Below are 144,179 nucleotides of genomic sequence, written 5' to 3' on the forward strand. Positions count from 1 at the left end.
GCATATCAAAAAGATATCACACCAAGTTCAATTGGGTTTCATACCAGAGATGGAGGGATGGTTTCACATATGCAAGTCAACAAATATGATACGTCACATAGACAACTAAAAACAAATATCATATGATTATCCTGAATACATATAGAAAAAGCATTTGGCAAAATCCAGCATCCCTTTATGATTAAAAACCCTCAGCAACATTGGCATAGAAGAGTCATAACTCAAGGTAATAAAAGCCTTCTATGACAAACCCACCGCCTACATTATACTGAACGGGGGGAGAGTCGAAAGCATTTCCCCTAAGATCTGGAACAAGACAAGGATGCTCACTTTCATCACTTCTATGTAACATAATACTGGAAGTCCTAGCCAGAGCAATCAGACAAGAGAAAGAAATAAAGGGCATCTAAATCAGTAAAGAGGAAGACAAACTGTTGCTGTTCACTTATGATATGATCATATATCTAGGGAACCCTAAATACTCATCCAAAAATCTCCTAAATCTTATAAATGAATTTCGTAAAGATTCAGGATACAAAATCAACGTACACAAATCAGTAGCACTGACATACACCAACAATGACCAAGCCAAGAATCAAATCAAGAATTCAAAATCCTTTTTACAACAGCAGCAAAAAATAAAATAAAATAAAATACTTAAGAATATACCTAACCAGTGTAGTGAAAGATCTATATGAGGAAAACTACAAAACACTATTGAAAGAAATTATTGATGACACAAACAAGTGGGAACACATACCACACTTATGGATGGGTAGAATCAATACTGTGAAAATGACCATAGTGTCAAAAGCAATCTACTGATTCAATGCAATTCCCATCAAAATACCATCATAATTCTTCACAGAACTAGAAAAAAATAATCCTAAAATTCCTATGGAACCAAGAAATACTCCATGTAGCCAAAGCAAGACTAAACAAAAAGAACAAATTTGGAGGCATCACATTACCCAACTTCAAACTGTACTACAAGGCTACAGTTAACAAAACAGCATGGTACTGGTTATCAAAATAGTCACATAGACCAATGGAACAGAATAGAGAACCCAGAAATTAAAGCCACATACTTACAGACAACTAACATTCAACAAAGCAAACGAAAATATAAAGTATGGAAAGGACACCCTATTCAACAAATAGTGCTGGGATAACTGGCAAGCCACATGTTGAAGAATGAAATTGGATCCTCATCTCTCTCCTTATACAAAAATCAACTCAAGACGGATCAGACTTAAATCTAAGACTGGAAACCATAAAAGTTCTAGAAGACAACATCAGAAAAACTCTTCTAGACAAGGTGTCCCCAACTCCATGTCAGGAACTGGGCCACAGCAGCAGGTGAGTGGTGGAGAAGCAAGCATTACCACCTGAGTTCTGGCTACTATCAGATCAGCAACAGCATTAGATTCTCATAGGAGGATGACCTGTATAGTGAACTGTGCATGCAAGGAATCTAGGTTGTGTGCTCCTTATGAGAATCTAATGCCTGATGATCTGAGGTGAAACAGCTTCATCCTGAAACCATCCCCTGCTCCAACCACCATCCATGGAAATATTGTCTTCCTTGCAACTGGTCCCTGGTGCCAAAAAGTTTGGGGACCACTGTTGTTCTAGACATTAGCTTAGACAAAGACTCATGACCAAGAACCTGAAAGCAAAAGCAACAAAAAATATATAGATGTGAACTAATTAAACTAAAAAACTTCTGCACAGCAAAAGAAATAACCAGCGGAGTAAACAGAGTGGGAGAAAATATTCACAAATTATGCATCTGACAAAGGACTAATATCCAGACCCTACAAGGAACTCAAGCAAATCAGCAAGAAAAAAAGCAAATAATACCATCAAAAAGTAAGCAAAGGACATGAATAGACAATTCTCAAAAGAAGATATACAAATGGCCAAGAAACATATAAAAAAAAAAATGTTCTGGAGGTTCCAAGATGGCTGAATAGGAACACCTCCAGTCTACAGCTCCCAGCATGAGCAAAGCAGAAGATGAGTGATTTCTGCAACTGCGGTACCGGGTTCATCTCAATGGGGCTTGTCGGCCAGTGGGTGCAACCCATGGAGTGTGAGCCGAAGCAGGGCGGGGCATCACCTCACCCGGGAAGCACAGGGCTGAGGGAATTCCCTTTCCTAGCCAAGGGAAGCTATGACAGACGGCACCTGGCAAATCAGGACACTCCCACCCTAATACTGCACTTTTCCAATGGTTTTAGCAAATGGCACACCAGGAGATTATATCTCATGCCTGGCTCAGAGAGTCCCATGCCCATGGAGCCTCACTCACTGCTAGCACAGCAGTCTGAGATCGAACCGCAAGGTGGCAGCGCAGCTGGGGAAAGGGCGTCCTCCATTGCTGAGGCTTGAGTAGATATACAAAGTAGCCAGGAAGTGCAAACTGGGTGGAGCCCACCACAGCTCAAGGAGGCCTGCCTGCCTCTGTAGACTCCACATCTAGGGGCAGGGCATAGCTGAACAACAGGCAGCAGAAACTTCTGCAGACTGAAACGTTCCTGTCTGACAGCTTTGAAGAGAGTAGTGCTTCACCCAGCACGGAGTTTGAGATCTGAGAATGGACAGACTGCCTCCTCAAGTGGGTCCCTGACCCCTGAGTAGCCTAACTGGGAGACATCTCCCAGTAGGGGCCGACTGACGCCTCATATAACCGGGTGCCCCTCTGAGACGAAGCTTCCAGAGGAAGGATCAGGCAGCAACATTTTCCGTTCTGCAATATTTGCTGTTCTGCAGCCTCCGCTGGTGATATCCAGGCAAATAACATCCAGAGTGGACCTCCAGCAAACTCCAACAGACCTGCAGCTGAGGGTCCTAACTGTTAGAAAGAAAACTAACAAACAGAAAGGACATCCACACCAAAACCCCATCTGAACATCACCATCATCAAAGACCAAAGGTAGATAAAACCACAAATATGGGGAGAAACCAGAGCAGAAAAGCTGAAAATTCTAAAAATCAGAGCACCTCTTTTCCTCAAAAGGAATGCAGCTCCTCGCCAGCAATGGAACAAAGCTGGACGGAGAATGACTTTGACGAGTTGAGAGAAGAAGGCTTCAGACAACTGGTAATAACAAACTTCTCCGAGCTAAAGGAGGATGTTCGAACCCATCGCAAAGAAGCTAAAAACCATGAAAAAAGATTAGACGAATGGCTAACTAGAATAAACAGCATAGAGAAGACCTTAAATGACCTGATGGAGCTGAAAACCATGGCACAAGAACTACATGACATACGCACAAGCTTCAGTAGCCGATTCAATCAAGTGGAAGAAAGGGTATCAGTGATTGAAGATCAAATAAATGAAATGAAGTGAGAAGAGAGGTTTAGAGAAAAAAGAGTAAAAAGAAATGAACAAAACCTCCAAGAAATATGGAACTATCTCAAAAGACCAAATCTACATCTGATTGGTGTACCTGAAAGTGATGGGGAGAATGGAACCAAGCTGGAAAACACGCTGCAGGATATTATCCAGGAGAACTTCCCCAACCTAGCAAGGCAGGGCAACATTCAGATTCAGGACATACAGAGAACATCACAAAGATACTCCTCGATAAGAGCAATCCCAAAACACAAATCATCAGATTCACCAAGGTTGAAAGAAAGGAAAAAATATTAAAAGCAGCCAGAGAGAAAGGTTGGAATACCCACAAAGTGAAGCCCATCAGACTAACAGCGGATCTCTCGGCAGAAACTCGACAAGCCAGAAGAGAGTGGGGGCCAATATACAACACTTTTAAAGAAAAGAATTTTCAACCCAGAATTTCATATCCAGCCAAACTAAGCTTCATAAGTGAAGGGGAAATAAAATCCTTTACAGACAAACAAATGCTGAGAGATTTTGTCACCACCAGGCCTGCATTACAAGAGCTCCTGAAGGAAGCGCTAAATATGGAAAGGAACAACGGGTACCAGCCACTCCAAAAACATGCCAAATTGTAAAGACCATCGATGCTAGGAAGAAACTGCCTCAATTAACAAGCAAAATAACCAGCTAACATCATAATGACAGGATCAAATTCACACATAACAATATTAACCTTAAATGCAAATAGGCTAAATGCTCCAATTAAAAGACACAGACTGGTAAATTGGATAAAGAGTCAAGACCCATCAGTCTGCTGTATTCAGGAGACCCATTTCATGTGCAGAGACACACATAGGCTCAAAATAAAAGGATGGAGGAAGATCTACCAAGCAAATGGAAGACAAAAAAAGCAGGGGTTGCAATCCTAGTCTCTGATAAAACAGACTTTAAACCAACAAAGATCAAAAGAGACAAAGAAGGTCATTACATAAAGGTAAAGGGATCAACTCAACAAGAAGAGCCAACTATCCTAAATATTTATGCACCCAATACAGGAACACCCAGATTCATAAACCAAGTCCTTAGAGACTTACAAAGAGACTTAGACTCCCACACATAATAATGGGAGACTTTAACACCCCACTGTCAACATTAGACAGATCAACGAGACAGAAAGTTAACAAGGATATCCAGGAATTGAACTAAGCTCTGCACCAAGCAGACCTAATAGACATCTACCAAACTCTCCACCCCAAATCAACAGAATATACATTCTTCTCAGCACCACATCACACTTATTCCAAAATTGACCACATAGTTGGAAGTAAAGCACTCTTCAGCAAATGTAAAAGAACAGAAATTATAACAAAATGTCTCTCAGACCACAGTGCAATCAAACTAGAACTCAGGATTAAGAAACTCACTCAAAACCACATGGAAACTGAACAACCTGCTCCTGAATGACTACTGGGTACATAACAAAATGAAGGCAGAAATAAAGATGTTCTTTGAAACCAATGAGAACAAAGATACAACATACCAGAATCTCTGAGACACATTTAAAGCAGTGTGTAGAGGGAAATTTATAGCACTAAATGCCCACAAGAGAAAGCAGGAAAGATCTAAAATTGACACATTAACATCACAATTAAAAGAACTAGAGAAGCAAGAGCAAACACATCCAAAAGCTAGCAGAATACAAGAAATAACTAAGATCAGAGCAGAACTGAAGGAGATAGACACACAAAAAACCTTCAAAAAAATCGATGAATCCAGGAGCTGGTTTTTTGAAAAGATCAACAAAATTGATGGACCACTAGCAAGACTAATAAAGAAGGAAAGAGAGAAGAATCAAATAGATGCAATAAAAGATGATAAAGGGGATATCACCACCGATCCCACAGAAATACAAACTACCAGCAGATAATACTATAAACACCTCTATGCAAATAAACTAGAAAATCTAGAAGAAATGGATAAATTCCTGGACACATACACCCTCCCAAGACTAAACCAGGGAGAAGTTGAATCCCTGAATAGACCAATATGAGGCTCTGAAATTGAGGCAATAATTAGTAGCTTACCAACCCAAAAAAGTCCAGGACCAGATGGATTCACAGCCAAATTTTACCAGATGTACAAAGGGGAGCTTGTACCATTCCTTCCAAAACTATTCCAATCAATAGAAAAAGAGGGAATCCTACTTAACTCATTACATGAGGCCAGTATCATCCTGATACCAAAGCCTGACATACACACAACAAAAAAAGAAAATTTTAGACCACCATCCCTGATGAACATCGATGCAAAAATCCTCAATAAAACTGAGTCAAGCAGCACATCAAAAAGCTAATCCACCACGATCAAGTTCATCCCTGGGATGCAAGGCTGGTTCAATATACACAAATCAATAAACATAATCCATCATATAAACAGAATCATAGACAAAAACCACATGATTATCTCAATAGATGAGGAAAAGGTCTTTGATAAAATTTAACAGCCCTTCATATCAAAAACTCTCAATAAACTAGGTATTCATGGGATGTATCTCAAAATAATAAGAGCTATTTATGACAGACCCACAGCCAATATCATACTGAATGGGTAAAAACTGGAAGCATTCCCTTTGAAAACTGACACAAGACAGGGATGCCCTCTCTCACCACTCCTACTCAACATAGTGTTGGAAGTTTTGGCCAGGGCAATCAGGCAGGAGAAAGAAATAAAGGTATTCAGTTAGGAAAAGAGGAAGTCAAATTGTCCCTGTTTGCAGATGACATGATTGTATATTTAGAAAACTCCATCATCTCAGCCCAAAATCTCCTTAAGATGATAAGCAACTTCAGCAAAGTCTCATGATACAAAATCAATGTGCAAAAATCACAAACATTCCTATACACAATAAACACACAAACAGAGAGCCAAATCATGAGTGAACTCCCATTCACAACTGCTTCAAAGAGAATAAAATACCTAGGAATCCAACTTACAAGGGATATGAAGTACCTCTTCAAGGAGAACTACAAACCACTACTCAATGAAATAAAAGAGGACACAAACAAATGGCAAGAACATTCCATGCTCATGGATAGGAAGAATCAGTATCATGAAAATGGCTCCTACTGCCCAAGATAATTTACAGATTCAATGCCATCCCCATCAAGCTACCAATGACTTTCTTCACAGAATTGGAAAAAACTACTTTAAAGTTTGTATGGAGCCAAAAAAGAGCCCACATTGACAAGACAATCCTAAGCCAAAAGAACAAAGCTGGAGGCATCAGCTACCTGACCTCAAACTATACTACAAGGCTACAGTGACCAAAACAGCATGGTACTGGTAACAAAACAGATATATAGACCAACAGAATAGAATAGAGCCCTTGGAAATAATACAACCATCTGATCTTTGACAAACCTGACAAAAACAAGAAATGGGGAAAGCATTCCCTATTTAATAAATGGTTCTGGGAAAACTGGTTAGCCATATGTAGAAAGCTGAAACTGGATCCCTTCCTTACACCTTATACAAAAATTAATTCAAGTTGGATTAAAGACTTAAATGTTAGACCTAAAACCATAAAAACCCTAGAAGAAAACCTAGGCAATACCATTCAGGACATAGGCATGGGCAAAGACTTCATGACTAAAACACCAAAAGCAATGGTAACAAAAGCCAAAATTGACAAATGGGATCTAATTAAACTAAAGAGCTTTTGTGCAGCAAAAGAAACTACCATCAGAGTGAACCTAGTGTAGGTAACCTACAGAATGGGATAGCAATTTTACAATCTCCCCATCTGACAAAGGGCTAATATCCAGAATCTACAAAGAACTTAAACAAATTTACAAGAAAAAATCAAACAACCCCATCAAAAAGTGGGTGAAGGATATGAACAGACATTTCTCAAAAGAAGACATTTATGCAACCAACAGACACATGAAAAAATGCTCACCATCACTGGTCATCAGAGAAATGCAAATCAAAACCACAATGAGATACTATCTCACACCAGTTAGAATGGCAATTATTAAAAAGTCAGGAAAAACAGTTGCTGGAGAGGATGTGGAGAAATAGGAACACTTTTACACTGTTGGTGGGACTGTAAACTAGTTCAACCATTGTGGAAGACAATGTAGGAATTCCTCAAGGATCTAGAACTAGAAAATACCATTTGACCCAGCCATCCTATTACTGGGCATGTACCCAAAGGATTACAAATCATGCTGCTATGAAGACACATGCACACGTATGTTTATTGTGGTGTTACTCACAATAGCAAAGACTTGGAACCAACCCAAATGTCCATCAATGATAGACTGGATTAAGAAAATGTGGCACATATACACCATGGAATGCTATGCAGCCATAAAAAAGGATGAGTTCATGTCCTTTGTAGCGAGAGGGATGAAGCTGGAAACCATCATTCTGAGCAAACTACCGCAAGTACAGAAAACCAAACACCACATGTTCTCACTCATAGGTGGGAATTGAACAATGAGAACACTTGGACACAGGGTGGGGAACATCACACACCAGGGCCTATAGTGGGGTGGGGGCAGGGGGGAGGGATAGCATTAGGAGATATACCTAATGTAAATGATGAGTTAATGGGTGCAGCACACCAACATGGCACATGTATACCTATGTAACAAACCTGCACCTTGTGCACATGTACCCTAGAACTTAAAGTATAAAAAATAAATAAATAAATATTTTATTGAAACATATATATTTTTTTCTTTTTCTTGTCTGAGATGGAGTCTCCCTCTGTTGCCCAGACTGGAATGCAGTGGCACTACCTTGGCTCACTGCAACCTCTGCCTCCCAGATTCAAGCGATTCTCCTGCCTCAGCCTCCCGAGTAGCTGGGACTACAAGCACATGCCACCATGCCCGGCTAATTTCTGTATTTTTAGTAAAGACGGGGTTTCACTATATTGGCCAGGCTGGTCTCAAACTCCTAACCTCATGATCCACCTGCCTCGACCTCCCAAAGTGCTGGGATTACAGGCATGAGCCACTCCACCCGGCCTATTGAAATACATATTATCCAGGTAACATATATTTTGTTTTTTAAGTTCTGTTTTTTTCTCCTAAAAACATTTCTATAATGAAGCTCACTTTGTCAAGGACTATGTTGACTGATAATAAAAGTATCATTTTATTAAAAAAAAAAAAAGTTCAACATCACCAATTATCAGGGAAATGCAAATTAAAACCACAATGAGATACTACCTTACTCCTACAAGAATGGCCATAACTGGCTCACGTAATCCAGCACTTGGGAAGAACAGATCAATGAGATGTGGCAGGATGTGGGAAAAAAATGGGTAAACAGCTTTTACACCGCTGGTGAGAATGTAAAAAAAAAAAAAAAAAAAAAAAAAAAAAAAAAAAAAAAAAAAAACCAATTAAAAACTAAAAATATGATGTTGGCATGAAAAAAAGGAACCACACGCTGGTGAGATGTAAATCAGTATACCATATGAAAACAGTATGAAGATTCCTTAAAGAACCAAAGTAGAACTACCATTTGATCCAGCAATTCCACTATTGGGTATCTACCCAGAGGAAAAGTCATTATACAAAAAAGAAACTCACACATGCATGTTTATAGCAGCACAATTAGCAACTGCAAAATATGGACCACCGAAGCCCATTAAGACCAAGGGATATACAAAATGGGTGGTCGGGGCACAGTGGCTCAACCTGTAAGCCCACACTTTTGGAGCCAAGGCTGCAGACAGGAGGGCAGAGTTGCTGGATCACCTGGCCAATACAGTGAAACCCCATCTCTACTAAAATACAAAAATTAGCTGGGCATGGTGGTGTGCACCTGTGGTCTCAGCCGCTGGGGAGGCTAAGGCAGAGTCGTCGCTTGAACCCAGGAAGTGGAGGTTGCAATGAGCTGAGATTGCGCCGCTGCACTCCAGCCTGAGTGACAGAGCGAGACTCTGTCTCAAAAAAAAAAAAAAAAAGAAAGAAAATGTGGTATATATATACCATGGAATACTACTCAGCCATAAAGAGGAAAGAAATAATGGCATTCACAGCAACATGGATGGAGTTGGAGACCGTTATTCTTCCTTTTTTTTTTTTTTTTTTTTTTTTGAGACAGAGTCTTGGTCTGTTGCCTAGGCTGGAGTGCAGTGGTGCAATCTCCACTCACTGCAACCTTCACCTCCTGAGTTCAAGCAATTCTCCTGCCTCAGTCTCCCGAGTAGCTAGGGCTACAGGTGCGCGCCACCATGCCCGGCTAACTTTTGTATTTTTAGTAAAGACAGGGTTTCACCATGTTAGCCAGGCTGGTCTCAAACTCCTGACCTCAGGCGATCTGCCCACCTTGGCCTCCCAAAGTACTGGGATTACAGGCATGAGCCACCACGCCCAGCCTGGAGACTGTTATTCTAAATGAAGTAACTGTAACTCAGGAGTGGAAAACCAAATACTGTATAACTTATAAGTGGGAGCTATGCTATGAGAATGCAAAGGAAAAGAACAATATAATGGACTTTGGGGACTTGTCGGGAAAGGTAGGAATGGGGTGAGGGATAAAAAAACTACACATTGGGTAAAGTGTACACTGCCCAGGTCATGGGTGCACCAAAATCTCAGAAAGCACCACTAAATAATTTATCCATGTAACCAAAAACCACCTGTTCCCCAAAAACTATTGAAAGAAATTTTAATATTAAATAAATATCTTTTTCTCACACGATGAATTTATCTAAACTAATCCTTAAAAATATCTTCTACCTTGGACATTATCATTATTATTCAATGTCTGAAGAGGCAACAAATTTCAAGAGATAAAGCAATTTGCCCAAGGGTAATTTGTTCAGATGAAATTGGCCCATATAGCTAAATAGTTTCTAAAGTAATTCTTACAATTTTGCATTCTCTGCAGTCTCTCTCCAACTCTGCTTTCCTTAACATACTATTTGATGGCAGAAGGAGCATGACTGAGAGGATAGATTTTAGTGCAGACGGTAGATGTGGACAGATTTGGAGAATAAACACAGAGTTTATTTGCTCTATGATAATCACAAAGCCATTTAATGATTTTCCAGAATAAGCCAGTGCAGGTGTTAATTTGCCCCAGAGAGGGATTTGAAAAAACACTCCACTCTCACAGCTAGCTTGAGCTTTTATTTGGCAAGAGCAAAAACACCTATATTTGGGAGACAGTGGTATGCGAATTGAATCACTTGGCTAATTGATTAAATGCAAAGTTATACTAAATCACTCCACTCAAAGTGAGGTTGACTAGTAAATGCTCCCAGAGGTAATTAGTGACTAGGCTCATCCAATCAACAGAAAAAACAATTCAGACTTGGGCAACAGTGGGTGGCAGGAAATCTGGAAGATCGGCATTAAACAAACGCTTTGGGTAATTCCATCTTACTCAGATATTTCTGAGCATTAACAGCTATAGCTCAAGCCTCAAGCACAGTTTTGTGAAAACGATTACACACGGGCAGTGTTCCTACGAAAAAGAAACCACATATTTACCCTGTACATCTTCCAAGGTCTGTTAAGGTGCCACCTCCCCCAAAGACCATTTCCCAGGTTACCCAGTAAGAAGAAGTTCCTTTCTTGAACATTCTTAAGACTTTATCCACACTTGACGGCAAGTCAGTTCTCTTTTATTCTGAGTTAGGCTGCCAGGGGTCATATTTGCCCTTCTCAACTGTAACCTAATTGAGGCTGAGATCTTTACCTTATTCATCTAGGTCTTCCACAACATGTAGCTCAAAGCCTAGAACGCAAATAGGTGCTAAATTCCTGAATCTTCCCCTAGAAGCAGCTACATTAGCCTTTGTTCTATCTTGTCACATAAAACAAGCTACTTGAAAGATACTATCTATTCTTCCTTTAGAAACTCTTTTGAAGCAGAACTCCTGAAAGGTAGCACTTTCCTGGCAGAAAAAAAAAATAGGCAACATATTAAAGAATTTGCACTCATGTACACTCTAATTCACTTTTACAAATGAACCACCGCCGGGCGCGGTGGCTCAAGCCTGTAATCCTAGCACCTTGGGAGGCCGAGACGGGCGGATCACGAGGTCAGGAGATCGAGACCATCCTGGCTAACATGGTGAAACCCCGTCTCTACTAAAAAATCCAAAAAAAATAACTAGCCGGGCGAGGTGGCGGGCGCCTGTAGTCCCAGCTACTTGGGAGGCTGAGGCAGGAGAATGGCGTAAACCCGGGAGGCAGAGCTTGCAGTGAGCCAAGATCCAGCCACTGCACTCCAGCCCGGGCGACAGAGCGAGACTCCGTCTTCAAAAAAAAAAAACAAAAACAAAAACAAATGAACCACCAATGACACATCCTCCCAACAACTTAACACTAAGACACTGTCAGTCAAGGAGAAGTATAGTTTCAAACTCTCAGATCTTCTCCGAGTACCACTCAAAACAAAGCAGAGGTTTTCCAAAATGATTTTTGAAAATCTAATGCTGGTATTTAGGAAGGTTTTCAGCTTAAATATCTGTGCCAGCCTTACCCATAGACACTCGTTCTTTTCCCCACACCATCCCTAATTTGTTGCTAAATTTGGTCTAAAGTTGCCTCCTTGTAAGTTTGGCCTAGAAGTTTTTCTATTCATAGTGAGCTGAAACCTAACTGGATATGTAAACAGACAGTAACATACTCTTACACCAATCATTGAGTTTTAGCCAACCAAAGGCAGCCAACTGTTTAAACAGTGTTTAAATAAAGCAAATGCCAAGCTGTAAACAATTCAACTATTTCCATACCTCACTTTTGTTTTATGTATACCACTTTCTTTTTTCTGTCTGTAAATCCTCTCCAATCATGTGACAGTACTAGACTTATTCTGGTTGGAGTGGGCAAGTGTGGCTGTTCAATTCACAAATTATTCTTTGCTTAATTAAACTTTGTTAAATGTAATTTTTCTAAAGTTATTATGACAGTGTCAGATGATAAAAAATAAATGGTGAGATGGGGACCAAAAAAAATTGAATAGTATTTTTATTACTTCATAATCAGGCACAAACAAAACATTAGTCCACTCCTTATAACCTATAACAGGTTAAAAAATGGAAAACATTACCAAAGGCTTTCCTTGTTCTAGATAGACATCATTTATTAGGTCCCTTTTGGCATAGTTTAAAATAAATATGCCAATAATGTTAAATATATCCCTCTGCAGCAAAAGCAGTGTTAAGAGGAAGGCTTATAGCACTAAAGGCCTACCTCAAACAGTTAGAAAGATCTCACATCACTGGTCTAACAACATACCCAGAGAAACAAGAAAAAAATGACCCCAAAGCTAGTGTTTTTTACCCCTAGAAAAACAAGAAAAAATTAACCCCAAAGCCAGCAGAAGATAATAAATAACTAAAGTAAGAGCAGAACTGAAAGAAATTAAAACTCAAAAGCTCACCCAAAGAATCAATGAAACCAAAAGTTAGTATTTGAAAAGATAAACAAGATCAATAGAGCACTGGCTAGATTAACAAAGAAAAAAGAATATCCAAAAAAGCACAATCAGAAACAACAAAGGTGACATTTCAACCAGTCCCCCAGAAATACAAAAGATCCTCAGAGACTACTATACACATCTTTATGCACACAAACCAGAAAATCTATCTAGAAATGGATACATTCCTGGAAACACGTAACTTCCCATGATTGAACAAAGAAGGAATTGAAGCCCTGAACAAACCAATATCAAGTACCGAGACTGAATAAGTAATTTTTAAAATCCACCAATAAAAAGCCCAGGACAGACGGATTCACAGCCAAATTCTACCACATGTACAAAGAAAAGCTGGTACCAATTCCACTGAAACTATTCCAAAAAATCAAGGAGGGAGCACTCCTTCCTAACTACTTCTATGAAGCCAGCGTCACCCTGTTACCAAAAACAAAGACACAATGAAAAACTAAAACTACAGGCCAATATCCCTACCCTAATGAACACAGACAGAAAATTCTTCAACAAAATACTAGAAAACAGAATCCAGTAGCACATCAAAAAGTTAACTCATCACGATCAAGTAGGGATGCCATCAACACACACAAATCAATAAATGTGATTCACCACATAAAGAAAACTAAAACAGAAACCATATGATCATTTAAATAGGCACAGAAAAAGCTTTTGATAAAATCCAACATCTCTTTATGATAAAAACCCTCAAGAAACTAGACATCCAAGGAACGTATCTCAAAATAATAAAAGCCATCTATGCAAACCCACAGCCACCATCATATTGGACAGGCAAAAACTGGGAGCATTCCCTTTGAGAAGTGGAAGAAGCAGAGATATCTGCTTTCACCACTCCTATTTAACACAGTACTAGAAGTGCTAGTCAGACCAATTAGGCAAGAGTAAGACATTAAAGGCATCCAAATAGGAAAAGAAAAAGTCAAAATATCCCTCTTCACTGATGATATGATTCTATAGCTAGAAAACCCTGAAGACTATGCCAAAAGGTTCTGGAACTGATAAACGACTTCAGTAAACTTTCAGGATAGAAAATCAACGTACAAAAATCAGTAACATTTTTATATAACAATAACGTTCAAGCTCCGAGCCAAGTCAAGAACACAGTCCCATTTATAATACACACACAAAAAATAAAATACCTAGAAATACACCTAACAACAGAGGTGAAAGCTCTCTACAAGGAGAACTATAAAGCACTGCTAAAAGAAATTATAGATGATACAAACAAATGAAAAAACATTCCATGTTCACGCATTAGAAGAATCACTATCATTAAAATGACCATACAATCCAAAGCAATCTATGGATTCAACACAATTCCTATAAAACTACCAATGTCATTTTTCACAGAATTAATTTTAAAAACCTACACTAAAATGTATATGGATACAAAAAAGAGCTGACATAACCAAAACAATCTTAAGCAGAAAGAGTAAAGCCAGAAACATCACATCATCCCACTTCTATATTTTCTATTACCAAACTATACTATAAGGCTACATCAACCTACAGTAAACAGCATGGTATTAGTACAAAAACAAGCACATAGACCAATAGAACAGAATAGAAAATCCAGAAATGAAACCACACACCTACAACCATCTGATCTTTACTAAGCAGACAAGGATAAGTGATCAGGAAAGGACTCCCTATTCAATAAATGGTGCTGGGATAACTGACCTACCATATACAGAAGAATGAAAATAGACTCCTGTTTTTCACCATATACAAAAATTAACTCAAGATGGATTAAAAATTGAAATATAAGACCTCAAACTATAAAAATCCCAGAAGAAAACCTAGAAAATACCATTCTGGACATTAGCCTTGACAAAGAACTTATGGCTAATACATCAAAAGCAATCACAACAAAAACAAAAATTAACAAGTGGGACCTAATTAAAGAGCTTCTGCATAGCAAAATAAAAAATTAAAAAAAAAACTATCAACAGAGTAAACAAACAACATACACAATTAAAGAAATTATTTGCAAACTATGCATCCAACAAAGGTCTACGATCCAGAATCCATAAGGAACTTAAACAATTGAACAAGCAAAAAACAAATAATAATATTAAAAAGAGAGCAAAGGACATGAACAGACACTTTTCAAAAGAAGAAAGAAGACATATAAGCTGCCAATAAGCATATGAAAAAACGCTCCACATCACTCATCATTAGAGAGACACAAATCCAAACCACAAAGAGATACCGTCTCACACCTGTCAGAATGGCTATTACTAAAGAGTCAAAATACAACAGATGGTCGTGAGGCTGCAGAGAAAAGGAAACACTTATACAGTGTTGGTGGGAGTGTAATTTAGTGCAGCTACTCTGGAAACCAGTTTGGAGATTTCTCAAAGAACTGAAACAGAACTACCATTTGACTCACCAATCCTATCACTGGGTATATAATATATATGTGTGTGTGTGTGTATATATATCCAAAAGCAAATAAATCATTCTACCAAAAAACACGTGCACTCATACGTTTGTTGCAGCACTATTCACAATAGCAAAGACATGGAATCAGTCTAGGTGCCCATCAATGGTGAACTGGATAAAGAAATGTGGTATATATATATATATACCATGGAATATCACACAGCCATAAAAAAAAGAATGAAATCATGTTCTTTGCAGCAACATGGATGCAGCTGGAGGCTATTATCCTAAGCAAATTAAGGCAGAAACAGAAAATCAAATACTACATGTTCTTACTTATAAGTGGGAGCTAAATATTGGATAAACATGAACATAAAATGGCAACTACAGACACTGGGGACTACTAGAGGGGGAAGAGATTGATGAGTAAGGGTTGAAAAACCACTGGGTAATATGCTTACTACCTGGGTAACCAGATCAATTATACACCAAACCTCAGCATCACACAATACGCCCAAGTAACAAATTTGCATATGTACCCTCTGAATCTAAAATAAAACTTGAAATTATTTTTAAAAGCAAAGACAAAACCAAACTTTTTAATTTAAAAAATAAAAAATCGTTATTTCTCATTATAGCCTCTATAATAAATTCTACTACAAAAACTATAGTTACACAACAGACTTCTTTAAATTCTCTTACTAAAAGTATACTAAATAAAATAAATAATTTACTTTAAATTGCACACTAATTAAACAGAAGAAAATCTATATAGTAGTGACACTCCTTGTTACACATTAAAAAATACACTGAGCATTATAGGGATTCAATTATACCAGATTAATAAAACAGACTACGCAGTTAAAACAAATAGTCTGTCTAACTCATTCTTTGACCTATTTAATTTTAGTTAGAGTAGGCCAGGCATGGTGGCTTATGCCTGTAATCCCAGCACTCTGGGAGGCCAAGGTGGGCAGATCAGTTGAGGTCAGGAGTTCAAGACCAGTCTGGCCAACATGGTGAAATCCCATCTTTACTTAAAATACCAAAAACTAGCTGGGAGTAGTGGTGGGCACCTGTAATCCCAGCTACTCGGGAGGCTGAGGTGGGAGAATCGTTTGAACCCAGGAGGCAGAGGTTGCAGTGAGCAAAGATTACGCCACTGCACTACAGCCTGGGCGACACAGGGAGACTGTCTCAAAAAAAAAAATTAGTTTAGTTTATAAAGACCCTAACTAAAAAACATACTCCATATTCTTAACATTATCTTCCTAATATTCATAATAGTCTCCCTGGCATACTACATTCTTTCAGAAATTTTAAATGTTTATACATACCCATTCATAAAATGTCAAATTGTCTTCTACTGAAACTACAAAAACTCAAAAAACAAAAATACATAGTCATAAAGACACCATAACCTACAAATGACATACTGAGACCAAAAGTTCAAAATAAGAACTAAAAATAGCACTAACGTCCTACGTTTTGGTCACACTCATCTACATTAATACCTGACCATTATTACATATTGTATGCCTGTATCAAAATATTTCAATACCATATGTAATCATATACTCATAAAAATTAAATAAAAAGAAAAAATCTTACTAAAAGAATTATTAAACAAAATTATGACAGACCTTCTTTTAGACTAAATTCATATACTAGTCCCCAACAGACAAGATCAGATCAAACCAAAATAAAGTCACTCAAATTAAATATAACATAATCAAACTAAAAATTAAAAAAAAAAAAAAGCGAGAGATATCCCAAAACAGACTAGGTGTTTTTTCTCTCCTGAAAACAAGAGATTCCAACATAAAAGGTACCCCTCTACTCTAACCTCTATGTAAAAAAACAAACAAAAAAAAAAAAACTGAAGTCCCTATAACCACATGTTCTGCTATTTCCCAGTGATATTAGAGACCAACTAAATATATTTACAATAATGACAGAGTCACTTCAATGCCTAGAGTTTTGGTGAGCTTCTCAATTTGGAGAGGGCACTGAAAGGGGAGAATTGTTAAATTAAGTTGAGCCTAAAGCTCCCTCCTTGTAAATTCCACCTGAAAGTTTCTCCATACATAGTGAACTGTAACCTAACTGGGTGTGTAAACAGACTGTAACCTACTCATATTGATCACCAAGTTTCAGCCACAGTGGCCAAATGTTCGAACAAGGCAAATGCCAAGCTATAACAAATTCAGCTGTTTCTGTACCACACTTCCTTCCACTTTTTGTACATCACTTTCCTTTTTCTGTCCATAAATCCTCTCCAGCCACGCAGCAGTGAGAGTCTCTCTGAACCTATTCTGGTTCCGGGGGCTGCCTGATTCACGAATCATTCTTTGCTCAGTTAAATTCTGTTAAACTTAATTTGTCTAAAGTTTTTCTTTTAACACCCTAAAAAAAATTTATTTCAAGCAAGAAGAAAATAAAAATCTTACTTACTCAATTCTTTGCGCTCTACAAAGACAGCAGTAACAAAGATAACTCAAAAGCTGGCTAGCTCCAAAATAAATTCTACCAGGCTTTGGAATTGGTACTGTAGAAATGTTCCCAGTTAAGTGAGGTTTCTATTTAAATGTATCGATATTATTAATAGGCTAGCATTGAAATGAAGGTTTTCATTCTCTTAACACACAATTCACAGCTGGACATCAGATGGTGAACTATTAGGAGAAATAAAAATAAATGAAGGAAAGAATAATGAACTGGTTTTTTACTCTTTGTACTTTTGAAAGTGCTTTCCCATATGTAGTCATCGAATTCTCATCAGTCTCTTGATTCGTCCCATTTCCAGACAAGGAAACTGAGGCTTGAAAACATTAAGAGACTGTATCCACGGACACCCTTAAATACTGCCTCAATATACTTCCATTTACTCATTGATAAAAGGGAGTAATAATAGTACCTATTTTATATCAGTGTAGTGAGGATGAAATAAATTAAAATAAAAAAATGCTGATTTTAATCTTCTGCCCTTCCCCAATCTTCTGTTTTTTCCACTATCTTAATCTACCTCTGGGTTAAAATCTGACATCAGTAACACATAAGGCAGATGCTACACATGAGGGGAAAAAAGCCAAAGCTATACCCTATTACTTTAAAATGTAGAGACTCAAGTTTAATGAGAGCTCACCATCAAGTACTGTTCAAGCACTTTATATGTATGATTTCACCCTCACTACAACCATATACAGTAGGTATTATTATTACCTCCACTATATCAATGAGTAAATGGAAATACTTTGAGATAGAGAGCTTAAGTAGCTTGATAGTTGCTATCATACATTAACCTTAAAACAAAGGGTTTTTGAAGCCTGCCTATATTAACAGAGCTGTGGTGAAACAGTAAAATTTCTGAGCATCTCCAGATCTGTACCATCTAATATGGTAACTCCTAGCCACATAAAGCAATTGAGCACATGAAATATAGCTACTGTGGCTGAGCAAACGAATTTTTAATTTTGCATAATTTTAATTAATTTTAATTTAGATTTATAGTGAATATTTGATGAAACTACAGTTTTCAAGACACTAGCCATCAGTCAGTGAAGGGCACTGATCCTTCAGAGATGGGATACAAAAGAGATGAGCCCTATAATTACCACAGCTCACTGCTCTGAGGGAGTTTCCAGGCTGTAGCATAGGAAGGCAGAACTCAGGCAATCTCCTTGAGTTGAGGAGAGAAAGCTGAGAGTCTGGGGAGACCAAGGCACCTAGATTTCACAGGACAGTCTACACGAGAGAAGACAACATCACAAAGACAGAAACACGGATCTATCCAAAATCAGTACTCAGCTGAGTACTAACTTGCGCATGCATGTGAGAAAATTACCCAAGGACAGCAAAGACCCACCCAAAAGGCAGCAGTATCCAGCGTACACAAGGGCCAGAAATAGTACCTATTCCCACCAGTCAAACTGGAAAATTCCATGACTTATGAGTCATTGGGTAGAGTACGCTGAAGGATCTTGCCTCAGTGATGGTAAATAATTAGTTCTACCCTAGCTATTAGCACTAGCACTTCTCTGGCCCCATCTAACAAACCTTTAAAGTAGGATCTAAAAGAATTGAATTGTTTCCCAGTAACTATAACAAAACTCAAAAGTATTTTTAAGAATACACAAAAAGTCAGTACCAAAGAAGATACAATTCACAATGACTGGCCGTTAAATCAAAAATTAAGAGTCATGCAAGGAAGAAGTAACGAAGAGAAAAATCAATCAATCAAAATTGGCCCCACACTGATACAATTATTAGAATTTTCAACAACATTAAAACAGTTATTACAACTGTATTTCATATATTCAAAGAGTTAGGTAGAGACATGCAAGATTTTGTACAGAAACTGAACTTACAGAGTTAAAACTACAATATATGAGGTAAAAAATACGCTGAGTGATATTAATGACAGATAATATAGAAGTTTAGTAACCTTGAAGGCATAACAATGGAAATGATCAAAAATTATACACAGAGAGAAAAAGGAATAATAATGTTTTAAAATTTTTTAATTTTTACATCTTTTTAAAATAATTTTTGTTTTATATTTTGTAGAGATGGGGTCACACTGTGTTGCCCTGACTGGTCTTGAATTCCTGAGCTCAAGCAATCCTCCTGCCTCAACCTCCCAAAGTGTTGGTATTATGGGTGTGAGCCACAGTACCTGGCCTAAGTAAATATTTTAAATAAATGTAACATCAATTAGTTATGGAACAACTTCAAGCAGTCAAATATATACATGTAACTGTAGTCCCTATAGAAGAAAAAAAGAAGGAACAGAAAAAATATTTGAAGACATAATGGTCAAATTTTGCCCAAGTTCAATAGATCTCATATGCAAGAAACATGACAAAAAAACACACCAGGGACATTGTAATAAAATTGCTCAAAATCAGTGATAAAGTCTTAAAAGCAGGGAAAAATAATTGTATCCAGAGAACAAAAATGTGGTAACAAAAGACTTCTTTTTAGAAAAAATATAAGTGAAAAGGCATCTTTAAAGAATGGGGACAAAAACCTGTTGACCCAGAATGTTATACTTAGCAAAGATATATTTCAAAAATAAAAGCAAAATAAAGACTTTTGCAGACGTACAAAATCTAAAAGAATTTATCACCAGCAGCCCTGCACTATAAGAAATGTTAGTGAAGAAAGAAATGTTAAATGTTAAACAAAGTCCTTCAGGCACGATGAAAATAGTATCAGGTGGAAATATAAAGCTACACAAGAGAATGAAGAACACAGAAAACGAACTGCAAGAGTATAGACACGGGAAAAATAGACACTGGGGACTACTTCGGGTGGGAGAGCGGGAGGGAGTCTGTGGGCTGAAACACTACCTATAGGGAATTATGCTCACCACCTGGGTGATGGGATCGTTTGTATCCCAAACCTCAGCAACATGTAATATACCCATATAACAAATCTGGACAGGTACCCCCTGAACCTAAAACAAAACTTGGGGAACAAAAGAAACTACATGAGTTAAACGTATAATTGATTTTATTATCTAAATCTGTTTAAAAGATAATTGACTCATTAAATAAAAAATAACAATGTAGTCTGGAGTTTATAAACTAAATAGCAAAACAAAGAGTTATAGCTAATAAGCCAACAAAGATAAAACAAAATTGTAAAAAATATTCAATTAATCCGAAAGAAGACATAAAGAGGGGAAAGGGAACAAAGAATATATGGAACAGGTAGGAAACAAATAACAAGAAGATAAATTTAAATACAATCATGTCAATAATCACATTAAATGTAAATAGTCTAAATACCCTGACGAAAAAACACAAATTTTTTTTCTTGGTTTAAAAAAAAGTTAAGCCCCCAACTATACACTGCCTGTAAGAAAAGCACTTTACATGCTGCAATATGTATAAATCTCAAAATACCCATAATGAGTAAAAGAATCCAGACCAAAAAAGCACATATTGTATGATTCTATTTATATAAAATTCTAGAAAATGCAAATTAGTGTATAGTGACAGAAAGCAGATCAATAGTTGCCTAGAAGTGGAGGTTGGGAGAGGTAGGTGGGAGCAATTATATAAGAAAAAAGATAAACTTTTTGGGTGATAAGTATGTTCATTTTTCTTGATTGTGATGATAGTTGCACAGGTATATTTGTATATTAAAATTACCAAGTTGTATGTTTTGAATACACACAATTTATTATAGTGTAATTATACTTCAATAAACCTGTTTAATTTTTTAATCTAATAATTCTGTACAGAATAATTTGATGAATCTACTTTTTTAACTATAAATTTTATGAAATCAAAATACATATCAGTTACTACAGATTAAAAATTTAACATGCAAATCGGAATGTGTTTTAAGCGTAAAATACCAATTAATTTTGAAGACTTTGTTTTTTTAAAAAAAGTAAAATATTTTATTAATATATTTTTGTGTTGACCATATGTCTAAATAATATTTTTTATATATTGGGTTAAATAAAATATATAATTAATTTTACCACTTTCTTTTTACTTTTTTAATGTGGCTCTTATAGATTTTAAAATTAAAGATGGAGCTCACAATACATTTTGATTGAACAGTACTGCACTAGAAAAAGGAAGATTTAATTGTAGTACTCAGGAAACATCATTATGTTCATATTTATGGCCAATAATGCTTAGCCATTCTATGATAGAATAATGAGCCCCAAAAGATATTCATATTTTAATCCCCAGAACCTGTAACTATGTCATCTTATACAGCAAAAAGAGATTTTGCAGATGTGATTAAATTATGAATCTTGAGAATACTTAGATTAGCTGGGTGGTTCCAACATAATCACAAGAGTTCTTATAAGGGAAAATGGAAGGCAGAAGGTCAGTATCAGAGAAGACAATATGACAACAGAATCAGAGAGAAGGAAATGTGACAGCAGAAGTCGACCTTGGACTGATGCAGCCATGAGTCAAGGAATGTGGCAATTTCTGGAAGCTGTAACAGGAAATGAACTGAATGAATATTCAGTAGAGCTTCCAGAAAGAACACAGCTCTACTAACACCTTAGTTTTAAACCCATAAATCTCTTTTTGAATTTATAACCTCTAGAAGTATAATAAATTTATTTTAAGTCACGACATTTGTAGTAATTTGTTACAGCACCAGTAAGAAACCAATGCAAACTTTAGGTAACTGGAAGTGGGGTGCTATTGTAACAAATACCTAAAAATGTGGAAGAGGCTTTGGCATTGGGTAATAGGGTAGAGCCTGGAAAATTTTTAAGAAGCATGGTAGAAAAGGCCAATTGCCTTCAACAGGGAGTTAAAAATAAATATAGATGTTAAAAGTGGTCCCAGTGAAGGCTTAAAAGGAAATAAGGGACATATTACTGAATGAATACCCAAAGATGCGGGATCCTTGTTACCTGATGCCAGAAAGCTTATCTGCATTTTGTCCTGTAGGTATGTGGAAAGTAAAATAAACTTGGATATTTAGGTGAGGAGATTTCCAAGCAAAGTGTTGAAAGTACAGTCTGATTTCTTCTTGCTGTTTATGGCAAAATGTGAGAGAAAAGTGAGGGATTGAGAGAAGAGGTGTTAAGCAAAAAGGAGTCAGGACTTGATAATTCAGGGAGTTCTCAGCCTATCCAGATTGCAAAAGACAATAAAAGGAGATACACTATCAGGAAAGCCTGCTCTAGAGCCAAGTTGTGGCTAAACAACTTTTTGATAGTGCCTTGGAAGGATCAAAAGGTCAAAATATTCAATCACCTAGAGGCTTCTTTGTAGAGATCAGTATGTGAGTCATGGATTCCCTTCAGTCATCTCAGAAGTAGTCAGGAATAGAGACAGCATTATCTAGGACAGATCCGTGGATAAGCTGCTTGTCTAGTGGACAGGAGACCTTCAAGTTTCTTGACAATATTATACCAACAGAAACCCTGCCAATTTGTACTGAAGAAGACTGAGAGAGGACACAATGAAAGATGTCTGACAAACCCCCAAAACTTTACAGGCAGGAAACAAGCTGATAAAACTACTCAGCTGCAAACAAATGCTATTATTCACGAAAAATGAACAATGTCTCAGAGGAATGAGCCACAAGCCAGAAGACAGAGCCAAAACCAAAGAAGATTATTTCTAAGACTTGAACCCAATGGAGTTGTGTCTGGGACCAGTGACTCCTTTCTTCTTACCATTTCCTTCCTTTGGAACAGAAATATCTATAACTGGTATCTTATGTCTGTCCTGCCATTGTATTTTGGAAGCAGATTACCTGTTTTTCAGTTTCATAGGACCACAATAGAGAGAAATTTTTTCCCCAAAATGGATTATACCCACTGTCTCTCCCATATCTGATTTAGACTACTTGATGAGAGGTAGAATTTTTCAGCTGAGATTAGGGGAGATTTCAATCTTTGAATTGTTGCTATGATAGATTAAGACTTTTTGAGATACTCAGATGGGGTGAATATATTTTGCATGTGGGACAGACATGAATCTTCTGGATCTAGAGGGCAGACTTTGTGGTAAACAAAATAATGGCTCCCCAAAAATGTCCAGGTGTTAATTGACAGAATCTATGATTATGTTACCTTACATGACAGAAGGGATTTGCAGATGTGATTAAGTTACTGGTCTTGAGATGGGAGAGATTATCCTGAATTTTCTAGGTGAGCCCAATATAATCACAGGGGATATAAGAGAAAGGCCTTCTCTGTCAAAGTTCCATAAAGAAGTTACTCTTCCCCTTGAAGAAGCTGAAAATCCCTCCCAGTTGTTGTAGCTGGACAGACATCACAGAGACAGTTGCCAAAACAGAGAATACACAGATCAGAGAGTAGAGTTCCAGCCCAGGGGACCTACACTTGTGAAATGAATGGATAGTAATGACTAAAGCAAGCAGTAAGCTTTTTTATAAGGTACATAGTACAAAAGAAATTTTAATTCCATTCAAAATGTTTATTAATCACCTACTATGCTTCATGCACAATAGTTGGCCCTGAGGATCTAGGAGTATCTAGATCTGCAGGACTCCTGCCTTCTTCAAGCTTACAGACCAGTCAGGTTTCCATAGCAACTTTGTTTACAAAGTGTCAGCAGCCTTGCCCAGATCAAGAAGGGTATGGACTCTCAACAGTGACTGGGCAGATCTCGCACAATGCAAAAACAAAGTAATTCAATCTACTCTTTTAACCATACCCAGCTTACATACTTCACCAGTTCCTTAGTAAGGAGCAAGTGAAAATTAGTATGTCGATAGTCTTGTCATATATTACCTAATAACTGTAGATTTGCTATATATCATTAACATCTTAAGTTATCTGCACTGTAAATACGTAAATCTCATTCTATTATGTTAGTTCGGCCATGCTAAAATAATCCTTTTATTATCATCATAAAAGGCTCAGTTAAAAGAACCCTACCAGACATTTTCATAGAGGAATATCCAGGCTGCCTTACTATGGTATCTGGTCAGTTCATTTCCCGGTTTAAACCTCTACAAAGGCCCCACTTCTCTGAGAGTAAAGCACAAAGCCATTAACTGGCCTACAGGCAAGGGTAATACTTAAAACAGGTAACAAAAGTACATGGCGTCCCACCTATCAAAATGGACACCAGCCATAAATTATCAGTACACCCAAACCCACACACATCAGCAGAATATCAGCTCTGCCAACAGGGTCCCATGTAACCTAGTCCCTGTCTACCCCTCCAGACGTTCACCACCCTTCCACCATGCTTTTGCCTTACCTTTACACATACTATTTCCTCTATTCAGAATGCTCTGAGACCCCACCCCTTCTTATACCAGGCTTTCTATCCATTTTTTAAGTATCTGTTGACATACCACTTTGCTGATTTGAATATTTGTGTCCCACGAAAATTCATATTAAAACTTAATCCCCAGTGCATTAGTATTAAGATGTGGGGCCTTTAGGCAGTGATTAAATTATGAGGTCTTTGCCCTCGTGAATGGATTACTGTCTTTAGAAAGGAAACTAGCTGAGGCCGGGCGCGGTGGCTCAAGCCTGTAATCCCAGCACTTTGGGAGGCCGAGACGGGCGGATCACAAGGTCAGGAGATCGAGACCATCCTGGCTAACACGGTGAAACCCCGTCTCTAGTAAAAAATACAAAAAACTAGCCGGGCGAGGTGGCAGGTGCCTGTAGTCCCAGCTACTCGGGAGTCTGAGACAGGAGAATGGCGTAAACCTGGGAGGCAGAGCTTGCAGTGAGCTGAGATCCGGCCACTGCACTGCAGCCCGGGCGACAGAGCGAGACTGCGTCTCAAAAAAAAAAATAAAAAAGAAAGAAAAAAGAAAGGAAACTAGCTAGTTATTTTTCTGCCTTTCCATCCCTTCCATCATATGAGGACACAGCATTCCACAGGACACAGTAACAAGGCATCACCTTGGAAGCAGACAGAGCCTGCCCCCACTAGGTACCAAATCTGCTGATGCCTTATTCTTGGATTTCACAGCCTCCAAAATTGTGAGAAACACCATGCTTCTAAGAGCCACACCATGTTTTCTCTATAAATGCTTGCTGAATGATTTAATGAATTGTAGTCCAGCTTATAGTGGGCAGAACTGAGTAAGTTCTACCCCAAGGAGAATGCAGCCATAAGTTTCCCTCTGTCCTTATGGCCTATCCACTAGATGAAAGATGTAAATATAGGTATAGGTATAAGTACAGGCAAAGGTATTGATTACAGCTAGAGAAATATCCTGTAACAATAATATGGCTGGTCAATGACTTTCAAGTATTGTATAAATGCATTCCACTTTAGATCCTCACCAAAATCAAGGAAATATTTCACTGCCAAACCAAATATTTCACCACCATGATCTCTAATGCCTCCCTCCTGCCCTCAGAATAATACCCCCTGCATATCTAAGCACTCAGGACAGCAACACAAGAGAAATAGCAAAGGCGATCTCCAAACACACACCAGATGAGCGCTCCCCAGACAGACCCTCCTCCCCAACCTCTGCCATCATGCAGGAAAGGAGGTGCCTTTACCTTGAAATAAAAATGCTTTGCTGGCATTGTGCATTCCAGACACCTGAGCCACTCCAAGGGTAGTGTTCACAAGGTCAAGCTCGGTGATGATATCCATCTGAAGGTCCGGGTCCATCCCAAAGCCCACCACTGTAAAGGAACAAAGAGTTGTTTGGGCTTAAAATGCAGACTGTTAGCAGCATTACAGAGCAGAGGTTACAGAGTCAGGGAGTGGCAGGGAATACAAGGAAGCCAATGATGAGTGCTTGGAGAGTCTTTGTCTGTGGAGGGAAAAGAAAAGCAAATTTTTGCTCCCTTACCCCGCTAATACTATAGATTCTTTGTTCCCTCCCCCAATCCTACCCCACATTATAGATTGATAATTTCTTATCCAAAACTCCTGAGGTTAAATATTCAGAATTCAGAAGATGCCATATGTTAGAAAGGTAATATGGCCTAATACTACATTTTATGTAACATTTTTAGCAAAATCTAACTCAGCACCCCATAATCAAATACAGTATTTCTGAAGCAAAAAGTATGACATACTTCTCTAATTGGCATAAATAAAGATTATAAATAGGTTGATATCAGTTTAGATCAAGTCTTGCCATGAAATGAGTTCAACTCAGGACAGGTTTTGCAGTCAGGTGGGTTATGAAAAAACTGGGTTTCCAAGCTTTATAGAGGTGGTGACTGTGGATACAAGATTGTGGCCCTGATCCACCTGCCTCAGAGACAGATGCAGTAGCAAAATATGACACCACCACCACCAGTAAACACCTCCACAAAGTGTTCCCTAACTAATCAGACACAATCACCTGTGCTAAGGAGGAAAAAAGTGAAAAAGGACCCTGTTCCTGTTGAAGACGGGCGGCAGAGGGACTGCCCAGGAAGGAGAGTCCCTGGAATAATGGATATATATTTCCATCCAAGGGGATTCCTGGTTGGAAAGTCAGATACCCTGATAACTCTTTTTAGAGAACCTTAGTGCCGAGAAACACAGCCCTGGGCCTCCTCTTCCCTTGTCTAAGACAAATCCCTAAAGATGCCTCTCACCCAGGGGGTGCTCTGAGGAATGATTCATTCATAATTGCAAAGTGATTTCCAACTATATGTATTAATAAGGCTAGTGATCACTCTAAGGGGCTGTGTTTAAGCCATTCATAAATGCTGTGTCCATCTACACTCATCATTTCAATCGTGCAATTTTGACTGTGCTGTTGGAAATGTTTTAATCAGCAACAGCTGTCAACTCTCATCTGCTGGTAATGCAGTCACTGAGACAAGATTTGGAAGGCTTGCACCCACTGCGTGAATGTTCACTGGGACATCATAAGCTATCACAACCTCACCTGTCCTCCCATCTTAACCCCTGGTCCTATAGGCTTGGAGAAGGAAGTCTACTCTTGCCTTATTCTTCCCCTGTTAGGAAACAGGACCTGCTAGGCTTCTGTCGACAAATGGTCGATCAGGAAGGCCTCTTTAGAGCTGAAACCCGTTATTGCCAAGGCAAGCAAAATGTCTATTAGCTGCCTTCTCAGTTTCTGTCAGGCTTCCCCTTGTCCCCTGAACTGAAGATTTAAGTTTTCCCCTTCCAGTTGACCCAAAGATGTCTTCCTTCCATTCACTCTACATTCATTCATTTCATAATTTTTTCAACAGGTATTACTGAGTGTTTACTATATAGCACACACATTGCTAGGCACTGGTGATGTGCTCATGGAGCTCGCTTTCCTGTGGGTTAGGTGAGGGGAGGGCAAAAAATAAACCAATTAATAAGATAATCTGAGATGGCAATAAATGCCATGAAGAAAATAAAATAGAGTAACAGGATAGAAAACAACTTGGATGGGGGCCCTACTTTAGAAAGCGGGGTTGGAAAAGGTTCTTTTGAGCTGAAACTTAAATGACTAGAAAAGGCAAGATGGGAGGAAGCTTTCCACATGCAGAGAAGGGTGCATGCAAATGAGGAACAAACTGGGAGTGTCCCAAGAACAGAAAAAAGGCCAGCATGGCTGAAACTGAATGAGCCAGGGGTAGAGAAGTAGAAAATGAGGCCAACCAGGCACAGTGGCTCACACCTGTAACTCTAGCACTTTGGGAGGCTGAGGCAGGAGGATTGTGTGAGCTCAGGAGTTTGAGGCCAGCCTGGGCAACATAGGGAGACCATGGCTCTACAAAAAGATCAAAAAATTAGCCAGGTGTGGTAGTGTACACCTATGGTCCCAACTACTTAGGAGGATCGCTTGCACCCAGGAAGCAGATCCTGCAGCACCGCTGCACTCTAGCCTGGGTGCCAGAGTGAAACTCTGCCTCAAAAAAAAAAAAAAAAAAAAAAAAAAAAAAAACAGAAGAAAAGAGGCCAAAGCGGGAGAGAGAGAAGGGCCAGATCATATAAGGCCTGTGACCCACAAGGAGCTTGGATGTTATTCTAATTCTGAGATATAATTGGAGGGTTTTCAGGTTTATGTTTAAGAGCAGAAATTAAATTTTGAAGGACCTCCAAATTGGTGTTTCTCTAGCCAGGAATTTGGAAAGTGGTCTGGGGAATGTGCCCTTCACCAGACGCAAGAAGAAGGAACCACCCCTGTTGCCCAAGTGCCTTTCACAGGCCTGAACAGATGGCAGGCAGGCTCTGAACTTAAGACCTGATTAATTATCTAATGAGTTGGTGTATGATCAATACTTTGGGTGCAATGACCTCTGAGCAATAAGCATATCTCGGGATAGTATGAGATGACGGATGACATGCAAGCCAGGGAAACTTTCTAAAAGGACAGTGGCTGACTGAATATTGGCCTCAAATCTTTACCCATCTCATACCCACAGCCTTTACTGTGTGGCTTTGCAGTTCCTTCCACTAGAATGGGAGTAAACCTCACCATCTCTTGACTTTGAGGCCAGCCACATAACTTGTTTTGGCCATTGGGATGTCAGTAACATTATGCAGGCAGAGGTTTGAATATGCTTGCGCAGTGGGGTTTGTTCTCATCTACTTCCTCATCATGATAAGAACATGTCCCTGCTGGCCCACTGGTCCAAGGAGACCTAGAAGTGTGGAGCAAGCAGCCTACCTGAGTTTGAAACCAAGACCAGCCAAATGCAGCCTAGATAAGCCAACACCAAACGCAATTTACAGATATGTGAACCAAAATCAATGGTTTGCTTCAAGCTACTGAGTTTTGGGTTATTTGTTATACAAAATTATTATGGCAATATTGACCGATACAGGGACAAAAATCCTTCTACGGTGGCATCCTTAAGATGCTCAAATCTTCCAGACTAAGAGCCCTGCAATTAATTGGGCAAGGCTTCAAATCACCCAAACAAACTCTGTAGAACTAGCAGAACACCCCAATGGTGTCCTTGAATCCCCACCCCCAAATAAGAACACAGTGCCCTCAATCCAGAAAGTATTGTGGAACCAACACCAAACTGAGAGCCAGTTTCAGTCCAGTCTCGTCCCTCTACTAACTCTGTGCCCTTAAAAAAAGCATTCATTGATCAGGCCTTAGTTTCCTCATCCATAAAATAGAAATGTTAATACCTGCCTCCCTGAAGGAATTGCTGAAGCAGAGACTTCAGAACTCTAGTACTCCATATCAGCGATAACACGGGTGGCTTCATATCTTCTGCTATAGGAAATTTCATGTTTTGGGTTACCATGTGTAAAAAGATACTGGTACCTGTTACACCAGACTCATGAGGTCTCAGGGGAAACTACATTCACACTTCAGCAGCTCAATCTGGCACATAAGTGGTGCCCAGCTGGGGGTTGTTTCATCTGTCTTTAATAAGACCAATTCTCCAGACCACTCCAGCTCCCTGGTCTTCAACTCCACTGGAATCACACAAAAGGTGCAGATGGCCCCTTTCCTCCCAGCCCCTCTCCATACCCAATTGACCTAGAAGGGCCTCTCACCCTGGGTTTGCTTGTAAAATCCATATATGAAATCTATATTCGCTCCCCAACTCCCTGCCCACAACTCAAAAGTGAAGGAGCTTCTCTGGCTTTAAGATAAATGTATTGCTTTTATTATGAAAACACCTCATAATAAAAAAATTAAAAATAAAATAAAATAAAGAAAACACCTCATAAAAACAGAGTCAAAAAAGAGAAATCAATTAGGCTTCTGGATACAGTTTTCTTCTCTCCCTTTAATTAGTCCCCACCAGGATGAAAATGCCTCGTGCCCATAGCAGGATGTGTAAAGGATAGCACTTTGCATACTGCCTAGGGAATGAGAAAAGCTATTAATAAGGCAGCATTTACATGGGCTCTCTTGAACCTTATGTAGTGTGCGTGTGGTCTCATAAAAAAAAATTTTTTAATGTTTCTGCTTCTTGTCCAAGCATGGAGCTCCTGCCCTTTCCTAGGAAACTCTATTAAAGTTTTCTACTTTGGACATAACGGCTCTACAAATGGCTGAAATTGAATTACAATTAAGCAAGATAAAAAGCTCCTGGGGAAGAAATATTTTAAAAACGTGGAAGGCAGCACGTCAATGTCACAGAGGCACTTGAGGCCTGACTCTAGAATTCAGAACCTCCACCCTAGCAAAGATACCTGCTCCTCCTCCTCCTGCTGCTGCTGCTGCTGCTATTGGCTGCTCCTCACCCCCACCCAGGGAACGCTCGGGCCCACAGCCCACTCAGTTCACCTTTGGGGTCCCAGACATAGGCTTTCCAGCAAATCCTCCTGGATCTGGCTGACTTTAAATTTATTCCTGCTCATTGTCCATGGTGGAAGTTGTTTTCCTCTGGACCATGCAGACTAAAATAATGCTAGAATGATGCTCCAGGAGCTCATTTAACCACAGAATTTCACAACCACTTAATCAGGTTTGGACCCCTGGGCACCTACAAAGGTCCTTAATACCCCAAAAGCAATTTTCTTGAAGAATATGCTCTATGCCTGTTCCAAGCTAGCCAATATTTTCCCTGATCCTTGGAGGCTGGGGCTCATGTTCACAGTTCCATTATTCAATTCATAATTAATGATCCACCTGAGAGTTCCTTCCAAAAGAAAATCTCTCAGCCGGGTGCAGTGCCTCACACCTGTAATCTCAGCACTTTGGGAGCCTGAGGCAGGCAGATCACCTGAGGTCAGGAGTTCGAGACCAGCCTGACCAACATAAAGAAACCCCGTCTCTACTAAAAATACAAAATTAGCCAGACGTGGTGGTGCATGCCTGTAATCCCAGCTACTTGGGGGGCTGAGGCAGGAGAATCACTTGAACCCAGGAGGCAGAGGTTGCGGTGAGCCAAGATCACATCGTTGCACTCCAGCCTGGGCAACTAGAGTGAAACTCCAACTCAAAAGGAAAAAAAAAAAAAAAAAAAAAAAAAAAAAAAAACTCTCCTTTCCAGTAGGTGGCAGCAAAAGACATTCACTTAGTCAGTAGGGGCTTTGAAGGTGTAGGTACTCCCTTCATCCTCTACCCTGGTGACCAAAACAAACTGGAAATCAATGTGAGAATAATTATCAGTTTTCAATTATTCACACTGCCAAAGCATTGGCGAAAACTCATAGAGATAGTGTGTTATTACTGCTATTATTGTAGCCTTCTAAATTTTCATTATTAGTGATGTACCTGAAAATCTCTGAATTATTTCTCAACCAGAAATAACAAGAACTGGAGAATGGCACCTCCGGTCTTGACTCCACTTTGCACTCTAAAACAAGTTCTCTGAACAAGGCAGATTTAAGCAGCTCCTCATGACATCTATCATTAGATCTTTTCATATGCAACTGCGTCTGCACTGCAGTCTTGCTTTAATTAAAATGTGCCTGATAATCATCTACTCAGTTCCTTTAAAAGGCGGTGATATCTGAGCAGCTCACTAAGTGAACCACATGTTTATTTCATCTAGGACTGTTAACAGCCCAGACAACAATTGTCCCACTTGACAAAGAAACTTTCCATGCAGCTGTTTGGATGCTGATAAACTAATCACAAGCCAGCCTTTGTTACCTAAGAGGTAGATGGATGGTGTGGAAATGGTGATTCCTGCACAAAATCAGACGGCTGCCCCCAGAAAGCTACTGCTTATACCCTCTCAAACTACAAGATATTTTAAGTGTACAAATTGAGAGGTAATTCCCCCCGTCTCTCTGATTCTTCTGATAATGTGTGTAGAAGAAATATGTGACCTCTAGTGTTCAAATAGTGCCAAGGGGCATTGAAAATCCAAGCTCCCTAGGCAACAGTCGCAACCAATGGGTCAGAAGCTTCCATGCTTCCCTGCCTTTGCTCAATCTGTTCCCTCTGCCAAGAATGCCTTACCACTTTGTCCACCTGGAAAACTCCCTACAAAGCCTTGAAGGCACAACTCTCAAATCCCTGACCACCACTCCTCCCTAAATTAATTCAAACTGTCCCTCCTCCATATTTCCTTAATACAAACTTATACTCCTACCTCTTCACCATCCCCTATCAATCTGTAAAATTAAAATGCCTGCCAGTTTCTATCTAGATTCCCAGCTAAGCTGTAAGTTCCTAGAAGTCAAGGACTAAGTCATTTCCTCTTTGCATAAGAAATCCTGGCACCCAGCAAGACATCGTCTGTTGAATGAATAAATACATGAATGAATTTTCCCCTACAACCAAATTTTTACAAGATTTAAAGGGGATTGGAAGTGGAAAGAGGGAAAATACCTGCTCTTAAAGATCCCCTCCACAAGCAATGAACCCTGAAACACCTTCCATTCCGTGATAAGGGTACTTTGGCGACTTTTCAAAGGAATAATGAGAACAAAGGCAAATTCCGTAGTGATATGCACTTAGGGATGTGAACTAACGGGTTGCCCCCTCCCTATCTAGCTTCTCCCTGTCTGCGGTTCCTCTGCAAGATGTCCACCAGCACCAGACTCTCGCGCTCAGAGCAGGTAGCCCACGCTCTGCACGAGTCTTGCCTGGAGTCCTGATCTTCCTGGAGTGTGCGCACTCCTTCAGCGTTTTCCGGTTTCAAAAGACTAACTCATTCTGATGGGCCTGAACTCAAGAAGTAACTATTCTAAGCTAGACTGAGTCTTGGCGTCTCCGCAGCCTGGGAAGCTCGGATAGAGGTAAGAAACGTAATGGGAGGTTTCTTTTGTCCCTGGAGAAATCTATACTCAACATTCTTAACCAGACGAAAGCCGCTGCCTGCTCAGTCCTGGGGAAGTGGGAAGGGCCCTCTGAAAGCTCCTAGACGCTAGATCTTCTAGCGGGCTAATTGCCAAAGAGGGGCGCCTGGGCGCAAGCGGAAGGAACTTTTGAGCCAACCAAAGGCAGACGCCCCCTCAGCCCTCTCCAGGTGAACTTGCTCTTTGGCCTAGAGAGAAGGCCACGCCTATAGAGAAGGAAATAAGGTGGTAAAGCGGGGAGAATAAAGGGAGAGGGAATGACCACACAGATTCTAGGGTGCAAAGTCGGCAGCGCGTACGGAGGGATGGCTGGGTAGGATTGCTAAACCTCCGACACTCCCCCCAGTTGACAGGCCCTATTTTTGCCAATTTCCTGCCACATCTCACCCCACCTCACCTCACCCCAGTCTCCTCGCATCTACTACTAGCCCTTTGAAGAAGGCGGCTGCAAGCCAGTCTCCGAACCCAAGGGGACTTTTGGGCAAGGGAGCCAGTGGAAGCAGAAAGAAGAAGATGCGCTGCGAGTCCTCACAACTGCGTCTCCGGAGGCAGAACCAAGTGGGGACTTCAGACAATCATGCATCATCCTTGCGCCCCCTCCCCACCCCGAACCCTGCGATTATGGCAAGAGGAAACTGGTTTGAGCTTGAGAAAATTTCCCCAGATTGTCTCCACAGGTCTATTTCCCTCAGATAATTGTTCGCCCGACCCTTGGGAGCAAAGGGGGGCGAAGGAGAATACTCCTGGAGTTCTCCTGGGTAGTCAGAAAGGGACAGGAGGAAGATCACGGGATCCCAGGGTTCTCCCGCAGTTCTCTCCCCTCGCCGCACCGCGCCCTCCCGGGCCCCGGCCGCACCCGCCAGCCGGAAGCGCTCCCTCTGCGGGTGCGACTCCCGCAGCTACCCCTTCCCAGCCTGGCGGGGGTCGGCAAGAGCGGTTTCCACAGCACCTTTCAAGTTCGGGAATACGCGGCACGCGGGCCCGCCCTGCTGCGGGTTTCGACTCCCTGGCACAGAAAGCTGGTTACTAGTAGCAAGAGGGTGCGTCCGCTCGGCCGCGCCCCTCACTCCTGCGCCCCAGAGGCCGGGTCCCCTGAGAATAGGCACTCAGCGGGGACATCTTCAAGCCCGTGAGTCCCTCTTCTCATCCTGTCACTCCCAGCAGGGCAAAGAGATCCCAGGAACCGATACACACTACCGCCGTTCCCCCAGACCAGCGCAGAGCTCGGCTCCAGGTCTCCCCACGCCACCGTGGGCTGTGGGCACCCCCATTTCCCAGATCCTTCTAACCGCCACAGTCATGCTTACCTGTCCTGGCGGTGCACACACAGAACCACACAACTAAAATCACATCCATCGGCATCGCTCCCGAGGGTCCCCGCCTAGCAGGGCGCACCGAAGCTAGGTGGAAACAAATGAGCCTGGATCCTGAGGCGCGCCTGGCTTGGAGCCGCCAAACTTGCTAGCGGGCGGCGGGGGAGGTGGCTCGGCAGCGCCGGCGCTGCGCTCGGGGATGCGCCCGAGAAGGCAGCCCCGGCCGCCCCGCCCCCAGCCCGCCCCCCACCACGGGCAGCGGCGGCGTGGGGCTCGGGGCCCGGCCCCCGCTGCGGCTGCGTTCGCTTGGGAGCCGGGGCAGGAGCGAAGGTCTTGGCTACTGTGGCTTGTTGCGCTCCCCACTGGGGAATGATTCCGTTCGCCTCCTTCGCCCCCGGAACTGCGAGGATCTGGACTGCAGGCGCCGCAGCCGCTACCACCAGGAGCACCGAAGTCGGAGTCCCGGGACCCGCGGCCGAAACCAGAAAGCGGGAGGCGCACGGCGCCCCCACGCCTTCACGCGCTCCAGCCCCACTGAGCCGCCGTCGCCAACGTTGCCGTCTCTGCTTCCGCACCGCGGTGGGGGCTGCAGAAGTTGCCACAGTTCATCCCCGCCGAGTCGAAAACCCGCTGTGTCCTAGCGGGTGGGTATTTTTCCTCCAGGGAACCCAGACCTAGGCGGCGCCACCGAGCGCGCACGGACCCCCTCGGAAAACAATTACTCGGGATTCGCTCTATCAACTGGGTGGGGAGAGACCTGAGGGGGGTGATGGCTGACTTCCCGCTCACCGCCTGTACCTTCTGTCTCCTCTCTCCTGGTGAACCCCTATGACTGAGTACTCTCTTTGTGGGTGCAGGAAGAGGCCGCTGAGGTGGGGGTGCAGAAAAGGGGTCCTCGAGGCAGAGCGAGCTGTGGCTGGGGTTTGGGAAGTCTCTTTGCAAACCTTCTCGTTCTGCAGGGCAGATGCTGCCACATAGGGGTAATACCTAACCATCTTTTTTTTTTCTTGCGTGATTTTCTTAATGGTATTATCAAAAGCCCACTCTTCTTTCATAGTCACATTTTGGCCCCATTTGCAATTTCTCCGGGACCTCCACCTTCTTTTCCCTCCCCCACCACCACAACATTCTCTGGAGAGAAAAGCTGGGCTTTGTTTTCTACTTGGCAAGAAGAGAATGGGCTGTCTCCCCTCTATGCGACCCTTTCAGGACCTGGCGACACTTTCAGGACCTGACGACCTTCCCTATGAAGATCTCCCAAATTTGAGACTGCTGTCCCACTTCGTATTTGTCCCACTAACACCTAGGAATGTTATTTACAACTGGACATGTAGAGTCATGAAATCTGAAATGACAGCCTCTGATTTACACCAAATGAACCCCACATAATTTCAAGTTACCCAGCTTGTTCAGTCTTCCCACTCTTTCTGAACCGTCCCACCGCGCCCCAACCACTACTACCCCTCACCACCAGTACCCCTTTGATATTCACAACGGATTCCAGAGGAGTCCAAGGAAACCTCAGAACAGCCCTCCCTCATTTCCTGGAAACCAATTCCAACGTTTCAGAATCCTCTTCACTGATAAGAACGTGCCCTTCTCACTTCTTGCAACCACTTTCACTACCTATATCCTTAACCCCTACACAACTTTGACCCCAGGAGCCCCAGTGAAGTTCACCAAATTAGTGCAGCTTATTAAAAGACAAGTCTTTACTAGCGTGCTCTTCTGGTCTCTGCCTTATTTTTCTGGATATTTCTGTGTGCAAGCCATTGTCCCACTTGGCCCTTTTTGTTGTGGTCCTTTGGCAGATGAAAAAGAAAGTGAACAAGTAGGTAAATTCCAGCTCAAGAAGTCTGCTGTGCAATCCAGAAGTTGAGCTGAATGATTAAGAGGTAAACTGATATCAGCTGACTCCAACTTAGATTCAGCTAAGGCCCAAAGGAAATCTGTCTGCCTTGACTCTGTATTTTCACTAACAGAGTCCACGTGTTTTTCCTTCCACCTGGAGCGTGTTGCATTTAAAGCTAACGTTAAAATCGCACATCTTGAAGAGAATAGGATTTCCCAAGTCTTGTTGGGCCTTGTGGACAAGGACACCATACACCATGTTGTATTGTAAGAGCCATTTCCTGTCTCTCCTCTGCAGTCTTTTAAGTACACCTCAGCAGGAACAGCCTTGAGTTGCTTTGTACTGTTGTTTCCAAGGCCCTTTTATTGATTTCAGAAAGCCTAGAATCCTTAAAAGTACAGTGACCCCAGCAAGGGGAAAAGGTGGTCTGGGTAAGATCTTCAGAGCTCTCTATCTTTAAAGTCTCTGTGTAATTAGCCGGTCCTGTGGGATGGGACTTTTAGCTTGTTCCATTAAAAAATAAAGCAAGACGTATGTTCTGTCATAGCTTTGCAACATAACATCCATTAACAGTAACAAGAGTTAATCTCAACAAGGTCATAAATCTTTTCTAGATAACTAAGTACTGCAATCTCCTCCTATAAGTGCAGTCCTTGAGTGGGGCTTTTGAGTGTGTAGGCCCGTTAAGCTAAGGTGACCGTCATAGAATGGGCCTAGCAAGTTTCTGTAGTGACAATGAAGGGACACATGGCTATGTATGTACTTGATGGCAGAATGTTACAGTGAGACCTGTGCTCAGTGGAAGCCACACTGAAACATCTTACCCGATGCCAGATCCCAAGTCCACCCTCCCCTTCAGGATGGCCTACCTTCGTGGGTTCTTCAGGAGCCAGTAGTTGTCTTTGATTATCCCTCTGCCTCTTCTTCCTGACCTCTAAATATTAGAGAGCCCCAAGACTCACTCCTCAACCCTTCCCTTCCAGCCACACTCCCTCCCTATTAAGCTCATCCCACCTCATGGATTTAATAATATCTATACAGGGATGCATCTCTATCCCCAGCCTCTGTTTTGAACCCCAGGCCTACATATCTAACTACCTGTTAGATATCTTGAATATAATATGGCCACATCAGCAAAATTAGAAACATTTGCACTTCAAAGCACACCATCAATGAAGTAAAAACCGATGAATGAAAAAGTATCTTTGCAAGACATATCTGCTTGGAACTTGTATCTACTAAAAAACTATCACAACTAAATAATTCAAGACAATAAAAGGTCCAATTTGCAAATGGGCAAAGGATCTAAATAGATATTACTCCAAAGTATAAATACAAGTGGCCAATAAACACATGAGAAGATGTTCAACATCATTAGCCATCTGGGAAATGCAAGTCAAAACTACAGTGAGATATCACTTCACACCCACTAGTATGGCTAGAATAAAATAGATAATAAATGTTGATGAAGATGTGGAGAAATGGGAACTCTCATATACTGCTAGTTAGAATGTAAAGTGTTCTTTAAACAGTTAAATATAGAGTTGCTGTATAGCAACTCCCGAATATCCACACAAGGTAAGTGAAAACATATGTCCATGTACTAACTTATACATAAATGTCTAGAGCATTATTCAAAATAGCCAAAAAGTAGAAACAACCTAAATGTCCATTGACAAATAAGTGGATAAATAAAATGTGGTATGCCTATATAATGGAATATTATTCAGCAATAAAAAGACATGAAGCATTGACACATACTACAACATTGACAGACCTTGAAAACGTCATACTAAGTGAAAAAAGCCTGTCACAAAGGACCATATATTATACAATTTCATTTTTATGAAAAGTCAGGAATAGGCAAATCTATAGAGACAAAACATCTGATTAGTGGTTGTCTAGGACTTGGGGTTAGGGAGGTAGGATTAGAGGGTAATGGCTAAAAAGTGTAGGGGCTATTTTTGAGGTAATGAAAAGGCTCTAAATTTGTGGTGATGGATGTAAAACTCTCACAGATATTCACAATATAGTAAAAACCATTGAATTGTGTACTTTAAGTGGGTGGATTGTATGGTATGTGAATCATAATAAAGCTGTTTTTAAAAATATTTTAATGATCATGACAAAAAATTGTAATATGGCCAAATGAGGACTTTTGACTTTTCCCTTCTCTTAAATTTCTCACTGCTGACTTCTAAGGACATGGCATGAACCTTCACCAAGTGCTCTAACTACATAACTCAGGGTCATCCTTGACTTGCTTGCCCTATGCCCCCACACACAAGCCATCAAGCCCTGTCAGTATACCTTAAAAATCCCAAGTCAAATTTCCCTTCTCACCGGGTCTCCTTCTCCCACCTTCCTCCAACCCATCATTAGCTCTCCCACAGGCTACAGCTATAGACTCTCTCAATGCTTCTGTCTGCCTCCATTCTTGCCCCGTATAATTCAGTCACCTCTGCCTTCAGCAGTCATAGTCTGTGTTTTGTAACATGTATCAGATCACACTCCCTTGCTCAAAACTCCTCCTGGAGTCTTCCGTCATATTTTAGAAAAATCCAAACATCTTACATCACACCTGCTTCTCTTCCCAGGTCTGTCTCTCCATATTCTCCCCCTCACTCACTCCAGGTGGGCTTTCTTCTTCCTTAAACATTCCAAATTCATACCATCCTTATGATCTTTGCACTTGCTGTCCCCTCTACCTGGAAGGTTCACTTACAACTGACTCAAATCTCGTCTCACATGTCAGCTCTTTGAGGAGACCTTGCCTAATGAAGCTTCTCACTTTACTCCCAGCATCCTCTGCCTCCTTACCCTGCTTTATTTGTTAGAGTGCTTGTTATTGTCTAAAATAATATGATTTATATGTTTACTTATTTGTTCTCTGTCTTCCCCAATATAACGCAAGCTCCACAAGAATAGGAATTTTGTCTTTCTTGTTCACCAATATATCTTCCCACCTAGAACAGTGCCTAGCACATTTTAGGAGCTCATTAAGTGTTGTTGAATGAATGAATCAATGCATGTTCTGCCAGGAAGAGGCATGGAGAATGAACTCTTCTCATTGGCTGTCAGCATGGCAACAGTCAGAAAGCCTTCTCTCTCTCTCCCCTAGAGTTGCTCCCGGCTGACTATGTGGGGCAGCAGATCCCATAGAGGAAGAGTAAGAAGGACTCCTTTTTAGTATCCAAACTAAACGTGCAAGCTAAAAGCAGTTCCAAGCATGAGAAACCCTCTATTGTATTTACTGCCTTACGAATTCCCCTCCCGAAGCCACTCTTCTTTGTCCAAACAGCCTTTCAACTATCTTCACATTGTGGACACATAACAAGTTTCCTTATAAAACAAAAGACAATGAGAAAGTAGCACTGTTACAGATTGGATTCTATACCTTCCCTCTACCCTAAAAAATCAGTTGAAATTCTAACCCCTGGTACATGTGAATGTGAGCTTATTTAGAAATTGGGTTTTTGCAGATGTAATAACTTAAGATGAGGTCGTTAGTATCGGCCCTAATGCAGTATGACTGATATCCTTATAAGAAGAGAAAAATACCATGGGAAGACAGAATGCCATATGACTATGGATGCAGATATTCAAGTGTCTTAGTAGCTGTGCTATGGTTTGACTATTTGTCCCCTCCAAAAATTATGTTGAAGTTTAACCCCCATGTGGCAATATTGAAAGCCTCTAAGAGGTGATCAGCTCATGAGGGCAGAAATTAATGGGTTAATGGATCAGTGGATTATCATGGGAGGGGAACTGGTGGCTTTATAAGAAGAGGAAGAAAGACCTGAGTGAACATGTTAGCATGCTCAGCCCCCGTCACCATGACACCCTGTGCCACTATATTCTACAGAGTCCCCACTAGCAAGAAGGTTTTCACCAGATGCAGACCCTCGACCTGGGACCTTTCAATCTCCATCACTGTAAGAAATAGATTTTTTTTTCTTTAGAAATTACAGTTTCAGGTATTCTGTTATAAGCAACAGAAGGCCAGGCGCTGTGGCTCATGCCTGTAATCCCAGCACTTTGGGAGGCTGAGGCAGGCGGATTGCCTGAGCTCAGGAGTTCGCGACCAGCCTGGGCAACACGGGGAAACCCCATCTCTACTAAAATACAAAAAATTAGCCGGGCATGGCGGCATGCACCTGTGGTCCCAGCTACTCGGGAGACTAAGGTAGGAGAATTGCTTGAACCCAGGAGGTGGAGGTTGCAGTGAGCCAAGATCATGCCACTGCACTCTAGCCTGGGCAACAGAGTGAGACTCCATCTCAAAAGAAACAAAAAAGAGCAGCAGAAAATGAAGACAAGCTACAAGCCAAGGGGTGCCTTCCAGAGGCTGGAAGAGGCAAGGAAGGATTATCCCCTAAAGACTTGTCCTGCCAACCCTCGATTTCAGATTCCTAATCTCCAGAACTGTGAGAGATTAAATTTCTGCTGTCTTACATTTTTCAGTTTGTAGTGCTTTGTCATGGCAGCAGTAGGAAATTAACACAAGTGCCAATCTGCTGCCAGAGTTGAGGAAAGTGCACATGCACCCAAGTTTCCTTCACAAACCTAACAGCCCCAGTACTCTCTGCAACTGTGCAAGCCTGACTTGTGTGGATGTTTTCATTTCCTGAAATGCACGTGCACTTATAAAAAGAGGCTGAATGAATGTATTTATGTGTGAACCTCTGTTTCCATATGGATATATAAACTCTCTATGAAAACTTCATTCTCTAATTACCACAATCCACTTCAATGACATCCAAATTAGAAGGATCCATATTTTGCTAAATTAACTAGTGTCCTTTTGTCTCATAGCTTCAAATATGTTTAGAACAAAGCTGGGTACAGATCTGTAGGAAAATAGACAGAAAAATACATATATAGATAAAGGCATCTCATAATTCTTTGGATGAAACCATTCTAATCCATAACATCAATAATCTTGGATGAGTTTCAAGTTTCTGATGACAGAAACCAAGGTATGCACATATCTAGGCTTTATTAAATGTTAAGCAATCACATGTCCATTCCAATAGACCATTAAACATTTGGCACACTATCTTCAAAGAGACCCTAGAAACAGGCCTCACCCCAGCCCTGGCCAGAATGGTATTGGCTACATTTCTTAAGTGTAACTATGAGTGGTTACTGCTCTAAGTACTATCCAAGGATTAACTCATTTATTCTTCAAAACAACTTAATTAGGTAGGTAGCATTATTATACCTATCTTACAAATGTGGAAAGTGAGCCATTGACCAAGGAAGTGGCTGAGTGAGACTCAAACCGAGGCCATATGAACTTTACTGTTTCTCTTGGCTTTAAACCTGTGAAGTCAGTTTCATAAGAGCCCAATTCCCTACCTGAGTTCTGAACCAATTGAGACATAAGATAACAGTTAGCAGGAGGCTAAAACATCACTTTTATTAATGTAGAGACAATGCTGGAAGAGCATAGCCTATGTGAAAGCCAAAATAGACCGGCCATCTGCCTTCCCTCCGGGCTGGACCTTGCCACAGCCATCTGCTCCCACTGATCTGGATGAAAAGAGAAAGCTAAGGAGACCCCGTTGAGAAATGAGGACCAATGGCTGACACCTTCCTCCACAAGGGATGGGAGAATAGGGAGTGGGATAAAAGGCCAAGAGTGTTTATTTTATTTCCTATATCAGTAAAGATTCTATCTGGCTTCATATAACAGGAAAACTCCCAAGTGACAGTAACTTAAATAACTTAGGTCTTTAATACTCTCTTCAGTAAAAGAATTCTAGAGTTGGAGAGTCCACCATTCCTAGAATGTAGTTCTTGTCCTCATGGTTCATGATAGCTGCTGGTACTCCATCCATTACAGCCACATTCCAGACAGCAAAATATGGAAGAAAATGAAGAGAAGAAGAGCATGTCTAGGAGTCCCATGTATTTTTTCCATATATATTTGGGCAGAACCTAGTCACAGGGCCACTCCATATTTATCTGTTAGATGTTGCTATGTAACAACCACAAAATTTCCATGTCATACAACACTAAACAGATATCTGCAGGTTGGCTAGGGTTCAGTTCATCTGTGCTGGTCTCAGACAGGCAGTTCTGCTTCAGGTTACAGTGACTGGGCTGATTCCATTTCTCACTGCAGGTCTGTGTTTCAGTTGAGTGACTGTCCCATGGGCCTTTCATCTTCCTTGGGTTGATGGGCTAGCCAGATCTGTTCTTCATGGCCCAAAGAGACACCAAAGAGCAGATAGAAATAAGTGAGGACTCTTAAGGTCTACACTCAAAACTGGCACACCACCACATCTGTTCACATGCTATTAGCCAAAGCACAGATGCATTACCAAGCCCCCAACTCAAGGGCAAGAAGTACAATCCACCCACGATAAGGACTTAGCAAGGGTGTGGTTCGCAGGGTGCGGGGCATAAAGTGAAGCCAAGTCAATCTACTGTACTTTGCTGCAAGGGAACCAGGAAACTTCATGCTTTGGCTGGGTGGCAACAAGCCTGGCTAAAGTCAGAGATGTTACTAAAAAAGGGAAGAACAGAAATTCAAAGGCAGTTACCAGTTTCTCCCCCACACTCCCTCACATTGTACCAACTTTATAAAATATCAGTACTGGCCTAGTGCAAGTTTTCTGTCATTCTTGCCCTCACCTCAAGACTATGTATAGAAATAAGCACTCACAAGAAGGCCTGTATAGAAATAAGCACTCACAAGAAAGCCAAAAAGAAAAAAAAAGAGGTTCACAGTGAGATTGTCATGGGCCTGCACCTACCAGTGCTCTCCACTTTTGAGTAGGTGAGACAGAGTGATTTTTTAAAAATGTGTTTTATCTCAAAGCCCTAAGCCCAAAAGATTAAATTCATGCAACCTTAGCAGGTAAGACCCAAACCTCTCTCTGTGCATCTTTCCTGAACATCGGCAGTGCGTGCCACATGATGGAGATGGCTGGAAGCCTGGAGGCAAATCATGCAAGTGAATATACCACATAATTGCAGAATGCCTCTGCCTTTGTTTCCTGATTTAAAGGAGGAGGCAAGAGGAATCAAGTTATGGAATAAAAATACCTGGGCTATCCTGAGACCCCTGAGCCCACGTCCAAGACCCCACATACCCCAGCATCTCCCCTGGACTCCCAGGCTTCGCCATGATCCAGCAAGTCACATGACAAATCCTGGGAGAAGAAGAGTCACCAGTGAGACTGGAGTACCAGACTGGTGACTCTTCTTCTAAAAATAAAAAATTAACTCTAAGTTTCCCCTATTTCTCCTTATCCCCAATTAAGGAAAAACATATTTAGAAGGGTTATAAAAACAGAGCATTTCTCACTGAAATTCCATAGTACCTGGGATCTGCTTTGAAATACTCTACAGAAACAGGGTTTCAGGGTGGGGAGACGGATCATGAAATAAACTTGGACATGAGTTGGTAATCGCTGAGAGTGTGTGATGTGGACGTAGGAGTTCATTATTCTGTTCTCTTCAATTTTATATATACCTGAAATTTTTCAAGATAAAAAGTTAAAAACAAACACACACACAAAATGATCAAAGGAATCTCAGGAAGGACATAGAAGATGATGAGTCAGCACCAAGCTCTGATCCCACAGAGTGCACTTCTTGCCCTTTCAGGAGCACCGTTGCTGGGAAGATAAGACATTACACTGAGTTTAGTGTTAACAGCAAATGTGCACCTGCCAAAGTACAGTTTTAAGGCCAGTCCCTGAATGTATTATATGGAGCTCTTATTATCATAGACTCTTCCCAGTCTAGAGCTTGACTGCAGGCTGGACACCTGTGCACTTGGCATGTGGATTTCAGCATCAGCTTGTGAGGGCATTTCTTTCCTAGTGAGGATAGCCTAGATCATCTCTGTAGCCTTCCGACACTGAAGCTGAAGATGGAGGCAGAGCATGAGTATGTTGTGCTCATTTGAGGAGAACAGAGCCTCTGGGTTGAGCTGATCAGACAGCAGAGAACATGACACCGAACCCTGGGGCCACATCTCTGAGTAAGGAACATGAGGGCTCCACCCACTCAAAAGGAGAGAAATGGCATTTATTTGTTTTTTAGAAATAGGTTTTCCTTCTACTGTAATTTGAGTTCCTTAAGATTTGAGACCGTTTTATTCCATTTTGCCTGGGACCTAGCATAATGCAGGAACTACATAAAATGTTTGCTAAATTGAAATATAGTTGAAGACTGCCAAAATGATCATGAAAACATACACAGTGTTTTAACTTGTCCAGTCTCTCTGTTCAGATCTCAGATCTACTCAGATTCTCTTTCTCTCTTTTTCTTCCTTCTCTTTCTCCTACTCCAATCTCTCTCCCCCCATGAGGGTGATTAATAATTCAGCAAACAATAGTGTATTCTGATGGTTAAAAACATAATAACTGAATTGATATTTGTTTCTGCAGCAGCACAGTATCTCGTTTTCCCAGGAGGGCAGTTTTCCATGACTGTCCCAGGTTTTGCACAACAAAATAGATCAATCTTGGGGATACCTAAAGGCTATTTATTAAGAAAGAAAGATGATGTGTAATGGCTTTGTAAGAGACACAATACTATAATCATTATGTTTTAAACACTGACATTTATTTAGGGTTTTGTGAACTCATACATTATTAGGATAAATTCTAATTTATATTATTATAATAGGCAAATATATAATACAATAAATTGCATTTTTATACATAAATACAAAATTTGAGGTAGGGCCTCAAGAATAATGACTTCTTAAATGAATAATGTGCAGTATATAATATGTACTCTATAAGATATATATATATATGATGCATCATTTGTAACATAATATATTTTCTTCATGTATAGTTAATGAAAAAATATAAGGACCTGATTAGGGAACATATATTTATTCGTGGGCAACAGTACCCACAAAAGGTGCCTGCGTTTAGGACGTTAACCAAGTACCCAGTGTAAGAATTAACCTATTCCTTTACAGGTCCATAATAAAGTGCAAAAAAACACAAACAAATGAGAGACAAAACAGTTTTTAGTCACTTACTAAGAATCATCCTAACAGTAAAATACACCTATAAGGCAAATGGTTACCTGAAGATGTATTTAATCCACAGCAGGCAAGTCAAACCACTGCTTGCTTTTCAGAGGTGATAAATACCCAATCTGAAAACACTTTCTCTTTGGCTGCAGGCTGCTCAGAGGTGACCTGAGCAAAGACCACATTTCGAAACTACTTGGCCTTTCTGGACAATTAAAGCAAAATCTGGGAAAGATAGGAAGCTTCACTTTCACAAATCCTAGGGCCACTTAGTGGAGAAATGAGTATCAAGGCTGAATCACCCACACATTTGCTCCCAACCTGGAAGTTTTCTGCATGATACCCACTGCAAAAGAGAAGGAAATGCTCCTCTGTTGGCCTTGACCTTTTGGTCCTGCAAAACACCCTGCCACACAGCACGTCCTCTCTCGAGTCACCTGCCTCAAAGAAGCATGTCCCAACTCAAATCCAGGTGCAACAACAGTAGTATGATCTTGCCATCTCACCTTACGTTGAGCAACAGTTATTGTGCTAGCCTCTGGGAAGAGGACAATGACCTATGGCCAAGGGAACAAAGAGAAAAGGAAATCTTACTTTTAGGCATGGGAAAACCATGCTGACAGCAAAGGTGGACAGCACTGAGAGACATGTAGATAAGGAAACAAGAACTTAATTAAAGGAAAACTCAACTCCAATGCAACATTACCATAAAAACAACCCAAGTCCTATCCATTTAAAGGTCATCGTGTTAAACTCTTTTTAAAGTGCTGCTTACTGAAATACAAGTTCATTACATTTCTTACCTATTAAAAACGCATTGGAAATTTCAAAGACATTGAGGTCATCATGATTTTGCATTGACCACAGACCTCATGCAATACATAAATATAAAGGAAAAAGAAACAATAAAACAGAACTGGACATATTTGTACCTGATAAACATAGTCCTAAAGATCATAAGTTACTAATATGCAAGACATTTGCATAAGAAGTCACAACACCAATTGTTAAGAAATACACATTTTTTCTCCTCTAAGGATATGGCAGGGTTAATGTTTTTCACATATGGCTTTTTTTCTCTGAATGAGTTTCTGGCCTTTGTTGGTGTTATGAAATAATCTCACAAGTGGAAAATGCTCCACTATTCTACACAGTGAACTAATGAAAGTCTTTCCTCAGCTACCTGGTTTCTTCCCTAGTTTGAAGGGAGGTTTTCAGGTGGCAGTTTCTAACAACGTTATTCATTTTATTTTTATCCATTCATTTTTTTCTTCCAATTGACTGTACATTTTAATATCATGGAAACAGTCCATTAGACAAGCTAAATATACAAGGTAACCATTTCCAGGTAAATTTGGAACCTTTCAGCTAAGCGTGTCCCTTTAAACAAAGGGAAATAAATCTTGGAAACTATAGTGAAGTGGGGTCGGGTGGAAACAGCTGCTCGGGGAGCAGCTACTGTGTCTTACCTGGACAAATCATAATTAACACAAATGTAAATGCCCCCAAATCCAAAACATGCCGCTAGTGATGAGGTCTCCGTTCTCACAATTAAGTTAATTTTCAGTTTGTACAAAACAAACCTGGCAGCATCTGTGGGAACCACCCCCCCACACACACACCTTTTAATCACAAAAGCAGCAATTAGCAGAAATTGGGTTGGCGTCCAGCATCAGACTCGAGTTTTAGCCAAGAGGCAAGAGGAGAGCCAAAAACCATTCATCCTGACACAAACATACCAGTCCCATGAGAGAATGCTAATTGATTTAAGCTCTTTTTCTCAACCTTCAAATTGGAAAGCCTGCAGATAATTTCCAGGCCTAAGTTATTCCTCCCGGCTCCTCTCACTCTACCAGGTATCAATTGGAAAGGCTTATTTTTGGTACCATTGTGCGACATCTGCTACAGTAACTGGGGGCTTCTCATCAATATGGCTTTCTTAGAGAAACCTGTGTTCATGGCAGACAGGTGAGGCCACAGCTCAGCTTCCTAAAGCTAAGTTTAGGGGAAGCTCAGGGTTTAGCCTCCGTGATAGACTCAAGCAAGTTTGAGCTTTGGGAGACAAGAGGGGAAAGGAGGAGGAGGAGAGGGGAGAACAAATATACACTGCAGACAAAAGACATGAAAATCTAAAGTTCAAAACCCATCTTTGTTTCCTTTTCTAAAACATTTCACAAGCTCCTCTTAAAAACTGGAAGTTCATATTGATTTTGGCAAATAGCAATGATACTTGCCCTAGAAAAGAAAGAGCTCAGTAAAATGAGTTGAGACTTTTTTAACAAATGAAATCTTTTTTTAAAAAAATGTACATTAAAGTCTGTTGTTGGGTTTCATTTCTGTTAAACAGGATGAAAACGTCACGATATACAAGATTTGAACTGAAAACTTTGCCTGAGACCCTGTACTATGAAGATAAATGAAGAAAATGATTGAAATGATCTCCCCTAAAGGAAACAATTTTAGGTTTAGATATTATTACTGTAAGGGAAAATAAAATCCCCAGACTACACTACACTAAACTCACCATCTCTACAGAATTCATAGGATATTTATAAGGACAGAAAACACCACTACAAGTACACACTACATGAACACATGTCACGTTTTAAAAATTTCATATATGCATGTTCAGGATACAAGAAGATAATAAAGTTTACACTTGGCCAATTTCTGCAGACATATGATCCACTCTCATTAGAGTGCAGTTAAAATGAATACTGTGCATAGGGAACTCTTAAAATTGAATCGGCTAAATGTAGTCTTAAAAGCTATAGTCTTAATTGGCTCACTCGCTACTTACCTAAGCTGTATTTATCAGAAAGTTCTATAAATACCATGTCCTAAAATATACTACCAGTGCAGTGAATATTGTGGTTGCTTTCTATTAAACTCTCCATTTCTTTGATTTCTCTATGACCACAATTGCCTTTTATTGTGAATGAAAAAGTTAAGAGTAAAAATTAAGAAGTTATCTGTCTTTTAAGAGCTTGTGTCCTATATATATAATATATAGACAGAACCAGGGTAAGTCTTGTTTTCCCAGAGGTCAAAAGACAAGGTATCTACAGCTTACAGAGAGACATTTAGAGAAGAAACACGGGATCATGACATTGAACCATGGTGGTAAATATCATGTAGAAACCAGCATGGAGCTCTACTATGAATGTACAAAATGAGGCACAACTTATATGATGGCTTCTTGGGCAGAGGTGGAGGAAATGGCCAAAAGAACTCACAAATGTGGTTATTTAAAACAAAACCAGACAGTTGAGGGAAGAAAACTGACAGTTCAATCTAAGTCACAATGTGCAGACTGTAGCGTCTGAGTTAGTGGTAACTGGAGATGGCTGATCCACAGGAAGGAAACAGATCCCCATTGGTGACTAGAAATACGAACTTAACCACCCCAGTGGTGTCCAAATTGAATGATCTTGTCTTAACATCCAAAACATTTTCTGACCACTGCTGACTCTCTGGAAAAAAAAAAAAAAAACCTGTCTTGAACTTTGTGTGTCTGAACAAGATCACTACGTTGCTCAGTTCTGTTCAAGTCCAAATTAAGTCTTGTAATTCGGTCATTCTATATATGCCTTGCTGGCACCCCCCATGACATCACACGGTGGATACCTCTATTGACCAAACCATGCATACATACCAGCGCTCATCTAACTGATCCTCCCCTGTAGGGTAAAACGTGTGGTCAGAGGACAAACCTGACCAGAAACAGTCACCATGGGCACAGGCAAACAGCACTTCAGGTGGTCCGTGTAGCTCTTTACTACAGCATGCAACATTACGCCTGCTTTTCTACATAATCACTCTCAGATATGGATATGAGCCAAGATGTAGGAAGAAAGATGAAGAAAGATGGGAGGAGAGCTATGGAAAACATTAGGAGGAGGCAGAGACGAAAAAAAGGATCAAGTCTGGATCGTCCCACACCACTGGATTAGCACTGAGTGCCCAGTTCCAGATCCTTCACTGGCAGTTTGAGTCCCAGGGAAGAGGTTCCCAAGGGGTCGATCATGTTCTTGTAACGCTCCCCGCGGTGTTGAGCTAAGAATGGGCCCCAGTCCGGCTGTGGCGAGCACACCAACTTCAGCCTCTGCAAAGAAGCCAAAGACAGACATGGTCACAGAGGTAATGTACCTTCCTCATCCAGAGATGACCCACTGATTCCCAAACTGCTTATGACCACTTTGGCCAGAGTCCTTGCTTGAGCCAAGGAGGCCCTCTACCAAGAGAGGCAGTTAGGAAGATCAGCCTTCATTAATTAACTAGGCCAGAGACATTCAAGAGGACACTTAGTTTGGTTCACTTGAAATTATTTACATCACCCTGCAAGCAATATTGCAATTGCTCTGTGTTTGCCTTGCACAAGATTAATAGAGGATAAAGGGCCTAGATTTTAATTATACATTTTTTCCCTCCAAATGAAGGGAATCCGCAAGCTTCTCTCTTCACTGCCAAACACAGTCTGCAAAAGACATGTGCTTGATTACTTTCGTTCTGTAGTCTCAACAGCGGGTTGCTACATCTAAATAATTGGATTTTGTTTAGCGTATTTCCCAGAAGGATATAAATGACCAGAGGAAAAAAAAAAATCCAACCCCAAAGATACATCGCCAAGAGTGAGCAAAGATTTTAATTATCTGTTGACAAAATACACGCTTCTGACTTGGTTCAGCAGTGTGGGTTCTTGCAGGCAAGCTAAAAATAATAGGAATGTCTCTAATCCTTCAGCTGAAATTTTTATGGAAAACATAACTTGACTGGAATATTTTCTAGAAAAAGGAAAGAAAACATATTTCTGACTACATAAGAGGGAACAATTATATGTTTATTACCTTTTAAAGTGAAGCTGGTACTTAGAGCTATTGGTTTAATCTCTCCTTAATCATCAGTTTGCAACCTTTGTGTCCCAAATTCACCATAATAAATTTATATAGCCAACTCAATCAGTTTAGAGAATTTTAGCCTAAGACCAAAGTAGCAGAGGCTAAACCAGGTTCTTTTCAGAGGGAAAGAGATTTCTGGGTCAGTTGGTGGGGAGGCTTATGTGGGGCAGGATTGAACCATCTCTGGAGGACCACGAGGTCAGTCACTTACCTCATTTACCTCAAGGGAATAACAGAATTTCCTGAGGTTGGAAACTGGAATGTGGCTGCAGTAAAAAGATTCCTATACATCCTTTTGCTAATTCTGTCTCCACCATTAGTCCAAAGAAGACAAAAGCTACCCCCCCATCCAGTGGACTTTTGTGTTGTGCACGTACCACATGCCTGATTCCCATCCTCTGTCTCCCTTCCAGAGCCTCAATGGGATACCCCAGAGGTCTGTTCCTTCTTCATTCCTTTTTCAACCCAGCAGACCAACAGCAAAGCCCAAACTGTTCTTCTCTGCCTTCTATCACCTGCGTCTAGTCCAATGCTTCGCTACCGGGGGGGCTTGTTAAACTGTAGATGCCAGGGTCCCATTTCCCCAAGACTCTGGTTCAGTAGGAGTCTTCTGCCTGGATTCTGATCATGTGCATTTCCAACAAGTTCTCAAGTGAGAAGGATGCTGCTGGTTGCTGGAGCAAACCCTAAGTAGCCCTGATCTAGTCCAAAATGCCAGATTCCTGGATCCTCAAGACCGAGGCAGGGCTGGATGATTCCTAGCACACCTGAGCAAGTGACTCCTCATAAATAACAAAAGCCTGACCACACTTCACTGGTGGCACAAGAGGCAGTCCCCGTCCCATTCACTCTGAGTGACAGTGGGGATTCTTCACATTAGAGATGGGAAATGGGTCCAGCAAGGGATCAATTGACAAAGAAAGACAAGTCTCACCTCATACCAGCCATGTCCTGAAATTCTCACTACATTCTGTGGGAACAGTGACATTTTAATCAGCTGAGACCCTCAACCATCCCTAACAGAGGCACAACAGGAGGGGGTAGTGATTTTAAGTTTAATGTTAATAGATGTTTGGGAAGAAGAAGCCTTAGACAGAGAGGAGCATCAGGGAAGGGGGAATCTGATGTGTGATTAAAAACAAAACACTGAGATTTAAACTGTGGATGAGGGGAGAGGAGGAGGAAACTCCAGGAAAGAGGAGACCCTCGATCATTTATTCCCCAGAGCTGTCACCACACTGAGGACTAGCATAATAACAGTTCTGCTTGCAGATTGGCTGAGCCCCTCCATTAGAGGAATCATACATAATAAAAATGGGTTTCATAGAAATGGTGGCAATTGTAATCGCTTCATCACCAAGTCTCCCTCTTGAATAAGTTTACCGAATCTTTTGTTTTTTAATGTGCAGAGCTTTCAGGGGCTTTCCCTTGGGAGGAATTGGGAGGGAAAGAAGTAGACAGAATTACCTCAATAAATCTTCCAGGGGCCAGATGCATTTTTATCACAAACATAATCGGGATCCAGATGACGGAACAGGCGAGCATTAGCCATCCAAGCACCATGGACCAGTTAGGATAGCGGTAAGAGCCATAGGTCATGGGCTCCCACTGGTAAAAGCTGAAGCAAAGGATAAACTGGAAAGAGAAGTGACACATGTGTTAGGGTGGTGGCATGAATTATTCATGCACTCAACACTATTAAACCCCTGTTATGAGTTTGATGCTTTCGTCTCTAATATTTTATACCCACGAAAGAGTGGTATTATTAATCCATTTTTCAAATGAAGAAACTAAATTTCAAAGAGACGGAAATGACATGTACTGAGCTACTGACCCTGCATTTGCCAAACCTTGGGAGCGGAGCAATATGTGTGCACGTGTATACATACAGACAGGCAGAGAAGACAAGTTTAAAGGATATATACCAAGGTGACAAGTGGGCAGAGGCGGGCGGGGATGATAGTGGGTGTTTTTAAGGGGTTGTCTGTATTTTCTTTCTTTTCTTTTTTTTTTGAGACAGAGTCTCACTCTGTCACCCAGGCTGGAGTGCAATGGTGCAATCTCAGTTACTGCAACCTCTGCCTCCCAGGTTCAAGCAATTCTTCTGCCTCAGCCTCCCAAATAGCTGGGATTACAGGCATGCGCCACCACGCCTGGCTAATTTTTGTATTTTTAGTAGAGACGGGATTTCACCATGTTGGCCAGGCTGATGTCAAACTCCTGACCTCAGGTGATCTGCCCACCTCAGCCTCCTAAAGTACTGAGATTACAGGTGTGAGCCACCATACCCAGCCTGTATTTTTTTATAATGGGTAACAATCAAGCTTTTGTTATAAGAAAGAAACCCAGGCCAGGCGCAGTGGCTCACACCTGTAATCCCAACACTTAGGGAGGCTGAGGTGGCGGATCACCTGAGGTCAGGAGTTTGAGACCAGCCTAGCCAACATGGTGAAACCCCATCTCAACTAAAAATATAAAAATTAGCCAGGCATGGTGGCGGGCACCTGTAATCCCAGCTACTCGGGAGGCTGAGGCAGAAGAATTGCTTGAACATGGGAGCCAGAGGCTGCAGTGAGCCAAGATTATGCCACTGCACCCCAGCCTGGGCAATTGGGCGAGTCTGGGTCTCAAGAAAACGGGAAGGGGATGGGAGGGGAGGGGGCAGGAAGGGTTGGGGGAGGAAGGAAAGGGAGGGAAGGAGGGGGAGGGGAATTCCATTACGTTTATATCTTTTTACTTTTAAAAAATTGAATCTACTTTGCTTAATGGCCCACATCTAGGAGCTGCCTCTAATGCTGGCTGAGTGACACCCAGATTGGTCCCCAGGCAGTGACTGAGCCAGAAGCTTAGTCCTATGATAAGCTGTGGGACAAACAGAAGGGATGCACAGCTCCCCTTAAATGACTCAAGGAGAACAGGCGTCATCACCAAGTGGTGAGCCGTGAGCCCAGAGACCAGCAGGCTTATCTTGGCCCAACCACTGATTAGCTGAGGAACCTTTATGTCTCAGACTTCCCTGCTATAAAATAGATATGTCTCACTCTGTGTATACAACACAGGGGTTTTCTGGAAATGATAGTTTGGTATTTACTCATGAGTCCCCCCGCCCTCGATTTTAAGAGGGGTCATGATGTGTTTTCTGCCCATTAACTCCTATCACTGCACACTTGGGCTAGCAACAGCCATGAGAACCCTCTGAAGACTCGGCCAGTGCAGCTAAAGAGAAAGAAGGGAATTCAAGTGCTAAAAATAGAGGCATCTTTAAAAGGTGGAGCCAAGGTTCTAACTTCGCTACTCAAGCCTTTGGGGGAAAATTTCCCTGAACGGTGTATGGCTCCCTGTATTCAGCCTGCCTATAGCAACATCAGTCTAGAATAATGTACCCATATAAGTCCTCTCCTCCTCTCCCCACCCCTCTCTTCCTAACTTAAACCACAAAATAACTGCCCAAAAGTGATTGGAAGGAATTTTGCCAGGAAAGATAATGTATGAAAGTGTTTTAGAAAAGTGTGAAGTGCTAGATGGATGTAAGGCATCTGTATTATTACCACAAAGCCCAAGCAGCTGGGGCAAGTGATTATTTCAGTACAACAATAATTCAGTATATTGATTCAAAGCAACATGAGCCCGAAGACAACTGTTGGAAAAGAATCTTCTATGGAAAGAGATGTCTACTCTAGGCCCCTTTTTAAACATTTGTCCCTAGAGTTATAAGCTTTATTAACCAGAGTATTGGAAGTATGGTCTAATGTAATTATGGTAAGTTGCTCCATTTCATTTACTATATAAATAGCAATACATCTGCTTATGTGCACGCATAACTCAGTAACATGATCTGACTTTGTATACAATAATTGCATGGAGAATATTTACAGCTCTATAAATCCGTGAAGGTATATATAAAAATGATCAATTTCATTTTAGGGGCTCCAAAGTAATTTAAACCCATAATCTTAGCCTATTCCAGCACACCACAAATATCCATTTTATAGAAGGGCAGATGGCAAAAAATAAGTTTTGGGCCTGGTCCTCTGATACTCATTTCCAGTTGCACACATATCATATCAAACTTACCAGTGCAAATTTGTCCTTTGCCATGAATTTCCCTCTGCCAAGTTAATTTTGATGAAATGCTGTCCTTGGCTGGGACTGGCCATGAGAGATCATAATTTAGCCACTGAGTCAGGTACATCCTGACCTTTTTGTGATGGCAGCCAAAGAAGGTGCTGGAGGGAGATTCATCAGTTGACAATGATGATGGAATTGACCCCTTCTCATTGTCCCTAGTTCCCAGCCAACACAGAAGGGGAATCTGGTTCAGAATATTTTCTGGGACCTCTCCACAACTTTCTGGCATAAGATTTATATTAGAAACTAAGTAAAGCACAACATAGTTGAGGAACTTTCTCAAAAAACAGCAAGTCCCTAAAATTCCTCTTCTCTGACATTCTGCTCACAAAAATGATTCGAACTATTTTAATCCAAACTGGACAAACTCTAATGAAAGATGAAAGTACTAGGTTTTTAGAATTAATATATTTTAGGTATTGGCTTAAAGCTTAGACAGCCCTGGATTCAATTCTTGGCTTTGTCACCTCCAATCTAATGGCCTTGGGCAAGTTCCTTGACCTCTCCAAGCCTCAGTGTACACATATGTAAAATGAGAGAGGAATCACCCAGCAGGCAAAGTGGTCCTAAGCTTTAGAAACAATGCTTATAAAGTGCCTGCCTCACATAGACCATAACAAACAGCAGCGCTGATTGTTACTTTGTGAAATGTTGTTCCAGGGTATAATAAAATCCTCTGAAGCACAGTATCTTTGGGGTGGGAAGAAAAGCAAGAGAGAATCTAGAACAGGTTCTAACTTTGATTTTAGCCAAGCATAAATCATGAGTGGTAGGATCCAGGGAAGAGGGCAAGTGCAGTGGAGATGGGAACACCGGAGGCCTGCGAGTCTGTTCGCAGATGTTCTCTTCCCACCGGTTAGGTAAATTTGAGTTCTTCATATACATTCCAGTCCTGAATTCAAGAGACAGAAAGCCTATCCTTTTCAACTGTCATGCCCCGAATCTGGTGGGACTTTTCAGACAAATTGCATACTCTAAAATATGGGTACAGATGTCAGCCTCAGTATCACGTTCGTGTCAACGCAGAGGGAGATCAATGCTAAATGATTTTTCTGTCTACATTTCTAGCTTTTCAGAAAGAAATTGAGATGTTTTGATTAAAACTCATTTTATGAAGGAAGGTGAGAGAGGGAGGGAAGGAAAGAAGAAAGAAAAAAAGTACATTCCCTTTGCAATTATACTTTCATCCTGTCTTGCTTCCTTTAGCGAAACCGGTTAACATGTGTAAGAGTAAAACAAAGGTCTTAATCTGGTTTCTAGTGTCACCTACTGGATTCATTGGGAATTACAGCCAACATCCTCCAGCGTTTCCAAAATTACACCTATATAAGCTAGAGAGGAGGAGGAGAAAATATCTCTGTCAATTGCTGTGTTTGCAGTGCAAAGTGGGGCGAAGCTGGCAGCTTATAGCACAATAACAAAGGTGACAAAATGAGAATGTAAGTCCCTGAACTGCAGATTTTCTGAAACGTGAAAGGCTCTGATCTTTAAGAAGGTGAATGTCAGATGATCCCAAAATGTCATCATCCCACTTGAAGATGACAAGGTAGTTCTCAAAAGCAACAAAAATTAGCATAAAAGTTTGATGCTATATTAGTTGTAGAGCAGCTGTGTTGAACCATGATTAAAAGCATGAATTCCAGAGTCAGACCACCTGAGTTCAAATCCAAGCTGTTGATAATTATTAGATGTGCAATGCAAGGCAAGTCACATCAACTCTGAGCTTCTGTTTCCTGATCTGTAAAGTGGAGATAATTATAATGCCACCCTTGAAGAGCTGCTGTGAGGGAGAGATGAGGCTATACATAGGAAGCACTGTGAACAAAGCCTACCACGTGGTTAGCACGTGGAAAACGTGGCTGTGATTGTAATCCATTATTAGTAGATAAAGCAGACTGATATGATGGGAAATGTGCCATAGGGGTGCTCCAAACACCTGTGCATGAGTCCCAGCTCTGCACCTGACCTGCTAGGCACCATTAGGCAAGTCTTTTAAACTCTCTGAACTTCAGTTTTCTCATTTGAAAGACAAGACAACCACCCAACACACCAGCTCCCAGGCTCACACACAGGCACACACTGTTCAAACGTAAAAAACCACATACGTATGCAAGGTGCTATCTGCACAAGAAAACATGCAAAATCCTTACAGTTAAAATGGTTGGGGTTACAAATGCCCAGCAGACTTTCCAGAAGATGTTGGGCTGGAATCCAATCATCATCTCTATATCCTCACAGAATCTTTGCAAGCCTGCAAATAGACAAGCAAAAACAGGTATAAGGCACAGTAGCAGGAGGGCGAGATGGGGGCAAGGAAGGCACTAGAGCCCCTCACTCAAGCACCATTGGCTAGTGCTGGCCCCAGCCTGGTATCAACATGACCCCTATTATGCAGGGAACCATCAGACAAATGACACACTGCCAGGAAGATTAAGGCAAATTGGACACTTAAATAGATATTAAATATGCTCTGTGGTGAGGTTCAAAAATGTCAGCCCACAGTAACACCTAAAAAGCTCAGTTCCAGCCTGGCCCAGGCTCTCAGCATTGCCACAACCTGACATCTCACACATGCGACTGTTTTCTGAGGTGCTTGGTGACAACTCTGGCAAGATCAGTGAAGACTGTGGTCAATAAGCAGAGTATATTCTGAAAGCCTTGGAATTTAGAGAGAAAATCACTGCACACTGGCTTTTATCCTCCACCCTCCCAAGGACACTCTTCCAATGAGTCATTTATCTTTCCTCCATGCAAGATGATAATAGCACACAAAAACCAACGTAAATTCCAAGTGTCCTTCACCCACTTTGTTGGAACTCAAAGGACTGCTGTCTTCTTGGTCATTCATCAACCTCACTAAAGTAAAAACAGAGGAGATGGTTACTCTCATGGCCCTAGACAATCGTCATCCCTGCACCCTCTTGGTTTAGGAAGGTTTTTAAAACCACTCCTCAAAAGAAAAAGACGTTGAGAAATATTTTAGAATTGGGCAGTTTCTTGCATTCTTTCCCAACCTCATCAGAAGTATGGCCTTCCCTGAACTGTGGGACCAAGATGTTGAAGGGACCTGTACAGTCTCCAAGTTCAAGCTCCTTCATAGACAGCAACTCTGACTTCAATATGGCCTCAGCTTAAAAACTCATCATTCCTTCAGCCTCCATCATTTTCCTGAAAAGTGTGTACCTGCAGGTCAAGAGAGACTTACCAACAACTCCTCCCATCAAGAATACTCCTTGCACATTTTCAGGCCTTCTTTCTAGACCTTGGTCCCTTGTTCCTCCTGTTCTCAGGATTTCCCAGCCTCCTCGGATTTCTGGGTCTTTTGCCCTGAGCTCCATGAGAGCAGGTGAATTCAGTCTCTGGGTGCTCCTCTTCCTGCCCTCACTGGCCACCTCTCCCCCTTCTGCCATCACCTCCCTGTCCACCACCTCATCTGCCCTCATCTGATCAGTGCCCCCACCACCCCCATCTCAGTCCCACTTATCCCTCCTGGTCCTGTATTTTCAATGCCTGCTCTCTACTACTTGGAAGTGGGGAAGGATAAATGTGATGTGAGAAGACAGTCTCTTGCTGGGCTAGAAAAGCGACTGGAGTTTTCCTTCTGCAGAATGGAATAGTTCAATTCAGACCCTTAAAAAATGGCCCCGCTGGGCCAGGCATGGTGGCTCTAGCCTGTAATCCCAGCACTCTGGGAGGCCAAGGTGGGTGGATCACTTGAGGCCAGGAGTTCAAGACCAGCCTGGCCAACCTGGTGACAACCCATCTCTACTAAAAATATAAAAAATTAGCTAGGTATGGTGGCACATGCCTGTAATCCCAGCTACTTGGGAGCCCAAGGCAGGAGAACCGTTTGAACTCGGGAGGCAGAGGTTGCAGTGAGCCAAGATCGCACCACTGCACTCCAGCCTGGGCAGCCAGAGCGAAACTCTGTCTCAAAAAAGAAAGAAAGAATGGCCCTGCTGTTCTATATCTTGATTTGGGTTCTGGTTACATTGGGGTGAAAATTCATTGAGCTGTACACTCAAGATACATACTCTTGTGGAGAAAAAGGAACCCTAGTACACTGTTGGTAGGAATGTAAATTAGTACAGCCACTATGGAAAACATTACGCATGTTCCTCCGAGAACTAAAAATTGCATTACCATATGATCCAACAATCCAACTACTGGGTGTATATCCAAAGGATTTGACATCAGTATGTCTAAAAGATACCTGCACTCTCGTGTATTGCAGCATCAATGGAATCAATGTAAGTGTACATCAACTGATGATGAATGCATAAAAAAGATGTGGTGTACATACACAATGGCGTACCATTCAGCCTTTTAAAAGAGAGGAAATGATGTCATGAGTGATAACATGGATGAACTTGGAGGATATTATGCTAAGTAAAATAAGCCAGGCACAGAAAGACAAACTCTGCATGTTCTCACTTATGTGTGGAATCTCAAAAAAAAAATTGAACACATAGAAGGAGACAGCAGAATGGTAGTAACCAGAGGTTGGGGAATGGGGAAAATGGGTGGATCTTGGTCAAGGATACAGTGTTTCCGTTAGACAGGAGGAATAAATTGTAAGTATTTGAGGTGATAGATATGTCAATTAGCTTGATTCAATCGTTTCACATTGTATAACACATAGCATCACTTTTGTACCTCATAAATATATACAATTATAATTTGTCAATATCTAATAAAAATACATAAATGAAAAATATATCATGTATGTACATTATACTTTAATCTTAAAATTAACCCAAAAAACTCCACCCCAAACACCACTATCAAAATAATGGATCCTGAGACCCTTCACAGCCCTCCGCTCCTGACATTTGCTTTTACTTCCTACCAAGCTCAGACTGAGGATGTCAGCCACCCCTCAGGACAGCGAGTCTCCAGGCCCCCTGACAACAGCCATCATGGAGGGCCGCCAAGCCTCAGGACTGCTGTGGAGGAGCCTGTGCTGGGAACAGTATGAGGACTCATCCAAGGCACCTTTTCCCAGTTCACTCTAAAATGCCTTAGGTTGCAGCTGAGCTTCCCACTCTACTTTAAGGCAAGTCTGACAGCGGTCAGTCACGAACATGGTACAGTGGAAAGAGCATTGGACTGGGAGTTAAGGTCCAAGAGTTGATACCCAGTTCTGCTACTGACTCACTGTGTGACCTTAGGTGAAACAGTCTCCCTGCCCAAGCTGTTGTTCACTGGGGAGACTGAGCCGAATGAGCTCTTAAGGCTTTTCCAGAGAGGTCAATCCATGATGCAAGGACACTCCAGGTTGCTTTCTTGGGTCTACAGGTGAGAACTGCATGCTTTGAGCAGCTGACCTGATCACCTTTGGATTTGTTAGTCTCCTTTCATTTTTATCACACACCTTCAAATGAGTGGCCTCTGAACACTAGGCCCTCTGAGCGTGAGGGGAGAGAATAAAATAAATAGAAGTCAAAGCTGAGGCCCTGAAAAATATATATAAAGCGCCAACAGCAGGCCTCAGTTCTTTTTCTAAAAACAAAAAAAAAGAGATTCTAGAAATTTCTATTATTAGCATCAATCCTGTTGCCATGTTTTTCCCCTTCATGAAACCACCCCCAAGAGATGGTGGCATGTGGCTTGACTGGGGACACTGTTATGATAGGGCTCAAGGTTAGACCTAAGGAATACACATAAGCAGCCTCCTATAAGAGGAGGGTATCATGGTAAAAGTGCTCAAGCCCCCCAAGAGAGAATAAAGATCTGGACCCCAGGTTGTAGGAAGGGGTGGATCATGGGTGCTAGGTTTGCAGCAAGAGACAACTTAATGAAGAGAAGCAGTCCTGGGACCAAGAGTGAAAAGGCTTGGGTTCCAGGGCCAGTTTGGAGCCTGGAAAGGCATTTCCCCCCTCATGCAACCCTCCTGCACCGTGCCCATTCCTGAGTCAAGCTCTCCAGTTCCTCCAGCCTCTGCCTTGCTCACGGCACCCAGGCCTTGGCCCACATTCAAGTCCCCACCTGAGTTCTTCACTGAGTTAACAGCTATTTTCATCTTAGGCCTCTGTTTATATGGCTTCCTCTGCCTGCTTTCTCCTTTCCCCTAATCCACCTCCATCTTGCCTTCAAGGCCTAACTCATGATAAAGGAATTGTTCATGGAGCCTTGAGCATGGGCAAGAGGGACTTGCCTGCTGCATGACCCCGAGCCTGGAAGGGTAAGAGGGCAAGTAGTCAGGCCCCAAAAGGGCTCTGAGCAGCTGCTTTTCAAAAATGAGTCTGAATTAGTAGAAAAACAGCAGGGGAAACAAAAAGGTGGTGAACCTGTGGCTATTATTTTGGACTCAGATATGAGGCTTAGAAATCAGTCCGTGACGGCCGGGCGCGGTGGCTCAAGCCTGTAATCCCAGCACTTTGGGAGGCCGAGACGGGCGGATCACGAGGTCAGGAGATCGAGACCATCCTGGCTAACATGGTGAAACCCCGTCTCTACTAAAAAATACAAAAAAACTAGCCGGGCGAGGTGGCGGGCGCCTGTAGTCCCAGCTACTTGGGAGGCTGAGGCAGGAGAACGGCGTAACCCGGGAGGCGGAGCTTGCAGTGAGCTGAGATCCGGCCACTGCACTCCAGCCCGGGCGACAGAGCGAGACTCCGTCTCAAAAAAAAAAAAAAAAAAAAAAAAAAAAAAAAAAAAAGAAATCAGTCCGTGACAAACTGCATACAACCAAAAGATCCTGAACTGAGATGTCAAGGACTTGCTTCAACCAGTCAGTCCAGTCACTTTTCCCCATGCACCTTTGTGGCTTTTGCCTCTCTAAACCACACCCGTGCCCTTGGTCTGCATATTGTTCATGGGGGCTGCTTTCCCTCCTGGGTGGCCAGGTGTGGTTCCTCTCTGAGCACAGGTGGTGGTTGTTCAATCACATTGTTCCTCCAGCCAAAAGACCACTGTACTGGCTCCAGAAAAATGCAAATCATTTTTTCAAAATGACTCTACTTAGATAAAAGTCTGCTGAAGGGACCACTTCTACACACAACTCAGGGAGTTACACTTTTAAACCTGGACACCTCGAAGCCAGCTATTGGCCACTGAGGCATGTTGACTTGAGAACGTCAAACAACTGTTTCAATCTAATACAATTGAAAATTGTACCTGCCATATTTCAAATGTTTGGATGATATCCTCTAGAATCTAGAGATTATTAGAAACAAGAAGAAAACACAAATCTCTTCAATTCACTGACTTTTAAAAATTCTGGCTAGGAAGGTAGTACACCAGGTGAGTCAGGTTCATTTTAACCCTTCACAGGTTTATGTTCTACTATTTTAAATGAACTCTGCACTGGTTTGAGGCCTCATGATCTCAATGAAGAATACACTGTCTTCTGGGATATAAATTACAGATTTGTGCAGGTTTGTTTTTTTTTTTTTAACCTCCAACAGTCATGTTAGCTTATTTTTCTTCCTGAGATTCACTTCTTAGAATTCCATCCAGATCCTAATCAGAGGCGTACAGCCACATCTGACACTGCAGAAGTCAGGTTCAACCTGAGCCCAGCACAGATTCAACCTGATTCTGGAGGCAAACCCAACACCAGCACTCTTACTTAGAAACCAGGGGATTCCCTGGGTGGTCCCAAGGAAAATTAACATAGCCCAGGGACTAAAGCACTCAGGATTTATTTTTTCCTTCAGAACTAAGAAACCTATGACTGGATTTGTATGGGGGTGGGGGAGAAGCTATTTGATTCCAAAAAACAGAAATATTAAGAGGTTCCTATTTTAATGATGTTTTAAACCATCCTGAACAGCCCTTTTCTATAGGGAAGAACTGTGCAAATGTGCCCTTTGTGGCAATCAGCAGTTAGGGTACAGGTAACAGAAGATGTATTTGAGATAGTTACTTGCACTTGGGCCAGTGCTGCAAATAAAGAGCTTTCCTGACTTTGCCAACAGATCATCTGGTGACCTCAGCTTACATGTGGACCCATGAGGGGCTGAGTTGCCAAAGAAGGACCTTGGAGGCTTCTTCTTCTTGCCTCTCCTGGCAAGGTCTTTGGTTTCTGGGCACAAAGTTATGATTCCCTGTGGTGGATTTCACTGGGTTTCTACCATTCTCTACTCAGCTAGAAAGCACTTTGAAGCCTCACCCTAACTCCGACAGCAGGTCTTCAATCACACCATCACTGCAGGATCCAGGCTGTCTTATCAGCCAAAAGTGCTGGCAGCTTGGTCTCTGATCTCATCAGGACAACTGGCATGCCTGCCCACCTCTCTTGCCAGGAACTAAACTCTCCCTGCAGTGGGGATGTGGTCTCTAGTCTGAAATAAATTCCCCTTCTACCAATGTTCAAAATTGACTGCAAGTATCATCCTGTTTCTGGAGTGAGTACCAGGATGTTTACACAGGAGGTTTCTTTTTTCCATCTGGATTCTTACTCCACCCCCTTTATTTTAATGAGCTTTCCAGAAAAGCAAGACACTGTTAAGCACCTGTTGGGTGGAGGCTAACAATTACTTTAAAAATAAGATGCTCGTAACGGGGATACCTGCAGAGCTCTGCAGACCCCTCTGGCCTAGACCCCTCTTCCTTTGGGCTCCAGATGGTACATTTGTCCCTCAAGCATATCCTGCATTCCAAATAATGTCTTTCACTTCCTTTTGGCTTAGAATATGTTGCTGTCTCTTTTGAGCTCTGAAGTACCGTTAGATAATCTGAACTGGAAATGTTCGCCTTCCTAATATTTGCTATAGTGGCTCTCTCTCTCTCTCTCTCTCTCTCTCTCTCTCTCTCTCTCTCTCTCTCTCTCTCTATATATATATATATATATATATATATATATATATATATATATTAGTGAGGCCTCGGGACAGTTCTGAGCAGGCTTCCAAGCAGAAAGAAGTCGGTAGGGCCTTTAATCAAATAGGACTTTCTTTAACTGACAGTGCATACAAGGGACCAGGAGATACCCTTGAAACCCGAGGACAAACACCTCCACACAAAAGGCAAAGATGACATCTGATAGCTCACCATTTTTGTTCTTGATAATGGCCCCACTGATATGGCGAGCTGGTTGCTATTGTGATAGTAAGAAGGATAAACTGTAAGACAACTGGAAGTTTATTCCTGGAAAAATCTGAGATTGAGATATTGCATCACAGCCGCCTATGATGCTAATAAAGTTTCCTAAGGATCTGTGAGCTGAGTGGTCTCTTCTCACTACAGTACCCAGGGACCAGCTACAAAGTTATCCCTCAATTCAAGCTGCATGGGCACTGAAGATCAGGAAATAATTTCATGCCTGCAAAGTAGCCTCCTTCTCCCTGATCTGGCCATTGTTCAAAAGCATTAACTGTTCACATGCCAGACCATACCCAAAGGGGTATCTGAGTCCTAGGAATTTCTGATACAAAGATTTTTAAGTTTCATCTTCGCCACCTCTTGTTTCCCTATTAAATTTGGATCACAGTGGTCTTAAGGCAAGTTTGGAAGCAAAGGTACAGCTCTCTTAGGTTTCCTAAATAGTTGCAATTTAAGCCTTGTATTGTCTTATTAAGTATGGAAAATCCGCTTGCCATGAATGCCTTACCGACACTCAAGCTCCACTTCAGCAACAGGCACAGTGATTTCCTTACCATACACATAAGAGATCCCCACGAGCTCAAAAATGGCAATGATGACAAGGGCATAGGAGGCAGCATAGGTGTCCACAAGCTGAAACATGTAAATTCCACCCTAACAGGAGAGAGAAACAACCAATATCAAATACGTCCTGGAGCCAGGCTATCTCTTCCCACGTTTAACAGCCAGTTATCTCAATCCTAAGAAGAGTCAGGTGCAAACAGGAGTCCATGTATCTCCCCTCTTTTCAATAGCAGTAACCTACACCTGGTCCAGCATGTAAGCTGGAGGCCTTGCTGTGTCAGCAAAGCAGTTCCTCAACAGGCTCCGAGCTAATCAATATAACAAGCACCAAAAAAAAGTGATTTAACATCTTATTCTTGGAAGGCAAAGGTCAACGTCTGAAGAAGTATATGTGAAAGCAGCCATATTGCTTTATTTTTGCTTTAAGCAATTGATCATATCCACCTATGTATCTGCATTCAGTTGACCCTCCGATGACCTTTAGGTATCTCTGGGTATTTCTCACACATCCCCATGTATCTCTACCTCACTCTTTAAGTCTCCCAACAATAAATAAGGTGCAGAGACCTTCACATTCCAATCCATTATTTTACAGAGGAAGAAATTAAAGCCCTGAGTAGTTAACTTGCTCAAGGCCACAGAGACAACAAAAGCAATATATATACTGAGTGAGTTAACACAATTTACCAAGACACTCAGGACTAGAAGAAACTGAAGTGGCTGTTGACTCATACATGACAGTAATTATCAGAAAATGTACGTAGTTGGTAAATAAAGATTTTTATGTATTCTGTTTTCTTTTTCCTAATTTTTTATTTACTTTTTTAGAGGCGGGGTCCCATGATACTGCCCGGGCAGGAGTATAGTGGTTGTTCACAAATGCAATCAGAGCACACTGCAACCTTGAACTCCTGGCCTCAAGCAATCCTTCTGCCTCAGCCTCCCAAGTAGCTGGGACTAGAGACATGCGCCACTGCACCAAGCCACGTATTCTATTTTCTTAAAGTAGGACACACCTGCCTTGTTGGCTCAATAAGGCTACATCTCAATTATGAGATACTAGAAGCATCACTGGTAGCCAAGATGACATATTTCCCTCTACAGTCAGAATCCCTAATGAACTGCTGCCATCTACATGGAAATGGCAGTGATTTGCCTTTGATTATAAGGTCTGAGAGCTGCTAAGGGTTGAAGGACAGATAGCCATTGGGGCCCCCACCCACCTATCCCCACCCCAAGCCTGTGCCCAGGAGGCAGCTTACCTGAGTGATCATTGGAAAACCCATGATGAAGAAACAAATGCAGCAGCCCAGAGTAAACACTGGCTTGTGTGTGCGCAGGTACTTGGGGAACTCGTCTGAGATGGAGGTCACTATCGTCTCGATGGTGGCAAACTGAAACCATGTCAGGAAATGAACATCTGAGTCAAATTGTACCACCCAGAAGGTACCCCCAAGCCCTTTGCATGTCCCATCCAGGAAAGCTGTATTTGTGTTAGGTTTGGTTTTTAGTATGGCATTCCCTCAAGGGGTCTAAAAAGCCTCCTTGGGGTCCAGCCCACAAGGGCAGCCAAGAGAACCCAAGTAGGATGTGAGCTTTAAAAATTGCACTTCCAACCCCCAGAGACTTGCATTCATATTCACCCATTAGGACATTTTAAGTTTCATTTTGTATTCATGAGATGTAAATTCCTGTCCTCCAGTTTACCTTGCATTTGCTCTTCTACTTGAGGAAAAACCCTCTTTGCACCCAAGGACTAAACTCTGAGCACCTGTCAGCATGATCTGTGGTTGTCTCAGCCCCACAGCAATTTCCCTAAAATTGACTTCACATTATTTCTCATCCAGCCCTACAGAATTTGCTGTGGCAAAATGACACAAAGGCAGGAAGCACACAGACTAAAAATTGCCACATAGAACAGAGGGAGAAGGAAAGAGAGAGGACGACTCTCTTGCACCATTACGTGAGTACCCAAAATACAAGGTGATCCTGAGCCCTACGCAGGCACTTCAGCATCTCTAGATCTCTCAGGAGAAGCATTCAGACACCCCTAAGCCTACCGCTCTCCTGAAGGGTGAACCCAGGACCCAGAAGAGGGGGAGTCTTCAAGAGGAGTCTGGGATAAAGACTGATGGCAAAGGGGCTCACCATAGTGTCAAGTCCAAGAGTGAGGAGCATCAGGAAAAAGATGATGGCCCAGAATGGAGAGAGAGGCAGCCTGGTTAAGGCTTCCGGGTAAACCACAAATGCAATGCCTGGCCCTGGAAGGAACGAGACAGATGATTGCAGGCAGGCCCTACTCAAGGCCGCTCTTCCTGGAGCCCAGACGGCCTTCTCTCTGCTGAGATCCTCATTTATTATTTCTTATATGCTGCTTCCACTGTTTGTTATTTTTCACTCATCTCTAGCCATATCCTCAATTAGACCATAGGCTTCTTGAAGAAAAAGACCAAGGGAATTAGGTCAACAGCTAGGAGAACTCACAGGAGAGGCCTAAAAATAGTGTCTAAGCAGAGACTCAGAGGCAACTCTACTGGACTCCATGGCTAGGCTGTGTACCATGTATGTAGGATGAGAAACTCCATCTTCGTATTGGATGAATTAAGGAAAAATGTAATTAATTACCCTTTAGAGCAGTAGTACTCAACCAGCAGTGATTTTGCACCCCAGGGGATATTTGACAATGTCTGCAGGCATTTTTTTAATCTCAGGGGTAAGCTGGGGGTAGGGGTAGGATAACTACTGGCATCTAGTAGGTAGAGGCAAGGGATGCTGCTAAGCATCTTACAGTGCACAAGAGAGCTTCTTGCCAACAAAGAATTATCCTGTCTCAAATGTCAGTAGTGCTGAGGTTTGAGAATCCCTGCTCTAAAAGTTGGAACATGACCAGAATGACATTATTTCTTCCTTTAATTATTTTATGAAGTTTTGGGGTGCGTGTGCAGGACGTGCAGTTTTGTTACACAGGTAAACATGTGCCATGGTGGTGTGCTGCACAGATCAGCCCATCACCTAAGTATTAAGTCTAGGAAGAAATGCATTAGTATTTCTTCCTTTAACTACCCTTCCTCCTATTTAGTCCTCCAGGAGAAAACATTCACCTAAAATATGAATCTAACACTTTCAGGATCTTGCACTATTGGTATAAATGGTGCCAGTCCTAGTAGTTAGTTGGGTTGGTGGGGCGGTGCATGAAACATCATGTAAGGATTAAGAGAGTTCGGTCTCTAAGGGTCAGATCTGGTCCAAATCCATATTCCATGACTTACCATCTGTGCAACCCTAGACATACTATTTAATTTCTGTAAGCCTCAATTTTGTCCATCTGTAAAATGGGGATAAAAATAGGACCTCATAAGGTAGTTACAATGAACAAATGAGAAAACGCGGATAAAACACTGAGCCCAGTACCCCCAACATCATCAACACCCACAGATTATTATCTTCTACTATGAGTGGACTATGAACTTGGAAGTTAGCGGTTCTGATTCAGGTTTACTCTAGAACACTTCATGTGGGTCTTGGTGGGGATGTCTGAGCGGCAGTTTTCTCTGCTATCATAAAACCCTGCCAGTCATTCTCCCTGCCTCATGGCCTCACTGGGAAGATTACTATAACCAAAGGTGGCTAAAGACACAGCAGTTGTGAATTTCCCTGTAAGTAGAAAACTAAATGATAATGGGCAGAGACAAGTGAATGTGGGCGCTGGGATAATCCACAGCCAGCACACATCTGCAGCCAGAAGTCGCAGCACCTAGAATGTTTATAACTCAAGCATAGCAGCACTTTTTTAAACTGGAATTTATCAGGTTGTTAGTTAATGATATTGCCTAGGGCCTTGGTGTATTTAAAATATAAAGCCTCAAATGCCTGAGATTCCCCCACTTTATGCATTTATTGAACAGACTGTAGAGCCAGTCTCTGAAGGCTTCCTATGTGAACCATAAAAGAAAAGTCTGTATTAAACTAAAGTTCAAAATAGGTCTCAAATGCAGAACAACAAGGAAGTCAGTTTAATGCTCTTGCGACAGTCATGCCCATAAAGCCAACAAGAAGGTCTTGAAAGGCCACTACCAGAGGTCCTCAGCTGCTTACTTTAACAGGATTCCACCCTTTGGGCTTTACAGCTTTTTTAGAGGAAGGAAGTGATTTCAAAATATTCAGCCTGCTTCCATTTCAGCTGCTTCGCTAAAGCACCCAGGTGAAGGTGGAATTTGCAAGCTAAATTACAGCAGACTCTACTTACCCAAGGCTGATGGAGAGCGGAGTCATCTAGGGAATAACATCATTAGATGTTCAAGAGTATATGGCCAGTCTGATGGAGGCCAAGTTCTGCCTCTCTCCTCTCCCACTAGGTGGCAGTAGAGCCCAGTGACTGGAGTACAGGCTCTCTTTCTCATGGATTAAAAAACTTGTGGCGGGGTGCGGTGGCTCACGCCTATAATCCCGACACTTTGGGAAGCCAAGGCGGGTGGATCACAAGGTCAGGAGTTCAAGACCAGCCTGGCCAATATAGTGAAACCCAGTCTCTACTAAAAATACAAAAATTAGCCAGGCATGGTGGCAGGCGCCTGTAGTCCCAGCTACTCAGGAGGCTGAGGCAGGAGAATGGTGTGAACAGGGGAGGCGGAAGTTGCAGTGAGCCAAGATGGCACCACTGCACTCCATCCTGGGTGACAGAGCAAGACTCCATCTCAAAAAAGAACAAAAAACAAAAAAACTGGCTGTACCTCTTACTGGCAGAGGACTTAGGGGAGTCACTTGTTCTTTCTAGAAAAACTTTAATTTATCCACACAATGGAAATAGTAATAGTACCTACCTTTATAAAGCTTCTGTGAGAATTAAATGCATCAACACAAGTAAAAAGCTTAGAACAATGCCTGGACATACTAGGAACTCAGAAAACATAGACTATTATTGGTCTTGCGAAACGGGATCAAAGGGGCTCTGCATTTCAGTAACTTAAGCAGAGTCCCCAGAGATCCTACCATGAGAACCTCCTTTATCCTAGAGCGCCACTAAAGACACAGCAAGGGGCTCTGGTCAATGCAATGCATCAAGGCCCATAGCACAGCTTGGGTAGCCACTCTGCTGTGATAACTATTATAAATTGAATGAGCTCTCTGAGGATATGCCAGCTGGACTTCTGTGCCTGTGGGCAGAAGGATTGGGATACAGGTGATAGGCAGATGGCTGCATGGAAGTGGGGCGTCAGTGCTGTTTGAGAATGCTCATTTTGATCAGTAAGGTATCTGAACTATTAAGGGGCAAGGGAACCAAGGTAGTATTTCTAGTGCTCTGTTTAGCTGAGAGTTACCTACACCTGAGAATGCTAAATAAATATGCACATTTCTGCTTATCTACTCTGGTCTGAGTTTTTCTGCTGCTGGATAAGCATCTTTGTTTGGCTTCAGGATAGATTCTACACATGAGTCACTGCTCCATAGGTGGCAATGCATATGGTGGGGAGATGGCTCTGAAGGGCTAACTTCCCTGGAAGCTGCTTTTCTAGAGAAGATCCCCAAGAAGAACATGACCCCTTCCCTATGCCTATCATAAAAGCAAAAGACAGCCTGGTCTCTTCATCAATCCCACCCATCCTCAGCCCCTCAAAATTTTGATAAGACCAAGATTTCGGATGATCATTTTGGTAGAAATGCCTCTTTTAGAAGGGAGTGGTAAACTAAATCGAATAGTGTTCGGTCATTCAGGAGAACCTCTATTTGACTAAAGGTCAAAACTTAGTTACCAAAGTTGGGTCAGCAAAAATGGCCTGAATGTCTATATGCCAGTGTTGCCCAGCAAGGAGGAAATGGGGCTCGGGTTTAATGCAGACCTGACCCCAAATCTCTGTCCTATATTCTGCAGAGCCTCCATCATATCAAGGCAAGTAAGACAAGCCTGTAAAGCACATATAAAAATACATGCAGGTTCAGATGAGCAGGAAAGCTTCCCCAGTGGGTCTGGGAGAAGATCTCATGGACCCTCTCCTTTGGGAGATGAGGCCCACTGTCCCTGTGCCAGAGAAAGTATTAACACAACAGGTTAGAACCTGTTAGAAGTGCCCTTATCCTTATTCAAATCAAAGGAAGTGAAAAAACACTGGCAAGGAGAAATTTCAGAGGAAAACATGGGCAATTTGTTGGCTGCATTTTACATGCCAGATAAACAACATTCTATTTGAGTTTTTGCAATATCTCCCCAGAAATCCCTTTCCTGGAGCAGAAAAGAGTTCAGAATCGTTTACTAACCTGGCCCACATCTCAGGATTCATAGTCTCTAGCAGGTTCGCCACTGGTTCCAAAACAACTCAGTAATGTCACAGAAAGTAAAATGCCTAAGATCTTCTAGAAAATGGGACAGAACCTATCTGCTCCAACCACTCTGCTAGGAGGAAATGAGATTACAGGACAGCTGGAAGTGACTCCAGTACCTCTAAGTACAAAACCTGTTTACCCTCTCACTTTCCCTCCCTGCCTCCCAGGGTATCTGAGAATTCTCAACCAGGAAGAGCCATTGCTTATCTCCTGGGGCCCCTCTAATTTAATGCATTGCTGCGGAACCAAACACCCCTCAGGGTTTCACAGTCTCTCCAGGGAGAGATAATTGCACCCCTGGAACGTGCTGGCTCTTCAACTCTTTGAGGCCCCCGGTGTACTATCAGCATGAACTGGCGCAGTAATGAATTATCCTTAGGGAACCAGAAGAAATCTTAGTATCCAAAAAGGTGACATTTCCAGGGCTTAGTTCTCTCACCACATCTGAAACATTATCTGAGAATGGCAGTCAGCTGCTTGAAGGAAGATAACTGCCCAGACAAGCCTCTCACAGGTACACCCCTTGGTTGTCCAGGGCCATAGTCATGCCCCACAGCATGAGGCACAGGACCAACACACTAGGCATCCCATAAATGTCTGAACTGAGAATGAGATCATAATGGTAAACAATAAACACAATGAAATCCCTTGATCACTGAAACCTACTAAATATCCAAATCCTTTGTGTATCCAGGCTGGGTGAAAATGAAGAGTTAAACTAAAATCTTGAACGTTCTCTCTGCAAAATGGTGTCCTAGTAATATGGATTAAATGAAATAAAAATGAAAGTTCTTTGTAAACTTGAAAACATCATACAAATGTTAGCCATTAATAAAAAAGATCATTTGGATAGAGAGTAAACATTTATTCCACATGCCTCTCCACCCACCCAGCACGATCCAACCTTTCTACCCACTGGGGAAAAAAATTGCCGGTCTGCATTGCTCACTAAGCAGAAGGCCCTGAAAGCACATTTGACCTAACTATCAGAAAAGTGCTTTGTAAGGAAAATGCTCCTCTGAAGTCAGTTCTCTCACTAAGCCTTGGTTTCGACAGGGCCCTCTGCAAGGAATGTCATCCTACAGCAGCCTGTGCCCACATCAGCTCCTGAGGCAATGGTTTGCCTAATAAATTCTCTACTCATACCTAACAGGCATAACCCTCACTTCTATAGGCTGGAGCTAAATTAAGAGGGGCAAGGTAAGAGGAAGGAGAGGAGACAAGAAGGAAAGGGGGCTTTTAAAGCAATCCCTCTAGTCAGAGACAAGCCAGTTCTGACTCTGCAGTGAGCTTCCTACTTGAGCCTTCCTCGGTCCCACTATACAGAAGGACCTGGGCTCCTCCACCCTCTATCCTGTTCCAGAAGGCCAACTTCCCAGCATAGTATAAATTAGGAGCTTGTGACATGGGCCTGGGACCTGCCCTGCAACAGCAGGGTAACAACTGTCCTGTACCTTGGTCTGCCACATTCTCAATGTTGACTTTGCGTTCATTGGCCATAAAGCCAATAACAGAGAAGATGACGAAGCCGGCAAAGATGCTCGTGGCACTGTTGGTGCAGGTTACAATAAGAGTGTCCCTGGAAAGAAGAGACCAGAGTTTTCCATTAGATGTGCTTCGTGAGTAGAAAGGAACAAGGGGAAGGACACATAAATGTGTGCCCACGTGTTTGCTTACACATGTTTCATATACATGTATGTTCATGTCCTAACCACAGGCTCCCTTGGACTCATTTAAAAAGCACCAAAAGGCTCAAAAGATATCCCCTAATAGCCCTGATTCAGGGCCTCTGGGCCAAAGCTCTGACTCCACATTCTATATAAGGGATCTCAACTCATCTGCTATGGTCTGAACGCCCCCCATCCCAAATTCATTGGCTGAAACTTAATCCACAATTTGATAGTATTAAGAGGTGGGGGCTTTAGAAAAGTGATTAAGTCATGAAGGCAGAGCCAATTCATAGGATTACTGCCCTTATAAAACAGGCTGAAGGGAATATGTCTGTCTCTTCCACCATATGAGGACACAGCAACAAGGTGCCATCTTTGAAACAGAGAGCAGCCCTCCAGACACTGAATGTTCTGGCACCTTGAACTTGGACTTCCCAGCCTCCAGAACTGTGAGCTATAAATGTCTGTTAATTATAGCCAAAAGTCAGTTAAAGATACAAAAATATAGGTAGATAGGAGAAATAAATTATAGTGCTCTACAGCACTGTAGGATGACTATATTGACAACCATCCCAGCTGGGCACGGTAGCTCATGCCTATAATCCAGCACTTTGGAAGGCCAAGGCAGGTGGATCACCTGAGGTCAGGAGTTTGAGATCAGCCTAACCAACATGGTGAAACCCCGTCTCTACTAAATACACACACACACACAAAAAATCAGTGGGGCATGGTGGCACATGCCTGTAATCCCAGCTACTTGGGAGGCTGAGGCAGGAAAATTGCTTGAACCTGGGAGGTGGATGTTGCAGTGAGCCGAGACTGGTCATTGCACTCCAGCCTGGGCAACAAGAGCAAAACTCCATCTTAAAAAAAAAAAAAATCATCCTATAGCATTATAAAATGATTATATTAACAACAATTTATTATATGTTTTCAAACAGCTAGAAGAACGAATTTTCAATGTTCCCAATACAAAGAAATGATAAATGTTTGAGGTGGTAGATATGCTAATTATTTGAGGTAGTGGATATGCTAATTACCCTGATTTGATCATTACACATTGTATACATGTACTGAAATATCACACTGTACTCCATAGATATGCATAATTACTGTGTGTCATTTAAAAATAATAAAAGCAAAAAATGTATAAAGAAAGAAAAACATGTTACTCAGTCTATGGCATTTCATTAGAGCAATATGAACAAACTAAGACATTGTTCCAGGGGCAGGGGTAAATCTGTCCATCAGAACAGAAATTGAGGAGATGGGGCCTTGGTCGGCTCCAGGACAGGAACTATGTGTGAGGGAAGAGAAGGCAGTGGGAAAGTCAAATGACCCTAAAATGTGAGGGTAGCCTGGAGTTGGGACACACAGGGTTGAGAAGGACAAAGGGGCAGGGGAGGGAAGAGAGCCCAGCAACTCTACCTTCATCGCAGAGCCTGCTGCTGGTAAGACAGCCAGGGTTTCCCAGCCTACCTTCAGTCATCCTGGTCTCAAATGTGAGGTCACGGCTAGATGGGTTACACTGGAACCCAGGGCTACACTGAAATCTTGGTTCTCCTGCCTTTTAGTGGCATGACCTTGAGCATTCCACTTCCTTTCCACTCTGATTTGAAATGGCAGCAATGAGTCTGTCATAGGCTGTTGCCAGGACAGAATGAGATGATGCCTGTACCATGCAAAGCCTAGAAGTGTGCAGCAAATGATCCACCTTGACTGACCCCTTAGTTTACTGATGAGGAAATTGAGGTCCAGGGGAAGGTAATGGACTAATTAATAGTGTGGGCCAGGATGTGAATCTAGACTTTCCAGCTCTCAGCCTGGGTTATTTCTGCCACACCACACAGCCTCATTTCTAATAAAGAAGATAGCAATGCTTCACCTTTTAATGGTGTTCAGACTAACTTGGGTCAATGGTTAATGAGCAGTTGTGACCAAAGAAGTTCAAACACCATAGTCTGTTACTCAAGGCCATTATGAACTGAGCGGTATCTTCCTACCGTTCCCCAACCCTTACCAAATTCATATTTTGTCATCCTAATCCCTAGTATCTCAGAATGTGACTGTATTTGGAGAGAGGGTCTTTGAAGAGGTAATTAAGCTAAATGAGGTCATTAGAGTGGTCCCTGATCCAATGTGACTGATATGACTGGTGTCTTTATAAGAAGAGATTACACACAGAGGGAAGACCATCTGAAGGCACAGTCCATTGTATCCACAGATTAGGTAGCTCACAAATGACTATCACAGAACACAGCTGGCTGCACAGTGACCTCCAGAGAAACTTGCTTCCATCCTATAAATAGCCACTTGAGCCTCCACCATGTATCAGAGCCAGGTGTGTAAGTGAGGATCTAGGCCTTCAAAAGACAGTGCCTAGGCCTTAGCACCTGTTTTGTCCTAGGCCAGAGCAAATCTCTAGCTCTCCCTAAGATGAAATGTGAGGATGTGACCTCAGGTGTCTGATAACTCAGTCCATTCTTCTGTCCCACTCACCAGCTATGCCCAGATCTTGTAGCACCTCTACATACCTGTAGCAGTTGTTGTGGAATTTGTTGTAAGAAGAGAGAGTAATCAGGCCTCCCCATGCAGCAGATAAAGAGAAGAAAATCTGAGTAGCAGCATCTTTCCATACCTGAGAGGCAAAAGGGAAAGAGATTCAAGATCCATAAAGGAGACTGGCCCCAGGGGAGGAGAGTCTCACACACCCAGTGCCATATCATGTTTCCAGGGGAAACATCAGGGACAAGATGACTCCTGACATCAACATCAATGAGAACATAAATCACTTGTGCTAGAAACTAAAGGCACAGTAAATTACCTGGGAGATTTTAACTCCCTCTATCATGGGTGAGGAACTCAAAAAACTACACTACATACCATGCTCATCTTTTCTCTCCTGTAAAGCTAAACGGAAGGGAGAGTCCTTCCTTTAGGTCAATACACTCTCAGAAAATAATAATTTACAACAGCAAAATATATTAATGGATGCAAAATCAAAACCTTTTTTAACTGATATTTCTGCGGATTACAACTGCTATTAAATTTCTGAAACTCTGTAGCCCCAATCTTAGTAAAGCAACCTCTATGCCGCTGTAGACTTTATAGTGTTACGTCCTACCTGCCATTAAGTGGAGACTTTCTGTTATGTGCAATCAAACTCAATCCTAGCTATGCGTTCTTAACACACCCTGGAAAAGCAGAATTTTCTTTAAGGTGAGAAAAGTCAGTTCCCCTTCGACAATCACCCCCTCATTTGTGGTTTTTGAGTTGGAAATTTTAGAGTTAGATGTGCCTGTACAGAATATGCAAAGAGAAAGTTCAGCTTGTGCTGGCCCTGTGTGGGTGTATAAAAGTATTCAGACGTGTCTGAGCCCTTAAAAGGTTCAGGTAAAAATATTTTTAAAATAGAATCGCTTGTGGTTTACACTAAATGCTGTTATTTTCCCACCAGCAAAACTACACTCTGACACTCTATAATTAGTAACAGATAAGTGGTGTGAGTTAGCCCAAAGCTATTAAGGGGATTTCATTATTCATTTTCAGCCTCTACTATAACCCCAGATGTAGGACAACTATTCCAGGAATCTAAAAACCCTCAGTTGTCCACTTCTCATTAAATATTTCCTGAGTGCATAATATACCAAGATCATCAGGCTCTTATAAAAGCACACACTGGGATTCCCTGGGGGAGGAAGTCTAACCCTTTTTGCCCAAGCATCCCAGAGGACCACTCCCCCCAGGGCGGGTTATAAATAAAATTAGAAGCCCACCGTGGCATCTGTGAGTTTCTCCCACTTCGGTGTGATGAAGTACCAGATCCCAGCTCCAGCTCCAGGCAGGGTGACTCCACGGATGAGGAGGATCACGAGCACAACATACGGGAACGTGGCCGTGAAGTACACCACCTAGAAAAGCCATGGGCAGAGAGGCTGGAAGGAGCAGCCCTGCAGAGTGCACCTGTGCAGAAGGAGCGTTGCTCCGGGAAGGAGTAGGGCTGCCACCCTGGCACAAGCGGGTGACAGAGAGCACATCAGGGTAGTTCTCCCCAAATGCAGACAGGGCTGGGGAAGCAGGGAAGGCACTGGGACCAAAGGTGAGTCAGAGAGATCTAGAAATAAAGCCTCTTAGGAGAGACCTAAGGCTATGGGATGAGTCGGCCTACAGCCAGAAGGCTGGGGTAGATGTCACCCAGCCCAGCTGATGAGTACACAACTCCTTAGGGAACCACAGAGGAAAGGAGGGAGGGGGGCTCTGTGCCTCCCTCCTCCCCAGCTCCTACTCCACCCCCGGTAGAGCACCAAAATTCAACCATTAAAGATGAATCCTATTAGCTTAAGCTTTCCGTCCCTGCTTATACACATAAGTGGGGGCAGTCCCGTAAGGTGAAAAGAACGTGATCTTAGAATTAGACGCATTTAGGTTCAAATGAATTTGTACCTCTGGCACTGAGTAGCTCTGTGACCTTAGGCAATGTATTATGCTCTCTGAATCTTAGTTTCTGAATCTGTAAATCAGGGATAATAGCGCCCTTCTTACAGACAATCGTGAGGATTCAATGAGCTAATGCATGAATAGGACTTAGCATGGTGCCTGATTTATAACAGCAGGTTATTAAATGCCATTAAGTTCAACAAATATTTATTGAGGGCCTCCTATGAGCTGGCCATTGTGCCAGGCATCAGCTGCACAAAGGTGAAGGGGCTCCTAACCCAGAAAACACAAAGACAATGTCTGAATAATGAGCTAGAGAATTACACACAGGGCACTATGGAAGTTCAGGGAAGGGCATTGTGCTCAACCTAGGAGTCTACTAAGAGGTTCATGGAGATGACACTGAGCTGGACAAGTGCAGCTTAGAGGAGGAGAGGCAAGGTGGGAAGGTGAAGGAGGCACATGGGCAAGGCAGGTGTGTGAGGCAAAGCCCTACTCACTATCAGCACAGCATAAACTTGAGGCTAAGAGTGGGGGGGTGGAGGACTAGAGACATTGGAGGAGATCATGTCATAGGAGGTCCTGAATGCCAACCAAAGGGTACTACTCCTGGATGCTGGAAGAGAGGGAGGGACCAGCATCAACAAACATTTGGGAGGCTGGGCGCAGTGGCTTATGCCTATAATCCCAACACTTTGGGAGGCCAAGGCGGGTGGATCACCTGAGGTCAGGAGTTCAAGACCAGCCTGGCCAACATGGCAAAACCCCATCTCTACTAAAAATACAAAACTTAGCCAGGCGTGGTGGCAGGTGCCTGTAATCCCAGCTACTCAGGAGGCTGAGGCAGGAGAATTGCTTGAACCTAGGAGGCGGAGTTTGCAGTAAGCAGAGACCACACCATTGCACTCCAGACTGGGTGACAAGAGCAAAACTCCATGTCAAAAAAAGAAAAAAGAAAAGAAAAGGAAAAGAGAAACATTTGAGAGGTAACATTAGCAGAACTTGGGGGTTAGTTGAACATGGTAGGTGGGGGGACCTTTCCTTCCATACCTGTCCATCAAACCTCAAGGTGAGGGCTTGGGACCAGGATTTGGCAGAAGTGGAAGGAACAGTGTGAGAGCTCAGCCTCTGCAGTCCCACGAGCCTGGGTCCAAATCCTGACTCCAGCACTTACGAACTGGGTCACCTTGAGGTGCAACTTAACCTCTCTGAGTCTCTGACCCTCAGTGCCCACACCTGCAAAGTGGCAGCAACAGTAGATTCTTCACGGGGCTGTTGGAAGAGTACAGTGTTACAATACACACCAAGTGGAACCGGCCCAGGGCACTGGAAACAAAAGTACCATTTCACAGTCTGGCCTAGGACTCACCAGTCCTCAACTTAATAGCATTGACAATGCTCAGCTTACAGGTAGGCTACAGTCCAAAAAGTGCATTAAAAGACACTTAAGGCCAGGCGCGGTGGCTCACACCTGTAATCCCAGCACTTTGAGAGGCCAAGGCAGGCAGATCACAAGGTCAGGAGATCGAGACCATCCTGGCTAACATGGTGAAACCCCATCTCTACTAAAAATACAAAAAAAAAAAAAAAAATTAGCCAGACATGGTGGCGGGCGCCTATAGTCCCAGCTACTCGGGAGGCTGAGGCAGGAGAATGGCATGAACCTGGGAGGTGGAGCTTGCAGTGAGCCGAGATCGTGCCACTGCACTCCAGCCTGGGTGACAGAACGAGACACTGTCTCAAAAAAAAAAAAAAAAAAGACACTTGAGAGGCTGAGGTTAAGCTTCCATCCAGGCCCACTCTGGGCTCTCTGATTCATGGGGTGGTGGCTGTTGGTTCAGGGCCACCTCCATTCCCACCTGCAGTCCTCTCTCTGAGGGCAACTGGAATACCTGCCCCATGAGAGGGACACAGGGCCCCCGCCACACGCTGCCTGCACAGACTTGAGTACCTGGTAGGGGCTCCAGAGTAAGTGGGATTTCAGGAGATGAGGACAGATTCAAGGACTCACAGGGGGAGATGAGTTGGGGAAGTTTAGAGCTGAGATGAAGAAATAACTCTTGGAGGCCGGGCGTGGTAATCGAGTAGTTTGGGAGGCCGAGGCAGGCAGCTCACTTGAGGTCAGGAGATAGAGACCAGCCTGGCCAACAGAGTGAAACCCCATCTCTATAAAAATACAAAAATACAAACATTAGCTGGGCCTGGTGGTACACGCCTGTAGTCCCAGCTACTCAGGAGGCTGAAGCAGGCAAATCACTTGAACTCAGGAGGCAGAGGCTGCAGTGAGCCAATATGACACCACTACACTCCAGCCTGAGTGACAGAGTGAGACTCTGTCTCAAAAAAAAAAAAAAAAAGATATAACTCTATAACTCTTGGGGTCACTCCACTTGTTCAAATGAACATACATACTTATACATTTAGAGCAACTCATATGTGCCAGGGACAGTTAAATGTTCAGGACCTATCAGTAAACAAAGCAAAGATTTCTGCCCTGAATAGCTTCTGTTCTAGCTGGGGAGATCATCAACCAACAATAATCGTGGTAAGTATTATTTGTGGTATATTAGAAGGTGATATGTGGATTGAAAAAATGAAAAATTAGAGCTGGGTAAGTGGGGTGGGGTGTGGGGAGGATGGTTGGGAAGGCTTCAGGGAGAAGTTGGTCAAGGAAGAAAGTCAGGGTGAGCCAACTGGATGTCTGGGAGAACATTTTAGATGAAGGGAACAGTTGGAATCATGGCCCTAAGAAGGGAGTGTGCCTGACTCCTAGGAACAGCAAAGAGGCCAGTGTGGCAAGAGATGGGGCACAGGTGGGAGAGATTGGCAAAGTGGGAGTAGGGAGGGGCAGACTAGGTGAGGCCAGGCAGAGCTCTTACTCTGTGGGCAACAGGACTATGGCAGGGACTCAGGCACAGGGGTTACAGGATCTAACCTTTCCACAGAATCGCCCAGTTGCTATGTAGCAAGAATACGGCAGGGATAACAGTAAGGAAGCCGCAGCAGCCAGCAGGCAAGGGACAAAGAATGGGGATAGCTCCAGCCAGGGTGTTGTCAATGGAGCTGGTGAGAAACAGTTGCCAGATACATTTTCAAGAGGAGCCACCAGACTTAATGGGGAGTGTGAAAGAAAGAGAAGAGTCAAAGTGACTCCCAAGTGTTTTGGCCTCAGCAACTGAAAGGGTGGAGTTGCCACGAACTGAAATGGGGAAGTTACTTCTGTCTCTAAACCCAATTACTCAAGGCCAAACTCCTTCTTCCTGGCTGCAGGTTCAGAGCTGCCAGGGATGGGCTGCCCTCCTTTTCTCTCTACTGCGACACCAGGGATACCTTTTCCCTGCCCCACAGAACAGCAGTCTCTCCTCCCTCCTTGTCTCAAAGAACTTGTAGTGCTAGGGATGGAAGGGAGGGGCAGCAGCCAGCTCCTCTCTGTTTCTACCAAACCTGCTTCTCTCCTTCCCTCTCCTTGAAGTCTAAGGAGAAGTGAAGCCCTTCCACACGTGGATGTTAGGAAATCCAAGGGCATCTGACATCTCAGGGCTGGCCTCACAGCTGTCAGGTGGGGCTGGGAAGAGGAGATGCTACAAGGGCAGGCCCTGACCAGCCTGACTTTCCTGCCCCCAAAACAGCATGGGGATGGGATGCGAGACAACTAAGGAGCATCCTTTCCATCCCCTGACCACCTGGGGCTGGTGGGAAGTGAGGATGGAAGGAAGAGGTGAAGGAGAGGACATGACCTAGATGACGGTGGCTTAAGGAGGAAATCTCCAAGGCTGGCATGAGTTTAAGATACAACTGTTCCCATTTCACTGTTGGAGGCTGTTTAGACACCATCATTCCTGTGTTCCCTCTGTGGCCAGGTATATTTGTCCCATTTTGCAGAGAAGTTAACTGAGGTTCAGGTTAAGCATCTCACAAAGGATTAAATATCTCGTTCAAAGTCTTCAGACAGGATTTAAGCCCAAAGCTTCCCTACTCCAAAGCCACTCTTTCCATGAACGCCATTCTATGGGCCACACAATCAGAAATGTGTATGGCAGGGCCAGGACTAGGGGGAGGCAAGTGAGACAGGAGGCACCTAGGGTGCAAAATTTACGGAGGAATTCACTGTCAGGTGCTGGCCCTGCACTTCGGGAACCTGAGAGTGAGTGCCTCTCAATTTTGCACTCTAGGCAATTGTTCACCTCACCCAGGTGATGCATTCATTTTTTAGATGGTGATCATGGTGAACTGAGAGGGCCAACGGTTTGGTTTACAAATCCTGGGAATGCCTCAAATGTGAGTCAGGTGGGCATGGAGGCTTTCTGCACAGCTAGTTCCTCTGTGTCAGGGGAGATTTAGAAGGCACCTGCTTCCACACTGTATTGTCAGAGGAATTAAACTTGAACAGTAATGAATTACACGTGGCAGGAATGACACTGACTCGCCCATCTGAGCCTGTTGGCCTGACACCTCCAGGCATGCTTCTCACCATAGGACCCCTGAACAGGTGGTAAAAGCCCACCAACCCGCACGAGCTAATTAGGTTAGCTTTGCTTCGCTGTCACAACTCTCAGGCAGAGGCGCCCCTGAGGGCAGGTGGGCTGCATTTGACCTTCAGGCTGTGTGCTGGTCGCCCGTGCCTCTGAAATTCTAGCTGCCGGAAAAGTCTCCAACAGTGAAATAGGAAGACCTGTCTCAGAGGAAGCAAACTGCTAGTCCTGTCTCCTAAGGCCCTAAACAAGAGGAACTGAGCTTATCTGGCTGCAAGAGGATGACATCTCTTTTGCATAAAAATGACAGTGTTCCTGGGATTTCGATCACAAAGGCGTTCATCATAAAGCAGCTTCAGCTGTGCATCCACCTTAGCGCCCAAATAATGCTCTGTGATTAATGTCTGCACAGCCCAGGGCAGGATAGTAAATTGTGATTCATTATTTCTGGTGGTATTCTTTATTTAAAATAGAAATTGATCATTGATCTCTGGTTGGAAACTTTTCTCAATGAAACAGAGAGATAAGTTGGCAGATCTAAAAGAAAAATATACCTGCTCAAAACTTCCTATTCCAGAAAGCCTATGAAATCTATCACCAAGAATTAAATTCTAAATCAGTGGAAAAAACTGGCTGCCATGCCATTCCAAAAGAACACAGACTAATAAGATTAAGAGAAAATAAGATTAAAAAAATCCTAGAGAATATTTTAACTCTTGATTTTGCAAATGAAGACAATGAAGCTGTAATATATCCTGTGACCTGCCCAAAGTCACACAGCAACACAGCAGAGACTGGGTAGAAATGCAGGTTCTGATTCACTGTGAGGGGATTTTTTCCCCACTATATGAAAATGATGGCTCCAGAATTCCTCATTTACTATCTATTCTTAATAACCCCTTCTTGGGAGAGAATGTCTTGTATTAGAAAAAGTCTAGGCCAGCTGGGCGCGACGACTCACGCCTGTAATCCCAGCACCTTGGGAGGCTAAGGCAGGGGGATCACCTGAGATCAGGAGGTCAAGACCAGCCTGGCCAATATGGTGCAATCCTGTCTCTACTAAAAATACAAAAAAGTTAGCCAGTCATGGTCGTGGGCACCTGTAGTCCCAGCTACTCGCGAGTCTGAGGCCGGACAATCACTTGAACCCCGGAGGCGGAGGTTGCAGTGAGCCAAGATGGCACCACTGCATTCCAGCCTGGGTGACAAAGCGAGACTCCATCTCAATAAAAATAAAAATAAAAAATGTCTTGGCTTCAAAGTCAGATAGACCTGGATTCAAATCCCACTACTGCCACTTAAAAACTCTGTGACTTCAGGCAATTTACTCTACCTTGACAAGCCTCAGTCTCTCTCTACAAAGTGAGAATCAATGTGCTTCTAATGCATGTGAAGCAGCCAGCACAGCGCCTGGCATACAGTGTTCAACAAAGCTCTCTTTCTCTTCCCATCTCCCCAACAAAGCCTCTGCTCTGGACATGTCGAAGTGGCACAATACCCAGTCAATACAGCAGCCATTCAGAATAATAAACATGAAAAGAGATCATGTTAATTAATAACTGACCATACACCAGGTAGTAACATGCATATCTCACTTAATCGTTATAGCAATCCTAAGTATTATGCACTATTTCCCCAATTTACAGAGAAGAAAATGGGTTTTGAAGGTTAAATAGCTTGTCCGGAGTCACACAACTAGAAAGTGATAGAGCCAGGATTTGAACTAAGATTGGTCTGACACTGGAGCCACAGGCCATTCTTCCTCACATCATTAAAAGGTGCTGTTCTCACCCTCCTCACCTATCACCTCTCCTCCCGCAGTCTCACCTTCCAGCCTATACTACTAGACACCTATCTGGCCACCTACATAAGTGACAGTCTTGCCCATGGGATTTTGATTGAGCAGACACTTGGCTAGTCTCACTGAGCAATCACTTGGCTGGGCCCTTTGGAGTTTATGGAAATTCCACCCAAGCTCAGCTCCAAGCTACAGAAGGTGGGGGGTCCAGTAAACCTCAGGCCAGGCTGGGTATTGTCATAAGGGTCAAGTTAACATTTCCCATCTCCCTATAACCTTAGAAAAACAATCAATCCAGTCTCGTGGTACTCACTCAAAGCCAGCAGCTTCCTCAGGGGTCACTGAATCCCAGTTCTCATTTTACAGAAGGGGAAACTGAGGTCACAGAGTAAAAGTGCCCCCAAACCTCCAAGTCACCCAGCAAGTGTCCGACAGAATAATCTTAGAACTGGAGGGCCTTAGACATCACCCAGTCCAACTGCCCTCACCTTAAAAATGAGGAAACTGAGAACTTCTAAAACAGCTAGGAAAATGTGCTTTTCATTTATTGGCCAAAAAAAAAAAAAGAAAGAAAGAAAAAGAAATTAAAGCTAAGAGCAAAATCAGAAGCTCAGCCACGTTTTACTGCCCAAGTAGAGATACCCCTACACAGCAAACACCATGAGCAGTCCCCAAGGACAAGGGCCCAGGTCTCCTCACTCCTGGGCTGGTTCTCTCTAGCTGGCCTGATTCTCCCCACACTCTGTGATTTTAGGCGTACCACCTGCCTCAGGTAACCCTGACAAACCTGCCAGAATCTACCACTCCAGTCACTGTGGAATTAGATGACATGAAAAGCAAGCACTAATAAGAGCTGTAATCAAAAAATGTCCACGTCCCCAGGGAGAAGACAGTTTGGTCTATGTGACTAATAGGTGCCAGGACTGGGTGTCTAATGGGGGGTGCAAAGCATGCCCGGGGGTGAAAGATGGCACTGATTACCTTCCCGATGAGACCCGATCCTTCAGAAGTTGGTTGATTGTAACACAATCGCAGAAATCCTTGGCCTGGATAACAGACCAAATCTCAACGCCATAACCTATGGTCTCAGAATCCCCCATTACATCCTCATTCCTTGGGGCTTAAAGACATTTTTGTTTCATCCTAAAACATGCAAAGATCTCCTGGGGTAATTAAATATTATTGCACGGTATTGGAATAACTGGTTAACTCTTCAGTAGGTTTTTCTTTTCTTTTCTTTTCTTTTCTTTTCTTTTCTTTTCTTTTCTTTTCTTTTCTTTTCTTTTCTTTTCTTTTCTTTTCTTTCGTGTGTGTGTGTGTGTGTGTGTGTGTGTGTGTGTGTGTGTGTGTGTGTGTCCGGCGGGACAGGATCTCACTCTGTTGCCCAGATTGAGTGCAGTGACGCCATCTTGGCTCACCGCAGTCTCTGCCTCCTGGGTTCAAGTGATTCTCCTGCATCAGCCTCCCGAGTAGCTAGGATTACAGGTGCCCCCCATCGTGCTTGGCTAATTTTTGTATTTTTCATAGAGACAGGGTTTCACCATGATAGCCAGGGTGGTCTCGAACTCCAGACCTCAGATGAGCTACCTGCCTCAGCCTCTCAAAGTGCTGGGATTACAGCCACTGCACCCAGCCTTCAGTAGGTTTTTCTAAGGCTGCAAGATGAAGAAATGTTACCATGAACCCTACAACAATGCCCACTGTGGTCTAAGGTTCCATGGGCTCCTCTCTTTCTGTGGCTTGGAACTGAGCTTGGGTGGGAGTTTCATCATCTCCAAAGGGCCCAGCCAAGCGATCACTAAGTGACCCTTACCAAGTAATTGCTCAGCCAAAATTCCACGGGCAGGACCATCTTCCTTTAGTGCTAGGGGCACATGGGGTAGAAGAGTGTCAAGCTTAGGGTTGAAAGAAAGGCAAGGAAGGCCACGAACATGGTGGCCAGGAGTGAGGAGAGGGAATCTACTACACAGTCTTGATCTTCAGGCAGCTTCTTGGCAGAAGCAATAACTAACTTGGCAGCCAGACCAGGAGGCAAAAGGCCAGCAGCACAAATTCTAGAGTTTAGGGGAAGTGACTGAATGATATCAGGGAGGTTCCTTCTGCTGAATGAGTGGCCACCCCTGAGAGGAAAGGAAGGAAATCCTAATCAGAGTACCCCCACCATCCCTTGGGAGCTCTGTATATATGTGTCTCATTTAACCCTTAAAACAGCCCTGCAAGAAAGGTGTTATTATCCCCATTTTGCAGATGAAAGTGACGTCACTTGCCCACAGCCCCTCAGCTGCCCCAGGGCAGAGTCAGAATCAGCATCCACAGCTCCTGACTCTCTTCCCAGTGCTCTGCCTCTCCCTAAAGCAACCACCCCTGGGCATCCCACAGCTTTCTCTTACTTAGATAAATCAAGTGCTTACTTTTCCTGAAGTCTTGATTCCTTTAGCCAAGGATGCATACACAATGACCCAAGCCAGGAAGAGGCAGAAAGCTAGTGGCCACCTGATCTCGCCAGGATATTCAATCCCTGCAGAAATCTTCAGCACAAAGTACCTGAGAATTGGAGGGAGGGATGGGGGAAGTGATAGAAAGGAGAGACGGAGGTGACAGGCAGCAGGCTTTAAGCCTCCAGTAGAGCCAGGAGCCTTGCACAAAACTCCAGCATCCTCCACCCGCCCCACCATTGCAGACTTAATCACATCAGGCTATGGGGAATTTGCTGGTCTGGGCTCTTGCCCACAGCCGTCTGCAGAGACTCCAGCTGGATTTACCCTCCTCTTGATTATGTGCTGGGAGGCCACTCATGGCCCTGGGCAGGCTTCAGGACAAGGCTGTCAGCTCCATTCTCACTAGCACATCCCCAGGAGGAGTGCAACAGAAACTCTGAACCGTCAAGGGTGATTTTTGTGTGTTTTCTGTATTGCTCTACTCTTTTATGAGAATTTATTCTGATAGTAGTTGTGTGGTTTTAAATTTTAAAAATTAGTACATAGTGGAAACTGCATATGCTGAATGACTAAAAATGTGGCCCTGGATTGTAGTTCAAGTTGTGTTGGGCATTTCCTGAGGCTGAGGTTGGCTTAATTATAAAAGCAGGGCTGCCTAGACCTTGCTCAAGCAAAACATTCTAAGAGAGATGAGCAGCTGCCGACAGAAGAGGCCACTGGTCAGCTGTAGCTGCTGCTGGCAACTTGTATAGAAAATGAAGACATCATGGCCTGCCTGGCCAAATGGCTAGCAGGGCAGCCTCACCCCTGAGGACAGGAGGCAGCTTCAGGGACAGTGCCTGATAACAGATTCAGACAATTCCTTCTACTCCACAACCATCTAGATATACATCCTCTGTGAAACGCTGTGTTTGTAGGTTGACATTTTTCTGTGACCTAAAGAACAGGCAAGCCAGCATCCAGGCTCGCAGGACTGTGGGAATGATGGCCCAGAACGTTCTGACCTGCCGAGGGAAATGTAGGCAGCAGCCCCACTCCTGGTCCAGCTGGCTAGCTTGAGAGGCTCTTTGGCAACACACAGCCATGTTTTTCATAACAGTGATGGCCAACTCTGTGCAGACAGAGCCTCTTTCAGGCCCAAACCCTGGCAGAACCTGGACTCAGAGTTGACTCGGGCAGACCAAGGCTGGAACTAAACTTGGTTCCAAGGCAAAACCCTGAGGACCATATTTGCCAAGTGAGGAAAAGGACCTTCCTCATGTCCCATCCCCAAAATAGATAAACCACATAGTCAACAATTCCACGACTTAGCTGTCTCAACTGCTCCACGCTTCAATTGTAGGACCTCAAACAAGTCCCAAGAAACTCCTGATGACATTTCTTCTTAGAAATAAAGACTGGCCCCAAAGGATTAGTAAAGGCCACCAAAAGCAGGCTTGCAAATCACTTTCTAGTACACCAGACTGCATGGATTAGGTGTACTGGCAAATGATTTGCAAACCTGCTTTTGGCAGTCTTTCAGATTTCATCATACTACCAGGTCAGACACAGTTGCTCAGTGCTCAGGGATAATTAAAGGCCCACCCCTAATACCATGGTAATTATGGTCAAAGGGGACTATTTAATCAATTAGGTAACTTTCCCTTTTGTTCTGCAAGGAACAACCATGTACACTCTGAGTCTACAGGGGAAAAAAAACAGGAATAGGAATTAATGACAACTGGGAGAAGAGTCTAGGTATCAGCAACCACTTATCATCTAAGTGAAAGCCACAAACTGGAAGCTCATTGATTAATGCATTTTATTTGATCCCCATGTTCTATTTGAATTATTTTGCTGCCATTTAAAATAGGAGAGATCACATAAAAATCCAGATTTTATTTCCATCTTTTATTGTAAAATAGAAGCTCTGGCAGCACTGCCCCACAATTTCACAAGGCAGTGATCAGAGGTGCTGAGCACCAGTGACCTCCTTTACCTGTGACAGGCAGCCTCTTTGGTTTGCCACAGTCCCCACCCCTCCCTATCATCTCACTTATTTTCACTTTACTCATTTATAATCCTGCCATGCCTGAGTGCATTTGAATTTACAACCTCTGAATTAAAGTTTAGCTAGAGAACACTTTTTACGTACCCTGTGATGAACTCTGTCTACATTTATCTCCCTTAAGATATAATTTCATGGCTGGGTGCAGTGGCTCACGCCTGTGATCCCAGCACTTTGGGAGGCCAAGGTGGGCAGATCACAAGGTCAGGAGATCGAGGCCATCCTGGCTAACACGGTGAAACCCCGTTTCTACTAAAAATACAAAAAATTAGCCAGGCACGTGCCTGCAGTCCCAGCTACTCAAGAGGCTGAGGCACGAGGATCACTTGAACCCAGAGGCGGAGGTTGCAGTAAGCCGAGATCGTGCCACTGCACTCCAGCCTGGGTGACAGAGCGAGACTTCATCTCAAAAAAAAAAAAAAAAAAAAGAAAGAAAGAAAATAAAAAAATAATTCCATGAACTTCACTAAATCTTCCAGTGGTAGCTAAGGATCTTCAAGTATCCCTGAACCTCAGTCTCCAATGTCTAGCAAAACCAATATTGAAAAGTACAAAACTAAGGCAAAGCTCTGAAAAAAGGAAAAAAATGAATTTGTTCTTATTTAAACTAAAACTTTGAACATGACTTGTTTTCTTTTTGCCTCTCTTCCCTGAAGCCAAGTGCAGATGGAAGAAAAACTAATCTAGTTAACTGACAGTCCACTTAGATCACACTGGATCAAGGTTTTGAAATGGGCTTTTCATCAACATCATGAATTATAGCCACACTGATTCTGCTCCTACTGCCATCGTTCATCCAGCTCTGCTTTCCAGGCTCACTAGACACAACAATCTGCTCTTGGAAGCCAAACCAGGGAAAAAACCTTCCTCTCTGATCTCATCCCTTGGGCCACCCACACCTCTGGTCTGCAAATTGAATATTTATTAATTCATTGGGTTTCTCTTCGAAGAAAGAGAAAAAGAAAGTAAAAAAAGAAAAAGAAAGTCATCTTACTTGAAATACTCTTCACTTCCACTGACAAATGTCTTATTGGCCTGGCTGGTGAAATTAACCATTGTCAAGTTGGGATAGGCAGTCATGCAGAAAGTTGAGTTCTTGATCTGTATTTTGGGATGGTCACTGATAACACAGGAATCTGTTTAGGAGAGGACAGAATAGAAACACAGTGAAATCTGTACGGAAAACAGAGATGCGTCTCTCTGCAGCAGTTTAAAAACAAATGCCAAAAACATTTGCCAAATATTGGAGAGTAACTTCAGGAAAGTATTAACTGGGCAAAGCCAGATATATTAATAAAAAAACCAAAGAATTATGTTTTCTCCATCAGAGCCCCCAGTCCCCACAACTGCACCTCGTATGGATGACAAAGGCATTTATATACAGAGCACTCTCTATGTGGTGGGCAAGCATTTTGCGTGCATTATCTCATTTAATCCTCACAAGAGCCTATGCAGGAGGTACTATAATCTTCCATTTTCAAGCCACACAGCTTATGAGGAAGAGAATCAGGATTTGAATCCAGATCCTTATGACTCTGCAGAAAATAAATAAATTGCTGAAACGAATTTAATTGGAAAATAAACAGACCTATTGAAGGGTACTGCTACAGAAGGCTTTCTAAGAAGTTCACCTTGGACCCACTGCCTGGCACCACATTCAGTAAGTACTCTAGGATACACATGCTGTGTACTTTCTACTCTCACGTGGGTAGGAAGAGGCAGCAACCACACCATCTACCGGGGAGCCTGGGACAGGACCTAACAGTGTGGTGCTCAACTAGGGATGAGTTTTCTCCCCAGGAAACATTTGGCAAGTCTGGAGACATTTTTAGTTGTCACACCTTGGGGACCTGGTGCTTACTGGTATCTAATAAGTAGAGGCCAGGGATGCTAATACTAAATATCCTACAGTGCACAGGACAGCCCCCCACAACAAAAAATTATTCAGTCCTTTAGTCAGGCGTGATGGCACACACCCATAGTCCTAAATACTTGGGAAGCTGAGGCAGGAGGATTGCTTGAGCCCAGAAATGCAACACTGCAGTGAGACATGATCATACCACTGCATTCCCAGCCTGGGTGATGAAGCTTTTTTTTTTTCTTAAAAAAAAAAAAAAGAATTATTTAGTCCAAAACATCAGTAGTACCAAGATTGAGAAGGCCTGATCTAGGCAGGGATGGAGAAAGGAAATTAACCATGTGAGTCTTGGTATGTCAGGCTCTGTGTTGAACACTTTAATGATTATCTCATGAAATCCTCATAAAATCCAGGAGGTATATCTTATTATTGTCATTTTAAATAGGAAGACTCTGAAGTCTTTCTGACCATTTTACAATGCCTCTCTAACAGATTTTAAAATACAGATAAACTGACAAATACCTTAAATAAAGAATCCACCAGGACTAATCCCAAAGGACATTATTTTGCAAAGGAGCACATAGTAACAATAACAACAACAACTTACACTCATATGGCAGTTACCACGTTTACAGCACTGTTTTAAGTACTTTACATGCATTGACTAATTTAAGCCTCTCACCACCCCCTATGAGAAGGTACTGTTATTATCTCTATGTTACAGATAAGGAAAACTGGGGCACAGAGGGATGCAGTGGCTGGCCAAGGTCATACATCAAGCCAGGATGTAAACAAGGTTTCTCTTTGGAGTCAATGACTTAGGCACTCCAATGTGAACAGGGAGCAGGGATTATAAATTCAAACACCTATAGAAGGCAGGATGATGACTCAAATAAGGAAGGCATAAAATTGGAAAATAATAGAGAGAGGTGGGGACTGTGGCCAACCAGAGAGCACTCCAGCCAATCAGTGCCAAGCTTTTCCAGATGTTGTGGCAAAAGATGCAGAAAATCTATAAACTTACATGAAATCTCTCCATTTAAAAATACTGAATGTGTTAAAATTGTCTTTAAATACCATGAGCAACAATAACAAAAAGTGGCCAGGCAGGGTGGCTCACACCTATAATCCCAGCACTTTGGGAAGCCAAGGCAGGAGGATGGCTTGAGCCCAAGACTTCAAGACCAGCCTAGGCAACATAACGAGACCTCTATCTGTACAAAACATTTTAAAAATTAGCCAGGTGCAGTACTGCACATCTATAGTCTTAACTATCCAGGAGGCTGAGGGAGAAGGATTGCTTAAGCCCAGGAGTTCAAGGTTGCCGTGAGCTGTGATCGCACCACTGCACTCCAGCCTGGGCAACAGAATGAGACCCTTTCTCTAAAATAAATAAATAATTTTAAGAAGCAGGCTTGATTCCCAATTTATGCTGTCTGTGGAAGAGCAAAGTGGGCAAGAATGTGAGTTCAGGCGTTCCACTACTACAGAGAGCTTGAATGAGTTCCATTTATCCAAGCCTCCATTTTCTGGTCATTGTTGTTCAGGGTTGCAGTAAGGACTAAATGAAGAGAGATCACAAATGACAAATCTTCCCACGATGCCTGGCACACAGCTGGCACTCAATAAATTTTAGCCATAACTCAATCATCATTGTCATAGCTTTTTCTGGAGAGAGTATCTCTAGTCTTCAACATCATCTCCCACAAGGCCAATTGCCTGCCATAAATTGCCTACCACTTCCCATACACACTGCAGAGTTTCTTAGAATGTTGGGTAAAAAATGGAAACAATAATAAGAATCCTTTCCCTTTCAGTAATTCTTTAGACCAAGGTTTCTCAATAGTTGGGCTAATGGCATTTGGGGTCGGATAAAGTAACCTCAATAGGTCCATTGCCCAATGGGCACAGTGAGTCAATACACCACCAAGACACTGCATTGCAGCACAGAAAGAGGTTTAATTAAGAGAAGAGGACTTTTTCTAAGTCACCCCAGAATTTCAAAGGACCAATACCCTGCAAGGGATAGCCTGGTCCCAGGAACAGAACACACTCATGTGCTGGTAACACAGAGAATGACAGATGGAGGGGCTACACAAAGAAAGACTGGGGATAGACACCTTGGTTTTTTTTTTTTTTTCCACCAAAATAAACAAATAAAGCACTAGCTAAAAATGAGATAGGATCTCTCAGCCTGATCATATACTCACAGGAAACAAATAGAGTTTCCTGGGTTGCAGCAGAGAAAGAGGTTTAATCACAAGAGCCACTAAACAAGGAGATAAGAGGAAACCTCAAATCCATCTCCCCAAAGAGTTTGGGCCTAGGGTTTTGGAGTAGATTGAAGAGTGCCGGGTGAAGTCATGGAACAGAGAGATGAAGAAATGTATTCTCACACTGATTCAGTTCCTCTGTGGGAACCTTTTTTCATTTGTTTGTTTTTTGGTTTTTGAGACCGTTGTCACCCAGGCTGGAGTGCAGTGGCATGATGTCTGCTCAAGGCAACGTCTACCTCCAAGGATCAAGTGATTCTCATGTCTCAGCCTCCACAGTAGCTGGGATTACAGGTGTGCGCCAACACTCCCAGCTAATTCTTGTGTTTTTAGTAGAGACACGGTTTTGCCATGTTGCTGACTGGTCTCGAATTCCTGGCCTCAAGTGAAACATCCACTTTGGCTTCCCAAAGTGCTGGGATTACCGGCATGAACCACTGCTTAAAGCTGGTAGGAGTCTTTAAACTGGTTGGCATCAGCTGTTTTGCTGGAATTCAGGATCTGCTTAAGCAATTCTTAAACAAAAGCCTCATGATTCTAACCTCAGAAATCTTATCTATAGGAACAACGGGGATGCAAATGTATGTAGTGTTACTCAACTTTTGGTTTCAAGGAAGTGAGTCAAAGCACAGCCTGATTAATGCTAATTATAACAATACTTCTGTCTGGAATTCTTGTTAACCCTGCAAGGACAGCTTTAATAATTATTGGCTCTGGGACCGTCCTGTGCGTTGCAGGATATTTAGCAGAATCCCTGGCCTCCACCTACTAAATGCCAGGAGCCCATCCAGCTGCAACAACCAAGAATGTCTCTGAACATTGCCAGATGTCCCCTGCAAAATCTCCCCTTATTGAGAATCTCCACTTCAGGGCCTAAAAATATCTTCCTGTTCAAAGTATCTTCTTTAGTCTAATCGAATAACAGTTTCAGGAAGATTCCCACCTAATCATTATCAAATATTTACCAGGAAAGCTTTTGTTTCCCCCAGCGATGACATGAATGAAGACAGTTAAAGAACCCTCCATATCTCTGTTCTGTAAATAAGCACGTAAGTTATTTCTCGCCCTCCTGCCAAACAATTACATCCACCCAAGACTGCAGCGATCACTAACACGAGGGCAAACACCAAATCTCTTGCTTCCCAAGTTGCAATTGTGAAGCACGCAGGCAGCCTCCCTAGAGAGCGTCTCTGGATGTCTGCAGATCACTGCCGCCGCAGCAGCACAAGGTCACCGTTCCTGCAGCAATGCAGCAGGGCTCCCAGGATCCCTACTCGCTCGCTCCGCAGCCTCAAGCCTCCTGCAATATCCCCTCCCACCACTGGGCGGCAGGAGCATACTTCCCAGTGCCCGGCGCCTTCGGGTCCACCGGCGAAGGAATGATGGGGCCATCTCATCAGAGAGCTCTGCGGCCCAGCAACCCCGAACAAAGAACAGAGATAATGATCGTGCTAAATTGGAAGCTGTGGAATGGGATTGTCTTTACTCGGGCAATTATTAATAAATGAAAGCACATGAAAGACCAGGGAGAAAAGGAATCATTTAATTAAATTTCTAATGAAAATGAAGCCATTCCGGAAATAGAAATGGTATTTATGTTGTTCCTATTTTACATGACCCAGCTAGCTCCTATTTTCACATAAAACCGCTGGTCTCACTTGACAGGCACAGATTAGTCATTCTCCATTACAGATACTTGGAGAGTTGAGTCACCCTAAAGACGGCAGCCTCTCTTACAACCTGCATCAGAAAAAGATGTAACAAATGCTGCTTCTCCCCACCCACAGATCCAGGGCTTTCCTCTGGGGCGGGAGTGGGTATGGTTGCCTGGTATCTCCATGGAATGTGTCCCTTGCAGCACTGAGAGGGTCATGGGGCAGCTCCGCGCTGCACGTGAAGGTCACAATAGCTAGCCATTCAGTCCCTTTCTCCTGGGATGAGTCCTTTTGCCCAGCAGTCACAGGGTGTGGGTAGTTGTGGGGTTGCAAGAGAGAGATGAAACTGGAAGGCAACTGGTGGGAAATGCTGGGGGAAAGAGTTTGTCCATCTCTTAAGGAAGCCTTGCTCAATATGACCATTTGTGAAACAGCCTGGGAATATCCGTTGTCTAGACTCCTGATTTGTCCAGCAGAGCGTGGGGCTCTGCAAATCTGGCCACTATCACCTTTTCTAAGTCACCCCAGAATTCCAAAGGACCGATACCCTTGCAAGGAAGGGATAGCCTGGCCGGAGGAACAGAACACACTCATGTGCTGATAACAGAGAATTACAGATGGAGGGGCTGCACAGAGAAAGAGTGCAGATTGACACCTTGTTTTTCTTTCCACCAAAAAAAAAAAAAAAAAAAAAATTAAAACACTGAGTAAGAATGAGATAGGATCTGCTCAGCCTGGTCATATACTCGCAGGAAACAATCAGAGTGAAAAATGTGCATTGTCTCCTTGTGCTCAGAGCTAGGATAGTTTTAATGGTTTTGTACCAGTTGAGTAGGAGCTGAGCTCTGTCATGTCTTTGCTCTGCCTTTCCTGTCTCCCAGGTGATGGTGAGCCAGACTGGAAGTCAGGAGCAGGGGCTTCTGTGCCTCTTGGGCCTCCATCCATGTGCCTGATCCAGTCAACATGCTCAGCCTGCTTTAAATACACACACACACACACACACACACCACAGAGAGAGAGAGAGAGACTATAAAATAAACACATGTTCATGGCAGAAAATGCAGAAAAGAATGGCATCTCTCTGGGTCTGTGAGAGGGAAGAATTCATCTTTTTGCCCTTAATATACTTGAAGGGTTAAATAATGTGCTTTCCATCATGAAAAAAGCTGGTTTTGGAGGGCAACACTAAGAGCCAATCATACAGAGATCACAGAAAGCTGGTCTTGGCACAGACCTAGCTGAGGAGAATTAACAGATCTACTGGGGAAAGAAGAAACTACTTGCTTCTAGGTCCCCTTTAAAATGACCAGAGCTTCCAAAGTGACTACTACTAGCACCTTTCATTTGTAGAGTTGTATACTTCTGCAACTGTATCACACCCCTCGTTTCTTTTCTCCTTACAGCAATCCCCATAAGGGGTTTGCTTACAGCAATCCTTACAGCAATCCCCACAATCTACCATAAGGTAGGTAGTGGAAGAACATTTTTATTTCTATTTTTCAGAGAAGGAAAACAGATCCAGAGAGAAGTTACTTGACCCAGACATACATAGTCAGTGACAGAGCTATAGACCAGAAAGACTTCCTGACATAGCTGCCCTACTTCTCCTCATATTCACTCTCTTGCCCTTGACCCAAAAAGCTGACACTTTTCCCCAAGGCCTCAAGTCCCAATCTATTTCACATCTGAAACATCTTCCAGGAATACTCCCTGACTCCCCAGTAGCTTGCCCTCTTCTAGACACTACATTTTTATCAGAGTGGTCTAAGGGTTCACTCTCATATTCACCCTGAGCAGTATCTTGTGAAGTCTGGCCCCAGGATTGCTCTCCTGGACTCTAGGAATTAGACCATCACTTTTCAAATTGTACCATGCAGATAAGTCACTTGGGAACCTACTTAAAATGCAAGTCTTATTCAGAAAGGCTAGAGGGTGGCTTCTCACCACCATCCAGGTAATGCTGCTAATCTAAGAAACACTATAAAACAAAATAGGGGCCGGGCGCAGTGGCTCAAGCCTGTAATCCCAGCACTTTGGGAGGCCGAGACGGGTGGATCACGAGGTCAGGAGATCGAGACCATCCTGGCTAACCCGGTGAAACCTCGTCTCTACTAAAAAATACAAAAAACTAGCCGGGCGAGGTGGCGGGCGCCTGTAGTCCCAGCTACTCGGGAGGCTGAGGCAGGAGAATGGCGTAAACCTGGGAGGCAGAGCTTGCAGTGAGCTGAGATCCGGCCACTGCACTCCAGCCTGGGCGACAGAGCGAAACTCCGTCTCAAAAACAACAACAACAAAAAAAAAACAACAACAAAAAATAAGATTCTACAAGGACTTGTTAAAATGCAAATTTTCTGAACCCAATCAAATCTATAAATCAGACTATCTTGTGGGCCTGTGAACCTGCATTTTAAACAAAGATTCCCGCTATTCGTGAGCAAACAAAAATTTGATTATGCCCTCCTCTGGGCCAGGAACTCCTTAAATGTTAGAATTAAGTATATTTGATAGTTCGATGTAATCTCTGTGCTCCCAGAACATAGTATAGGTCCTAGCATGCATAATATATGTTCAATTATTTTGTTGAATAAATGGATAGTTCAGAATACACACACCTAAAGCAGATATTTCCAAACTTACCTAATAAAAGTTTGGTTTTATCTTTGCATTCTGGTGTATTCCAAGGGTTGTTGCAGGAGCCCCAGGGTAGTACAGACACAAAGGAGGCAAACAGGTAGAAAAGTGTATAGCAAATAATCACATTGTAGTATATGGCTATTAGGACAGAGATGATCAGCATCGCGATGCCACAGCCTGCAGAAGCAAAAATTCCAGGGGTTCATTCCTTCTTAAATGCTATGGAATTCTTAGAGTTGGGCATAGGGTAGGGACCTAGGTCTGGGCTCTCTTGTACAGAATGGATGCACTAATAGCAAAGTGGACTGTATGTCTACCAGGGATATGAAGGCATTCTGCTGGGAACTCAACAATGCCAGAGGTGATCTTGGGCCCTTATTCAGAAGGACAAAATAAAGGATGGCAAGAGTTAGTTCTATTAACCACAAAGGCAGGTCTCCCTCCCTGGGGATGCATGGTGCCAGAGGGGACAGAGTCAGAAAGGGCCTGAGGAGGCTGGGAGGCAGGCTGGACTCACCTTGTAGAGCTGGGATGGCCTTCCACACAGACACCGGCCCCTGGCTGGCAAACTGGCCCAGCGACACCTCCAAGAAGAAGATGGGTAATCCAGCCAGAGCCAGCATCATCAGGTAAGGGATGAGGAAAGCACCTTGGAAAGAGAGTGGGAAGTGAGAGCCCTGGGAGGCAAAAGCAGGCTGCTGCCCTCCTTCACCTTCCGGGTTGGGGGCTGGGTTGCCTCTCAAAGAACTAAAGGACAATTTAGCTCCATTCCTGAATAAGCCCTTTGATGTCCTGTCTCAGCAACAGTCACCCACAGATATTTAAGAGCCCTCCTCCAAAAAGTATAAGGGTACCCATGCAAATACACTCCTTATTTCAATTCTCCACTGGCAGATGGCTAAGGATATGTGCTGATGGGGTTTTATTCTTTTATTTTTTTATTATAGCACTTCAATTTCCCAAAATTAAGCCCCTGCAGAGCTCAACCAGTCCATGCCTTTGACTCACTACTGGATTCAGATTGGTGAAATCGGAGCCTCAGCCCTCCCAGGACCTAAAAGCTTCTAAGCCAAACTCTAGGAGGCCTCCTCTACAGTAAGTTACCTGAACACCTTCTGCCAACCAGGGTTGGGCAGGCTCTGCCAGAAAGCCATTGGGGGATACCCATCCTTCTTCCTAAACCCATCCCCATCCCCATCACACACTTCTCAACGTCCTTCTCCATATGAGAAGTTCCTTCCATCCTTCAAGGTCAACTCAAATGCTTCCTCTTCCAAGAAGTCTCCCATCTGTGTCCTCCCACAGTACCTTGCTCCAGGCACCAATCACTTGTTAATTTTTATGTAAGTGTCTTATTCAGCCTGTGAGCCCCTAATGTTGTTTGCGCTTCATCTCTTTATTCCTCAAAATGCCCCGTCTAGGGCAATAGTATCTGGCAGACCTCCACAGAGTCGCTGAGACTTCTCTAGGGTTCTTTACCTTCAACATTCTTTGAGGTTGTTTGGGAGGGACTTGGGGAATGGTCGTGATTTTTGAAAAGGTTTTGACCAGAACGTGCTGCTGCATGGGCCAGAGTCAAGGGCCAGGGTACTGGAGATGCGCGAGAGCAGAACAATGGCCTTAGCGGAGGGAAAACTGATCTTTCTCTAGTCTACTCTTCATGCTCCCGCCCCTCCGCACTTCCTGTTGGATGGCAGGGCCTTTCCTGCCCGGGGCTTTCCAAGCCAGGAAGGCCCAGGAGCAGCCACGGGCTGCTGGGGAGTAAAACCCGGGTCCTGCTTTATCCTCTCAGGACGGTGATTGTGCAGTCCTCCTCTGCTCCTGAAAAGGAGCGGCGAGCCCTCCACCCCACACTGAGGGCTGCGGGGCCCCGAGCCGCAGTGCGGAACAGGCTGCCTCCCATCGCAGCGCCTGGCTCCTCGGGAGCGCTGAGATCTGCTCCGCTGCTCTTCGCAGATCCCGGGCTTGCAGAGCGCGGGCACTTGCGCGGGCCAACCTCCTTTTGCTGGAACTCCCTCCCCATCCTCTACCCTGAGTACCCACTTCCCTTCTATTCACTGGAAGCCTTGTTGTAGCATCCTGGCCTGAGGGCGCCCTGTGGAAAACCAAACGGGAACCTATCTGGGTGCCTCTATTCGTGTGGCCGGTACCTGGTCTGTTTTCAGGGCACCCCAGATGGCAAATGCTCTGCGGTTCTCGTAAGTACTTGTCAGAGTGTCCTAATTTGGTACTAGAGAGGAGGGGAGTAGTGGCCTATGTTTTGCGCTTTAACCGTCCGGTAATGCAGCACCTGTCAGTTCCGCTGCACCAAATTCCGCCTGAAGCGGACCCAAGAGGCAAAACAAAAGAACAAAAACCCTCAAACTGCCTGACCTATGGGCTGAAGGAATGCATTGTTTGTCCCTTCCGTCCAGTTGAGAAGATGTACGAGGGGGCTCTAGGTTCAAATTCCTATTGCTAGAGAGCGGCCGGCCCCGCGGCACCTAAACGTCGGGAAGGCCAGAGGGATCGTGAATGTGCCAGGTCCCTCCTCGGTGGGTACAGAAGAGGTACAAGGGAGCACAGTGGCCCAGCAGCCGATGCAAGCCTAACTAGTGTCCTCCCCGTTTCTGAAACGGCTTTCCTTGAAAACCAGCACCTTCCTCCCATTTAGGGCAGATGAAAGAAATCTGTTTTCGCTGTACGATTTTACTAAAATCAAAATATGTTCTGCTTCAAGAAGCAGAACAAGAAGGCGGAGGTGGCGGGCATTTCTGAGAGGTTTTTGACAGCACATCCCCCACCCCTTCCCCCTCACCTCCTAGCTCGCCTAAGGAGTCCCCTAGGAAGGCAGGATATAACCCTGAATCAGGGCTCCAGGACTGTACAGCTGCTGGCTGTAACCTTATTGGATGCCCGAAGTGCCGCCGCTCTCTGAACGCTTGACCGCTAGCACCCGTGCTTACGTGGCTCAGGACCCAGGCCCCAAAACTGGGTCAGTGGGGGTTTGTGGGGCTTCACTCCTCCCCTGTGCCCCTCTCTAGATAAGAGACTCCGGGATCTAATGCTGAACGATTATGGTTCATAACGCCCTCTGGTTATGCACTCACGCCTACGAGGTGTAGGGCTGGAGCCTGCGGAGGCTGCTCTGAGCCTCCCCGCCCTGCGACCCTGCCTGAGGGCTCCTGTCCCACCCAACCCTCAGGTGCCCGCCCCGCCCCGCAGCAGGCGGAAAGAGCGGAAAAGCCATACCTCCCCCGTTCTGGAAGGCCAGGTAGGGAAACCTCCAGACATTGCCCAGCCCCACTGCGTACCCCACCATGGACAGGATGAAGTCCAGTTTGCTGGACCAGTTCCCTCGGGCCTTATTCTCATCCCCTTGCTCGTCCTCCTGGGGGCGGAAAAGCACATTGTCGATAAGAGCCCCGAGTAGGTCCACAAGCAGGCCCCTTCCACCCCTCCCCCGGGCTAGGGGTCCTTCCCAGCAAGCAGGCTCCCACTTTTCAACTGAGGATGCATCGGCAAGCAGGACCCCAAATCTAAAGAAAGGATGCATCTACAAGCAAGGACCTCACCCCTCAACCCTGCACTGAGAGTCAATCAGCAAGCAGGTCCCCAATTCTGATCTGAAGATCCATCTTAAATAGACCCAAAACCCCCTCTTTCCCAGATCATACAGTCAGGGCATACCAGCAAGCAGCTCTCCCCAAACCTTGAACCTGTAAGGTGATTGCAAGCAGGTCCCTCCATCCCCAAACCCTCACCAAGAATTTATTTGGCAAGCATCATGCCTGGAGTTCCCAGCAAGCAGGTTCCTAATTAATCCTCTCCCACAAAAAAGCCTTCACCATACCCCCTCCTCAGCCCTTTCTTCCTTTAGAGTGTGTGACAAGACCAGAAAGAGAGCTGCAATGCCGAAGCCAGCTGGAGCCCCTGCCTTACTTTCTTGACCAAACCAGAACCTGCCTGGTCAACTAATTTAAGAAAGCATCCTTCAAGACTAATGCAAGGGAGATGGGCAGGAGGGAGATTTGCAGGTGAAACAAGAGGGAAAGCAAACAAACAAAAAAGGTTGATATGGGAAGACACAAACCATCTACAACCTTGAGTTCTGGTCTAAATTTTACTACTAACCAGCTGGACAACCCCAGGCAAGCCTCTTGCTCTCTCTGAACCTCCATGTCTCATCTGTAAAAGAGGCTTAAAATAACTGTCCCCTGAAGCCCTTGCCAGCTCCAGCAGTCTATGAATCTTTGAGGCTCATTTCTTCAAGCTCACACTAAGACGCTTTCTTGGGGCAGTGCCTGGTCATGGAATGCCTCACTACTACTCAGGAAAAATGGGGGGAGACCACCCCAAATAAACTCTGAAAATGTTTTGGGACACCTAGACACTGCACAAAGCTTTCCAGAGACTCAGGCCACCACACAGTTTCCACCTTCTCAGTCACCCGTCACCTCCTATTGTAGTAACTTGCTAGGTCTCATACTTTTCTACAGGCTGTGGAGGACACAGCAGCAGCTGTCAGGAGAAGTCTTGGGGAGGGAGAAAGAGCCAGGGTGAGTGTCAGAAAGGCACAATCAGAAAGATGGGCAGGGCTGAAAATAAGTACTTTCAGAAACCAAACATCTTTAACATCCTCCCTCTCATCCTCCCACACACAGACCACCTCCACTCCTAATCCCACCCTTCAATCCTTCCAGAGCTGCAAAGGGTGGGAGTTCCAGCTCCTTCTGCCGCAGTGCGGAGGTTAAGCAAGACAAGTGAAACAAATATTCTGCTCCACCTGGGGTCACACTGTGGGATACATGCTGTCAGAGGCAGATAATACACATAGAAAAACCCTCCAGATGTGGACCCCAAAAGGAAAGGCAAGTGGGAAATTCTATGTTTATTTCTAGTTCTGACACCACAAGCTCCTGCTTTGTGGGCCTGTGGATAAGTGTGAGTGTGTGTGTGTGTGTGCGTGCGTGCAAACACTAGAGTAACTAAAGATAGAAGGGCTGTATAAATCCTAAACCTCACACAGGCATAAATTTTGGTCCAGGCCCCACTGCTGGATATATGCCTAGTCCCTGAGGCCAGGAAAGGACAGGAGATAGCAGAAAGGCAGGCAGTGAGAAAGGAAGAGGTGAAGTGGGTGAAAAAGGACAGAAGAAAGAAGAGATCAGAGAAGGAAGGAGAGAGACAGAGGGAAATGGAAGAGAACAAAAGCCTATATGAGATAGCGGGCCACCAGCGAAAGTTGCCTTTATTCATAACCCAAGGATTGGGATTTGCTCTGTGGGTTTTTCACACCTCTAATTAAGTGGTAAAGGATCAAATGCAAGAGGGGATTCAGATTAGTGGAGCCCGAAGCTTATACAATTGAGGGAGGTTACTTTAGGGAAAAAAATAGAAAATTTCGGCAAAAGTAGACACCAGGTTTTGGAAGGACCCAGGCAAAGGACAGGCCCCAAAGCTTAAGCTTCAGTAGCCTCAGGTAAACCCACCTCGCATTAAATGAGTTCTCATGTAATAAGCGTTACTGGTAGTGTAAAGGCTACAAAACTTAAACTGTTATCCTCCTACCCCTCCACCCCCAGCCACCACCACCTGGCTTTGTTCTGAATTTTCTCCCTCTTTTTGTTTAATTAAGAAATTATTTTTGAAAAGAAAAGACAGTCATTGGCAGGAGAAGGAGTCTGTCTGCATAAAAGGGTGGGATCTATCTCCCTCAACTGCTTCGTGAATCCGGACCTGGACTCCCACTACAGCCAAGGCTGGGAAGGGGCAGGTCGTGGCCCCTCTGGCAGGGTCACTGCAGCCCTCGCGCCCTGAACTGCCGACCCCAGCGCAGTGCGAGCTTCCGAAGCCCCAAAGCCGCCTCCCGCATCCATCACCTGGCACTGCCAACCGGTTTCCCCATCAGCACACGTGCACCCGCCACGGCCCGGCTGGCCTCTCTCGCGCAGCTGGAGAGCAGGACACTGTGCGGGCCGAATGCAACCGCTTACCTGGGTGGCAACGGTGGCCACGCTGCCCGGGAGCACGGACGTGATTCCATCCGTGCCCAGCACCACGGTGCTCTGGCTCATGTTCACCCAGCCCACGGCAGGGGCATTGTTCCGCTCCAGGGTGCCCTTGCCCACATTCACGTTCGCATCCCCCTCCGGGCCTCGCAGGGCATGGATCTTACAGTGCAGCGCGTTGCCGCGCGCGGAGCTCCCAGGAGGGGGGACGGCCTGCGCGCCTTGTGCCTCTCTCAAGTCCCGCAGAGCTGCCGAGGCCGCCTGCGCCCGCGGGCTACTGAGTTTGCAAGACCCCACTCCTGGCGGCTCAGCCTCGCAGGCTCGCGCGTCCGCTGACTGGAAAGTCTGGGCGCCGGTGGAAGCGGACCTGGGCACATGTGACGGCGGCGGGGCGGCAGCCGCGGGAAGCTCCTGCTCCGGGCTTGTCCTGGGAGCGCATGGGCCATCCGGGTGGCCCTGCGCCGCCGCCGCCTCCGGGCTGTTGGCTGGCTGTTTATTCATTTCCTTGGGAGCACTGCAATCCTGCAAACACAATGTCAAGTTCGTGCAAAACAAAGTCACAACAGCTTTTAAAATACCTGTATCTACATATGGAGACGTTCGCAACTCAGGTCCAGATACAATATCTGGGGAAGCAAATTGGAATCTGAATTTTTTCTGTTAAGAAAGACTGCAATCAGTATTTCTCAATTTGCCCGCTTCATCGATAACCAGATGACAAAGAAGCTAATATTTCCTCCCTAGTGGAGGATGAACTAAGAAAAGAGGCAGAAATGTAATTTTGTAAGGGTAAAGGGGGAGTGAAAATAGCCCTAGAGTCATGAGCTACCCTCCCTCTTTGGATTTCACATCACAGCTGTGGGTGCCCGCATCCCCATCACCATTGTAGAAAGATTCTTTAATTTTCCGCCCCATTTCCTTTGTCATTCAACAATGCACATTGCCTTTTTCCCCCATAGACAAGCTGTGGCCACAAAGCTGATGCCCTGGCACCTGCGAGCGCTTGAGGCCAAATTGGTGGAGTCCCAGCGCTCCACAACCCGCCTCCTCCCGCCAGGTAGCAAAGAAAGGTTAAGAATCACGATCAAAATAACCACAAAAAATCCTACAACGATAATAAATTTAAGACACAGAGTAGTAATTAGGTTTGTTATCTTACACAACTTGTATTCACTTCCAGATTCCCAGACACGTAAAAGAATATGCAAAGTTTTTTTGTTCTTTTGTTTGTTTGTTTGTTTTTGCGTAACTATTCACAGGCGTCTAATACCCTTCACAACCCTACGCTGGCTTGGGTACCAAAACCCATGACTAATTTTTATTCTCTTTTTCCCAATTCACTTTCAAATGAAAAGAACTGCCAGCGGTGGTTTTCCTAGCCACTTTCTCCCCTCGAGTTATCTTTCAGGGCTTCCTAAACATTAGCACCAATAATTATTATTACACTGTAATAATCCTATTATCTTCACCTCCACTGCACTCTTCTCGTCTAACCCCCTTTCACAAGCACGCAAAATAGAACTCCTCAATTTGCACAAATCTGAATACCTCGGCTTCAGCCAGCATTTGTCTCATTAGCCTCTAGGACCCAGAGCAACTCGCCTCTGTACCGGCATCTGGCTTCTCAGCACCGAGGACAGTACCCGGGATCGGGTCTTTAGGAGCCACAGCCAACAGCTCAGCTCTACAGCCTAGGAAACCTCTTTGCGACCTCAGGTGACGCTCACAAGTACAAACACCTAGGGCTTCGAGAATTGTTCTCCTCGTCGACCCCTTTCCCCCCACCCAATGCACAGACATCTCCAAAAGAAAGAGCCAAAACGAATCTGCTTTTCCTATCCCCTCAGCCCCTTTTCCTCTTGAAAGAACAAAAGCACTCACTCACCATGTCTGACACAGGCAACAGATTGAACTGGTGGAGGGTGAAACCTGCTATTGACAAGACTGGGTTTGGCTCCAGCAGGAGAGGCGCTTTCTATATCTCCTTGGGAAAGGCCGGGTTTGCGTCAGTGCAAAGCAAGGTGCCCTTGGTTTGACATTTTCTTGATAATACAAGTTTGATAAATCATTACCCCCTTGGATTCAAGTTTTAAAGGGACAACAGCCTAGAGTATGCTGGCCAGTTGTCGCTCCAGCGGGAGGGGGCTGCGTGTTTGGCGTGACTCATGTGGGTCTGATTACTAAACTGAAACCGGCAGGAGGGGAAGACAGAAGTTTGCCTCCTCCTAATTAAGGGAAACATGGGAGGGACACGTCCCACTGCACCCAAGGCAAGGCGCAGTCGCCAACAGAGTGGATCGAGATGTAGAGGTGGGGGGAGGGAGCTAAACCACTGTCTTCTCTTTCCCTTTCACTGTATTCCATTGCTCTCTCCCCCAATCTTCAGGGATGCCGAAAATATTACTCCGAAAGAGACTGAGGGTCTGCGCATAGCCCCACAGCTCTGCGATGGCTGAAGCAGACATGGGTCCTGCATTTATCAAGGTGTACCTACCTAGCATGTATGTGGACTTTAGATTCTCACATCCCTACCCTTTCGGACAGTCAGTCTTGGACGAATCCTGGGTTTTTTGCTTAAAATTTGGGATCTAGTATTTCCGTTCCTATTTCTGTTAACACAATCAGGAGAAAATTCTGAGTATAACTGGCCGTTCTCATTGCATTTTTAAGTTCTTCTGAAGACGTTTTAGAGAAATGAAAATGAAGATTTTCCAACACAGACCTAGTTCTTAGGTCACTTTCAAAGTCAAGGAAAACCCATTCTTTCTTTGTAGTCCTTTCAATAAAATCCTACCAGAGCCAGGCCTGATTTGGCAGCGCGGGACCTTAGAGACCGTCCAAATCGAGATGCCCAGCAATGGGGGGAGCGGGGGGTGGGGGGGGGAGCCGTACCAGGAAGTGGAAATTCAACAGTACTGTGGCGGGGATGGGATTGGGGATGGCGATAAAAAGATGGACTTTCTTGTTGGTACAATGCAACAGCTATAATCAGGAGAAGAGAAAACGCCTTTACAAAGAAGGTGTAGTTTGGAGACTAGAAGGGGATTATCAGCAAAATGCTTCCCTCCTCTCCTTACTTGCCGGTCTAGCTTGGGGAAACCCTGGCCTCGGGGATGAGGAGCCACAGACAGCACGTTGTCCTTTCCCTACTGCCAACAGCCCAGCCCACTGCCTCAGGGTGTGCGCCGTCGCAAGCGGCTGGGCCGTCCCCGCGCGGCGGGAGGACACTGCCGCGGCGGCGGCGGCCGCAGGCGTAGTCTGCAGTGGCAGATTGCAGCGGGCGCCAGGGGCACTGAGGGGCGCCCTCCTGCCCCTCTGGAGAGCCCGAGAGTGTTTGGATGCCTCTGCTGGTTGGCTCTCCCGCCTAGCCCCTCTAAAGGGCAACTGGCTGGGGACACACGGTCTGCATTGCCTTTGGTGGGGGCAGGAGGAGGAGATCTTTCTTTTGAGACGCCTTGAGAATTTCAGGTCGCTTTTTATTGCAGTTTTGAGCTAACGTCTATTGAGATCTCAATACTCAACCATTGTGCAAGGGCTATCCATGAATTATCCCGGTTAGATTTGGCAATTGCCTTTCAGAAACTGCACAATTGCAAAGCTAAGGAAATTGGGGCTCAGAAAGTCGTTTCTGAGTCCTGGAGAAGATCCCAACCACCTCCCGCGGGGCTGTCTCTGGGATCAGTCGCGCTCTCCCTGGGGCCAGCTCTTGGGCGAGGTCGGGAATTAGGGTTAAGAGGGTGAGGTGGGGTGGGCTGTGGTGGACTCTGGCTGGAGGAGGGTCTTCTGAGTGGGTGGGACTGAGAATTCTGCAGGGGTGTCTGCTCAAGTTCCGGCTGGCGCTGAGAAGCAGCCCGCAGGCTCTTGGCATCTTGGGGGAGGCCAAGAGAACCTAAGGGTGTTTCTGCCTAAACAGTCCCCAGTTTCCGAGAGGGCTCAAGACGAATGAATGCAAGAACTGTAGAAGGCAGGCCTGGCAGGCAGGCTTGGGCTCAGAGAGCGATCGGCCGGAGCGGTACCAAGAGGCGGGCCCAAAGATCGGTGTAGGCCTCCCTCTGCAGTTCCCCGGCCGACTTCCCCGAGGGACAGTCACGACTTTGGAAGGTTCTGGCCAGTTTCCCAATTTGCATTTGAGCAGCCCCAGCAAAGGGCCAGGTGAGAATGGAGCGTCCACGCGGTGCCCGGACGTTCCAGGGCGCACAGACTTGGCTGCCCCGGGAAGAAGGGGGAGAACTGCGCAGAGGCGGCGGAATCCTGCCGGCCTTCTCACTTCCCCCAGCTGCGGCCCTGGGCCTGAGTGACGCCCAGCGCCGCCGTTTGGCCCCCAGGCCTGACGTTTCGCCCGCTGGCCCTCCCCGGCCCGGTGAACACTTGGGTTCCTGCGTGGGGCCTGCCGCGCGTCAGGCTCTGCAGAGGCGGGTGACGCGCAGGAACTGCTACGGGGTTTGGCAGAAGTGCTATTAGAGCTCCCGGCCTCCCCCCACTTTCAGCCGCAAAATCCTAGAAGGGAGGGGCTGCGTGAAGAACAGAGGGAGGGTCTGGAGCGGAGAGGCCTGGAGGTGTCGCTATGAGGCCAACGCGGGGCGGAGGGGCGAGCACCAGCCCGGCTTGAAGGTTGGGGTTCAGGGGCGGGAGAGAGCGTGCTGAGGTAGGAAGCCAGGCCCCGGGGCAGCAGGTCGTGCGTATGGGTGTGTGTCAGCGCCTACGAAGCGCAGAGGATGGAACCGCAGTATTAAAAAAAAAAAAAAAAGACCAGCCGCACCTCCTCTAGACGCGGGCCTCCGTCCCCGCCCTCCGCGGACGCCTGTTTGTAGTGATAATCTGGCCCAGCGCGCCGCAGCCAAGGAGGCCGTAAATCCGCATCCATCACCGCGCAGCCATTCGGTCTGAATTAGCCAGTCACTACGGCCTTAATTACTTTGTCAAAGATGAAAAATAGTAATTGATTTTGTCCTCGATCACTTTGTTCCCTCCCCTCCTGCCTTGCAGATAAGCAAATAAATATTTTTGAAAGCTCGTGTCCACTCGGTTGTATGGGTGTAACCTACTGGAAAACAGGCCATCCGGTGACAGTCCTGACGCCAGTGTTACTGCCAAGACCCGAAAAGTGAGCTGCAACCCAGACAGGAGAGGGCCCTGAGGGCGGCCTAGGGCATTCAAGTCGCTGCCTTCCTTCTCACTAAGGAAGGAGAGAGGAGGGAAAGGTTCCGGTGTCTTACGAGCGCTTGCTCTGGCGTTAGCAGGGCACTGTGGCACCAGCCTTCTCTGGTCCTCAGGGCAGCATGCGAGAAAGAGCTGCCAGCGCGACTGACAGGAGAAGAAACGCGTCCAGGGTCAGCGGGCAGAGCCTAGCTTTGAGCCCGGGTCTGTGTTGGCTCCCCTCTCCATCCACCACGTGAGGGATAGAGTATGAGCGCCTATGTTTATGTGATTTTAACACGGGAGTCGTTAACACCTACAACTTCCACAGATGATGGACGTGAGGGCTCAGTGTAGGTTTCAGGTGACATGGCCGATAGTCAAGAAGCCGCAGTATTTTTGTCCCACTTGTCTACTACTGCCCAGCTCCATTGCAGTGTTGTTCTGTGCTAAGAATGTGGGCTCCGCAGATACACTGCACCACCTCCTAGCTCTGTGACCTCGGAGGGGAGGAAATTCCCCATCGGCAAAATGAGCATAAAAAAAATTAACCTACCTCTGCTGGTGCAGTGGCTCACGCCTGTAATCCCAGCACTTTGGAAGGCTGAGGCGGGCGGATCATGAGGTCAGGAGATCGAGACCATCCTGGCTACCACGGTGAAACCCCATCTCTACTAAAAATACAAAAAATTGACTGGGTGTAGTGGCACCCGCCTGTAGTCCCAGCTACTTAGGAGGCTGAGGCAGAACAGCTTGAACCCGGGAGGTGGAAGTTGCAGTGAGCCAAGATGGCGCCATTGCACTCCAGCCTGGGCCACAGAGGGAGACTCCCTCTCAGAAAAAAAAAAGAATTAACCTAACCTCAAGGGTAGCCTGAGGATTAAATGAAAGAATGCATGCAAAGTGCCTAGATTGAAAGTACCGGCCGGGCGCGGTGGCTCACGCCTGTAATCCCAGCACTTTGGGAGGCCGAGACGGGCGGATCACAAGGTCAGGAGATCGAGACCATGGTGAAACCCCGTCTCTACTAAAAATACAAAAAATTAGCCGGGCGCGGTGGCGGGCGCCTGTAGTCCCAGCTACTCAGGAGGCTGAGGCAGGAGAATGGCGTGAACACGGGAGGCGGAGCTTGCAGTGAGCCGAGATCGCGCCACTGCACTCCAGCCTGGGCGACAGAGCGGGACTCCGTCTCAAAAAAAAAAAAAAAAAAAAAGAAAGAAAGTACCGGCATACTTTCAATAAGCTATTGTTTTTAATATCATTCAATCTATAGGAAACATATGTTTGAAGCCCCTCAGAATTAGCAAATAAGACAAATCCCTCTTCCTGGGCCAGAAGGTTTAATATGGGTAGACTTACACAGAATAGAAACCCTTACAAAATATGTAATGATTGTGCAACATTTCTCCCTCATTCAGTGTTTGGTCGCCCAATAATCAAGTATTTACCTTTACTAAATGAAAATTAGTAGCATCCTGGAAAAGTGCTCAAATACAGAAGCTGCTATGAGTTTTTCCTGGGGCACCTTTTGTTTAGATGAAGGTAAATTTCAATAAAAAGAAAGGGCAGAAGCTTGAAGTTTCATAATCAGCCTCACTGTTCAGTTTTCATCTGAACCCAGGGGTGTCCGGGAAACACAAGTTAATCAAAGCAAGCATCCCTCATCATAGCATTTCAGAAGAGCTCATACTTGGAAATCAGTGGTTCAGCTAAATAATCAATCTGTGCAATAGGTCCAAAATTCCAAGACTCAGACAGGCAGGATGCTTGTTCCTGAGTCAGCAGTAATGATGATTCTCACTTCACTGCAGCAAAACACAGGGCAGTGGGTGCTAGCGCAGAAGCAGAGAAGTATATGACAAGATGAAAAGGATGTTCAAGGTCATCTGTAGTTCCACATGCCTGCCTTACCAGTGAGAAAGCAGAGTTCCAGGTCCAGGGAGGAAAAGTGAGCACTCAAGGTCATTTGACAAATTAGAAACAAAGTCTAGTGGCATATCCTTAAAAAAGAAAGAAAGAAAAAAGAACTATATTATCCTTTGATCCAGCAGTCTCACTCTTAGGAATCTATCCCAGAGAAGTAAAAAACCATAGTGCAAGAGCGTTTATGATACCATAGTTGATAAAGTGAAAGCCTGCAGAAAAAAGAAACAGCCGCATTAGATCATTAGAGTATCTGCAGCGTGGAATGATTTGTAGCTGATAAAAAGATTGAATTAGAACCATACAGAGATTGGAGAGATTTTCATGATGTATTGAGAAAAGCCAGGTACATTAAAGTGTGTATAATATAATCTTTTATAAAATAAACAGTAACTAAAATGCCATGTCTGTCTGTCTCTCTCTCTGTCTCTCCGTGTGTGTGTGTGTATGTGTACTAGAACACACATGTGTTCTAGTAAAATGTGAATGCACACACATAAGTTAGTAAATAAGATTACTGGCAGAAAATGTGGGCATTGATGTGAGCTCAGGAGACAAGGGAAGAGCCAAGCAGAAAAAGTGGAGGGAGGGTGAGAAACATTGACTTAAACAAAAATAGTTCTACTAGTGATACTTATAAATTTATGTAAAATATGTATAAAAAATTTTAAGAAAAGAATTCAGCACTAGAATCTATTGCTTTTATTAATGAGGATATTCACCAAGAAGGCTACTTTCAATAGGAAGTATTACCCCTACACCTATTTTATTGTCTTTCTCTGAAGAGTAGAGCTCAGAAAAATGAATTCAGCTAATTAAGGATCCCAGCTACCAATATTTGGCTAATCCTCCTTCCTCAGTTCCTGATGTTTCTATCTCTTAACTCTGCTGGGGTAGAACCAGGGCATAATTAAGACCTTCAGAGGACACAGTCTTGGAAAATATGATGCTGCTCTCCTACCCCCACCCTTATCCTTATAATGTACACTAAACTATAAAGTAATTTACATTAAAATCACACCAAACTGAAAATTCCTGATTTCTATTTTTTCCATAATGATAACATTAATGTCTTTCCAGTACGCATGATACATTCACCCCTTTCCTCTGCTGCCTTTTCTTTTCATCCTTTTGGTAGTCGTGCTTTGCTTGTTGCGTATGTTTGGTGAAACTACTTGGTAATCTCCTTCCAGGTATGAGTCTTCTGTGTTTATCCATCTGCTGAAAGTTCCCAAACCCCAAAATGAGAGATACTAGCCTTGTAAGAGATGTCAGGTCTCAAATATGTTTATTATTGGAAATAGGAGACTTCTAATACAAGAGAATTGATACTGTGTCTGCAATGTTGGTGAATAAGATTCTTTTTTTTCTCTCTTTCTTAAATGTTTCCCTGGTCTTCTCTTTTTGTCCTAGTTGGTGGGGCAGTGATGGGTGGGGAATTAAGTTCAATGTCAGGAAAACCTAGCAGGAATTCCCACAAGCAGAGTGAAACAGATGTTGGAAATCTTCACTGTATAGGCAGTTTATGTAGTTAACCAAGGCTATTGGGTGGAACGTGAAGAAGGTTCAGAAAGGTACAATGGTAAGGATGCTAATCCACGAAGTGGAACTTGAAAAATTCAAGACACTTTACACCTGTAGAGAACTGCCAGACAGCATTAACAAGCTTTAGGACCTTGTGATTTTGTCACTAGATAGCACCCTTGTAAATTGAATCTAGGGGACTATGGACATTGGTACCCCATTTGTGACAGCTGGTTCTAGCAATCTGTGGCATCCAGATTTCCAAGGCTATTTCAAACAATGGCCTGGAGGAGGCCAGCTATGTCTACCATTTTTGGCAGACAATCCAGAGTTAGTCATTATGGTAGCTGTCCCTTGGAATGTCACCATTAGAGCTTGGAAATGATCTATAACTCTTTTAGAATAATTTCTTAGAATCTGCATTCTATTTCAGGGTGTTTCTATTTCAGTTTAAACATTTTCCTGGGTGGAGGGTAACATCATATTGTGAAAATAGGGCTTTAGTAGTAGACATTAGTCATGAATTTGAACCAAGTTCAGCCATTTGTTAACTATGTGTTCTTGGGAAGCTAATATCCAACTTGTGGCTACTAACATTTACTTGTCTTCAGAGCCTCACTTTCCTTTTCAATAAAATGGAATTCCTTTGATTGATTAAATAAGATAAAGTGTGTAAAAACTTCTAGCATGGTGCCTAGCAAGAGCTCCTTCTACCTTTAGATACCAGATTTGAAAGTTACTATCTGAAGTCTGACACTATGCCCTTAGAGATGTACCCAAATGACTCCTTTCTACATATCTTGGTATTCCTGGATTTGTTGACCAAATCTTTATGTATTTTGCCCGTCTTTCTTCTTTGTTTTTTTCAAATAATAGGCCATTCTAGGGACTTTATTCTGCCCATCTTTCTTGATGGGAAATGAAGTTTGACTGTTTTTCTTTTCTTTTTTTTGAAGTGGGTTCTTTTTTCTATCTCTTCACACTGCGCCTTCCTTAAAACGCCAAGCCCATCGTAACTCTATGCCTTTGCCACTGCAGTGTCCTCTGCCTGAAATGCTCTTCCTTCCAGAATGAATTTCTATCTATATGTAAGACTTTGCCCAACATGTGTCTCCTCTTGGAAGTTTTTTATGAACAAAGTTAATATCTCCATTCTCCGTACTTCCCTAGCACTAGTGCATTGTAATTATTTATTTCCATGTGCGTCTTTTCAACTACAATAGCTAATAGCCACGTGTGGCTACTGTCATTTAAATTAATTAAAATAAAATTAAATGTAAAATTTCATTCTTCACTCACACTAACTATATTCTTTGCTATACATCTTTGCTCGTGTCTCTAATTTTGATTCTTAGTGTCGGTTCCTAACCATAGAAATACTCCCTAAAGGAATTGCACATTTTTCAGAATTGAATTCATCTTATCTGGACCAGTTTTTTTGATGACTGCCTTCAAAATGCGGACACGGAGCTGTGTATGAAGATGTAGCCAGGCTCTGAGCAGAGAGTGACAGTGCTCTGCGCTTTGTTTTCACTCCTTTTCCTAACAATTCTCAGCAATCTGTGAATACTTCTGGCTATAAAAAAGCCATGGGAACAAAGACCATAGTATGTTTCTGCAAAGACCAAATCAGTTTTCTCTTTAGCATAAAGGAATTTTTATGGAAATCATTTTACTTGGTAAATACAAGTGTTTGTAATTGTCAGTATGCACAATATCCAAATTTTACAACTATTAGGAGCAAGCAAATAAGCTCATCTGTTTACACAGGATTTAATTAAACAATTGCAAGAAATAATACAAACATTGTTAAAATGTGGAGGATTTGTGAATGCTTCTTCTGCAGTGGAAATGCCTGACTCAGGGCTCTCTCTGGTTTCTACAGATTATGTGGATGATGACATGTTTTTCCAAGTCATTAACTTGGGCACAGCTTTGGGGCCAAATGAGAAGCTACATCCAAACCATTTAAGAGTCTGGGTGATTGGTGGGACACTGACAAAGGAAAGACCCTCTGTCATTGCCCACGGTGGGAGCATTTGGGGAGTGTGATTGCCTGTGACGATGCATGGTTCAATGATTCCATTGTTTCATGAAGGCCTGGTTTCACTGATACCAAGGGAAAAAGGTGGGCTGCGCCCACACAGGCGATTAAGGTGACGCTGTCAAAGGCATTTAGAGTGATTTTTTCCCTTAGAAATCTATTCTGTCACTTTCTGGCATTACAAGGTCTTTTGTATCACATTATAGAAAAAAATAGGCAAAAAGAAGAAAATAAATCACTTCATCAGGACTCTTTTTCAATTGCAAGGGATAGAAACCCAACTCAAAACTAGCTGATGCTTAGGTGTCAAGTAATGAACAGGTCAAGGTAAAAATGGAGCTGACTTCAGGTAGGCTAGATCCAGATTGCCCACAGCAACAGGATCCTCTCTTGGAGCCTTGGCCTCTGTGGGTCCATGTTTTCAAACTCTCGTGTTGTAGGTGTCATGTGACTCAAAGTTGTGGGTTCCCGTGCTCACAGATTATAATCCAAGGGGAAATAGTATATCTCTACCCAGTTTGGGAGATTTGGGGAAAGGAGGCTGAGATGGTGGCTTTGATGCAGGTAGATTATTTGGGAGTCCCAATGAGGTATTTAGGGAAATGAGAAGAGTCAAAAAAGAGTGCATTGATGAGTGAGTTACCTCTGTGGACAATTGGATTCAGGCTCACTGGGGTCCCTCTGAGGTACCACGTGGAATACATGTCAAAGTTTTCCCTCCAGGGGACAGGGAAGCTAGAAGGTGATTTGTCCACAGACTCCCACCCCTTATTGACTGAGGATTGTTCCTGAGAGTATTAAATCCTCAGCACTTGCGGGCACTCTACAGTTGGACTGAGCAAGTTGCTATAGCACTGGAAAAAGGTGTCAGGTAGAGAAACAGAGAGACAGGGTTGCTTGAGGTGGGGAGCTGTCAGCATGCCAGAAATTGTCCAACACGACTGCAGGTGAACTTGCAGATGGGCCAAAGCAACATGGGCTGGGACATCAATTGCAGCTGCTGTGCTCACCTTTAGTTTCTTCCCCACTCCCTAGGCCAATCACTCAGTACTTTGATCAGTCCAAAGTTGGCCACATGTCTGCCTCTCAAACATGGTGGGCAGGCAGCATGCTGTGAACGGAAGCTTCATCAAAATCACCTGGAGAAGAGGAGGCAGTTTTACAAATAAAGAGTGGGGTAGCACATTAGTTATCAGAACAAGTGCAGTGGGGGGACCAGGCACGGTGGCTCACGCCTGTAATCCTAGCACTTTGGGAGGCCAAGGTGGGTGGATCACGAGGTCAGAAGATCGAGACCATCCTGGCGAACACTGTGAAACCCATCTCTACTAAAAATACAAAAAAAATAGCCAGGCGTGGTGGCGGGCACCTGTAGTCCCAGTCACTCCGGAGGCTGAGGCAGGAGAGTGGCATGAACTTGGGGGGCGGAGCTTGCAGTGAGCCCAGATCGTGCCACTGCACTCCAGCCAGCTGGGTAACAGAGTGAAGACTCCGTCTCAAAAAAAAAAAAAAAAAGTAAGTGCAGGAGGGATGATGGACAGACTAAATAACAATAGCAATAAATAAGATATTCACTTGCAAACTTTAATCCTATTTTAAGGTTAAAACCACCGAATGTTTTAGTAAATATATTTCTGGATTATGTTTATTTATGCATTTTTCCTTATAAACTGGGATAATACTAGAATTCATATGTTTTATTGCGGCATTTTTTACTTAACTGTATTTAGTAAACACTTTAATATGTAATGAACATTTTGCTGTACATGATTGTAAATATTGTAAAGGTACAGTTGACCCTTGAACAACATGGGTTTGAATTATGCGAGCCCACTTATACATGGGTTTTCTTCAATCAAAAATACAGTGTTGGCCAGGTGCAGTGGCTCATGCCTGTAATCCCAGCACTTTGGGAGGCTGAGGTGGGTGGATCATGAGGTCAGGAGTTCAAGACTAGCCTGGCCAACATGGTGAAACCCCATCTCTACTAAAAATACAAAAGTTAGCTGGGTGTGGTGGCAGGTGCCTGTAATCCCAGCTACTCGGGAAGCTGAGGTAGAGAATTGCTTGAACCCGGGAGGTGGAGGTTGCAGTGAGCCGAGATTGCACCACTGCACTCCAGCCTGGGCAACAGAGTGAGACTCCGTCTTGAAAACAAAAGCAAAAAACAGTGTTACTTTTCAATAAAGTTACACTGAGTGTGCTTGTCTCCAGCCTCCCCTTCTGCCTTCTTTACCTCTTCAGCCTCTGCCACTCCTGAGACAGCCAGATCAACTCCTCTTCTTCCTCCTTCTCCTTAGAAGACAACAAGGATGCCTTGACAGTGATCCACTTCCATTTAATGAATAGGAAATCTAATTTTTCTTCCTTATGATTTTCTTAATAACACTTCCTTTACTCTAGCTTACTTTACTGTAAGAATACAGTATATAACACATACAACATATGAAAATGTGTTAATCAACTGTTTATGTTATCAGTAAGGCTTCACATCAACTGTAGACTATTAGTAGTCAGGTTTTAGGAAGTTTTACTTGGATTCTCAGGCAAGTCACAGTGGTTCAAGCCTATAATCCCAGCACTTTGGTAGACTGAGGCGGGAGGATCACTTGAACCTAGGAATTCGAGATTAGCCTGGGCAGCATGGCAAAACCTGTCTCTACTAAAAATACAAAAATTAGCCTGGCATGATGGCACGTTCCTGTAGTCCCAGCTACTGGGGAGGCTGAGGTGGGAGGATCACTTGAGCCCAGGAGGTCGAGGCTGCAGTGAGCCATGATCACGTCACTGCATTCCAGCCTGGGTGACAGACAGCCTGTCAAACAAACAAAAAAAAAGAAAAAAAAAAGAAAGAAAGTTATATTTGGATTTTTGACTGCACGGGGTTGCTGCCCATAATTTCCACATTGTTCAAGGGTCAACTGTATGTAAAGTGCATCAGTCAATATACTTTAAATCTTTTCTCCCTACTAATGACTCTTGGTTAAAAGTGGACTGGGAGGATAAATATATTAAATCCACAGCAGTGCCTCTGCCCAGAGAAGAATATTTTAGTGGTAGAACTTCAGGCATCAGAGGAAGCTGTTAAAAAAAAAAAAAAAAAAGCACCAATTTTAAAATCATAGAGCTCAGGATTTGAATTCTTATTACTAGCTATGTGACATTGGTCAATAATCTTACAAATTCCATATCTTATTTTACATACAGTAAATGCTAAATAAAATGGTAGCGTTCTTATTATCTAAAATGAGAACAATCATCCTTTCCTGACAGCATTATTATGAGGCTTGAATGAGGTTATGCATGTAATGTGCCCAGGAGAGAACCTGAGACATAATAGGAGATTAATTAACAATAGCTTTCTCCTATGATCTCTTAGGCTTATTATTTATTTATTTATTTATTTGAGACAGAGTTTCGCTCTTATTGCCCAGGCTGGAGTGCAATGGCGCGCTCTCGGCTCACCGCAACCTCCACCTCCCGGGTTCAAGCAAGAATTGCCTCAACCTCCCACGTAGCTGGGATTGCAGGCATGCACCACCATGCCCGGCTAATTTCGTATTTTTAGTAGAGACAGGGTATCTCCATGTTGGTCAAACTGATCTCGAACTCCCGACCTCAGGTGATCCGCCCGCCTCAGCCTCCCAAAGAGCTGGGATTACTGGCATGAGCCACCGTGTCCGGCCCTCTTACGCTTATTTTAAGGCTGACTTTATGTCAGGCATAACAGCTAGGCACCACAGCAATGAAAAGAGTGCCTTATGCCTAGGAACCTCCTGAACACAAATATTTGTACTATGCCACTGTCACCCTGAAGTTTTTCCAATTCAAAATTCATATAGTATCATAACTAAAGTTTTATTTTGTTTTGTTTTGTTTTGACAGAGACTTACTCTGTTGCCCAGGCTGGAGTGCAGTGGCACACTCTCAGCTCACTGCAGCCTCAACCTCCTAGGCTCAGGCAATCCTCCCACCTCAGCCTCTTGAGTAGCTGGGACTACAGATGTGTGTCACCACAACCGGCTACTTTTTATATTTTTTGTAGAGATGGGGTTTCGCCATGTTCCCCAGGTTAGTCTGGAACTCCCGGGCTCAAGTGATCCACCTGCCTCAGCCTCCCAAAGTGCTGGGATTACAGGTGTGAGCCACTGCCCTCAGCCTAACTAAGCTGTTTTTTGTTTGTTTGTTTTGTTGTTGTTGTTATTTAAATGTAGCCTACTACTAGAATAACTCATTACACATTTTCATCCTGGTATAAACTTTATTACATTGCTTTCCTCATTACAGCTAGCTGACATTTGCAGTATCCATAAAAAAAAACCCTAGTTAGTGAAGAGAGAAATAAAGACAGTTTTATACTATTTTGGTGGAGTGTTCAACAGGAGAGAGATTTGGGCTGCCAGAAGAGAACATGATGTTCCTGAACTTCAGAGGGGTCAGAAGAGAGGTACTAGGAGGTGGGAAGATCACTGAGAAAGGTATACTTTCCCTCCTGATTTTCAACTACTTTCAATCACCACTTTCCTAGAATTGCTAATATGAATGAATGAATTTGTTCCAATCGAACTGAGCTCCAATTTCCAATCTTTTTCCCTGGCTCTGAATGGAAATAGCCCTAAATTAGGTATCAGGTGACCTTGGATAAAGTACTAGCTTCTCTGAGATTTCATTTCTACAGTTGTAAAATGGAGATAATAAATCTTGCTCTGCCTAACTTACAAAGCTGAGGTGAAGATGAAATAAAATAATGGAATTGAGAGAACTGGGTAAATTGTGAAATACCATGCAATCCTAAGAACTTAGATCTCAATTATTCATGGACCTGAGGCCTACAGATCCGTTTTAAATCATTCAAATGTCCACGTATGTGCGTGTGTTGTGGGGGATGGGAAGGTGGATGTTTCTTGAAATGAAGAACTATCAAAAAAGTTACTTCTGTAAGGAGAGGATTACTGATAGACCCAGAATGAGAAAAAATGCTGGTGAACTGGATGTGATAGTCTCCTAGCTGTATTCCCCACTTTTTGTTCTCTTCCTCTTCCATAATAATTGAGATTAGCTAGGCACATGGCAATTCAGTTACAGATGACATATCTAAGCCTTCCTCACAGGTAGGCTAGCCCTTGTCACTAAGTTCTGAACAATAGGATGTGAGCAAACAGATGTGTGCTCCCAGAGACTTGCTCTCAAAAAGCTTAAGCATGTGTGTCCCTCCCTTCCTGTTGGCTAGGGGAAGATGAAAGCTGAAGCTGCCACTGTGGACCTACAAGTCAGAGCCACATGTTAAGAATGGCAGGCTGCCTACCAGCCCAGCTCCTCTTATCTCTTCATGATGACATAAAGACAAACCCTTATCTAGTTTAAGTGGCTGTTATTTGGGGTCTCTTTGTTACAGCAGCCTAGACTTACCCTGACTAACATGCCAGGCCTTCACACAACGTCAACCTGAACCTGCCCCAAGTGGGAGCAAGAAGCCATTTGTCAAACCGAGGAATATCCATGCAACCAGCGAGATCCCCTGCCACCCTAATTGACCAGAAGACCAACGAGCCATTTTTCTTGAAAGCCACTTTCTGTCACCTGGGCCTGCCAAGGTCACTTATGTGAGGCCAACAGTATGTGTCTCAGATAAAGGGCAGAGCCTGAGTCCCCAGCACTACTCCATTACTCTGTGCTACTGTTTAGTGGGGCTCCCAGAGGCAGAGCAGAGTTTGTGCTTATCAATCCTACCTCACCTCTAATGAGGCTGGCTCTTTGTATGCCTGCTAGAATCCAGATACTATGTTTGGCATTTTAAATCCATAGCCTCAAGGTAGGGGGTATTTTTCATACCAAGAAACAGTCTCAGAAAGGTTGAGTGAGTTACCTGAGGCAACAGCGCCTAGCTGCCAAGGCAGATTGGGATAATTCCACAGCTTGTGCTTCTCCCACTGCCAGCCCTGCTTTCAAATAAACTGCCTCCTTCCAAGCATGGCTTAAGGCTACTTAAGCAAAACTGGCATGTGTTTATTGAGATGAGAACCTTAAAGGCCTGGAAGCTCCACCCCAAAACCATTCACTACCTGCTGTCCACACTCTGAGCTTTCGTCATATAAGAGGGTTTTTAATCCTATGGGCAAGTGTTCCTGTGCATGTGTATTAGGTACTTTTGAGATATGAAGAAAGCTATGTAAACACACACAATGTTGGCAGTTGAACTAGGTCCCCTGATAAAACACATATTGGAGTCCTAACCCCCAGTACCTCAAAATGTGACATTATGGGGAGACAGGGTCTCTACCGAGGTAATTAAGTTAAAATGAGGGCGTTAAAGTAGGCTTTATTCCAATATGATTTGTGTCCTTATAAAAGGAGGAAATTTGGACACAGAGACAGACACATTAAGAGAAAAGATGATGTGAAAAGACACAGAGAGAACACGGCCATCTACAAGCCATGGAAAGAGGCCTGGAACGAATCTTTCCTTCACAGCCCTCAGAAGAACCCAGCCCTGCCAATACATTGATCTCAAACTTCCAGCCTCCAGAGCTGTGGGACAATAAATTTCCCTTGTTTAAGCTGCCTAGTCTATGATACCTTGTTACTTGCAAACTAATACACACCCTACCCCATAAGTACACATATGCACATATTACTGTATTTGAATATACATTAAACATACATAAAATACATCAGAATTCACATATAAATTCAGGGAATTCATAGTTCACCCCAAAACACCCTTGGGCTCCTCTTGAAGGACACTTGCAAATTTTTATTTCCTGAAAACATTCCAATGCCTATAATAATGATAATATTAACGAAAACATAAAACAACTACTGTTCTAAGCACCATCCTAAGGGCTTGTATTAACTCACTTAATTCTCCCAACAACCTGAGCTGCCATAAGAAACTCATACAGATTTTGGCTCCTGGAAATGGAGTGCTGCTGTAACAAATTAGCAATACACTTGATGGCTTAAAGCAACAGAAATTTATTCTCTCACAGTTCTGAAGGCTGGAAACCCAAACTCAGTATCACTGGGTTGAAATCAAGGTGCTCACAGAAATGTGCTCCCCACAGAGTCTCTAGGGGAGAAGCCCTTCCTTGCCTCTTTTAACTTCTGGTGCCTGCATTCCTTGGCTTGGGGCTGCATCGCTCCAGTCTGCTTTCATCTTCACATGACTTCTCTGTATGTAAAACATCTCTGCCATGCTCTTTTTTTTTTTTTTTTTTTTTTTTTTTTTTGAGACAGAGTCTCACTCTGTCACTCAGGCTGGAATGCAGTGGCATGATCTCGGCTCACTGCAGCCTCTGCCTCCCAGATTCAAGCGATTCTGCTGCCTCAGCCTCCTGAGTAGCTGGGATTACAGGTGCCTGCCACCATGCCCAGCTAATTTTTGTATTTTTAGTAGAGACGAGGTTTCGCCGTGTTGGTCAAGCTGATCTCGAACTCCTGACCTCAGGTGATCCGCCTGCCTTGGCCTCGCAAAGTGCTGGGATTACAGATGTGAGCCGCCACGCCCAGCCTTCTGCCATGTTCTCATAAGGACATATGTGATTGCATTCAAGGCCCACTTGGATAGTCCAGGTTAATCTCACCACCTCAAAATCATCTCATGCACATTGCCTCCCATTAATGTTGTCCATTATTTTTCAGTTTCTTCATCCATAAAATAGAGTCAAGTGAGGTTGTAGTGCTTCAAGGATGGCAAGAATGTGGCCCATAGGACACCATTTCCTCTTCTGCAACTTCTTACCAGAAGGAAGAAGGCTTTGCTTCATGTTTGTGTTCACAATGAAAGGTGAGGTCTTTGGGGAGGCCTCCAAGTTCATTCATTTAATTAACATGTGAAATACCTGGATGCTGAACTTGTACAAAAGCAGCTGGAGGTGAACTTGATAGTCTCACTACTCTGAGGCACTCACAGACTAGTGGACAAGACAGGCGGGCACCAAGGGGTGTGTTTTCATGGTGGGAGCTTATTTCATTGCAAGAACAGAAACTGGCCAGCTCTATCAATTTCTGATATACTGCACCTTTCAGTATACCCAGCAAATAACCCTCAACTGTGTCTCAGTTAGTGATTTAGGGCCTGGTCCTAGCTCTGAAACAATCACTGCAGCCAGGCATGGCATGTGCTAATTGGTGCTGGGAAGAAAGATGGGGTCAGTTTCATCCAAACTGTTGGACAGAGAGGGAGGAGTGGTGGTTTCCGAAGGGCAAATTGGGGTGTTTTTACTAGAAGAAGAAAAATGGTGGCTGAGCACCCAGAAACTATGGATGTCAACAGAGCAAGAGTGGTTTCAATGGGAACCACTTGATAGCCTGTAGACAGGGCTCCCGTGATTCTGTAGCAGCCTGTTTTCTAAGCATTGGTGTCTAAAAATGGGAGTCCTGCCCACATTGTTCCATTTTACTCCAACCCCACAGGAGGATATAGATCTGGTTGATTCAGATTTCAAGTCATTTGTAGGGTCACTTTTTCTAGGAGTGGAATTTGGTGGCCTAAATATGTCAACAAATGAACATTCGCTTCTCGGACCTGGGCCCCTGGGGCCATGAAGTCCTGCTGAAGGGGTTGAAGGTTAATATTTTGGGGCACTGGGGACTTCTCCACAGCAGGCTAAGGAAGCCTTCATATCTTAGGGGAAGAGACCCCCCTGGCTCACTGGAGTTCTACTTCGTGATTTGGTGCCAGAACACCAAAGTGAAGACAAAGCACTGCCTGACCCATTTGTAGGGACATCTGTGCCCAATGACCAGACCAGCCCATTATCTCTTAGTAGCTTCTGTTACATTTATTAATCTAGTCCTTCTTAAACTTCTGTAGTTCACAGTAGCCCCTTCTCACGGCTATGCATTTACATTCTGATTTACTGGAAATACAGGTGGTGCCAGATCAAGGAATGTCCTTTATGCTGCTTTAGAGAAACTGGCCTAGATCTTATGGCAATGATGTTCCATGGACTAGTTTAGAGTGACAGTTGTCTAAGGAACCTGGAGAGTTATATGGGCTGGAATCTCTAACATAGCCACTTGGAATGGGAGGATACATAGGCGAGTAGAAGAGGAAGAGAGGCAATTGACCCATTTGACTAGCTCTGCACATTTAGGCTGGCCACTCTGTTTTGAGATCCAGGACCCATTCCTCACCCCACCCCAGTAACTAAAGCTGTGAGCTTTAGGGTCTGGAGGACAATGTAATTTAAGTTAGAAACCTTCAGCCCTTTGGCAAAGTCTCGGGAGATTTTTATTGGTTACATGGCATCCTTGGCACCATTTTAACATCTCAGACCAGGTCTGGCTCCAAGAGGTATTCACAAAGATTTTGTAAATCCCAAATTACAATCATGTCTTAGGTTCCCTCCCACCAATGTCATGCCCCTTCCAACTTAGCACATAACCACTTACTTCCACATGATAGGAGTGAGGAGTGGACTGCAATGATCATTGTTTGTCCTGTGATGGTTGATCATTTGCTTATTTATTTATTTATGTATTTAGTTAGTTAGTTAGTTAGTTAGTTAGTTAGTTAGTTAGTTTTTAGTGACTAGGTCTCACTATATTGCCCAGACTGACCTCAAACTCTTGGGTTCAAATGATCTTCCTACCTCAGCCTCCTGAATAGCTGGGACTACAGGCACATGCCACCATGGCTGGCTGATTTTATATATGAACTTGACTGGGCTAAGGGTTGCCCAGATAGATGGTAAAATATCATTCCTGGTTTTGTTTGTAAGGGTGTTTTCAGAAAATATTAATATTAGCATTTGAATCAGTAAACTGAGTGAAGAAGATTCTCCTCACCAAGGTAGGTGGGCATCATCCAATTTGTTGAGGGTTTAAATAGAAGGTCAGCTGGGCACGGTAGCTCACGCCTGTAATCCCAGCACTTTGGGAGACCAAAGCAGGTGGATCATCTGGGATCAGGAGTTCAAGACCAGCCTGACCAACATGGAGAAAACCCATCTCTACTAAAAATACAAAATTAGCTGGGCATGGTGGCACATGTCTATAATCCTAGCTACTTGGGAGGCTGAGGCAGGAGAATTACTTGAAACCAGGAGGCGGAGGTTGTGGTGAGCCAAGATCACAACATTCCACTCCAGCCTGGGCAACAAGAGTGAAACGCCATCTCAAATAAATACATAAATAAATAGATGATAGATAGATAGATAGATAGATAGATAGATAGATAGATAGATAGATAGATAGATAGTCAAAAGAGAGGAGGAAGAGAGAATTCAACTTTTCTCTTGAGCTGGGCCATCCATCCTCTCCTGCCCTTCAACATCACGGCCACTGGTTCTCAGGCCTTTAGGCTTGAACTGGGACCTCCACCATCGGTTCCCCTGATTCTGAAGCCCTCAGGCTTAGACTAGAACTACACCACTGGCTTTTCTGGGCCTCCAACTTGCAGATGGCAGATTGTGGGGCTCCTCAGCCTCCATAATCACATAAGCTAATTCCTCATCATAAATCTCTTTCTAAATATCTGTATATGTCCTATTGGTTCTGTTTCTCTAGAGAACCCTGACCAACATATCTTGAGAGGTTTTATCTTGCCCTTAATGTTCCAAACAAGCTAAGACATTGATGCCTCAGGCAAAACTTAAAATTTATTTAAATCTAGATTTTGTTTCCCCAAACTCCACACAGTGAAAACCCAGATGTTCTTCAATCTTTTCCATCCTATATTCTCAGTTACTAGGGATTATAATTAACTCTAGGACCTGAGAGCGTATTTGTTTAATAAAAACTTTAGAACTCAATGATCATAGATGGTTAGGAATGAAGGGAAACACTCATATCCATGGCTGGTATTGGTGTTACCCTGCCTTGCAAAGTTCTGGCAAAGAGTGGTAAAAGGCTGGCATATTTAAATTCTGTAGTAGTTCCTTTCCAATTCTCTTTTGGTAATAGCCCACCTTTTGATCATGAGTATTATATTTCAGTAACATTCTTTCTTGACTACTGAATTTTCATCTGAAGAATGAAGTTAATCTTCCAAATGTCTCTTCTAACAAATAGGACACTCTAAAATGTGAACAGTTTTATGCACAAGGATACAACATCTACAATAACAAAATGTAGACAAAAATAGGGGAATCAAGTAATTTAAGGTGTAGAGCCATAGAATAAAGTATTATAAAACCATTCCTAAGAATATAGGAAAGTACTTAAGATTCAGTGTTAAGCAACAAAAACTTACAGTATGATATTACTCTGCTAAAAAAAAAAAAAAAAAAAAAAAAAAAGGCTGGGCGCAGTGGCTCACACCTGTAATCTCAGCACTTTGGGAGGCTGAGGTGGGTGGATCACCTGAGGTCAGGAGTTCGAGACCAGCCTGGATAATATGGCGAAACCACCTTCCTACTAAAAATACAAAGATTAGCCAAGCATGGTGGTGGGCGCCTGTAATTCCAGCTACTCAGGAGGCTGAGGCAGGAGAATCGCTTGAACCCAGGAGGTGGAGGTTGCCGTGAGCTGAGATTGCGCCATTGCACTCCAGCCTGGGTGACAGAGTAAGACTCCATCTCAAAATAAATAAATAAATAACATAACATAACATAAATAAAATGATTAGAACAAGGACTGGAAGGAAATAGTGTGAATATTAACGATGGGTGCCTATGAGGGTAAGAAGTGGACTGAATTTTGTTTTATCTCTTTACATTTTCTGTATATCTGAACTTTTTGTGGTAGACATATATTAATTCAATAGGAAAAATAATATTCTTTTTACGAAAAGACTGGAAGAAAGTAGATTAAGGCTTTTTTTTTTTTTTCCAAACTCTTAGATGGCCCTTCTCACTTACAGAAAATGATACTTTACACACCATTGACATCATGCTTTGCCGTGTGACTTGCTTTGCTCAATAAAATGTAAGTGGAAGTGATGTGTTACTTCCAAGCAGAATTCTTAAAGACATCAAATGATTTTTCTGTCTCTCTTTTCCTTCTGCTATGAGAACAGCATATCCCATAGAGAAGCTGTTCCCTTTATCCTATATCCCCAACTGAAGAAGTCATAGAGCAGAGTCATAGCCAATCCTCAAAGGATGTATATAATCTGTGATGGTTAATCTTGAGTGTCAACTTGATTGGATTGAAGGATGCAAAGTAGTATTGTTCCTGGGTGTGTCTGTGAGGGTGTTGCCAAAGGAGATTAACATTTGAGTCAGTGGACTGGGAGAGGTAGCCCCACCCTCGACCTGGGTGGGGACCTTCTAATCAGCTGCTAGCATGGCTAGAATAAAGCAGGCAGAAGAAAGTGAAGTGAACAGACTCACTGAGTCTTCTGGCCTTCATCTTTCTCCTGTGCTGGAGGCTTCCTGCCCTTGAACATCAGACTCCAAGTTCCTCAGCTTTTGGATTCCTGGATTGATATTACCCTGTGTTGCGAAGCTCAGGCAAAGAGTGGTAGAAGGGTGGCATGTTTAAATTCTGTAGTATTCAGAATCATTCGCCAGTGATTTGCCAGGGCTCTTGGGCCTTTGGCCACAGACTGAAGGCTACAGTGTTAGCTTCCCTACTTTTGAGGTTTGGGGACTTGGAACGGCTTCCTTGCTCTTCAGCTTGCAGACAGCCTGTTAGGGGACTTCACCTTGTGATTGTGTGGGTCAATACTCCTTAATAAACTCCCCTTCATATATACATCTATCCTAATAGTTCCGTCCCTCTAGGGAACCCTGACTAATACATAATCTAAGCAAGAAATCAAACTGTATTGTTGTGAACCACTAAGATTGGGGGATTGTTTGTTACTGAAACATGATTTGGAGAAAGCTAGCTGAAAAGTAGACACTGAGACAAAAACCGGACAAGGCAACAATAGTGTAACAGAGAAATAAGCCAACAAACAAAAACCAACGAAATGGAAGTGTCAGACTAAATAATTTCTTCAATCTCCTTCCAGCTCTGAATGAAACAGGCATGGCACATTGAAAGGCCTACAGTGGCCAAGTGGGCAAGATCAATATATGAAGCATCCCTGAAACAAGTGCCGAGAAGTATAACACCTGTCTAATTACACTGTATTTAAAAATACTTCTGAAGCAAGCAATGTACATATGCCAACTGTACATTGCACCTCCTGCCTGTACTCTTTGTAGCTATCTCTTTGATCAATACCAGGTCTCAAATCAGGAGCATTTAGCTGGAAAAAACCCTCAGAAAGCTGGAGGCAGTTTTGAGATGGGTCCGGATAACCTCTTAAGGTGATTCTCATGCTGGTCAAACATGTTATGTGAGTTCACACCTTTGTTTAGAGCACAGGCTTTGGAGTTAGACCTAGTTTGGGTTCCCAGCTCCAGTTACTAGTTCCATGATCTCTAGCAAATGGCTTTTAATCTCTCTAAGCTTCAGTAACATTTTTGGAAAATGAGATAATAATAGAATCTACCTCATGGATTTGCTGTGAGTGAATGAAGTAATGCGCTTAGTACAATCCTTGATAAATGTGAGTTGTTGCCAATATTATTGTTATTACTTTCTCTTGGTTATGAAGCAATCCTTGGAGCTGATGCCCTCTTGCAAGTATAGTTTAAACCCAATGCAGAGGTTATAAGTCTTTAAAAATACTTCTTTTTTTTTTTTTTCTTTTTACAAGATGTTGCTCTGTTGCCCAGGCTGGGGTGCAGTGGCACAATCATGGCTGACTGCAGCCTGGACCTCCTGGGCTCAAGGATTCCTTCCACCTTAGCCTCTCAAGTCACTGGGACTACTAACATGCACCACCATGCCCAGGTAATTTTTAAAAACTTTTTGTAGAGACAAGGTCTCAATATGTTGCCTAAGCTGGTCTTGGACTCCTGGACACAAACTATCCTCCAACCTTGGTTTCCCAAAGTGCTAGGATTACAGGCATGCATGAGCCAACATGCTGGCCTAAAATACGTTTTTAAAAGAAAATTACTAATATGGTTTTAGCCCTGAGTTATCCACATGATCAAATTCCTGTGCCCTTATTCAAGTTTTTCTTGAAGGGTAAAAGTGGGAATATTAAGTATACTCAATGCTCAGCCTTCTAGGTTTCACTAAAATGTACACTTTTTTCTTTCTCTTTGCTCTATATGTGATAAGAAAAAAGTCTTCAAAGAAGAAAAACTTACCAGATTTGTAAACCAGTTTTCCAATTACTGAGCTTCTGCAAAGAAAGATGCCATAATTGCTCAAGGTGAAAGAAAAAGAAAGAGATAAGAGGGTAAATTACCATGAAGATGGATGGTAGAAGCTTTCTGAAGACCCAAAGAGCACTGTGGCCTGTCTTACCTGTCAGACATGAGAGAATAAAACTGCTCACTCACCAGAAAATACTTGTATGCAACCATCCTTCAGCTAGATTTTTTTCTTCCCTACTTTTTTGGACACACTCCAAAAAATAACTTTATCATAAAGCTCCAACTAACTAAGGGATAAGGCTGAGTTGAAAACAGAGAATGGTTAGTATGCAACAAGATAAAAAAAAAAAGAGAGAGAGAGAAAGAGAAAAAGAAAAATCAGAGAGTGGGAGTTGCCCCACTGGCTGTCAGTGGCAAGAAAAAGCACTGTGAATCAAAATTAAACAAGAAAGATACTTAGAGATATGGTTATCTCAGATTGGTGCCCTTTGATTCATTGTTATTTTCCACAACCTATCTTTGATTACAGATTCTATCTTTAGAAGGCAGACTTGGACAAGGCAAAGATAAAATGCTTGTGGACAATTGGCCCAACGCTGACTATACGAATATCTTTTGGCTGCTTAGGTAATTTTCTTCTTGATTGAGTGAACCTTACCATCCTGGGGGCTAGTGAAGCACCTGGATGTCCTTTGAGGCATCAGTGAGAATTTCTCCTGCAGTAGCCTTCTAGAACTAAGTTGCTGATTTTTTAACTCCCTTCACTAGTTTCACATGGGGGAAAAAAATAAAAAGCCTTTTCAATTGGGTTAATGTTCGACTTGTTCTGCTTTTCATATACTGTTCACAGTATGTGATAATATTTTTATTCACTCAATAGACATTTACTGGGCATATCTCCAGGCCAGGTATTCCTGAGGACAGAGCAATAAAATAGATGCAGCCTCTGCTTTCATTAAGTTTATGACCTATCAGGGAAGAGGACTAATAGGCTATTGTGATAAGATTGTGAGGAAGCTTGTGTTAACAACAGTAAACATTAATTGAATGATTATTAGGAGCCAAGTGCAAAGTACGTTTCATGCATTAACTCACCAAATCCCTATGACAATTAGATAAGGTTGGTAATATTCTTACCTCCATTTAAAAGATGAGAAAACTGAGGCAGAGAGCAAATATACAGCTTGCCCAAAGTCACCAACTTGTTGGTAGCTGAGCTGTGAACCTAGGCAGTCTGGCTTTAGATATGGCTTTTAGCCATTATACTATAATTTAAAAAGCTACAGGTACACAGGGTTGGGGGAGAGTGTTCTCTAATCTGGTCCAGGTGGTAACTTTGCTGAGTCCTGCAGAACAGACAGGATTTAGCTTGGGAAGGGTGGTTGTATCCAGTGTAAATGCTTTCAGCTGCAAGTAACAGAAATCCAGACAACAGTGACATAAACAAAGAGAAGGTTGTTTTTCTATGTAACAAAGTGTCTGGTGGTAAGTGGTTTTTAGCATTGGTCCAGGGGATCTAGGAAGCCAGACTTCTGGTCAACATCACTTTCCTTTCTCTTATTGGTCTGTGACAGGTGCAGGTCTCATAATCAGTTTGTAGGGGAGAAAGCTAGGGGAGTATGGGGCTGAGAGTGTTTGCTTACATATCTTCTTGTAAAGAAGGAGAAATCTCTCAAGATGTCACAAAACGACTTCCTTTAAAAAATCATTAGCTGGAACTGGACTATACGTCACCTCTAGACCAGTGTCTGCACCTACCTTCCTTGAGACTAAGAGATTTCCAGGATTCTGTTGGCAAATAGGAAAGACTGAATTTTGGGTAGGCAACCAACAGTGCCTGCCAGAAAAGAGAATCATGTTCTAGGCAGAGGGAATCACACATGCAAAAGCTTGGCAGAAAACCAGAGCATGACAAAATAAAGAGAGGAAAGATGCTGAGTATGGCTGGAGACTAGCTTGACAGATGGCAAGAGATGAGGCTGGAAGGGGTCGGAGAGCCCAGAGCATGAAAAGCTGTGCCTGAGGAGTTTATATTGTGTTCTAAAGACAAAGGGAAATCAAGAAAGGATTTTTAGATATGGCAATGACCTGAGGTGACTTGTTTAGAAAGCGCATTCTGGCAGCTCTGTGAAGAATATTTGAAGGGTACTAGAAAGATGAGAGGGAAGAAGAGTCACTGAGAAGATGCTGCAGAGGTCCAGGTGCAGGATGCTGGTGTCTTGAGCTCTTACAGAGGCATGGTGATGGAAAGGGGTAGATCACTATTTTTAGGAGGTAGAATCAAAGACACACGATTGGGTTTGGGAGCGAGGCCCTAGCAGCCTGATGAGAATTACTGATGAATATTGTCTGCATTTCCATTGGTAAAAACAGTATCATGAAAAGCCGTGGTTGCTGAAACCACCCAAGAGGCAAGTTAAGTGGCAACTACTATTGAAGAAAATCCATGCAGTCTATTCTTTTTTTTTTTTTTTTTTTTTTTTTTTTTTGAGACAGGGTCTCACTCTGTCACCCAGGCTGGAGTGCAATGACACAATCTCGGCTCACTGCAACCTCTGCCTCCCGGGCTCCCACCTCAGCTGGGACTACAGGTGTGTGCCACTACGCTGGCTAATTTTTTGTAGAGATGGGGTCTCACTTTGTTTCCCAGGATTGTCTTGAAATTTTGGACTCAAGAGATCCTCCCACTTTGGCCTCCCAAAGTACTGGAATTACAGGAGTGAGCCACCACCCTTGGTCCATTCAGTTTTTAATTTGAATGTTATTTCTGTCTGTTATATACATACATAGGTCATATTGAATCGTTTCACAAAGCTTGCAATGAGAAACTACTGTCAAACTGTGATCACACCACTGCCCTCCAGCCTGGGCAACAGGGCAAGACTCTGCCTCAAAAAACAAATAAATAAAAAGGCACCGTCCTTTGCCCCAGTTTACTCCACTAACAATTGCGACTCCCTAGAGCCATCTACTGAATCTTTCAGCTGTTTCTTCTGATGCTTTTCTCCATGCTTCTAATTAACATGATTGTTCTGCTATTTCTTGACTTCTAACTATGGAAAGCAGGATTTGGGTTTCTTTCATTTCACCACCTCACCTTCCATCACACATGTACATACAAGCCCTCTCCTCTGAGCCTTCCAGTGTCATTATCTATCATAAATTGGAGTTAAAACAATATTCATTCTTTGCTTTATTATGACCATGCGACTATTATTCATAGATGAGATGTTCAGAACATTATGATTTCATTTGCATTCTTGTACAATGTTTTGGATAACAAATTTCCTTGCTTTCTATGAATCTAAAAGAAAATCATTGCTTAGTCTTCACTAGAAATGTAAATATTCTTGTCAATATATTCAAACATATTAACTTATCTAATGATACCACCTTTTTTCTTGAAGATCTCTATCTGTGAGCCTCCAACTCCTCTGCTCCAATGTGAACTCGTTGTTCTCTAAGCCTGTGTATCAGCTATTTCAGTAAAACAAACTACCCTAGGATTTAGTGGTTTAAAACAATCAGTTATTTATTCAGTTCATTTATTTACTTCGCAATTCTTCAGGTTGGCAATTGGGACTGAGCACAACTGGATGGTCCTCCTGGTCTTGGCAGGACTCCTTCAGACATCTGCAGTTAACTGCAGCTTAGTTAAGTAGCTGTGCTTGGGGCAGGAGGTTGGTGGGGGGCTATTGGATAATATGATTTCTTATCCTTCTAGCAGGTTAGCCCAGGCTCAGTGGTGGAGACAAGGACCTAAGAGAGAGAAAGGAAATATGCAAAGCCTATTGAGGCTAGGATTAGAATGGTTCACTGTGACTTCTTTCACTTTGTACTGGCTAAACAAGTCACAAGGCCAGCCAAGAATCAAGGAGTACCAAAACAGACTCCATGTCTTGATGGATGAATCTGAAAAGTCACTTTACAGAGAATACAGATACAGGAAGGTCACCAACTGGGGCTATCAATTTAAGCAATCTTCCAGTCTGGTACATAACAATTGTCCCAGGATGTCCTTCCACCCTCACCCTTTGAGTTCTTGTTTTCATCTTGTATTGGATCTTGTGTATATCAGTCAGGCTTCAAAAATGATGCCAGTTATTTTAACAGACCAGAGGATGAGAGGTGGCTTAGCTGGTACTGGTGGCTCTGAGGGGCATAGGAGGCTGATTTTGAAAGTGTTGGGGAAACTGTCAACTGGATTAACAGTTGCTATAAGAAGGAAATTTTGCTGCCAGGGGGAAGAAGTGTTGCCAGTGTGATGCTCTCAGAAACTGCAAGAGAACAGCAAGCAAATGATAAGGAATAGGTCCCTTCTTCCTTCCCCAGTCCTCCAGTCTCCCTCTAGCAACCATGCTCCCCACTGGCAGAGATTAACGGAGTCAGCTGGCCAAGGTGAAGAGTGATTTTTGGAGTCTGAGCCCCAGACTCATATAGCAGAGTATAGAATTGTGGGCTTGCAGCTGCAAGACAAGATAACAAGCACACTCTGTTTTCTAGTTTCTATGTCTTCCTAATTTTTGTCCCTTCAGTAAGTTCCTAAGAAAAGATGCATGTAAGGTAGACTGTTTCAGATCTTTAATATCTGAAATATCTTAGCCTACCATCACAACTACAGTTTGGCTGAATATGGAGATCATTGCCCTCATTATTTTGAAGGTGTTGCTCCACTATTTTCTAGCATCCAATGTGGCCACTAAGTCTGATGCCGTATGGATGTCTGAACATTTGTATATGACTTATTTTTGTTGATTTTTCTTTGTTTGATCTTTTCTCTCTGGCTGCTTTTAGGATTTATCTCTTTATCTCTGTTATCCTGAAATCACAATAATTTACCTTAGTTCTGTTTTTTCTCTGTTTTTTTTTTTTTTTTTTTTTTTTTTTTTTTTTTTTAATTCATTCTGCAAGGTAGTTAGTAGGTCTTTTCAGTCTACAAACTCATTTCTGGGAAATTTTATCAAAATTTATTGAAGTCTTTGATCATTTCTTCATATCTTTTTTCTCTGTTCTTTCTTTCAGGAATTCCTGTTAGCCAGTTGAGGAATCATGTAAGTTTTTCACCATTGTTTTCTTACCGTCAAGTGTATAATTCCCCTGTTTGCAGTATGGTGCCCTCACATTTAGCAGTGCCTGATATCCGGAAGAGTCCTTATGATTCAGCACCTCCACAGAGTATACTTCCAGGCTCTGGGATATAACAAGGGTATTTACGTGATTGTATAGGGTGGGAGAAAAGATATAGAAGTCAAGATAATGCCTCTTACACAAACTTGCAGCTTATTCTTCTTCTAGCCTCACCTGCACACTGAATTTCTGATGTACTTCCTGCCTTCAATTTCTGAATCCTCTAGGCTTCTATTGCATGAACTAACTTCCTTCTTGGTTTCCCCCATTTCAGATTTTGGTTTCCTTTTTCTCTGGTCTGCTAAGACAGTTTCACTTGTCCACTTGTTTTTATCTCTTTTGACCTATCTTTGACTCTATCAGCACTGCTGGAAAGCATTTCTATCAACAAGAGACAACAGAGATGTAGTTGTCTTAATTGAAAAAGAGAGTAACATTGGAAAATGTGCTTCAGAGGTTGTGGTAGACTGTTGTAGCAATTCCCCCAATGAATCAAGTTATCTACGACATTATGTAGCTCTCTCCCACATTGAATTAGCAAATGTGAGGCAGGTAGAGGCTTCTGCTTTGGGATTTACTCTCTGACTGCTGGGAAACCTGAGCCCACCAAGAGAAGAATCAATGGCTAAACTCCTACATGGTGAGAGATCACATGGAGAGAAGCCAAACCATTCCAGCAGAACCCAGACCTGTCATACCAGCTACCAGCTGACTGCAAATGAATGAACTCATTTAATACCAACAGTAGACCTACCTACCTGAGCCTAGCCCAAATGACTGAGTGGCAACATTATGAGCAAGTAAAATGATTTTTATTTCAAGCCATTAGGCTTTGGGGTGGTTTGTTATGCAGCAAGTGATAACCAATACAAATGTGTATTGGTTGCATTTGCCTCCCTTGCATTTACAAACCACACAGATCAAGGCTATGCTGTTTTTATCTGTGTCTTTGTTGACTTAGACTTGTTTTTTTTTTCTTGTCTTTTCTTTTTTTTTTTTTGAGACAGGAGTCTCGCTCTGTCGCCCAGGCTGGAGTGCAGTGGCCAGATCTCAGCTCACTGCAAGCTCCGCCTCCCGGGTTTACGCCATTCTCCTGCCTCAGCCTCCCAAGTAGCTGGGACTACAGGCGCCCGCCTCGTCGCCCGGCTAGTTTTTTTTATTTTTTAGTAGAGACGGGGTTTCACCATGTTAGCCAGGATGGTCTCGATCTCCTGACCTCGTGATCCGTCCGTCTCAGCCTCCCAAAGTGCTGGGATTACAGGCTTGAGCCACCGCGCCCGGCTGTTTTTTTTTTTTTTTTTCTTATTTTACTTTAAGTTCTGGGATATGTGTATAGAACATGCAGGTTTGTTACATAGGTATACATGTGCCATGGTGGTCTGCTGCACCTATCAACCCGTCTAGACTTGTTTTTTAATCTCTTTATCATTTTAGTGTGGTTTTGGGAAGGAGTAAAAGTAAATATACATTCATCACATTTAACTGGAAGTCTCCATTCACTTCCTCTTCATCTGTCCAGCAGATATTTTCTGAGTGTCTAGTAGGTGCCAACAGCACTGGACACTTGTAACACAGTTCTTGTTTATTCTTTACAATAGTGCTATGCATTAGGCATTAGACTCCCCTTTTAACGGATGAGACAAATAAGGCTTAGGGAGGTTAAGAGACTTGCTAGAGGTCTGCAATTAGTAAATAACACTGTTAGGATTTGTGCCCTTGACTGAGTGTCAACAAAGTACCCAATATTTTTAATATGCTTTGTTAAACTAGAAAATAGACAGTAGAGATTCTAAAGTCGGAATGGATATAAGACCCATCACAGAGTAGACAAGCTGACAGCTGATTGGATATGATGTGAAAAAGAAAGAATGTCTGAGAATTCTACCTCCTATTGATCTGCCTTTGACCCCATCATTAATAATGGACAGCACCACTAATAAAAGGAGACAAAAATGGAATGGACATCTTAACTGGGAAAGATGGAAAATTTGCTTCCAGGGGCTATATTTGACCTTTTTTTGTTTTTGTTTTTCCTCATCTGCATCTATAGATCAAGGCTCTGCCGAGCATAGTTGTTAACATCGTTTGTGGTCTTCTTTTATTGGGGAAGATTGGTTGGTGCTGCTTACAGGACATTTTACCAGGTAAATGGTAGCCTGATTGGGCTCTTCGGTGGGGGTGGGGAGCTGAGTCCTGTGAGGCTCAGTGTGGTTAATGGCTGTCGAATGGTTAAAACACCAGGCACTGCTTGGGAAGTATTCCCAGAAGGCCTTTTGTGCTCTGTGTAGGGGAAATTAAGTGCCGAGAAAAGTGTGTTCAATTTAGATCCATCTGGTCTGGGTTGCTTCTTTCCCTTCTCTTTCTCCAGGAAAGAGGACTATTCAAACAAAGGCACTTTAACCTGTTAGGAACCAAGAGTGTTGCCAGCCAAGCATGCTGAAAAGCAGAGAGAAAAACTGTCTCATTTCTAATTGGTAGTAATCCCAGCTCAAAGCAGCATTCATTATCCAAGGTGCTGGCTACCCAGGACATAGACTTGGGAGGAAAGAAAGGGTGCCTGGTTTGAAACCTTATTTCTAGAAGAATAGTGACCCTTGCTAGAAAATGGTCTCTTGCAGCACCTTCTAGCCAGCAAGTGAACACTAGGAAGCTTTAATAAGAAGTGTCACTAGATTCCAAATAAGAAAACCAAAACCAGTCAGGCGCCATGGCTCACACCTGTAATCCCAGCACTTTGGGATGCCGAGGCAGGTAGATCACTTGAGGTCAGGAGTTTAAGACCAGCTTGGCCAACATGGTGAAACCCTGTCTCTACCAAAATGCAAAAACTAGCTGGCCATGGTGGTGGGCACCTGTAGTCCCAGCTACTCAGGAGGAGGCTGAGGCATGAGAATCGCTTGAACCTGGGAGGCAGAGGTTGTAGTGAGCCAAGATTTTGCCATTGCACTCCAGCCTGGGTGACAAAGCAAGACTCTATCTAAAAAAAAAGAAAAGAAAAGAAAGAAAAGGAAAGGAAAGAAAAGGAAAGAAAAGAAAAGAAAAGAAAAGAAAAAAAGAAAAGAAAAGGAAAAGAAAACCCAAACCACATATTCTAGATTTTCCAAGTGGCCCCAACTTCAAATATTTGTTCTCAGTATTGGACTGTGATTTTGGAGTAGGTAGAATTTGTAAACCACGTCAGTTATCAATAAAAGACACCTGCCCTGTGGGACCCTATATAGCTGTTACTAAAAACAAGGTAGATAATAATTATTTATTCTTTTTTTTTTTTTTTTTTTTGGAGACGGAGTCTTGCTCTGTCGCCCAGGCTGGAGTGCAGTGGCCGGATCTCAGCTCACTGCAAGCTCTGCCTCCCGGATTCACGCCATTCTCCTGCCTCAGCCTCCCGAGTAGCTGGGACTACAGGCGCCCACCACCTTGCCCGGCTAGTTTTTTTGTATTTTTTAGTAGAGACGGGGTTTCACCATGATAGCCAGGATGGTCTCGATCTCCTGACCTCGTGATCCGCCCGTCTCGGCCTCCCAAAGTGCTGGGATTACAGGCTTGAGCCACCGCGCCCGGCCTTAATTATTTATTCTTATTAAGCATTTAACCAAGTGCCAATCATTGTTCTGTATATTTTTTAGTTTTTCCCTTCCAGTAACCCCATGAGAGGATATTGTTATTAGTCTAGTGGTGTGTTTTTTGTTTATTTGTTTGTTTGTTTGTTTCAGAGACAAGGTCTTGCTCTGTCACCCAGGCTGGAGTGCAATGGCACAATCATGGCTCACTGCAGCCTCGACCTCCCAGGCTCAAGCAATCCTCCCACCTCAGCCTCCCCAGTGGCTAGGACTACAGGTATACACCACCACACCTAATTTTTGTGTTTCTTGTAGAGATGGGTTTTCACCGTGTTTCCCAGGCTGGTCTTGAACTCCTGGACTCAAGTGATCCTCCCACTTCAGCCATCCAAAGTGCTGAGGTTACAGGTGTGAACCACCATGTCTGGCCTATCCTACTTTTACAGATAAATATACTAAGGCATAGGGAGGTTAGCTAACCTACAAGTTGCTCAAGTCTACAACTAGTAAGGGCTTGGACTTGAATCCACGTGACCTGCTTTTAGAGCCCATATGACTACCCTAGGTCAGAAGCTACACATCCAACTGGTAGCATGGATGTCTCCAGGGAGAGGAGATACAGAAGAGCAAATGAAAGGTTTTCACTTTTTACTTTACCAAATGCTATACTGTTTGAGTTTTTATCCTTAAGCCTGTGTTACTTCTTTGCTTTAAAAATATGTAATAAAGCAAGGCTAGGGAAGATGAGATAGCAATGGAGCAATTTTCTTTTCTTCTTTGCAGTGAGTGAGAAGGCACTATCTGCATTATGTTAGCAGTAGGAATTTATGTAAGTACCACCAAGTCTAGGCTGAGGGCCAGGAACTAATTGAATTGTCTTCAGAATCTCATAAGCCACCAGTAAGCAAGTGGGAATATGGACAGGTATAAAACAAGCCCTTAGGACAGAGTAATGGGTTAGATATTAATACAATTTGGCTGTGTCCCCACCCAAATCTCATCTTGAATTGTAGTTTCCATAATCCCCACATGTTGTGGGAGGCACCCAGTGGGAGGTAATTGAATCATGGGGGTGGTTACCCCCATGTTGCTGTTCTCATGATAGTGAGTGAGTTCTCACATGATCTGATGGTTTTATAAGAGGCTTTTCCCCCTTTGCTCAGCACTTCTCTCTCCTGCTGCCTTGTGAAGCATGTTTGCTTCCCCTTCTGCCATGATTGTCAGTTTCCTGAGGCCTACCTAGCCATGTGGAACTGTGAGTCAATTAAACCTCTTCCCTTTATAAATTACCCAGTCTCAGGTAGTTCTTTATAGCAGCATGAGAATGGACTAATACACTAAATTGGTACTGGGAGTGGGGTGCTGCTATAAGGATACCTGAAATGTGGAAGCAACTTTGGAACTGCATAACAGGCAGATGTTGGAAAAGTTTGGAGGGCTCAGAAGAAGACAGGAAAATGTGGGAAAGTTTGGAACTTCCTAGAGACTTGTTGAATGGCTTTGACCAAAATGCTGATAGTCATATGGACAATGAAGTCCAGGCTGAGGTGGTCTCAGATAGAGATGAGGAACTTGTTGGGAACTGGTATAAAGGTGACTCTTGCCATAGTTTAGCAAACAGACTGGAGGCATTTTGCCCCTGTCCTAGAGATGTGTGGAACTTTGAACTTGAGAGAGATGATTTAGGGTGTCTAGTGGAGGAAGTTTCTAAACAGCAAAGCATTCAAGAGGTGACAGAGCATAAAAGTTTGGAAAATTTGCAGCCTGACAATGCAGTAGCAAAGAAAAATCCATTTTCTGGGGAGAAATTCAAGCCACTGCAGAAATTTGTATAAGTAACAAGGAGCCAAATGTTAATTGCCAAGACAATGGGGAAAATGTCTCCAGGGCATGTTAGTGACCTTCATGGCAGCCTCTCCCATTACAGGCCCAGAGGTCTAGTAGGGAAAAATGGTTTCATGGGCCAGGTCCAGGGCCCCCCTGCTGTGTATAGCCTGAAGACTTGGTGCCCTGCATCCTAGCTGCTCCAGCCATGGCTAAAAGGGACCAATGCACAGCTCAGGCCATTGCTTTAGAGCCACAAGCCTTGGCAGCTTCCACATGGTGTTGGTCCTGTGGGTGCACAGACAAAAAGAATTGAAGTTTGGGAACCTCTGCCTAGATTTCAGAGGATGTATGGAAATGCCTGGATGTCCAGGCAGAAGTCTGCTACAGGGGTGGATCCCTCATGGAGAACCTCTGCTAGGGTAGTGCAAAAGGGAAATGTGGGGTCAGAGTCCTCACACAGAGTCCCCACTGGGGCACTGCCTAGGGGAACTGTAAGAAGACGGCCACCATCCTCCAGACCCCATAATGGCAGATCCACCAACAGCTTACAGCATGCACCTGGAAAAGTCTCAGACAGTCAATGCTAGCCTGTGAAAGCAGTTGGGAGTGGGGCTGTACCCTGCAAAGCCACAGGGGCAAAGCCTGCCCAAGGCCATGGGAGCCCACTTCTTGCATCAACTTGACCTGGATGTGAGACATGAAGTCACAGAAGATCTTCTGGAACTTTAAGATTTAATGACTGCCCTATTGGATTTTAGACTTACATGGGGCCTATTGTTTTGGCCATTTTCTCCCATTTGGAACAGGTGTATTTGCCCAATGCCTGTACCCCCATTGTATTTAGTAAGTAACTAACTTGCTTTTGATTTCACAGGCTCATAAATGGAAGGGATTTGCCTTATCTCAGATGAGACTTTGGACCTGGACTTTTGGGCTAATGCTGGAACGAGGTAAGACTTTGGGGAACTGTTGGAAGGGCATGATTGTGTTTTGAAATGTGAGGACATGAGATTTTGGAGGGGCCAGGAGTGGAATGATATGGTTTGGCTCTGTTTCCCCACCCAAATCTCACCTTGAATTGTAATAATCCCCACGTGTCCAGGGTGGGACCAGGTGGAGATAGTTGAATCACGGAGGGTGATTTCCCCCATGCTGTTCTCAGGATAGTGAGTGAGTTCTCATGAAGTCTGATGGTTTTATAAGGGGCTTCCCCCTTTGCTCAGCACTCATTCTCTCTTCTGCCGTCTGTTGAAGAGGTGCCTTCTGCCATGATCGTAAGTTTCCCAAGGCCTCCTCAGCCATGTGGAACTGTGACTCAATTAAACCTCTTTTCTTTATAAATTACCCAGTCTTGGGTATTTTTTCATAGCAGTTTGAGAATGGACTAATACAGATATCACTGAGGCAAATGCAAATTATAAGAGCTCAGATCCTGGAACACAAGACAAGGTGATAGTCAGCTGGAAGAACGGGCCATTGGATACTAGGAGACCCGGGGTAACTAAAGGAGTAGAATAGAGTGAGCTCTAGAAGAAAACAGATGCAAGGTCCCAGGAGGGAGAATGTAAGCACCTGTGTTGGCCAGGGAGCCTCTTATAGAGTCTCTGCTGGGTCTTAAAGGTAGATGAAGGTAAGGAGATAGAGGAAGGTAAAGAAGGCATACCTGGCTGAAGCAGAGGAAGGAAGGGAGGGAGGGAGGGAGGGAAAAATCCTGACATCTTCACACTGAAAACCATATGACTTTGATGTAGAATTTCTCCATTCACTATAATCTTGCAAAGTTTTCAGTTTTAAATATGCCCACGTTTGTGAGTGTGCAGGCTTTCCTTTCTGCTTAGTAAGAAAGAAACTTATCAATGATGAGGGGATGTGTAGGGAGGATGTTGACCAGTACACTTATCCATTCCTGCTACCATTTCTCCATGTTAACACTTATCACACTTTAAATACTTACCTAATTTCTAGATAATAAAGTCTGAGAGGGCAGCATCATCTCCATCTTGCTCCTCACTCTAACCCCACACCTAGCACCAGGCTTGTCACATAGTAGAAAGGCAATAATTATTTGTTTAATTAATTTATTTGAAGAATTGGTAGGCTGGGCATGGTGGCTCACTCCTGTAATCCCAGCATTTCAGGAGGCTGAGTTAGAGGATTGCTTGAGCCCACGAGTTTGAAAACGAACTGGGAAACATAGTGGGACCCTGTCTCTGCAAAAAATTCAAACAGCTGGGTGAGGTCGTATGTGCCTGTAATCCCAGCTTCTTGGGAGGCTGAGTTGGGAGGATTGCTTGAGCCCAGGAGGTTGAGGCTGTAGTGAGCTGGATTCGTGTCACTGCACACCAACCTGGGCAATGGAGCAAGACCCTGTTTCAAGGAGGAGGAGGAGTAGGAGGGAGAAGAAGAAGAAGGAGAAAGAAAAAGAAAGAAGAAGGAGGAGGAGGAAGAGGAAGAAGAAGAAGGAAGAGGAACAGGAAAAAGAAGAAGAAAGATGAAGGGGAGGGGGAGGGAGAGGGTGGAGGAAGGAAGAAGAAGGAGGAGGAGAAGAGGAGGAGGAGGAAGAGGAAGAGGAGGAAGGAGGAGGAAAAGAGGAAGAAGAATTGGTGAAATAAATGAATACCATTGGGAAAGTTGTTGATGTGTCATATGCTGAAATTATCAAACTCTTTTTGGGGCTTCAATTAGTAATCCTCTTGATTATCATACAGTTTTGATTGCTAGCATTTATTCAAGACTTATATGTGCTTTTTATGTTTTAAGTAAAAGGAAGCCCCACTCAAATTTTGCTTAAAAAGTTCACAGACAGGGTAAAGTGTGATCAGGACTCTGACTTGGCTTCTCTGTAATTTAGCTCCACCCAGTTCCATGTGTTGGCTTTCCTTAGGCTGGATTTACTCATGGATTCAAAATGGCTGCTGGTTTTAACTGGTGCCACACAATTCCTCATTCATATTTAGGGGAGGCACAGGGATGGAGACCTCTACCATCAAACAATATCTACCATCAAATAACTTTTTTTGGAGACAGGGTCTCACTCTGCCACCCAGGCTGGAGTATGGTGATGCAATCATGGCTCACTGCAGCCTCAACCCCCCAGGCTCAAGCAATCCTCCTGGCTCAGCTCCCTAAGTAGCTGGAACTACAGGTGTATGCCACCATGCTGGCTAGTTGAGTTTTTTTGTTTGTTTGTTTTTGGGTTTTTTTGTTCTGTTTTGTTTTGTGTGTGTGTGTTTTTTTTTTTTTTTTTTTGTACTTTTTATAGAGACAAGGTCTTACTTTGTTTTGCAGGCTGGTCTCAAATTTTTTGCCTCAAGTGATTCCCCACTTTGCCCTCTTAAAGTGCCAGAGTTACAGACATGAGGCACCACACCCAGCTCCATCAAAGAACTTTTCTGAACTTTACTCTGACCAAAACAAACCGAACTAACCAGGAGAAATTCACAGGTTGATTGGCATAGCCTAGGTAACTCATCCCTTAACCAATCAATGTAGCAACAGGGCTGGTGTTATCGTAATTGATTGGATCAACGATGGCCTATTTCTGGAGTTTGGGATGCAGGCTCTTATAACCAAATTACATGGCTACTTTCAAATAGAGGAAGAGATAAATAGATGTTGAAAAGCCAAATGAATGTCCATTCATTTAATCTTCACAACACACTGTGAATTAGATCCCAGGGAGAGATGAGAAAAATGACTTCAGAGAAGCAACTTGCTCAAGATCAGGCAGCTAGTAATTAGCAGCACTGGGATCCAAATTCATGTCTGTCTGAGACAAAGAAGTCTATGCACTTGGCCTCTAGACTCAGCTATTGTATGAATCTCAGCTATTGTATGAATCTCTCTGGTTGCCTCCAAGAGAAACCTGTTCTTGTGATCACCACTAGCTGTTCTGGGGAACAACCTGGGCCCAGGTTGAAAACTCCTTTAAAAGGGGTCAAGGACCCTCCACAAAGCCCAGGCTGTGAGATGAACTTCAGAGGCCTGGTGACTCCAGCCTCAATTTGGGGAGCAGCAAACACCTGCTTGGGGACTGACTAAGAGGTTGCTGTAAAACCAGGACAGACAGTCCCTGTTCTTCTATCAGTGGTCATTCATCAAGCAGTTACTGAGCATCTGCTCTCTGAGGACCCATCTGCCTGAGCTAAAGCCTGAAACTCTGTTTCCAGTGTCCTTGTCTAGTCTTTCGTTTTTGTCTGTTTCTTTATCACACCCCCTTCTCCTCCTCTCCTAGGCTGAACTTTCTGGACTAATGTTGGTTCTTTGTCTCAGACCTGCACCCAGCTTTTTCTAGCACCCCAGGATAGTAACTGTGTCTTTTCTGGAAATTTCAGTTAATTGACAATGTCTGCCTTAAGAAGGAGGCAGAGTCTGTATCCAGTCTCAGATGGGAAGTGCACCATTGTCAATGATCAATATCTACCATGGGGACCATCAGTATCTACCCTGGGGAGGAGAGGTTGAACCTTAGCCTGCATGGTGGGTATCTGACATCCTTGGGTCCATATACCCACCACAGCTTCATATTTGGGACCCTTAGAACAGCTGCCCCCATTGCTTGAATTCCCTGAGAGTGACATTCATGTGTCAGCATAATACCAACAAGTTCTGGCCTCCCGCCTGCCTTTTCCAGGATTCTGAATGAGATTGAGAATCTCATTTTACATGCTAGAACCAGAATGATGGAGAAGTCTGGAGATGAAGAAAAGAGTGAAAAGGCTGGAATAGGCTGAGGAGCGCTGGACTGTGATTTAGGATGTCTGGATTCAATCCTGCTGAACCCTAGCTCACTCTGTGACCCTGGGCAAGTTTCCCCCTTGCTTGGCCTCAGTTTCCTTATGTGATATTGGGCTATCTCAGGGATTCTCAGTGGGGAAGAAACCATTTCCCAGGAGGTGATCGGGAAAGTTATGGGGGCATTTTTCAGTGTCCCAATGAATGCATGTTGTTTCTGGCATTTAGTGGGCTGGGGTGGGGCTATTGGATAACCTGTAATACATAGGACAGTCCTCCACGGTGAAAAACCATCCCACATCCTGCACAACTGTCACATGTCCTCCTGGATACTCATGTAGATGCAAAACTTGTTCATAATTGTCTGACTCCGGTCAGATAAAAACTAGCTCTGCTTTAAATAGGAACACAGGTTGTTTTTGCACAGTACCAGTGTGTGTTGAACTTTTGAAAATGGAATTACCATATAAATCAAAAGAGATGCACATCTTTTAAAACAGTTTTATTGAAGTATGACTTATATGCCAGAAAATTAATTCATTTTTCAGTGATATCAATTCAGTATGTGTTTATTCACTTCAATGATTTTGGTAAATTTGATGAAGTTGGGCATCTATCATCAACATCCAGCTTCAGAACAGTTCCTTTCCTCCAACAAGTTTCCTTGTACCATTTGCTGTCAATTATCACTCCCACCCCAGGCAACCACTGATTTGCTTACTGTTTCTGCAGATCTGTCTTTTCGAGAAATTTTGTGTATAAAGAATCATACAATATATAGTCTTTTGTATTTCTCTCCTTTCACTTAGCATCCTGTTTTTTGAGGTTCATCCACATTGCACCCTGGATTATAGTTTGTTTCTTTTTATTGCTGAATAGTATTCCATAGCAGTAAACCACATTTTGTTTATCCATTTACCAGCTTGATGGACATTTGAATTGTTGTTAGGTTTTGGCTCTTAGGAATTTGGCTGCTATGAATATTCCTATGCAACTCTTTGAGAGGACATATATTTCATTTTGCTTGGGCATATACTTAGAGGCAGCATTGCTGAATTACTTAATTTTTTTTTAATTGAGTTGTTTAAACTCTTTTGGAACTCATTTTGGAAAATCAACATTGCTTATGGTATCTGAGTCACCAATATAATGCTCCTGTATACATGTGCATGGGGAGTGCTACTAGTCACAGTCGTAGACATAGAATCACATATGCATCAGTATATAAATGATTCTATGCATAGGTATAGCATGTGATTCTATGTGTAAGTATATTCATGATTCTATGTGTAGGTATAGCATGTGATTCTATGTGTAAGTATATCCATTATTTTATGCACTGGTATAGCACGTGATTCTGTGTGTAAGTATATCCATGATTCTATGCATAGGTATAGCATGTGGTTCTATGTGTAAGTATATCCATCATTTTATGCACAGGTATCACATGTGGTTCTATGTGTAAGTATATCCATCATTTTATGCACAGGTATCGCATGTGGTTCTATGTGTAAGTATATCCATGATCCTATGTATAAGTGTAGCATGTGGTTCTATGTGTAAGTATATCCATGATCCTACATATAGGTGTAGTATGTGGTTCTATGTGTAAGTATATCCATGATTCTACACATAGATGTAGCATGTGGTTCTATGTGTAAATATATCCATGATCCTACGTATAGGAGTAGCATGTGGTTCTATGTGTAAGTATATCCATGATTCTATGTGTAGGTGTAGACTTCGGACTACTCCATTATGTCTCTAGTTAGGATGTAATCAAACATTTCTGTATTAAAATATGTATTTTGTAATAAATTCTTATGTCTCCTATATAATGTACTAAGAACATTATAATGATTTTTAAAACCATGTGCATAAGTGGCTTATATTATTTATGAATTCCATTTCAGGATAGTAAATAGGATGTTAAAAATATTTTTTATATAACAGAAAAGGAGCCTTGAGACAGAGTGAGAGGGGCTGGTCCATTTTAAGGACCTGATACCTGTGAGTTTTTAAATCCTGCGCTCAGAGGCTTAATTAGAAAGGCAACCATTAATCCAGATTTGAAGCCAACAGCAAATCAAAGCAATTGTCCTGCACCAGTTGTTTTGATCATCAGATTGTGGCCCAGTTCTTTTAGGCCAGGATCAGAGAGACTGTGAGGGATAAACAAACCCAAGAGAACCATCGAGAAAATGTACAGAAAGAGCTTCCAATTCTATCACTCAGCCTTGATTTCAGAGTGAATCATAGCACAGATTCACAGACTGACCCAGCAGGCTGGACCTTGAGAGACCCATGGAGTCCAGCCCCACATTTTTCAAATGCAGAAAGGGAGGCCTAGACAAGGGGTGCTTCGGACTGAGGAGCAGAGGCAGCTACACAACCAGATCAGGTCTCAAGGATCCTGAGGGCCTGATAATTAGATGCTTCTTCAATCAAATATTCTGTGCCATTTAA

General features: G+C 43.4%; 2 protein-coding genes across 3 annotated transcripts in view; both read right to left on the bottom strand.

Moving 5' to 3' along the window:
- The window catches only part of NELL1 (neural EGFL like 1), a 949,982-nt gene extending 915,293 nt beyond the window's left edge, over nucleotides 1–34,689 (bottom strand). The window contains 3 exon segments of the mRNA XM_030918045.1: nucleotides 26,217–26,345; nucleotides 29,750–29,833; nucleotides 34,635–34,689. Of these exon segments, the coding sequence (XP_030773905.1) occupies nucleotides 26,217–26,345; nucleotides 29,750–29,833; nucleotides 34,635–34,689 (268 nt within the window).
- A 10,369-nt stretch (nucleotides 34,690–45,058) lies between these two features.
- On the bottom strand, nucleotides 45,059–103,891 carry SLC6A5 (solute carrier family 6 member 5). 2 transcript variants are annotated; one of them, XM_010388271.2, is made up of 16 exons: nucleotides 103,616–103,891; nucleotides 101,716–102,252; nucleotides 98,972–99,110; nucleotides 96,258–96,389; nucleotides 95,744–95,917; nucleotides 88,315–88,456; nucleotides 85,247–85,379; nucleotides 75,905–76,039; nucleotides 74,663–74,766; nucleotides 71,913–72,037; nucleotides 66,289–66,401; nucleotides 65,403–65,534; nucleotides 64,131–64,230; nucleotides 56,679–56,779; nucleotides 51,868–52,035; nucleotides 45,059–49,607 (listed from the first exon to the last, which is right to left on the bottom strand). In XM_010388271.2, the coding sequence occupies exons 1-16, from the start codon at nucleotides 103,616–103,618 to the stop codon at nucleotides 49,452–49,454; spliced, it is 2,394 nt and encodes a 797-aa protein (XP_010386573.1). In that variant the 5' UTR covers nucleotides 103,619–103,891; the 3' UTR covers nucleotides 45,059–49,451. The 2 variants fall into 2 exon arrangements, with proteins under 2 accessions (XP_010386573.1, XP_030774184.1); XM_030918324.1 differs by lacking the exon at nucleotides 98,972–99,110 and having other exon boundaries at nucleotides 103,616–103,683.
- Between the last annotated feature and the right edge of the window lie 40,288 nt (nucleotides 103,892–144,179).

Source organism: Rhinopithecus roxellana, chromosome 15, assembly GCF_007565055.1.
Source record: "Rhinopithecus roxellana isolate Shanxi Qingling chromosome 15, ASM756505v1, whole genome shotgun sequence".
Classification (NCBI taxonomy): Eukaryota; Metazoa; Chordata; class Mammalia; order Primates; family Cercopithecidae; genus Rhinopithecus; species Rhinopithecus roxellana.

What these genes read in the sequence shown, in the direction of transcription:
- SLC6A5 (XM_010388271.2), bottom strand. An exon ending in GAATCAAGACTTCAGGAAAA is followed by an intron (nt 76,040 to 85,246) that starts GTAAGCACTTGA and finishes TGGCTTTTCTAG; the next exon opens with GTGGTGTACTTCACGGCCAC. An exon ending in AGAAACTCACAGATGCCACG is followed by an intron (nt 74,767 to 75,904) that starts GTGGGCTTCTAA and finishes TTTGCCTCTCAG; the next exon opens with GTATGGAAAGATGCTGCTAC.